General features: G+C 44.8%; 2 protein-coding genes and 1 long non-coding RNA gene across 8 annotated transcripts; 1 reads left to right on the top strand and 2 right to left on the bottom strand.

The window, feature by feature from the left end:
- Positions 1-48,756: 48,756 nt before the first annotated feature.
- On the bottom strand, positions 48,757-55,905 carry SERPINA7 (serpin family A member 7). The gene is made up of 5 exons (XM_002720252.5): positions 55,837-55,905; positions 53,219-53,866; positions 51,973-52,246; positions 50,269-50,416; positions 48,757-49,026 (listed from the first exon to the last, which is right to left on the bottom strand). The coding sequence occupies exons 1-5, from the start codon at positions 55,886-55,888 to the stop codon at positions 48,823-48,825; spliced, it is 1,326 nt and encodes a 441-aa protein (XP_002720298.3). The 5' UTR covers positions 55,889-55,905; the 3' UTR covers positions 48,757-48,822.
- An 11,170-nt stretch (positions 55,906-67,075) lies between these two features.
- LOC127484980 (uncharacterized) lies at positions 67,076-134,652 on the bottom strand. 5 transcript variants are annotated; one of them, XR_011385431.1, is made up of 12 exons: positions 133,757-134,652; positions 131,552-131,638; positions 129,156-129,306; positions 125,859-126,750; positions 125,033-125,186; positions 123,413-123,552; positions 118,553-121,842; positions 117,987-118,138; positions 117,792-117,861; positions 116,319-116,455; positions 110,243-113,235; positions 67,076-109,868 (listed from the first exon to the last, which is right to left on the bottom strand). It is a non-coding gene; the product is annotated as an uncharacterized lncRNA (long non-coding RNA). The 5 variants fall into 5 exon arrangements; XR_011385430.1 differs by having other exon boundaries at positions 67,076-113,235; positions 125,859-126,063; positions 126,152-126,750; XR_011385432.1 differs by having other exon boundaries at positions 67,076-110,386; positions 113,103-113,235; positions 133,757-134,651.
- Positions 130,123-132,823, top strand: LOC103351892 (acidic leucine-rich nuclear phosphoprotein 32 family member B). Of its 2 annotated transcripts, none has more exons than XM_008272836.4 (3): positions 130,123-130,797; positions 131,193-131,308; positions 132,661-132,823. In XM_008272836.4, the coding sequence occupies exons 1-3, from the start codon at positions 130,359-130,361 to the stop codon at positions 132,688-132,690; spliced, it is 585 nt and encodes a 194-aa protein (XP_008271058.1). In that variant the 5' UTR covers positions 130,123-130,358; the 3' UTR covers positions 132,691-132,823. The 2 variants fall into 2 exon arrangements, with proteins under 2 accessions (XP_008271058.1, XP_008271059.1); XM_008272837.4 differs by having other exon boundaries at positions 130,242-130,797; positions 131,189-131,308.
- Positions 134,653-144,179: the final 9,527 nt, after the last annotated feature.

The raw sequence follows: 144,179 nt of genomic DNA, 5'->3' as shown, positions 1-144,179 counted from the left end.
ACTGCTGAGAAGAATGTAAAGTCTTTAGATGTAGGATTTAAAGTTCTGTAGATATCTGTTAGATCCATTTGGACTATAGTGTCGATTAAATCTGCCGTTTCCTTGTTTATCTTCTGTCTGGATGATCTATCTATTTCTGAGAGTGGAGTATTGAAGTCCCCCAGTACTATTGTATTGGAATCTAAGTCTCCCTTTAAGTCCCTTAACATATCTTTTAAATAGACCGGTGCCCTGTAATTAGGTGCATATACATTGATAATTGTTATATCTTCCTGTTGAATTGAACCCTTAATCATTATATAGTGCCCCTCTTTGTCTCTCTTAATAGTTTTTGTATTAAAGTTTATTTTGTCTGATATTAATATGGCTACACCTGCTTTTTTTTGGTTTCTGTTGGCATGGAATATCTTTTTCCAACCTTTCACTTTCAGACTGCATGCATCTTTGTTAGAGAGATGTGTTTCTTGTAGGCAACAAATAGTTGGGTGTTGTTCCTTAAGCCAGTCAGCCAGTCTGTGTCTTTTAACTGGACAGTTCAGGCCATTCACGTTTAATGTGACTATTGATACATAGTGACTTTGCCCTGCCATTTTCCCGGAGATATTTTCTAGTATATGCTTTGAGCTTCCCATGCTCTTTTACTGGTAGGTGTTCTTCCTTTCCCTTCTTTCATATTGATGGCCGTGTTTCTGTGTTTCTGAGTGTAGCACATCTTTAAGTATCTTTTGCAGGGCCGGACGAGTGGCCACAAAGTCTTTCAATTTCTGTTTGCTATGAAAGGTCTTTATTTCACCTTCATTCACAAATGAGAGCTTTGCAGGATATAATATTCTGGGCTGGCAATTTTTCTCTCTTAGCACCTATGCTATGTCTCGCCATTCCCTCCTAGCCTGTAGTGTTTCTGATGAGAAGTCTGCTGTGAGTCTGATTGGAGATCCTCTGAGAGTAATCTGACATTTCTCTCTTGCACATTTTAGGATCTTTTCTGTCTGTTTCACTGTGGAGAGTTTAATTACAACGTGTCGTGGTGAGGATCTCTTTTGGTCATGTTTACTGGGGGTTCTATGAGCTTCCTGTACTAGGATGTCTCTGTCCTTCTCCAGACCCGGAAAGTTCTCTGCTAATATCTCACTAAAAAGGCCTTCTAATCCTTTCTGTCTCTCCATGCCTTCAGGAACTCCTAGAACCCGAATGTTGGTTTTTTTAATAGTATCCTGTAGATTCCCAACAATATTTTTTAGATTTCTAATTTCCTCTTCTTTTCTTTGGTTTGACTGTATCCTTTCCTGTTCTCTCTCTTCTAAGTCTGATATTCTCTCTTCTGCTTCACCCATTCTGTTTTTAAGGCTCTCTAATGTGTTTGTCATTTGATCTATTGAGCTCTTCATTTCATTTTTATTTCTCTTCACTATCACACTTTCCTGCTCTACTAGTTTCTGCGTTTCATTTTGATTCTTCCTTAAAATTTCGTTTTCACGAGAGAGATTCTCAATCCTGTCCAATAAGGATTTCTGTAGTTCAAGGATTTGCTTTTGAAAACTTCTAAATGTTCTTATTATAAATTTTTTGAAATCCGTATCTTGCATTTCTTCTATCTCATCATCTTCATAATCTTGGCTTGGGGTATTTTGTTTATTTGGAGGCATCATAATGTCATCGTTGATCTTGTTCCCTCGATTTCTGTGTTTATAGCTTGGCATGGTTAATTCTGTTTCCCTCACTGTGAGTGTTTTTTTTTATTATTATTATACTATGTCCGTGTTAAGTGTACTGCCTGCTGATGGAGGAGCCTTGGAGGCTTGAGATAGGTGTGGCCTGAGAGCTCTGCTTGGTTCTTCAGGGTTACAGGTGTGCAAAGGTGACACCCTCAGGTTATGTGTGGTAAATCTTTATTTATTTATTTATTCATTTATTTATTTTATTTTATTTTATTTTTTGTTCAGGAGGTAAGTAATACTGCAAGGCTGAGCAGAATGGATGGTATTTAGCTTCGCTGGCTTCTACCCAAAGAGTCCTGTGGACTCCCACTGGGTTGCCTAGACTACTGAATTGTAGTCTTAACTCTCCCCTTTTATTATGTATATCCCAGCTCTTTGTCTCTTGCTAGCCTTTGCAAGGTTGGCGGAGAGTGATACTTGTCTGTACCAGTATGCCCCCACCTATTTATTTATTTATTTATTTATTTTTCCTTCTCTCCTGTAGTCTGTTGGACTTTCCCACTTCAAAACCCGCGTCCCTCTAAAATTCTGTCTGCCGTTTCCCCGCCAATGTCTCTGGTTACTAAGCTCACCTCCGCTTCCAACGCCGATGTGTGGACTCAGAGCCCTGGGCGTCTCTCCTCTCTCCGCTGGTTTCTTTGTCACATAGACTCCCCTTCCCGCACTGGCGCTCAGACTCTGTGGCTCCCCTCCAAAGATATTTCTAATATATGCTTTTGAACTTCCTGTGATCTTTTACTGGGAAATTTTCTTCCTTTACCTTCTTTGGTATTGATGGCCGTGTTTCTGTGTTTCTGTGTGTAACACCTCTACATGTATCTCTTGCAGGGCTTGATGAGTGGTGACAAATTCTTTCAATTTCTGTTTGCTATGAAAGGTCGTTATTTCACCTTCATTCACAAATGAGAGCTTTGCAGGATATAATATTCTGGGCTGGCAGTTTTTTTCTCTTAGTACTTGGGCTATATCTCGCCATTCCCTCCTAGCCTGTAGGGTTTCTGGTGAGCAGTCTGCTGTGAGTCTAACTGGAGATCTGCTGAGAGTAATCTGACATTTCTCTCCTGCACATTTTAGAATCTTTTCTTTATGTTTCACTGTGGTGAGTTTGATTACAGTGTGTCATGGTGAGGCTCTCTTTTGGTCATGTTTACTGGGGGTTCTATGTGATTCCTGTACTTGAATGTCTCTTTCCTTCTCCAAACCTGGGAAGTATTCTGCTAGTATCTCACTAAAAAGGCCTTCTAATCCTTTCTGTCTCTCCATGCCTTCAGGAACTCCTAGAACCTGAATATTGTTTTTTTTTTTTTTTAATAGTATCCTGCAGATTCCCGACAATATTTTTTAGATTTCTAATTTCCTCTTCTGTTCTTTGGTTTGACTGTATACTTTCCTGTGCTCTGTCTTCTAAGTCTGATATTCTCTCTTCTACTTTACTGATTCTGTTTTTTTTTTTAATTTTTTTTTTAATTTTTTTTGACAGGCGAAGTGGACAGTGAGAGAGAGACAGAGAGAAAGGTCTTTCTTTGCCATTGGTTCACCCTCCAATGGCCACCGTGGCTGGCGTGCTGTGGCCGGTGCACCGCGCTGATCTGACGGCAGGAGCCAGGTACTTATTCTGGTCTCCCATGGGGTGCAGGGCCCAAGGACTTGGGCCATCCTCCACTGCACTCCCTGGCCACAGCAGAGAGCTGGCCTGGAAGAGGGGCAACCGGGACAGAATCTGGCGCTCCGACCGGGACTAGAACCCGGTGTGCCGGCGCCGCAAGGTGGATGATTAGCCTAGTGATCCGCGGCGCTGGCTTGATTCTGTTTTTAAGGCTCTCAAATGTGTTTTTCATTTGTTCTATTGAATTCTTCTTTTCATTTTGGTTTTTCTTCAATATCTCAATTTCATGTTCTACTAAATTCCTTACTTCAATTTGATTCTTCCTTAAGATTTCATTCTCACGAGAGATTTTCTGTCCTGCCCTGAATGGATTTCTGTAGTTCATGCATTTGTTTTTGATAACTTCTAAATGTTCTTATCATAAATTTTTTTGAAATCTGTATCTAGCATTTCTTCTATCTCATCATCTTCATAATCTTGTATTGGAGTGTCATGTTCATTCGGGAGCATCATGATGTCTTCCTTCTTGTTTCCTCGGTTTTTGCATTTGTTGTTAGGCATTGTGGAGATATTCTTTGGTTTCTTCTTTTTTTCCCACTATGGTAGCTTTTCTCATTATACTATGACTCTAGTTTAAGTGGACTGTCTGCTTTTGGTGAATCTCTAGAGTCTTGTGGTAGGTGTGGCCAGAGAGCTCTGTTTAGTTCTTCAGGGTTAAGGATGTGCCAATGGTGACACACCCAGGTTTGGCATGGTAAATTCCCCCCCCTTTTATTCAGAAGAATGTAATTTTGCTCAGCTGAGCTCTTCTCCTCAATGGCAATCAGCGTCTGAGCAGTAGCCCAAGTGGGTATAATATTTGTCTGCTCTGTCTTGAGGACCACACAAAGGATCTGTGCAGTCATCAGTGTAAGCTCAGATTCCCCTGCAATGTCTCTCACTGGGTAGCCAAGGCTGCCCGAATTTGTGGTGTCTCCCACTGAGACTATTCACATCTCAGGCACACTGTGAGTTATCCCACACGCACTCAGTTTGTGTGTGTGTGTGTGTGTGTGTGTGTGTTTGTCACAGTCCTGGTTCATAAGCTCCATACATCCACTAGGTTTTAGTCTCCTGTTATTTCTCCCCACCAGAGTCAGGTTTTTCTGCTTGGCTGAGGACAGGTGCAGCCCCGAGCTGGTGTAACTGTTACGTATGTCCAAAATGGAGCCTTCTGTATTGTCTTGCTCACCTTTGTAAGGTGAGTGGAGAGAGAGAATCATGTCCATACTAGTCCCTTTTATTTTTTTTTCTCTCCTCTAGTTAGGCTGGTGTACTTTCCCTCATGGGGCTTCAAGCCTCGTTCCCTCTAAGCTCTTCCTGCTGCTTTTCTGCCTGTGTCCCAGGCTACTGAGGTTTCGCCTCAGCTCTCTTTCCAGCACTGGTGCGTAGACTCAGCAGCTGGGGTCCAGAGCCGTGGGTGCCCACGCCCTCCACATAGGTTCACTGTGTCCCACTAGTTCCAGAAGAATTTCCTCTGCAGTTTTTCCCCTAACTTTTCCCTGAGACTACAGTATCTCCATTTTATTAAACTATCTTTTCCTGGACTATCAGTGAGCTCCCTCCTTAATCCACCATCTTGGAGCCCTCCTCCCAAAGAGTCTTCAGTTCATTTCTTTAGTTGATGTTATTCCTAAATATTTAATTTATTGTAGCTATTGTGAATGGGATATCTTTCTTGATTTCTCCTTCAGCAAGATCATTATTGATTTGTTAAAAAAAAAAAAGCCACTGTCTTTTGTATGTTGATTTTTGTATCCTGAGAATTTACTGAATTTATCAACAGTTCTAACAGCTTTTTATGAAGGGTTTAGTACAACCTCATTTACATCATCATGTCTTCTGCAAACATGGATATTTTGACTTCTTTCTTTTCAATTTTGATGTCTTTTATTTCTTTCTCCTTCCTAATTGCTCTTTCTAATACTATATTCAATAAGAGTTGTGAAAATGGACATTCTTATCTGTTCCAAATCTGAGAGTAAATGCTTCCAGCTTTTCTTCATTCATTATATTGGCTGTTGGTTTGTCATATGCAGCCTTTATAATTTTTGAAATATATTACTTATATAACTAATTTGTTTAATTTTTAACAAAAAGAGCTATTGAATCATATCAAATGATTTCTCTGCATATTTTGAGATGATCAGATGTTTTTTTCTTCATTCTGTTAATGTTATTAATAAAATTTATTGATTTGTAGATGTTGAACCATTCTTGCATCCATGAGATAAATTCCTCTTTATTGAGATGTATCATCTTTTTGATATAGTGTTGTGTTATCTTTGCTAACATGTTGCTGAGAATTTTTGAATTTATATTAATCAAAGATACAGGTCTGCTGGAACCAACCCAAATGCCCATCAACAGTAGACTGGATAAAGAAATTATGGGACATGTACTCTATAGAATACTATACAGCAGTCAAAAACAATGAAACCCGGTCATTTGCAACAAGATGGAGGAATCTGGAAAACATCATGCTGAGTGAATTAAGCCAGTCCCAAAAGGACAAATATCATATGTTCTCCCTGATCGGCGACAACTAACTGAGCACCAAAGGGGAAACCTGTTGAAGTGAAATGGACACTAGGAGAAACAGTGACTTGATCAGCTCTTGTCCTGACTGTTGATGTACAATATAATACTTCATCCATTTTAGTATTTTTTTTGTTCTAGTATTATTGGTTGAACTCTGTAATTAACACACAATTATTCTTAGGTGTTTAAATTTTAACTGAAAAGTGATCCCTGTTAGGAATTTGGAAAACATCATGTTGAGTGAAATAAGCCAATCCCAAAGGGACAAATACCACTTGTTCTCCTCGATAGGTGAAAACTAACTAAGCACCAAAAAGGAAACCTGTTAAAGTGAAATGAACACTAGGAGAAACGGTGACTTGATCAGCCCTTGCCCTGACTGTTGATGATTGACTTAATACGTTATCCCTCTTAGTATTTTTTTGTTTGTTCTACTTAATACTTTTGGTTGAATACTGTAATCAAGACACAGTTATTCTTAAGTGTTGAAACTTAACTGAGAAGTGATCACTGTTAAATATAAGAGTGGGAATAAGAGAGGGAAGAGATGTGCAATTCGGGACATGCTCAAGCTGACTTGCCACAAACGGTAGAGTTAGAAACATACCAGGGGTTTCCAATTCAATCCCATCAAGGTGGCATGTACCGATGCCATCTCACTAGTCCCAGTGATCAATTTCTATTCACAATTGATCATAATGATAGGACTAAGAGCCAAAGGGAGCACATAAAGAAGAATAGTGTCTGCAAATACTAGCTGATAGAATAAAAAAGGGAGAGAACGATCCAACATGGGAAGCGAGATACACAGCAGACCCATAGAATGGCAAATGTCCTAAACAGCACTCTGGCCTCAGAATCAGCCCTTAAGGCATTTGGATCTGGCTGAAAAGCCCATAAGAGTATTACAGGCTTGGAAAGCCAAAAAACTCTGGGAAAAAAAAACCCTACATGAAAGATCTCCGCGAGTGAGATCCCAGTGGAAAGAACAGGTCATCAAAGAAGGAGGTACCTTTCTCTGAAGGGAGGAGAGAACTTCCACTTTGACTACGACCTTGTCTAAATATGATCAGAATCGGTGAACTCAAAAGGCTTCCATAGCCTTGGCAGCTCATGACAAGAGCCTAGGGAAATTACTGAGGCCATAAACAAGAGTGTCAATTTGTTAAGTCAACAACAGGAGTCACTGTGCACTTACTCCTCATGTAGGATCACTGTCCTTAATGTGCTGTACATTGTTATTTAATGCTATAACTAGTACTCAAACAGTATTTTTCACTTTGTGTTTCTATGTGGGTGCAAACTGTTGAAATCTTTACTTAATATATGCTAAACTGATCTTCTGTATATAAAGAGAATTGAAAATGAATCTTGATGTGAAAGGAAGGGGGGAGGGAAGGGAAAGGGGAGGGTTGCTGGTGGGAGGGAAGTTATGGGGGTGGAGCCATTGTAATCCATAAGCTGTACCTTAGAAATTTATATTCATTAAATAAAAGTTAAAAAAAAGATACTGGTCTGTAGTTTTCTTTCTGTGTTATGTTTTTGTTTGGTTTTGGTATCAGAGTTTTGCTGGCCTCATAAAAAGAGTTTGTCAGAGTTCCATCTTTTACAATATTTTAGTGTGAAAAGTTCTAGAGTTAGTTACTCTCTGTCCAATAGAATTTAGTAGTAAAGCCATCAAATCCTGAATTGTTCCTTCATGGGAGGATTATAATTATAGCTTCAATCTCATTGCCTGTTACAGGCGTGTTCAGATTTTATGTAACTTCTGGATTTAATCTTGGTAGGTTATATACATCCAGGAATTTATGCATTTTTTGAGGTTTTCCAATTTGTAAGCATATAGTTGTTTATAGTAGTTTCTTATGATCCTTTGTGTTTCTGTGGCATCAATTGTAATTTCTCCTTTTTCATCTCTAATCTTATTTATTTGAGTTTTCGCTCTCTCTTCTTTCTTTGTTAGTCTTGCAAAAGGTTTGTCTATTACATCTTTTTTAAAAAATATTTATTTATTTATTTGAAAGGCAGAGTTACAGATAGATGGAGAGATGGAGAGAAAAATCTTCCATCTGCTGGTTCACTCCACAAATGGCTGCAAGGGCTGGAGCTGGGCTGGTCCAAAACAAGGAGCCAGGAACCAGGAGCTTCTTCCAAGTCTCCCATGTGGGTACAGGGGCCCAAGCACTGGGATCATCCTCTGCTGCTTTCCCAGGCCAGAGCAGAGAGCTGGGTTGGAAGTGGATCAGCTGGGACTTGAACTGACGTTCATATGGGATGTTGGCATCGCAGGTGGTGACTTTACCCACTATGCCACAGCACTGGCATCCTGTTACATCTTTTTTTAAAAAATGCTTTCATTTTCTTGATCTTTAGTAGTATTTTAATTCCAAATTTCACTTATTTGTGCTTTTATTATTATTTCTCAATTCCTGATTTGGGATTTGGTTTGTTTTTTATTTCTAAGTTCATTTAGCACATCATTAGATTGTTTGCGATTGTTCTATTTTTTTTTTTAAATGTAAGCACTTACTGCTGTAAAATTCCTTCTTAATACTGATTTTTCTCTACCCATAGATTTTGGTGTGTTTTGTTTTCATTCATTGTAATATTTTTTTAAGATTTATTTAGGTATTTGAAAGCCAGAGGTACAAAGAGAGCATCTTCCATCCTCTGGTTCACTCCCCAAATGGCCACAATGGCCAGGGCTGGGCCAGGCCAAAGCCAGGAGCCAGGAGCTTCTTCTGGATCATTTCTTGATTAAGAATTTTCCTGGTTTATGCAAGCTTTTGGTTAGTTTCTGGAGTTCAGAATAATTGATTATGACAAGTTTGGCCAGTTTATTGGTAACTTTGTGTAGGAATTGGCTTTCAGAATTCTCGAATCTGCCTGTTCCACTCTGAGGTGCTTTAGTTTGCCTTTTTCCTTAAGAATTCTTTCAGCTCCACTTCTTCCTGTTTGGGTCCAGCAATAGTTGGCATTTTTAAAATACCACTTGCAATGTCACAGTATGGATTTGTGTCCCCATAAAAGTTATATAAGTTTTAAGCTTCAGTGTGACTTTATTTGGGGTTAAAGATTTTAGAATTTCACTAAGGTAAATGAGGTCATAATTATGGGATCCTAATCTTATAGGATTGGTGTACATAGAGGAAGAAAAAAGGGATCTACATTACTTTTTTTTTTTTTTGGACAGGCAGAGTGGATAGTGAGAGAGAGAGAGACAGAGAGAAAGGTCTTCCTTTTGCCATTGGTTCACCCTCCAATGGCCGCCACGGCTGGCACACTGCGGCTGGCGCACCGCGCTGATCCGAAGGCAGGAGCCAGGTGCTTCTCCTGGTCTCCCATGGGGTGCAGGGCCCAAGCACTTGGGCCATCCTCCACTGCCTTCCCAGGCCACAGCAGAGAGCTGGCCTGGAAGAGGGGCAACCGGGACAGAATCCGGCGCCCCGACCGGGACTAGAACCCGGTGTGCCGGCGCCGCTAGGTGGAGGATTAGCCTGTTGAGCCACTGCGCTGGCCTACATTACTTTCTATAAATGCACACACAAAGATGAAAGGCCATGTGAGGACTTTGAAAGAAGGTAAACCAGTAAGAGTCCTTATCAGAAATCAACCCTGTCAGACATTGTTCTGGGACTTCAATTCTCTGTAACTGTGAGAAAGTAAATTTTTGCTATTAAAAGCAAGCATTTTATTTTATTAGGGTGTCCTGAGCACACTAAGATAACCGCCAGTTAGGAGACTATAACTTTGTCTTAAATCTCAAACTAGACAATTCTTGCCTCTGTGTATCCGTTTCTTTACACATCTTGCTAAATGTAGGAAGTAACAATCCATACCCACTACCAGCATACTATTATCCAACCTGTTCTCCTAGAGATTCATGCTTAGTAAGTCTTTGGTCTGATACCAGCTTATCATGGATGGTAAATTCTCCCAACTGTGCAACTTGTGTAGCTGTATCCCTAGTTCCCAACATCAGCTCACTCACTTCATGTAAATTAACCACTAAGGCAAAGCCACACAGTGTGTGTTTTTAATATAGGTGATTCCCACTTCAAAATGTCAGTTTTGATGTTCTTCAGTGCAGTGTTAGTTGCTGTTGCTAATAATCCACAACATTTTTGTGGCTTAAAACTGCAGAAGTTTGCTTGTGACTCACATAGCAGTACAAAGAAGGTATTCTCACATAGGAAAGTCACTTTCCTCTCCATGGTGACTCAGATAAAACCGAATCTCTTTTTTTGTGCAAATGTAAAACCTGCTTGGATCTGTAAGACTTGTTCCAAGAAGGAGAAAGTGGGGAAACTGCTGATTCCATAGCCTCCATGATCCAGAAGTGACATATAGCACAGACTTATTCATTAGGTACAATAGTTGCAGGGCATTGGACTCATGATACCCTTACTGGCCCATAAAAAGTTTGCTTTCCAATTATGTAAGAACAACAGGGCTGACACTGTGGCATACTGGGCTAAGATTCCGCCTGCAGCACTGGAAGCCCATATGGGCACTGATTCCAGTCCCAGCTGCTCCTCTTCTGATCTAGCTCCTTGCTATGGCCTTGGAAAGCAGTAGAAAATGGCCCAAGTCCTTGGGCCCCTGCACCCACATGGGACACCCAGAAGAAGCTCCTGGTTCCTGGCTTCAGATAGGCCCAACTTCTTCTGTTGCAGCCATCTGCGAAGTGAACCAGCAGATGGAAGACCGTTTTCTCTGTTTCTCCCTCTGTCTGTAACTGTACTTCTTAATATATATATATACACATATATATATATACACACAGAAGAAATATGAATGTAATAATAATGAAAACATAATAGGGAATGAAGCTTAGATTATATTCTCTTTATCCCAGTGCAGTTACAAAATGCTTCTTTATGGTGGGAGACACTCAGGAAGTCAAAATATTCAGAGTTCTTGTAAATCAGTGTTGTAATATTTCCACCCACAAAAGGACTGTTTTGGTGAGAATCGTATTCGTTTCCTATAGCTGGTGTAGCAAATTATACATACTGGCTTAAAACTGAATCAACTTATTTTACTATAGTTCTGGAGGCTAGAAATCAAAAGTAGATTTACTGTTCATTAGCAACGATGTCAGCAGGGCTATGCTGTCTCAGGAAGTGGTAGCAGAGAATCTGTCTCCTTGCCTTTTTGAGTTCCTAGTGTTGCATGCCCCGCATTCTTTGAACTACAGCCCCTTCCTCCACATTCAAATACAGCAATAAAATATCTTCAAATGTCTCTCTGCTTCTGTCATCATGCAACCTTCTCCTATGGTTGAATCTCCCTCTGCCCCCCTCTCAAAGGAACATTTGTGATGGCATTTAGATCTACCTGAATAATCCAGGAAAATCTCTCCACCTCCCCTAACATTTTTCATCTACATGGTTCCTTTTGCAATTTAACTTAAAATGAACACATTCCATAGATCACGTCATGGATCATTTTGAGGAGAATAATTCATTCCATCTCAAGAACCAACTACATCACACCATTAAACTGCGTGGAGGTAGAAAGAGGATATAGCCTCTTATTGGACAGCTGCTTCCCAGAAGCAACCTTTCCCTTGAATATGGGGGCAGGACAATCAACTAACTGACACACTCCTCCATAAGAATGCCATAAAAATGGATTGAATTGACGCAATACATGTAAAATTCTTAGTGTAGTGTCCAACATACAGCTAACCCTTCTGCAATCATTCTGGTCACTCCTGTTGTCCATTTACACTACTCCGCTCTCATGATCTCTTATCCACTCTCTCCTTCAATGCTTCGTTCCTCACTCTTGGGAGCAGAGTTGATATTGGGAAATATTTCTTAGGCAAACTTTTTTCACCCAAATTGGATGATTTGCCATAGAACAATATATTGTTTTCTCAGACTGTTTAATTATCCCTGATTGTTGAGGAATATGGGGAGCAAGAGAGTGAGAGAGCGAGACAGCGAGAGAGCAAGAGAGAATTGAGAGAGACTTCAAAGAATTGGCTCATGCAACTGAGGAAGCTGGCAGGTCCAAAAGCAGCAGGGCTGGCAGAGTGGAGACCATGAAAAACTTGATGTTTTAGTATAAAATCCACAAGCAATCTGGAGGCAGAATTCCTTCTTCTTTCAAGAGACCTCAGTCTTCTCCTGAGGCCTTCAACTGATTAGATGAGTCCCACACACATTTTAAAGGCTCATTTGCTTTATTCAAAGTCTACTGACTTAGATGTTATTCACATCTAAATAATACCTTCACAGAAACATCGACACCAAAAACTTGCTATTATAGCCTACCCACTTTGATACATAAATTAGCCATTACACTCACCATAAGAGGGGACAAAGGGGCCAGTGTTGTGGTGTAGTGGGTTAAACACTTGGTTTTTCTTGGGCCCCTGCACCTACATGGGGGACCCAGAGGAGGCTTCAGGCTCTTGGCTTCAGCCTGGCATAGCCCCAGCCATTATGACCATTTGAGGAATGAACCAGCAGATGGAAAATATCTCCCTCCCTCCCTCCCTCTCTCCCTCCCTCTCTCCCTCTCTCCCTCTCTCCCTCTCTCCCTCTCTTCTCTGTAACTAAGCCTTTCAAATATATAAAAATATATCTTAAGAAAAGATAAAGAATTTAAAAGAGTTGTATGAAGAATATGTAGCCCCAGAAAATGCCCCGACTCCTCTCTCCAAGTCAGATGTTATGTGCAGAGCACTCAATGATCAAGGGCCCTCTCCCTACATGGAATCAGAGCAGCCCTCTCAAGGATGTAACCTCTTGGAATGAGGAGGAAAACTGAGTTACATGACCTTCCAGAGAGTCTGCTGTTGTCACTACATCTGTAGCTGCTAGTCACTTAACTTTTTCTACTTAATGGTCTTATGAAATGTATAAATGCTAATTAATATTAACAGGAGTACCACAGGTGCAGTTCAAGATGACAAATAGCTTTATGTCATTCCTTATAATAGATGTCAGACACAAAATGCGACAAGGGAAACTCAGTCTCTGCTCTTCAGAAATACTTGTTCTTAGGGAGTACAAAATGAAAACAGTGGTTCTTACTACTGACTGCACCCTGGAATCACCTGGGATGCTTAAAAACTATTTCACATATGGACACTACCTCCAGTTGTTCTGGTTTAGCTTTTTCTAATTTTTTACCATCATGTCAGATGCTTCCTTGCATATTTCTGCATTTGGAGGGCACAACATGTGAACAAACAGAGGATTAAAACAGATTGCCATTAGTGTTACAGTGGTAGATGTCAAGGAGAACTTGTGGGCATTCAGAAAACAGAGCTACTAAGTCTGCTTAAAGGAATTGGGGATCATGTTATTGGAGAGGCAGTATTTTAACTGAGTTTTTTAAAGACAATTATTTGAAAGGCAGAGATACAGAGAGAGAAGGAGAGAGAGAGAGAGAAAGAAAGGGGGAGAGAGAGAGAGAGAGAGAGAGAGAGATCTTACAGCCGCTGGCTCGCTCCCCAAATGGCCACAATGGCTGGTGCTAGGTTGGTCTGAAGCCAGGATACTGGAGTTTCTTGCAGATCTCCTACGAGAGTGCAGCAGCCCAAGCACTTGGGCCATCTCTGCTGCTTTCCCAGGTGCATCACTGGGGAGTTTGATCAGAAGTGGAGGCATTATTTATAATAAGGTATACACTAGAAATTAATTAAATGTTTATCAGTCTTAGGGGGCATAGATAAAATGTGATATTTTCATATAACATAATACCATACAACAATGAACCTGAAAAATCTGAATTTACAAGCAATCACATAGTGCCAAGTGGCAAATAGAACCAAAGATAAGGGCAGCCAACAAAGATTATAACTTGCATGATTCCATATAGGTAAATATTTTCAAAAAATAAAAGTGATGATAGTCAAGATAGTTGTTACAAAAAGTAATTTCATTATTATGTCTGTTTTAATAGCTATTTTATTTATATAAGGAGAACAAATTTCATGTATTTCATATATATAGAGAGAGATTTAGGAGTATCATACTCCCCAGCCTACTCTCCCAACCTGCCTCACTTTCAACCTCCCTCCTCCTTCCTTTCATTTTATTTTTTTAATTTTTACAGTGGTATAATTTCATTTACCTTATAATCCCAAGATTAAACCTCCATTAAATAAAAAAATTAAATGAATAATACAAAACCACTGTTCTTCATAATTATAGACAATGGCTATAAGCAATAATCAAATTTCAATTTCACTCACATACATTACGTTTTTTGTACTCTGTATATTAGTTACCACAAATCGGTGAAAATGTATAGTATTTGTCTTTTAGGACTCGCTTATTTCACTAAGCATAATGGTCTCCAATTGCATGTATTTTGTTGTGAAAGACAGAATTTCTTTCTTTTTTATGATTGAGTAGTATTCTATCATGTATATATACCACAATTTATTTTTTAAAGACTTTGAAATCATATGTAGTTTTTTTGTGATATGCCTCTTATCTTTTTTTTAAGATTTAATTATTTATTTGAAAGTCAGAGTTACACAGAAAGAGAAGGAAAATCAGAAAGAGAGACAGGTCTTCCTTCCATTGGTTCACTCCCCAATTGGCCGCAATGGCCGGAGCTTCACAGATCCAAAGCCAGGAGCCAGGAGCTTCTTCTGGGCCTCCCACGTGGGTGCAGAGGCCCAAGGACTTGGGCCATCTTCCACTGCTTTCCCAGGCCATAGCAGAGAACTGGATCGGAAGCGGAGCAACCGGGACTAGCACTGGTGCCCATATGGGATGCCGGCACCGGCCCCATGACAATTTTGTTATCCAGTCACCAGCTGATGGATATCTCAGTTGATTCCCTATCTTAGCTATTGTGAGTTGAGCTCCTATAAACATTGGGTACAAATAACTCTTTCGGATGCTGATTGCATTTCCCTTGGGTAAAATCCCAGGAGTGGAATGGCTGAGTTAGATGGTAGATTTATTTTCAGATTTCTGAGGAATCTCCATACCATCTTCCATAACAGTTGTAGTAGTTTACGTTCCCACCAACAGTGTATTAGGGTACCTTCCCCCCTGACCCAACATCCTCACCAGTATTTTTTTTTTTATTTTTGGATGGTAGCTGGGGTGAGATAAAACCTCATTGTGGTTTTAATTTGCATTTCCTTGATGGCTAGTGATCCTGACCATCTTTTCACATGTCTGTTGGCCATTTGAATTTCATCCTTTGAAAAATACCTGTTCATACCCTTAGCTCATTTCTTAACTGGATTATCTCTTTTATTGTTAAGTTTCTTGAGACCCTTATATATTCCAGACATTAATCATTTATCAGTTGCATAGTTTGCAAATATTTTCTCCCATTCTGTCAGTTGCCTCTACTTTGTTGAGTGCTTCTTTTGCCATGCAGAAACTTCTTAGCTTGATGGAATCCCATTTGTCCATTTTTCCTTTATTGCCTGTACTTCCGGGGTCTTATCCAAGAAGTCTTTGCCTATGTCAGTGTCTTGCAATGGTTCCCCTATGGTTTTCTCTAGTAATTTGATATTTTCAAGTCTTAGATTTAGATCTCTCATCCGTTGTGACTTGATTTCTGCATAGGGTGTAAGGTAGGGGTCTCGCTTCATACTTCTGCATACAGAGATTCAATTTTCACATCATTTGTTGAAGAATGATTTTAGCTTGTTTGTCAAAGATTAGTTGGTTGTAGACACTTGGGTTAATTTTGGGGGTCTCTAAGCTGTTCCATTGGTTGACGTGTTTATTCTCATGCCAGTATCAAGCTGTTTTGATTATAACTGCACTGTAATATGTCTTGAAATCTGGTACTGTTGTGCCTCCAATTTTTTATTCTTTATGATTCCTCTAGATATTCGGTGTCTCGTGTTTCCCAATGAATTTTAGGATCTTTTTTTCTAGATCTGAGAAGAATGTCCTTGGTATTTTGATTGGAACCACTCTGAATCTGTAAACTATTTTGGATGATATGGACATTTTGATGATTTTAATTCTTTCAATCCATTAACATGGAATATTTTCCCATTTTTGTGTTTTTTTATTTTCTTCTTAATGCTTTGTAATTTTCTTTCACATCCTTGGTTAAATTTATCCCAAGGTATTCAAACTTTTTGTAGCTATTGTGAATGGGACTGATTTTACAAGTTCTTTCCCAGTCATGGTATTGTTATGTATGTAGATGCTGTTGATTTTTGTGTGCTGATTTTATATCCTGCAATGTTGCCAAACTCTCCTATGAATTCCAATAATCTCTTAATGGAGTCTTTTGGTTCTCCTATATATAGAATTATGTCATCTGCAAACAGGGATCATTTAAACTTCCTCCTTTCCCATTTGTATGCCTTTGATTTATTTTTCTAGTCTAATGACTCTGGCTAAAACTTCTAGAACTATATTGAATAGTAATCATGAAAATGTGCATCCTTGTTTGGTTCCAGATATATAAAGTAATTTTTGATGATTTGTAATAATTGTTTCTCTTGAGGGGTTAGTAAGCATAAGGTAGAAGGAAGGGAGCTCCTGGAAAGCGGTGAATGTTACCATTGTTGATCTGGATGCTGAATACATGAATATGTGCTCTTTGTCAAAATGTTTTGAATTGAACACTGATAACTTTTATACTTTTTGTATATGTGAGATACTAAAATAAAAAGATAAAAATTAAGATAAAGCAAAGCAAAACAAAACAATAACTTTAATGCATGTACATGGACCTCTCTTCCAATGATTTGGTTTGAATTAGTCTACCATGGGTCTCATTACCATCACTGTTCATGGGCTTATTGGGCAAACTCTTCCTCCTTCAGCACTGATTTTTTTCCTAATTTCTGCCAGTTTTTCCTCTTGAATTATGTGCTATTTCCTTATTGCACTTTATGTCATTAATCACATGCTTGATGTTCCTAATGCAGTTTATTATTATTGATGATTATATTTCTACTTTAAGATGCATTTTGTCATTCATAAGGCCTTATTCTTGAGATCAAATTTTCCAGTGTTTTCTTCTATGTGTTTTATTTTCTCTTATTATGTCAAGAGTTTCTCCCCATTCACCATTTTATAATTTATGCTTTTCATACTTTTAATTTTCTTCTTTTCACATTTGAATCTAGTTCACCTGGAATTTGTTACATTATATGGCAAGATGTAGCGTTCTAGTAATTTTTTCCCACACAGTAAGCCTATTGTTCCACTGCCAGTATAGATCTCATCACCATTTCCCCACAGATTTTTATAAAGATTTGTTTTACTTATTTGAAAGACAGAATTACAGAGAGAGTTAGAGACAGTCTTCCATCTGCTAGTTCACTCCCCAGATGGCAGCAACGGTGGGAGCTGCGCTGATCTGAAGCCAGGAGCCGGGAGCTTCCTCTGGGTCTCCCCTTGTGGGTGCAACGGCCCAAGCACCTGGGCTGTCTTCTACTGCTTTCCCAGGCCACAGCAGAGAGCTGGACTGGAAGTGGAGCAGCCAGGACTAGAACTGGCACCCATATGGGATGCCAGCGCTTCAGGCCAAGGCTTTAACACACTGCGCCACAGCGCCAGCCCCACTCCACAGATTTACTATTTCAACTCTATCATATTTCAAATTCCCATTTATGTTTATGTCTATCTTGAAATTTCCACCTATATATTTGTATATGTATTAACATGTCATTCTTCTAATTTCTATTTTTTATGTTATCAAAAATTTCTCCTGCTCTAATGCAGGAACTCAGCTCCCATAAGATTAGGTCTGGATTTGGACAGGCCAAAGAACAACTTAGGAGACTTTTGTAGATTCATACCTCTTTATTCTCTCAGCAGTGGGCAAAGGTATACAAGAAACACATTCACTTTGTTCATGGTGGCAGGCCAGCTGCAAAGGAGTCTACCCTCAGCTCTGCCCTCAGTTTCTTATATATGCTTACAGATAACAGGGTCAGGCAGGGAAGGAGTAACATTGAAGAATTTTAGCAACTTCTGGCCTGCCAGTTGCTATGACAGCGAGGGAGCCTGACTTCACTTTCCCAACACTCTACTGCTTCAGGGTTCCTCATCTCACAATCAACATGTATGTTATCTTCCAGGAGGGTCCCTTGTATGAGGAATGTGTGAAGAGTATGGAATATGGCATCCAAATTCCACAACAACAATATAGGCTAAAGTAACAAACATACGAGTGAGCAAATAAAGCTATCCCAGATCATCCCACACAAAATACTCCAATCATGGACAGGTTTTTTTTCTTTTTAAACTGCTCCTGGGCTAGCCATCTTCACATGGGTTCAAGTGTTGTACCATGATGGGTCAGAAGAATTCCATCCTTCCTACCTAGTATAGTTTTGGTAGCAGCTGTGGTTACCTTCCAAGGCAGCTCAGATTCAGAGCTGATAGGTAATCAGTGTAATGCAATAAATCAATCTGTTGGTCACCACTGCAAAGGTGTGTGCCCAGTCCACCAACGGTATTTGCAGCCACCAGGCTAAGGGCAATAAGACCAAGAAGTTAGTGGCACCAGCAATGACAAATCCTGACCATTGGTTAAGATAGAAGCAAGGGATTTATCTTGACATAACACTACAGCTAGCAAAAAGGGTTGCCCACTGAGGCATAGCTTTTTCTGGATACTCGTCTACATTGGCAATAAAGCTAAGACAAATGTGCATTTGAGCAAGGTAGTGGCCCTTTCCTTGCATGGGTAATGTACATTAACCACAGGGTGCCAAGTGGCTATAACGCGTAGTGTCACCCACAAGTCATGTTCTATTCCTGCTCCTCATGGTGACAGCAAGGTGAACCACATCTTGCTGGCTTTTGCTACATGATCACTGCCAGGTGACATGTTCCCCCCAGCTCAAGGGCCATGGAAGCAGTTAACAATACATTGTTTTGTGTTGAATAATGCAGCAAAGTCTTCAGTGGCTACTGCTACTGCCTGAGGCCATTCATTTAATCACTGTAACACAGTCTACATTCTCTTGGTCCATCTCACCATGGAGCCTGAGTCAGCTTACTTCCTGATGCCTTGCTTCAATGCTCAATCATTCTGGCTCCTTAGGGATGGTATGGTGATGTAGTTTCCAGTCAATGCCTAGGTGCTTTGTCCAACACTGTACTTTGGAGGCCGTGAAATGGGTCCTGCAGTCACTCTCAATAGCTTGTGGTCTTCCACATGCAGCACATAATCTTGTCAGACATGCAGGACAGAAGTAGCAAAAAGCTAACAAAAGTAGCAAAATGTTGCCTGACAGAAGTAGCAAAAAGCAATCCATAGCAGTGTCTATACAGTAACAGAATACTTGTATCCATCAGATTGGGGAAAAAGCCCAATAAAGTCTATTTGCCATCTTTCAAGAGGCACCCAGCCACGCATCACAGTTCCAGTGGTTAGTGGTATTCAACAGGCATGTTCTTGGAAATAGACAGTACAGATTTTGCAAGTGTCTACAACCTCTTGTTAAGTTACAGGCAAGTTCCAAGCTTTTACTGTAACCCACATCACTTTTTTTCTGTGTGTAGCAGCCACCCAATGTAACCATTTAGTAACATCATTTTCTGGGGCCTTTCCCAACCAAAGTACTTTACTTAAGGTATCAACCTCATCATCCCCAGGATGGGCAAAAGGCATGCACCTCATCACATGGTATATGATGATTTTCTTCTGGTGTCCCACATCCCACAGATATTGCCACATGGCCTACCTCTACAAAGTTCAGTGTATAACCATTCAATTTTCTGCATTCCATGTCGCTATCCAGTTAGGCCTCAATAGATGGCCCAGCTATTGATGCAACTAACAATAGGCAAAAGCTCGTTGACAGTAGCCAGCAAAACTGTTCATAGTTCAACCTCTTGACTACTTTGGTGATTGCCTCATTCTCACCAAATCATCTTGGGAAGGCTGAAAGGCTTCCATGGTTCACTGTGAATGATGTCCTCTGCTGGATCGATGTGTATACCAGGCCTCCATAGGAATTGGTGGAGTCTCATATTGGTATGGACTAGATGGTTCCATGGCTCCTGAGGATTTGGGGAGTTAAATAGGTGACAATGCCCCCAAATCCCTTGTAATTCGGACTTTAATGGGCTTGCATTTAGAGCTCCCTATTGTTGCAGGTAAGCTCCCCACTTGTCAGTGTGGGAATCTCTACTGTCCTTCCACATGGTTTCACTGCCCAGTTTCTTATCCAACCAACAATAGGGTGAAGAGGTGTGTAAAATGATGTGAGGTGCTCATTATGCTTTCAGTAGCCATCAAGGTGGCATACACTGGAGTAAGCTGCTTTTCAATTAAGGAGTACCAAATCTCTGCTCCTTTCCATAAAAGGGACCAAAACCCAATAAACTGAGTCTTTCACGCTACTTCCAAATGCCCCTCCAACCCTTCTGCGGTGATGTGTGTGTGAATAACACACTGTATGGTTGAATCAAGCACATTGAGAGACTTGGGTGGATTTACATTCTACTTAACCACTGTGAAGTGTGCTTGTGTCCAATCACCCCATTTCCACTTAATTAACATATTTACCAAACAGTACAAGGGCCTCAGGATTTGTGACAGATATGGGATAAACACACTCTAATATCCCAAAAATCCTATAAATTCTTGTAACTGCTTTATAGTCACTGGAATCAGAAAGGCCTAGATTTTTATCTATGATTGCTTTGGGGGTGACTTTTGTCTTACCCAACCACTCAACTCCCAAGAATTTCACAGAGTCCTGGTCCATGCATTTTGGACTCTGATTTCCCAGCCAAATGACTTTAAGATGGCTCAGCAAGATGGGTATAGATGTTTACAAATCTACAAGAGAGTTACAGGTTAACATCACATCATTTGTATGATGGAACATGTGTACTGACAAATACACAGACAACTATGCCAAATCCATTGCTACCAAACCATGGCACAAGGTGGGGGCTATGTAGATAGCCTTGTGGAAGAATATTGGAGGTCCATTGCCAGTTACCCCAAGTGGAGGTGAATTGGTCTTGACTCTCAAGACATATCAGTTGAGAAGAAAGTATTCTCTAGATCTAAAACACACTCATAAATTCCAGTCAATGACTATGATGTTCTGTGATATCACTCACTGATGGAATCATTGCATGTAGGGGAAGAAAAACTGTATTAAGCTCTTGGTAATCTAACATCAACCTCCAGATCTCATCTGACTTTTTTTTACAGGCCCTACTGGTGAATTAAATGGGTTATGTGCGGGTCTAATAATGCCCATCTTCTCCAGTTCCCAGAAGGTTAAAGTCATTTCTGTTTGACCCCCTGGCAGTTTGTACTGCTTGGTATTTTTCAGCTACCTAGGCACAGGTAGCTGTAATGCTGGATAGGTGGCATGCCCCTCAGTACAGCTTTAACCAGGCACACTCACTGGCAGAATTCCCCCACTGTCATTTTAGCCATAGGCTCTGTAGTACATCAATGTCCAGTATGTACTCAGGTCTGGGGGATACATACACAGTATATTCCTGAGGTGATAGATACCCTATTTCCAAAAGTAATGCTTTTACCTGAATACAGCATCCTCCATAGTCATCTATGGATACTGGAGACCCAAAAAATCTCTCAGGATTGCTGTGCAGTAATGTACATTCAGTTTCTGTGTCAACGAATGTCAACACTCTCTGAATATTAAAAGTGGACCAATGGATAGCAGACTCTGTAAGAGGCCTCCAATCTCCACCTGTCCCTGCCAAGCAGCTGCCTTGGCATCCTCCCTAAACAAATTTAAATGCCCAATCAGATGACCCTAAAAGTGGTTGTTTCAGGGACCCTAAAGAGTCATATAACCGTATTGCTCAAACCCCTGGTGCCAGCTTGGATTCTTTACTCAAATTGGACTTCTGAAATGTCTGGAACTATTGTTTCTGGTTTTAATTTTTGCCATAATTCTAGAAATATTTTATTAGTCTTCTCATCTAGTTTTGCCGGTCTGCTCCTGCTGCTAAGAGATCAACTCATCTCTGGGTTTCAGTGATGTTAATTGGTCCTTTCCCTTCTCTCTTCTCCTGGGTCACGGCCCATACTACCTTCTGAGTATACACTCTCTCATCATTTTCCAAATCAGCAACACTGCAAGTAATCATATATTTTGTTTTACATATAGGACAAGTATTGCCACCAAAGGACCAAACAGTGCAGAGGGAGCTATCTAAAGCACAAGTTCCTGCATCCCTGTAGTGAAGTGAAAACTTTTTCATCTGACCCATGAATCCCAGCATTATAGATGGCATTGTAAATACCCAACTTCCCACGTCACTACTTATAACTCAGCATGTGTCTGCCACCTGCTGACGGCCCCAGGTAAATCTCTGATGTTGTGCCACATCATAAGAACTCCTGCCATAATCTAATCTAAAGGAATAATTCCCTACCATGTGACATGTGGTCAGAGGCATCGATTTTTCCATTTCCAGCCCTGAGAGCAAAATCCTGTCCACTGCTTCATAACTGAAGCAGCGAAGCAGCAATGGACTCAGAGGCCTTTTACCTAAATGTGCACCCAGATCCAGCAACTCGGAATGTACAGGAAAAACACCAAATGCTCTACTGCTTGGAGGAGGTGCTACAGCTGCCCCTGAGGAGCCTTTGGTTGCTGGGTCTATACCTTCAGGGTGACCACTGGACAGGCTTTGAACAGCACTGGAGGGTCAGTGTCATCTTTGTCACTGGAGGACTCAACCATCACAAGTACTGGGTTGTCTTCTTGCACTGAGTGTAACTCAGACAATGGCAATCCCTTCTTGCAGAGCATGAATGTTATCTTCTTTCACTTCTGATCCTCTTGCCTACTCTAAAGTATGCCACAGGCCCTATTCTTGGATCTCTTCCTGCAATCTAGCATTAGTTTCTGCACACAGGGCAGTTAGAAAGACCCACCCTGTGGGTTCTACTGCTGCCTGGGTGTCCTTCTTACCTAATGTTTCTCCAAAGGCAAACAATGCCTTCTCTACACTAATGTGAAGGTATTTAGCTTGGCCAACTCCAGGGGAGCAACCTGGAAGGCAAGGCCATGGCCACTGATTTCCACAGACTCATGTCTGGCCACCCTTGAGTTCCACCCTCTGGTGGGGCAGAAGGCTCCTCACTGGTCTGGCCAAATCCAGCCAACTACACCAAGTGTAATGCAGTAGCTCAGCTCCAGCAAGATTGGATCCATATTTGGACAAGCCAAAGAACAATGTTGGGGTCTCCTGTAGATTCATACCTCTTTATTCTTGCAGTGGTGTGCAAGGGTACACAGGAAGCATGCCTGCTAAGCTCGTGAGCCTCTTATATATGCTTACCGGCAACTGTGGCAGCAGCAGCAGAAGAATTACATAGCAGAACTCTATCTGCTTCTGGACCTGCCACTTGTCATTGACAGTGAGGAACCCTGACTGATTTCACTTTCCTGACACCCACCTTATTCTTTTCCCAAATTTTATTAACTATTGATGGAATTTTATTCCTTCTATATGGACTTTGAGATGAATTTTATTAGGTCAACAAAAGTTACTATTAAGACTTTGAAATTGTACTTTATTTATAGATTGATTTAGAGAGCAGCTATACTTGTATATATATATCAATATTATACTTAAAAACACAATATAGTAAATAAGTAACACAATTTACCTCTGCATTTAAAATATTTTTACCTCGCCATTTTATATTTAATAAATATAAATTTACAAAGTACAGCTTTTGGATTATAGTGGCTCCCCCCCCCCATAACATCCATCCCACCCGCAACCCTCCCATCTCCCGCTCCCTCTCCCATTCCATTCACATCAAGATTCATTTTCAATTCTCTTTATATATAGAAGATTAATTTAGTATACACTAAGTAAAGATTTCAACAGTTTGCACCCACACAGAAACACAAAGCGTAAAGTACTGTTTGAGTACTACTTATGCCATTAATTCACATTGTACAACACATTAAGGACAGAGATCCTACATGGGGAGTAAGTGCATAGTGACTCCTGTTGTTGACTTAACAATTGACACTCTTGTTTATGATGTCAGTGTTCATCTGAGGCTCTTGTCATGAGCTGCCAAGGCTATGGAAGCCTCTTGAGTTCGCCAACTATGATCTTATTTAGACAAGATCATAGTCAAAGTGGAAGTTCTCTCCTCCTTTCAAAGAGGAGAGAATTTCCTCCATCCCTTCTTTGATGGCCCGTTCTTTCCACTGGGATCTCACTCACAGAGATCTTTCATTTAGGTCTTTTTTTTGCCACAGTGTCTTGGCTTTCCATGCCTGAAATACTCTCATGGGCTTTTCAGCCAGATCTAAATGCCTTAAGGGCTGATTCTGAGGCCAGAGTGCTGTTTAGGACATCTGCCATTCTATGAGTCTGCTGTGTATCCCGCTTCCCATGTTGGATCATTCTCTCCTTTTTAATTCCATCAGTCAGTATTAGCAGACACTAGTCTTGTTTATGTGATCCCTTTGACTCTTAATCCTCTCATTATAATCAACTGTGAACTGAAACTGATCACTTGGACTAGTAAGATGGCATTGGTACATGCCACCTTGATGGGATTGAATTGGAATCCCCTGGCACGTTTCTAACTCTACCATTAGGGGTAAGTCCAATTGAGTATGTGCCAAACTGTACATCTCCTCCCACTCTTATTCCCACTCTTATATTTAACAGGGATAACTTTTCAGTTAAATTTAAATACCTAAGAATAATTGTGTGTTAATTAAAGAGTTCAACCAATGGTATTAAGTAGAACAAAAAAAAAATACTAAAAGGGATAAAATAGTAAGTTGTTCCTCGATAGTCAGGACAAGGGCTGATCAAGTCATTGTTTCTCATACTGTCCATATCACTTCAACAGGTTTCCTTTTAGGTGCTCAGTGAGTTGTCACTGATCAGGGAGAACATATCATATTTGTCCCATTGGAACTGGCTTATTTCACTCAGCATGATGTTTTCCAGATTCCTCCATTTTGTTGCAAATGACTGGATTTCATTTTTTTTTTGCTTCTGTATAGTATTCTATAGAGTACATATCCCATAATTTCTTTATCCAGTCTACTGTTGATTGGCATTTAGGTTGATTCCAGGCCTAGCTATTGTGAACTGAACTGCAATAAACATTAAGATGCAGAGAGCTCTTTTATTTGCCAATTTAATTTCCTTTGAGTAAATTCCAAGGAGTGGGATGGCTGAGTTATGTGGTAGGACTATATTCAGGTTTCCGAGGAATCTCCAAACTGTCTTCCATATTGGCTTTACCAGTTTGCATTCCCACCAACAGTGGGTTAGTGTCTCTTTTTCCCCACATCCTTGCCAGCATCTGTTGTTAGTAGATTTCTGTATGTGAGCCATTCTAACCAGGGTGAGGTGAAACCTCATTGTGGTTTTGATTTGCATTTCCCTAATGGCTAGTGATCCTGAACATTTTTTCATGTGTCTGTTGGCCATTTGAACTTCCTCTTTTGAAAAATGTCTTTTGAGGTCCTTGGCCCATCTCTTAAGTGGGTTGTTTGTTTTGTTGTTGTGGAGTTTCTTGATCTCTTTGCAGATTCTGGTTATTTATCCTTTATCTGTAGCACAGTTTGCAAATATATTTTCCCATTATGTTGGTTGCCTCTTCACTTTTTTGACTGTTTTTTTTTTTTGGTAGTACAGAAACTTCTCAATTTGATATAATCCCAATTGTTAATTTTGGCTTTGACTGCTTGTGCCTCTGGGGTCTTTTCCAAGAAATCTTTGCCTGTGCCTATATCTTGCAGAGTTTCTCCAATGTTCTCCATTTTTAATCTTATTTGAATTATGTAATTTATAAATTTCTTCCAGAAATGCCATCTCATCTATTATAGGCAATTTATAGAATTATTACTTTTGTGATACTTGTAAATTGCATTTTCCATTTGCCATTATGTACACTATAAAACGTGTTTATTTTGTATCAATTTTACTAAATTCATATTTTGGTTCTATTAATGTATCTCTGGATTTGGTGGATGTAGTTCATCACAGACTACAAATGAGAATTGTGTCTCTTCCTTTCCAATATTTTCATTTCTCATGTCCCTTTTCTTATCTTAGTGCATAGAGTATGATCCCTTATATACTATTGAAGAATATAATATTATGTGGAGAGATAAATGACCTGAGGCTACAATATATGCAGACATATGTGTGGTAAATGGCCTGGGTTTTAGTTAGGAATCTGTTAAGAGAAAGATTAGAAAAACAGGCACAAGGAGGATCAGTGTAGAAGTGAGTTGATATACAGATGATTATAGGTACAAACTTTGAAAAATATTTGTATTCCGTGTGCTATGATTTCAATGATAGTGTCCCCTCAAATTCATGTTGAAAGTTAATCCTCAGGCCAGCGCCGCGGCTCGCTAGGCTAATCCTCCGCCTTGCGGCACCGGCACACCAGGTTCTAGTCCTGGTCGGGGCGCCGGATTCTGTCCCAGGTGCCCCTCTTCCAGGCCAGCTCTCTGCTGTGGCCCGGGAGTGCAGTGGAGGATGGCCCAAGTCCTTAGGCCCTGCACCCCATGGGAGACCAGGAGAAGCACCTGGCTCCTGGCTTCGGATCAGCGTGGTGCCCTGGACGCAGCGTGCCGGCCGCGGCGGCCATTGGAGGGTGAACCAACGGCAAAAGGAAGACCTTTCTCTCTGTCTCTCTCACTGTCCACTCTGCCTGTCAAAAAAAAAAAAAAAAGAAAAAAAAGAAAGAAAGAAAGTTAATCCTCAATGCAACTATATTCAGAGGCATGACCTTTGAGCAGTGATTAAGTCATGAAATTTCTGCCATTGTCAATGGTATTAGCATTTATATAAAAAGGATTTTGTTGAAGAGAGTGTTTACTTTCTCTTCATTCCTGTCCACTATGTTAGGACACCTAGATGGCACTATCTATAAGGAATAAGACTTCACCAGACACTGAACATTCTGGCATATTGATGTTGGACTTCCAAGCCTCCCTACTAGTGAGAAATACATTTTTGTTGTTTATAAATTACTCAGTCTGATGTATGCTGTTATAGCAGCACAGAGTAAAACAGAAATTGTTGCTGAGAAGTGAGAAATATTACCCCTTTTTACTTGTGTAATTTTCCCTATTATAATCAGAATATCTCTCCTACACCAGCTAAACATTGCATTTTAGGATCAAATTAACTTTTTTGACTTCACAGACTCACAGCTGGAGGGTAATTTGCCTCAGCATGAATCATGATTTGCGACTCATCCATATCTGGTTTAGATGATGTTTAGATGAGACTTTGGACTTAGACTTCAGAGTTGATGCTGAAATGATTTATGACTTTGGGGAGCTATTGAGATGGAATGAATGTATTTTATACATAAGGGAATGAGTTTTGGGGAGCCAGAGGCAGAATACTGTGGTATGAATGATGATATCCCCTCCAAAATTCATGTTGAAACTTAATCCCTAAAGCAACAATATTAAGAGTTATGGTCATTGAAAGCTGACTAAGTCATGAAGGTTCTGCTCTTAAAAAAAAGCTTAATAATCTTATAAAAGGGCTCTCAAGTTTGATGGGTGCATTGCATTCTCCTGCCCTTCCATCTCTTCTACCATGAGGGAACATAGACAGCAGGAACTATGAGAAATTAGCCTTCATCAGAAACCAAATTTGCTAGGACATTGACCTTGACTTCCCAACCTTCAGAACTATAAGAAATGTTTCTTTTGTCTCTAAATTACTCAGGCTGAGGACTTTTGTTATAACACCACAAGTAGACTAAGTTAATATTCTAGTACCCACCAAAAACATGTACCATATAAAAAGACAGTAAATAACCAAGTAGACAAAATGACTATGCAAGCTGATATTAGTCCGTTTCTGTCATTTTGCATCCTAGTACTGGTATGATGAGTGCACAGGGTGAATTCAGGGGTTCCTGAAGCATTGGATGGAAAAAAGAGTGGTCACAGTCACAGTACTCCCAATGGTCCACTGAGGGACTTTGCTTCCTGTCACCACAATTCTGGGTTCTGTTGAGATGTAGCTGGTACTCACCAGAGGACAAACACTTATGCTGTTAAATTCAGCAAGAATTCTCTTGTGCTGTGAATGAAATGGCTGCTTCCTAGAGAGTTTGTAATCCTTGTGTTCAGGGAAAAGAAGCCAAGAAGAATAGCTGGGACTTGAACTAGCACTCCGATATGGGATATGGGAGTCCCAAGCAGCAGCTTAACCTACTGTGACACAACACCTGCCTCTTGAGCCAGACTCTTTACTACACCATTTAGACAGGACTAATTGACTTCAGTCAACAGGAGGAAGAAGAGATATTGCTACAAAACAGGGACAAACGAAAATATGTTTGACACCCAAATGATCTATATGAATGTTTTTTGGTACTATACAATTTTGATAGGAAGTGGACAAGTGCAGTAATTTTGGCTACAGAAGACTATAGTAGCCAGTCATGTCATCAGGTATGCTATGAAGACCAACTGAATCTAGAATGAAGGGGAATCCAGAATGGATGGTGGAGGGGGAGAGGTGAAGAGTATCTGCAGTGCAATGGAGACCAGCCGCCACAACAGAAGCTGTAGTTCATTCTACAAAATGTTTTGATGCTTCCCTCAGAAAAAAAGATTCACAAGAACCCCAGAGAAGCTGCTACACAGATTTTTATTTAAAAAATAGATTTCAGCAACACAAGGAGGTGACTACATTATACGTGAAGGTGTGCCATACTGAATCCTTTTCAAGAAAAGAATTTTTGTAGATACTAGAGATCCTGGCAACAGAGAGTATTCGACTTTTAATCCCTTCAGGGGCTGCCTCATCTGTAGTGATGTCTTGCCCTAGGTAATGACGTTTTCTGGTAAGCTCATAGTCAATGACTGATCAAAGCAGATTTGTGAAGGCCCAGACTAATGCAGAACAAATATGACTGTCAATTTTCACTCCAGATTTCCTATATAGCTCTCCTAGAGGTGGCTGTTGGTGTTAGGCTTGCATTTCAGCTTGACTTCTACCTCTGCCCATTTTTCCTTCCTTCCCTTCACCTCTGCAGACATCAATTCCAAGGGCACGCCCTAATAAGTATCCTGTATTATAATCTCCCTCTCAGGGTCTGGTTCCTGGAAAATCAAGTCTACAACATCCCCAGTACTGCTAGCAGTTTCTGCATTACTTGATTAAGGCTAGTATTATGAACTGGACATACATGTATCCCTAATAGTAATATGTTAACATTCTATCCCCCAGTGTGGCTGTATTTGGAATAAGGTAGTAACCAAGATTAAATAAGGTCACCAAGAGTGGAGCTCTGATCTGATAGAATTCCTCTATCTCTCTCTCTTTCTCTCCCCCCCTTTCCCTTTCCCTCCTCCTCCTCCTCCCATCCTCCCCTTCTCCTCCCTCTCTTTCACTTGCTATTATTCTCTCTCTCTCTCTCTCTCTCTCTCCCTCCTCTACCTAAAAACACATGTAAAAGTCCTGTGCAAACATAATGCAAAGTTGGTCATCTGCAAGCCAAGAAGAGAGCCCACACCAGAAACAGAATTTGCCAGCACTGCAGCCATATTTTGTGGCCTCCAAAACTGAGAAAATAAACTTCTGTTTCCTAAGCCATCCTATCTACTGTAGTTTGTTAGAGTGGCCTGAGTTGATTAATATAGCTAGGTTGCTTAATAAAAATGTATCTAGTAATAAATCAGGTCATTAAAAGAGGTAGAAATTTATTCTTTATCACCTAATCTTCTGAGATAAGCATTTTAGTTCAATGTGCATCTCTCCTCCCTGTGCTTATTGACACATCAAGGTCCTTTCTATATTGTTTCTCTTCCACATCCAAGTTTTTTAACCAGAATTCCATAGATCATTCAAGGATATCTAAGGATAAAATTTAGAAGATCCATACATTTTTTAAAAATTAAAATTATGGCTTTAAGTAGCACTCTGACCTCAGAATCAGCCCTTAAGGCATTCTGGTCTGCCTGAAAAGCCCACGAGAGCATTTCAGGCATGGCAAGTCAAGACACAGTGGGAAAAAATGCCCTACATGAAGGACCTCAGTGCATGAGACCCCAGTGGAAAGAAGTGGTCATCAAAGAAGGATGTACTTTCCTCTGAAGGGAGGAGAGAATTTCTACATTGTTTATGGTCTTGTCTAAATACTGACGGAGTTTATGGATTCAAATAGCCTAGGCAGCTCATGTCAAGAGCCTTGGGTGATCAATGATGTCATACATAAGAGTGTTAATTGTTAAATTAACAACAGGAGTCACTGTGCACTAACTTCCCATGCAGGACCACTGTCCTCAAAGAGTTGGATTATAGTTATGTGTAAGTGCTCCAAAAAGATGAATCATTCTTGGGTGTTTCTTTAAAGTTAATTAAGTTTCTAAAAAAAAAGAGAGAAGTGAAATTAACTTCAAGGCCGGCGCCGCGTCTCACTAGGCTAATCCTCCGCCTTGCAGCACCGGCACACCAGGTTCTAGTCCCGGTTGGGATGGCGGATTCTGTCCCAGTTGCCCCTCTTCCAGGCCAGCTCTCTGCTGGGCCAGGGAGTGCAGTGGAGGATGGCCCAGGTACTTGGGCCCTGCACCCCATGGGAGACCAGGAGAAGTACCTGGCTCCTGCCATCGGATCAGCACGGTGCGCTGGTCGCAGCGCGCCGGCTGCAGCGGCCATTGGAGGGTGAACCAACGGCAAAGAAGGACCTTTCTCTCTGTCTCTCTCTCTCACTGTTCACTCTGCCTGTAAAAAAATAAAAAAATAAAAATAAATTAAATTCAAGATGCAATGAATTTGAACAGTCCTTGTCTCAACTGTTGAGGAACAGTTTTCTTTTCATGCAAATTGTTGAACTCTTTACTTAGTATAGAGTTGTTCTTCTGTGTATAAAGTTAATCGAAAATGGATCTTAGTGGAAAATGGGAACTGGGAATGGGAGAGGGAGAAGGAGTAGGGGTGGGAGTATGGGAGGGAGGGCGGGTATGGTGGGAAGAATCACTATATTCCTTTTTTAAAAAATATTTATTTTATTTGAAAGTCAGAGTTATACAGAGAGAGAAGAAGAGGCAGAGAAAATGAGAGAGAGGTCTTCCACCCACTTGTTCACTCCCCAGATCAGCCAGAGCTGGGCCGATGTGAAGCCAGGAGCCAGGAGCTTCTTCCAGGTTTCCCACACGGGTGTAGGGGTCCAAGGACTTGGGCCATCTTCTACCGTCCTCCCAGGCCACAGCAGAGAGCTGGATTGGAAGTGGAGCAGCCGAGACTAGAACCAGTGCCCACACGGGATGCCAGCACTGCAGGCGGTGGTTTACCCACTGCACCACAGCGCCAGTCCCACTATATTCCTAAAATTGTACTTATGAAATGCACAAAATCTGTATTCCTTAAATAAAATATTTATTTTGGAAAAAATAAATTAAAATTACATCTTTAATTTTACCAATCTCAAACCAAAATTGTCTTTTCACTTGTAAATGTGGGCCACAAAACACAATAGTAGCAGTTGTATCTGTGATTTTGTCACATATAAAACTCATATGATTTGAAAAAATACTATGCTTGTTGCAGACATCAAAATGTTGCTTATATTTCCCATTGCTTTAGAAGTACTGTATTTTACATACCTACTGTGTTATGACTGAATGATTTTGTTCCTCAACTCTTTTATTTTAAAATACTATCCAATAAGGTGATGAAAATAGGAAGTGGAAGTCTATAGGAGGTAATTAGGTCATGAGATGGAGCCCTCATAAATAAAAATCTAAGAAAGAAAAAAAGCTAGAAAGCTCTCTAGTTCTTTTTCCAACACATGACAGTAGGAGAAGTTAGGAAGTCTACAAGGTGGAATAGGACCTTCACCATGTTGACATCCTGATCTCAGACTTCCAGCCTCCAGAGTTTTGAGAAATAAGTTTTTGTTGTTTATAAGCCGTCTGATCAATGATATTCTATTACAGAAGCCTGCACTAAGCCATGTTGCAAGATCTCATTATTTTACACGTTATTATAGAAACAATATTATGTGAGTATTTTTTCATTGTAATTTTATTATAGTGAAAACATCAAACATAAGATCTACTCTCAACAAATACTTAAATGCAAATGACACTATTATTAATTGCAGGAACAATATTTTACAGAAAATTTATAGAATTTATTCATCTTGCATAACTAAAATTTTACAGGCACTGGACAGCAACTCTTATTTTCCCCTCCCCATAGATCCAGTAATCCCCAATCTACTCTGCTTCTATGAGTTTGACTAATTTAAATACCTTATATAAATGAAATAACACAGGATTTGTATTTCTGTGACTGGATTATTTAGCTTTTTTAAAGGAAATTTATTTATTTGAAAGTCAGAGTTACACAGAGAGAGGAGAGGCAGAGGCAGAGGGAGAGGGAGAGGGAGAGAGAGAGAGAGAGAGAGAGGTCTTCCATCCCCTGGTTCACTCCCCAATTGGCTGCAACAACTGGAGCTGGGCTGATCCAAAGCCAGGAGCCAGGAGCTGATTCTGGGTCTCCCACATGAGTGCAGGGGCCCAAGACTTGGGCCATCTTCTACTGCTTTCCCAGGCCATAGCAGAGAGCTGGATCGAATGCGGAGCAGCCAGGACTTGAACAGGCGCCCATATGGGATGTTAGCACTGTAGGCGGCAGGTTTACCTGCTAAGCCAAAGCACCCACCCCAGACTGGCTTATTGAACTTAATCTCCTTAAGGTTCCTCCATGTTGTTATAACTGCTAGGATTTCCTTGTTTTTTTAAGGCTGAATCATAGTTCACTGTTAGTACATACCACATTTTCTTTATTCTCTCATCCATAAATTAGTATCTAGACTATTTCCACATCTTGCTTACCATAAATAATGCTGCGATGAACAGAGGTGTGTTAATATCTCTTTCATATTCTGATTTTAATACTTTTGGAAATATATCCAGAAACAGGGTTGCTAAGTCATATGATAGTTCCATTTTTTAATTTCATTAATAACCTCCATATTGTTTTCAATAGTGAATGTGCCATATTGCATTACAACCAACAGTGTACATTGGTTCCAATTTCTTCACATCCTCACTACCACATCTTTTGTTTGTTAGTTTTTAATAATAGCTATTGTAACAGGTATGAGGTAATATTTATTGTGGTTTTGAATTGCATTTCCTTGATGATCTGTGGTGCTGACTATTTTTTCATATATCTCTACGTCATTTGTATGGATACTATGGAGAAATATCTATTCAAGTCATTTGCACATTTTTAATTGGGTTATTTATTTCTGGCTATTGACTTGTAGGATTACCTTATATAATTTAGATACCAGATATATGGTTTGCAAATATTTTCTACCATTCTCTATGTTGATGTTTATTTCTATTCTTTCGTGTGCTATGCAGAAGCTATTTAGTTTGATGTAGTTTTTATTTAACTTTTATTTAATAAATATAAATTTCCAAAGTATGACTTTTGAATTATAGCGGCTTTTCCTCCCATAACCTCCCTCCCACCTGCAACCATCCCATCTCCCGCTCCCTCTCCCATCCAATTCACATCAAGATTCATTTTCAATTATCTTTATATACAGAAGATCAACTTAGTATATACTAAGTAAAGATTTCAACAGTTTGCACCCACACAGAAACACAAAGTATAAAGTACTGTTAGAGTACTAGTTGTAGCATTAATTCACATTGTACAACACATTAAGGACAGAGATCCTACATGGGGAGTAAGTGTACAGTGACTCCTGCTGTTGATTTAACAATTGACATTTACGGCGTCAGTAATCACCCTAGGTTCTTGTCATGAGTTGCCAAGACTATGGAAGCCTTTTGAGTTCACCGACTTCGATCTTATTTAGACAAGGTCATAGTCAAAGTGGAAGTTCTCTCCTCCCTTCAGAGAAAGGTACCTCCTTCTTTGATGGCCCATTATTTCCACTGGGATCTCACTCACAGAGATCTTTCATTTAGGTCATTTTTTTTTTTTTTTTGGAATCCCCTGGCACATTTCTAACTCTACCATTAGGGTTAAGTCTGATTGAGCATGTGCCAAACTGTACATCTCCTCCCTCTCTTATTCCCACTCTTATATTTAACAGGGATCACTTTTCAGTTAAATTTAAACACCTAAGAATAATTGTGTGCTAATTAAAGAGTTCAACCAATAGTATTAAGTAGAACAAAAAAAAATACTAAAAGGGATAAAGTATTAAGTTGTTCCTTGACAGTCAGGACAAGGGCTGATCAAGTCACCGTTTCTCATAGTATCCATTTCACTTCAACAGATTTCCTTTTTGGTACTCAGTTAGTTGTCACTAATCAAGGAGAACATATGATATTTGTTGCATTGGGACTGGCTTATTTCACTCAGCATGATGTTTTCCAAATTCCTCCATTTTGTTGCAAATGACTGGATTTCATTTTTTTTTTTTGCTGCTGTATAGTGTTCTATAGAGTACATATCCCTAATTTCTTTATCCAGTCTACTGTTGATTGGCATTTAGGTTGATTCCAGGTCTTAGCTATTGTGAATTGAGCTGCAATAAACATTGAGGTGCAGAGAGCTCTTTTATTTGCCAATTTAATTTCCTTTGAGTAAATTCCAAGGAATGGTATAGCTGGGTTGTATGGTAGTTTTGCTTGCCTATTTTTACTTTCATTGCTTGTGCTTTTAATGTCATATCAAGGAGAGCTTTTCCTATGTTTTCTTCTAGAAATTTACGTTCAATTCATATGCTTAAGATTTAATTCATTTTTAGTTGACTTTTTGCTGTATAGTATAAGAAAATATTCTAATATAATTCTTTTACATATGGATATCCAGTTTTCCCAACACAATTTATAGACAATGAAATCTTTTCCTCATTATGAATTCTTGGCATACTTGTCACAGATCAGTTTACTATGAGAGTGGATGTGTTTCTTATATCTCTATTTTATTCCACTGGTCTATATGTCTGTCTTCATGCTATTTTAATTTCTATAGTTTTACATTAACTTGAAATCAGGAAATGTGTTATTCTAGATTTGTGTCTTTAATTCAATATTGCTTTATATATTTGATAAATTTTGTGATTCCATATGAAGTATAGAATTTTCTTTCTCTATTTTTTTTTTTGACAGGCAGAGTGGACAGTGAGAGAGAGAGAGAGAGACAGAGAGAAAGGTCTTCCTTTGCCGTTGGTTCACCCTCCAATGGCCGCCGCACCCGGCGCGCTGCGGCCGGCGCACTGCGCTGATCCGATGGCAGGAGCCAGGAGCCAGGTGCTTTTCCTGGTCTCCCATGGGGTGCAGGGCCCAAGCACCTGGGCCATCCTCCACTGCACTCCCTGGCCACAGCAGAGAGCTGGCCTGGAAGAGGGGCAACCAGGACAGAATCCGGCGCCCCGACTGGGACTAGAACCCGGTGTGCCAGCGCCGCTAGGCGGAGGATTAGCCTAGTGAGCCGCGGCGCCGGCGCTTTCTCTATTTCTATGGAAATATACCACTGAGATTTTTGATAGAGATTTAATTGACTCTTAGATTGCTTAGATATTTTAGGATTTAATATTTTCATAAAATTTTTAATATTTATTTTGTTTACTTGAAAGGCATAGTTACAGAGAGAGAGAAGGAGAGACAGAGAGACAGATCTTCCATCTGGTGCTTTACTCCCCCAATGGCCACAATGGCCTGGGGCTGGGTCATGAAACCAGGAGCCAGGAGTTTCTTCTGCATCTCCCACATGGGTGCAGGGGTCCATGCACTCGGGCCATCCTCTGCTCTTTTCTCAGGTGCATTAACAGGGGAGCTGGATTGGAAGTGGATCAGCCATGAATTGAACTGGCACCCATATGGGATGCCAGTGTTGCAGATGGGGACTTAGCCTGCTACACCACAATGCAGGCCACTAATGTTTAATATTTTAATATTAGCAAGCCTTCCAATCCATGAACATGGGATTCCTTCACATTTATTTGTATCTTTAAGTTCTTTCAGCAATATTTTATAATTTTCAGAGTATAAGTCTCTCATCTCCTTAGTTTAGTTTATTCCTATATTTTATGCTATTGTAATTGAGGTTGTTTTACTTCTTTTTTGTATTATTCATTGTTAGTGAATACACAGAAAATTGACTTTTCAATGTTGGTCTTGTATCCTACAATTTGTTTTTTAGTTCTGACAGTTTTTTTTTTTGGTAGAGTAGTATTTTCTGCATGTAAATCATGTCATCTACAAACAGTTGATTGTATTTTTTTCCCTGAGTTGGATGCTTTTTGTTTCTTTTTCTTGTCTAATTTCTCCAGCAAAATCTGCAAGTAGTATGTTGAATGTAAGTGATGAGAATGATACTCCTTGACTTGTTTTCTATCAGAAAGCACAGGTTTTCACCTTTTAATATCAAGCATGATGCTATATTGCCATAGGCCATTTGTATATGATGTTTTTTATTAAGTTGATGTAATTAATTTTCCTAATTTGCTGATTATTTTTATCATGTTTTGATCATGAAAAACTGTTGAATTTTGTCAAGTACATTCTCTACATCTATTGAGATGATCATATGATTTTGTTCTTTATTCTATTAATGTGGTATATCATATTATTGGAATGTGACTGATTCTTGCATCCCTGAAATAAATGCCACTTTGTTGTAGTATATGATCTTTTAGTGTGCTGTTGAATGCACATGAAAAGTATTTTTAGAGGCGTTGGGACCTACGTTCACTGTGAATATTGGTCTATAGTTTTTAACTTTGTATTGTCATTTTCTGGCTTTGGTATCAGGGTAATGTTGCCCTCAAAATAATTTGATTGTATTCACTCCTCTTCAATATTTAGGAAGAGTTTGAAAAGGATGGTTCAATTATTCTTTAAATATCTAAAAGAATTCACGAGTGAGGCAATCTGGTTCTGGGCTTTTCTTTGTTGATAGGTTTTTGATACTGATTCAATTGCCTCGTTAATTATAGGTTTGTTTAGGTTTTATACTTATTCATAACTCAGCCTTGGTAACTAGGCTTCTAGGAATTTATTAATTTCTATCAGATTATCAAATATGTTGGCATATATTTATTCATAATACCTCTTATAATCCTTTTAATTTTTTTCATCGTTTGTAATGTCTCCTATTTCACTATAGATTTATTTTCGTATTTTCTCTTTTTCTTTTTAATCTAAAAGGTCAATTTTGTTTACATTTAAAAAAATCAATATTAGTTTCATTGATTCATTGTTACTGTTTTTCTATTCTCTATTTTGTTTGGTTCTCCTCTAATCTTTATTATTTCTTCCCTGCTGTTAACTTTGTACAGAATATGTTCTTTTTTTCTAGCTCCTTAAGATGTAAAGTAAGGGTAATTTTTAGATCTTTCTTCTATTTAATTTAGGCCTCTATCACCATGAACTTCTCTCTTATCACTGCTAATTTTGCATCTTATTAGTTTTGCTATGTTGTATTTCCATTTTCATTTGCCTCAAGATATTCTAAGTTCTTTTTTTTTTTTTTTTTTTGACTTACTGTCTGGTCAATTTGTTCAGGATGTTTCGTTTAGTTTCATTGTACTTGTGAATTTTCCAGTTTTCATTCTGATACTGACTTCGAGTTTCATTTCATTATGATCAAAAGAGATACTTAGGTTGGCGCTGCGACTCACTAGGCTAATCCTCCACCTGTGGCGCTGGCACCCCGGGTTCTAGTCCAGTTGGGGTGCCAGATTCTGTCCCGGTTGCTCCTCTTCCAGTCCAGCTCTCTGCTGTGGTCTGGGAAGGCAGTGGAGGATGGCCCAGGTGCTTGGGCCCTGCACCCCATGGGAGACCAGGAAAAGCACCTGGCTCCTGGCTTCGGATCGTTGGCCGTAGCAGCCATTTTGGGGGTGAACCAACGGAAGGAAGACCTTTCTATCTGTCTCTCTCTCTCACTGTCTAACTCTGACTGTGGAAAAAAAAAGAGAGAGAGAGATACTTAGTATTCTCAGTCATCTTAAATTTGTTAAGACTTGTTTTGAAGTGTACAATGTAACTTATCCTGCAGAAAGTTCTATGTGCACTTGAGAAGAGAGCATATTTTGCTGGCATTATGTGGAATATCCTGTGTATGAGGGTACTTCACAAAGCTTGTGGAATTAAAAGATAAGTACATTGTAGTGCAAAAAAATTAAAAATCCACAGGTAGATTTTTTAAACTTTTATTTAGTAAATATAAATTTCCAAAGTACAGTTTATGGATCACAATGGCTCCCCCCCATAACTTCCCTCCCACCCACACCCCTCCCATCTCCCGCTCCCTCTCCCATTCCTTTCATGTTAAGATTCATTTTCAATTCTCTTTATATACAGAAGATTGGTTTAGTATATATTAAGTAAAGATTTCATCAGTTTGCACCCACACAGAACATAAAGTGTAAAATACTGTTTCAGTACTAGTTATAGCATTAATTCACATTGGACAACACATTAAGGACAAAGATCCTACATGAGGAGTAAGTACACAGTGACTCCTGTTGTTGACTTAACAATTTGATACTCTTTTTATGGCATCAGTAATCTCCCTAGGCTCTAGTCATGAGTTGCCAAAGCTATGGAAGCCTTTTTAGTTCGCCAACTTTGATCTTATTTAGACAAGGTCATAGTTAAAGTGGAAGTTCTCTCCTCCCTTCAGAGAAAGGTACCTCCTTCTTTGATTTAGATTTTTTTTTTCGCAGAGTGTCTTGGCTTTCCATGCCTAAAATACTCTCATGGCCTCTTCAGCCAGATCCCAATGCCTTAAGGGCTAATTCAGAGGCCAGAGTGCTATTTAGGACATCTGCCATTCTATGAGTCTGCTGTGTATCCCACTTTCCAAGTTGGATCGTTCTCTCCCTTTTTTATTCTATCAGTTAGTATTAGCAGACACTAGTTGTGTTTGTGTGATCCCTTTGACTCTTAGACCTATCAGTATGATCAATTGTGAACAGAAATTGATCACTTGGACTAGTGAGATGGCATTGGTACATGCCACCTTGATGGGATTGAATTGGAATCCCCTGGTATGTTTCTAACTCTACCATTTGGGGCAAGTCAGCTTGAGCATGTCCCAAACTATACATCTCCTCCCTCTCTTATTCCCACTCTTATATTTAACAGGGATCACTTTTCAGTTAAATTTAAACAAATGGACACTATGAGAAACAGTGAATTGATCAGCCCTTGTCCTGACTGTTGATGTACAATTTAATACTTTATCCCTTTTAGTATTTTTTTTGTTCTAGTTAATACTATTGGTTGAACTCTGTAATTTACACAGATAGATTTTTAATAATATGCCATGAACATTTTAAGACCATTGTATGAACGGACTTAAAATTTTTTGCATCAAAATAAACTTATTTTTTCATAAACTTATTTTAAACTACAGTTTTTCATGCATTTTTAAGTCCCTTATTTTATGTCTGTTATGACTATTTGATCTAAAGTTGAGCCAAAGTCCACTATTTCCTTGTCAGTTTTCTGTGTTCATGTGCTGTTAAAAGGAAATATTTTGTGAATTTCTCCTTTAGTTTTCTCAGCTTTTGTTTTTATATATTAAGGTGCTCTGTTTGCCTGCTTGTCCCCCTGGTGAATTGATTCTCACATTATATAATATCTTTCTTCGCTTCTTTTGAAATTTTTTTGGACTTAAAGTCCATTTTGTCTGATATAAGTGTAGCAACCCCCGCTACCTTTGGCCAACATGTGTATTTGTTTTTCCATCTCCTCACATTCAGCCCATGTATGTAATAATTATATCTAAAGTGAGTCTTTTTAAAAAGCATATAGTTATATCTTGTTTTTAATCCATATAGTCACTTTTGAAAAATATTTATTTATTTATTTATTTTGGAGGAAGAGTTACAAACAGAGAGAGGGAAAGACAGAGAGAGAGAGAGAGAGAGAGAGAGAGAGAGAGAGGTCATCCATTTGCTGGTTCACTCCCCAGATGGCTGCAACAGCAGAGCTAGGTTGATCCAAAGCCAGGAGCCAGGAGCTTCTTTTGGATCTCCCACGTGAGTTCAGGGGTCCAAGCACTTGGGCCATCCTCCACTGCTTTCCCAGGTCATAGCAGAGAGCAGGATCAGAAGTGGAGCAGCTGGGACTTGAACCAGCACTCTATGGGATGCTGGCACTGCAGTCAGTGGCTTTATCCACTACGCCATAACACCAGCCCCATATAGTCACCTTTTTATCTTTTTTTCTATATTTTTTAACTTTTATTTAATGAATATAAATTTCCAAAGTACGATTTATGGATTACAATGGCTTCCCCCACATACCGTCCCTCCCACCCACAACCCTCCCCTTTCCCACTCCCTCTCCCCTTCCATTCACATCAAGATTCATTTTCGATTATCTTAATATACAGAAGATCAGCTTAGTATACATTAAGTAAGGATTTCAACAGTTTGCTCCCACACAGAAACATAAAGTGAAAAATAATAGATGATTTTTTTTCAATGATGATGAAATCAGATCAGACCTATTGTCATGTTTAATCCCAGTGAGAGTCAAGTTGGGAATTGATAATTTCTTTTTTTTTTTTTACAGAGGATCAGTTTAGTATGCATTAAGTAAAGATTTCAACAGTTTGCTCCCACACAGAAACACAAAGTGAAATATACTGTTTGAGTACTCGTTATAGCATTAAATCTCAATGCACAGCACATTAAGGAAAGAGATCCTACATGAGGAGTAAGTGCACAGTGACTCCTGTTGTTGACTTTACAAATTGACACTCCTGTCTATGGCATCAGTAATCTCCCTATGCTCTAGTCATGAGTTTCCAAGGCTATGGAAGCCCTCTGAGTTCTCCGATTCTTATCTTGTTTAGACACGGTCATAGTCAAAGTGGAGGTTCTCTCCTCCCTTCAGAGAAAGGTACCTCCTTCTTTGAAGACCTGTTCTTTCCACTGGGATCTCACTCACAGAGATCTTTTGCCAGAGTGTCTTGGCTTTCCATGCCTGAAATACTCTCATGGGCTTTTCAGCCAGATCCAAATGCCTTTAGGGCTGATTCTGAGGCCAGAGTGCTATTTAGGACATCTGCCATTCTATGAGTCTGCTGAGTATCTCACTTCCCATGTTGGATCACTCTCCCCTTTATTTATTCTATCGGTTAGTGTTAGCAGGTACTAGACTTGTTTATGTGCTCCCTTTGACTCTTAGTCCTTTCATTATGATCAATTGTGAACTGAAATTGATCACTTGGAATAGTGAGATGGCATTGGTACATGCCACCTTGATGGGATTGAATTGGAATCCCCTGGTATGTTTCTAACTCTACCATTTGGGGCAAGTCAGCTTGAGCATGTCCCAAATTATACATCTCTTCCCTCTCTTATTCCCACTCTTATGTTTAACAGGGATCACATTTCAGTTAATTTTCAACACTTAAGAATAACTGTGTATTAATTACAGAATTAAACCAGTCATATTAAGTAGAACAGACAAAAAAAAACTACTAAGAGGGATAATGTATTAAGTTGTTCATTAACAGTCAGGGCTATGCTGATCAAGTCACCGTTTCCCATAGTGTCCATTTCACTTCAACAGGTTTCCTTTTTGGTGTTCAGTCAGTTGTCACCGATCAGGGAGAACATATGGTATTTGTCCCTTTGGGACTGGCTTATTTCACTCAGCATGATGTGTTCCAGATTCCTCCATTTTGTTGCAAATGACTGGATTTCGTTGTTTCTTACTGCGGTATAGTATTCTAAAGAGTACATATCCCATAATTTCTTTATCCAGTCAACCGTTGATGGGCATTTAGGTTGGTTCCAGGTCTTGGCTATTGTGAATTGAGCTGCAATAAACATTAGGGTGCAGACCGTTTTTTGTTTGCCAATTTAAATTCCTTTGGGTAAATTCCAAGGAGTGGGATGGCTGGGTCGAACGGTAGGGTTATCTTCAGGTTTCTGAGGAATCTCCAGACTGACTTCCATAGTGGCTTTCACCTTTTTATCTTTTAATTAGAGAATTTTACCTATTTACATTTATTGTTATTCATTTTTTAAAATAAAGATGTATTTTTATTTGTTTGAAAGGCAAAGTCTGAGATAGAGAGGTGGGGGGCTGGGTGGAGAGACAGAGAGATAGCACTTCCATCCACTGGTTCATTCCCCAAATGACTGCAACAGCTGTAGCTGAGCTGAAACAAAGCCAGAAGCCAGGATCTTCTTCTGAGTCTTCCTTGTGGGTGGCAGGGGCCCAAACACTGGGGCCATTTTCCTCTGCTTTTCCCAGAGTGTTAGCAGGGAGCTGGGTTGGAAATGGAGTTGCCAGGACATGAACTGGCACCCATATGGGATGTTGGCATTGCAGGCAGCAGTTTTACTTTCTATGCCACAATGCTGACCCCCATTTACATTTAAACTGATTATTGATAGAGAATTAATTGCTATTTCCCTTTTGTTAAGTGTTTCCTCTCTCATTTATTTCCCCTTTCCTCCCTCTTGTTGTCTTCCTTTATGTTTCATTTTTTTATATTGATGCATTTTAATTCTTTTCACTTTTCCTTTGTGTATTTTACATAGCTTGTGTGTGTGCGTGTGTGTGTACTTACCATGGGGCTTAGAAAAAATGTCCTATAGTTATTATAGTCTATTTCAAGTTGGTACTAATTTCCCAAATGCATACATGAATGTTATAGTGTTGTTTGTCCTCCCCACACTTTATTCATGTAACAACTCACATTTTTATATTGTGTATATATTAACATAATTTATTTGTATAGTTACTTTAGCAGTTTTGTCTGTTAAAATTTATACTAGAGGGGCTAGAGTTATGGCATAGTGGGTAAAGCTGCTACCTGCTACACTGGCATCCCATATGCCACCCAGTTCACACTGCAGCTGCTTCCCTTTGATCCAGCTCCCTGCTAATGTTCCTGGACAAGCAGCAAAAGATGGCCCAAAGGCTTGCGCCCCTGCAACCCACATTGGAGATCTGGAAGAAGCTCCTGGATCCTGGTTTCAGTTTGGCCAAGCCCTGGCCATTGCGACCATCTGGGAAATGAACCAGTAGATGGAAGATATTCATTCTCTCTCTCTCTCTCTCTCTCTCTCTCTCTCTCCCCCCCCCCATTATTTTGGTATTACAGTGTTCTGTATCCATCTGTACATTTATCTTTACAAGTGATTTTATATTTAATGTAATTTTGTACTGCTCTTTAGTAAACTTTCATTTAAACTTGAAAGCTCCTTTTAGCATTTATTATTTAAAAAATTACCATTACCAGTGGTAATGTTGTCCCTCAGTTTTTGTTTTTGTTTTTGTTTTCTGGTACAATCTTTGTCTCTCTCAACTTAAAAGAATTTATTTTCACGTTATTTTCCCACCTACTGGTCTACTTCCTGAATGGCCACAACAGTCAGAGCTGGGCCAGGCCAAAAGTAGGAAACTGGAACTCGATTTGGGTTTCCCTTGTGACTATGAGGGACTCAAATACTTGAGTTATCAACTGCTATCTCGGGCCTGGGGGGCAGTGGCATTAGCAGGAAACTGGAATATGATGTGGAGCCAGAATACCAATCAGACATTCTGATATGGGATGTGGGTGTCTCAAGCAATGTCTTAGCCTGTGCTACCAAATGTCTGTGCCAATCTCTTTCATTTCTTTAAAAGATTTATTTTACTTATTTCAAAGACAAGGTTACAGAGGTAGAGATAGAGAGAGAGAGGTCTTCCATCTGCTGGCTCACTCCCCAGATGGCCACAACGGCCAGAGCTGCACGGATTCGAAGGTAGGAGCCAGGAGCTTTTTCTGGGTCTCTCACGTGGGTGCAGGGGCCCAAGGACTTGAACCATCTTCTACTGCTTTCCCAGGCCACAACAGAGAGCTGGATCAGAAGAGGAGCAGCCGGGACTAGAACTGGTGCCCATATGTGATGCCAGCGCTTTTCAGGCCAGGGCTTTAGCCCACTGCACCACAGCGCCGGCCCCAATCTCTTTCTTTTTTTTTTTTTTTTTTTTTTTTTTTTTTTTTTTGACAGGCAGAGTGGACAGTGAGAGAGAGAGACAGAGAGAAAGGTCTTCCTTTGCCGTTGGTTCACCCTCCAATGGCCGCCGCGCCTGGCACGCTGCGGCCGGCACACTGCGCTGATCTGATGGCAGGAGCCAGGAGCCAGGTGCTTTTTCTGGTCTCCCATGGGGTGCAGGGCCCAAGCACCTGGGCCATCCTCCACTGCACTCCCTGGCCACAGCAGAGAGCTGGCCTGGAAGAGGGGCAACCGGGACAGAATCCGGCGCCCCAACCGGGACTAGAACCTGGTGTGCCGGCGCCGCTAGGCGGAGGATTAGCCTAGTGAGCCGCGGCGCCGGCCTAATCTCTTTCATTTTTGAAGGACACTTTTTACCAGGTATAATATTTTTGGTTGGTAGTTTTTTTTTTCTTCAGTAGTTTGAATATATTATATCACTGCCATCTGACATGCAAAATTTCTCCAGCAAAATACACTGATAGACTTTTAGACATTCTCTTGTATGTGCCAAGGTATTTTTCTTTTGCTGCCTTAAAGATTCATTCTTTGTCTTTGACTCTTAATTATGTCCTAATTTTTTTTCATTCATTGTGTTTGAGATCAGTAGGGCCTCTGGAATCCAGATGTAATTTCTTCAAACAGTTTTTAAATGTTTCAGTCATTATTTTCTTTTTTTAACTTTTATTTAATGAATATAAATTTCCAAAGTACAGCTTATGGATTACAATGGCTTCCTCCCCATAACGTCCCTCCCACCCGCAACCCTCCCCTTTCCCACTCCCTCTCCCCTTCCATTCACATCAAGATTCATTTTCAATTCTCTTTATATACAGAAGATCAGTTTAGCATACATTAAGTAAAGATTTCAACAGTTTGCTCCCACACAGAAACATAAAGTGAAAAATACTGTTTGAGTACTAGTTATAGCATTAAATCTCAATGTACAGCACACTAAGGACAAAGATCCTACATGAGGAGTAAGTGCACAGTGACTCCTTTTATTTTCAATTTTCATGCCCCCGTTTGCTTTGTCTTCTGCTTCTATTACTCCCCAAAGGCATACATTCTTTCACTTGATGATGTCCTCTAAGTCCCTTAAGCTTTCTTACTTTTTGCTCATTTTTTTACTCTGTTTCCCTCCTCTGATTGGATAATTTAAAATTATCTATCTTCAAATCCACTCATTCTTTCTTCTCTTAAACCTAATCTGCTGTTGAGCCAACCCCCAGCAAGTTTTTCATTTATTATATGCTTCACTTCTGAGAAGTATGTTTGATACTTTTTATATTTTCTATCTCTGTTGAAATTTTCACTTTGCTTCTGCATTGTTTCCCTGGCTTCATTGAGCACCTTTATGGTAGTTATTCTGAATTGGTTTTGATGCGAATTAGGTTACCTTACAGTCACTGTCTGGAGACTTATTTTATTCATTTTTGGCCATATTTCTCCATTTAGTCATTTTTTTATTCTTTGTGTTGATATCTGTGCATTAGAAAATACAGCCACTTCTTCCAATCTGTACAAACTGCCCATGTACAGAAGACCCTCACCAATCACTTAACCAGAGATTGTGGGAGCTTCTAGAAGCTTCATGCTAGCCCAAAGCACTTTCTTTGTTCTTAGTGATACCCAGTTCCTTAGAGTATGACAGGTCTTGTCAGTACTCCAAGAGAATCAGAACTGGAGGCAGTCCCTTTGGCAGCCTCCAGAAAAGCTGGACCTTTGGAGGCTCTGTCCAGTGCTTTCCCTCCCCAGACAGATGCTGGTATTTGGGGATTTTTGCCTACTTTTTCTTTACTGAGCCAGGTAGAAGGGTTGTGGTCATGTTAAATTAAATCACCATATTTTTTCTCATTGTGTTCCAGCATGCCCTCTCCAGTATTTATACTATGCCAGGTCCCATCAGTGCTGTGACACAGAGCAAAAAGCAATTACTTTGGGTAGTGCATATAAAAGTGAGGCCACTAGACATGTAATCCAACTCTGTCCCTCAACATGGAGAAAGTGGGAGCTGGCCTTTTTCATCTGCTTCCTCTGTTAAATTGGTGAGAAAGATAAAGTGACTGTTAGTTCAAACCACTGTCTGTCCTCACCAGTTCCTACATGGCTATAGTATATGTCCTGTCTCCTCAGCACCCCAAAACAGGAAAAGTAGAAGCAAGTCTTTTGGGAAGCCTCCAGAAAATCTGTGTGTTAGACATGCATCCATCTGTTTCCTTCCCCAGGAATAAGCTGTGAGCTTGAGTTTTTCCTCTGGTTTAGGGAGGGGCTATGGTAACTACTAGCCCAAACTGCCATCTTTGATCTCACAGACTCCCTGGTATATAAAGTATGCTGGACTCTGTCAGCAGTTCAAGATGGGCAAGACACAAGCATGTCATCAATAGAGATGTGAAAAAGTTGATGCACTGGATGTATGATCCAAAGCATTCCCTCTTTAGGGAGGAGTTGGGATCTGAGAGGTTTCCTTCTTTCATATGGCGCAATGCTGGGGATAGGTATCAAGGTAAGACTGCATCATAATTTTTCCCAGCAGCTTTTATGTGGCTGGTTTTGTACTTTCCTAATGTGCAGAAGCTGCTCAACTATATTCTGAATTTCTCACAAAAGGAATTTGTATTTTGTTGAATTGGTGTGTTTTTGGGGGAAGAGGTAGTGGCTATTCAGGGCTTCCTATTCTGCCATGTTACTGATGTCACTCCCTGTAGGATTTTTATAATTATATTTCAATATTATTGGTGGTTTTGTAACCTTAATTTTTTATCACTTAAAAGATTATTCTGAAAACATGCACATAGATCAACAGTCTTCCAGGGAGCTTTTCATCTGCATGTGGCTAGACAGGATCATAATTAAGCATACCTTTCAGCATAAAGGAAAAAGAAAGAGAATGGAAGATGTACCCAACTATTGTAATGCCTTGGTCAGTAAGTGTTGCATGTCATTACATTTATATTCTATTGATGAGAATTTACTCATAATGTCATACTTACCTGCAAGGGAAGCTAAGAAATGTAATACATCAGAGAAGCCATGTGGCTATACAATGTAGAAATAAAACAAAAATGGAATTGGTGAACCCCATGCAATCAATGCTACTACTGTCATGTATCTGATTCCCCAGTATGCCTTCTTCCTTTTGTTCTAAGAGCTTATCCATAAATATTCTTTATGTGTGTGCATGTATGTGTGTAGGCAGATTTGTTTTTTCCTTATCAATTCATCCTGTATAATGTATATTTTTTCTATCTTATTTCTTTGACTAAGATCTCCAACAGAATGTTAATTCAAAGCAAGTATATAGAGAATCTTTGTCTTGTTCTCAATTGAGTAGAAATTTTTGGTAAGAATTTCCCTATTAAGTGAGATATTTGTTCCAGATCTCTTATAGATAAGTGGGCTGCAGTTAAGTAAATAGTGATCTGTTCCTGGTTTTCTAGAATTGCTTGAGCCTTATAAGATGAAAAGTGGTATCCCTTCATGATCTGGCCACAGGAATGAATGACTGAATGATATTTATTCTCAAAGGGATGTATGAACTACTTGAGGGACAGTTTCTTGTTAGTCCTTTTCTTCCCTCTGGAGATAATGATAGTCGTCTGAGAACAAGCTCTGCTCCAACTTATTCGGGGATGTTTATGAATGGATACATAACACATCTATGCTGGCCTCTGAAGGTAGGGCCTGAACTACATAACAAAACTTGCAAAACAGGAGACCCACATTACAACTCTGATTCTAACAGCAACCTGCTGTCTGATGTTGACCAACAATATTGAAACAACTAATATTTACAGTGCTCTTATCAGGTGTCAGGCTTTGTGATAAGCACATTACATGCTTTGCAGCACGGAATGTTTACAAAATCCGGATGACATGGATTTCTTTTGTATAAAATCAAACTATGAAGTAAACTTGGAATAAGCAAACCTCCACATAAATGGGTCTCACCAGAAAAAATTAGAATATTCGCTGTGCACATATTTTTAAAAACATACGTTATTTATTTCAAACTTGAAGCATGACATCTGCAATAGCACTCATGCATTTGTTACTGTTTTCCTATCACTGAAGGGTTTCACCTTTGGGCTAGAACTTCAGACACTACATCATTAACCCTCCCTGTGCTATTTATGTGAGCCAAATTCCAAAACCGTGATTTTGGAGATGTAATATATTTGGTGGGTGGGGATGGTTCATTGAAGCATCTGGATATGTGAAAATATCAAATTTAAGTGAGAACAGAGACATACAAACTAACCAAGAGATTCCTACTTGAACAAACGTGACAAGGTTGCAGCATTTGGAAAGGGGTCTAATTAGGATATTGAAAAAGATGGGCTATATGATATGAGGTGAGTTAATAGCTTTCCTTCTCTGCTCTCATCTTAGAAATTAACAAGATGGATACTTTTGGTTGGAGGTGGTTTTATACAGGGGAATCTAACTCTGTCTTGTTCTATTATCCTATGCTTGTTGGGTCATGAAAACTAAATCCTTACCAGTAAGCCTTCAGTCTGATTCAACCCTGTAGTGGGAGTACATTTATCCCAACTGCCAATGGAAGTTCTGGTAAGAAGAGAAACCCACTCAGACAGGGTGGAGGGAAGGAGCTTGAGAAATTCACATATAAGCTATTGCATCTGAATTGTTTTAGTTTGTTGATCTTATTATTGAAATACAGGGATATGAGGGCCTGACCTGCATTTCAACTCTTTCCCAGAGAAAACACTTAGCAGTCAAATTTTCTGGTATCTAACTGGATGGAATTCTGAGGAATATACCCACAGGGGCTTCTAGTGCTTTGGATAATAATGAGTCACTTATGTATCTAAATGTTTGGTCGCAGGATTGCCCTCTTCCATCACCAATGCAGTTTTATCAGGGTGTAACATTCACCACTATGCAGGAGGAAGGCGTATCCAAGTCCATATCAATCACATCAGATGATACTATTTACTTATTTATTTACAATTGCAATACACACACGCAATTAACCAATGGACTCTTGCTCAACTACATTTCTGTTGGGTTTACAACTTTCCCTAGAAAGAGAATGCTTCTGGTGCTTTTCTCCAAAATCATCATCAGGAAGGATCTATCAAATTGGACAATAGGGTGAAGGAGAGTCATTTCAGGCTGATCCGGGATTCTGACTTCAGGTACAGATACATCTTTGGTTCCCTTTTCACCGATGTGCAGCACAGCCTTGTGGGCAACCTATAGTGGGAGAACGGACACCGCTGGTTCCTTGAAAAACTATAAACATACTTGGGGGGTTTGGAATTAGGAAAGGAAAAGAAAGGATGGGTCTCCTCCTTCTGGCTGGCATTTGGATATGAAGTTTGGGTTACATGCAGTTAATGAATCTCTGGTGATTGTAGGACTAGCTGTTAGGAAATCACTTCATTCTCCATGGGCTTCTGCCTCTAGGAGTCACCTTGTAAGCACTCATTCCATTCCACTTGATCCAGAACTGTTTCTCACCAAAGTCACTACTGATCATTAAGCTTTTCTATGAGAGTCATTTTGGAGCATAAAAGTCAGGTATGGAAGGAATTGCTATTATGACTTATTTGGGGAAATGGGAATAACTCTGGAATGATTATGGCCTAGAAGGTGCCACAAAACATCTCTAAGAATTAGATTCCTCATTGATAAAATGAGAAAGGTACCCTAACATACTGCTGATGGGAATGTAAACTAGTATAACCATTATGGAAGATGGTATGGAGATTCTTCAGAAATATAAAAACAGATATACCCCAGCCATCCTACTCCTGGGAATTTAGGAAATCAAATCACCATTTGAAAGAAACTCCCAAGGTTTATAGATGCTCAACTTGGAATAGCTAAGATATAGGATCACCCTAATGTTCATCACCTGATAACTGGGTAAAGAAAATGTGGATGGAATACTACTCAGCCATAAAAAGAATGGAATCCTGTCTTTTGCAACAAAATTGATGCAACTGGAGATCATTATGCTTAGTGAGATAAGCCAGTCCCCCAAAGAATAATACCATATGTTTGTTTTCCCTGATTTGTGGTAACTAATATACAGAGTACAAAAAGCATAATGTATATGAGCAAAATTGAGATTTTGATATTTGATTATTATTTATAGCCCTTGTCTATACTCTTGAGGAACAGTGGTTTTTCTACTTGTTGAATTTTTTATTTAGTAGAGGGTTAAGCTTGTGATTGTAAAGTAAATTGAAAGTATGTCATTGTAAAAATTAAAAGAAAAATAAGAAAGGAAGGAAGAGAGATGGTGAAAACAAGAGAAAGCAAAAGGGAGGGGGGAGGTTAAGGTGGGAAGTATCATTATGTTCTTAAAACTATATATATGAAATATGTTAAATTTTTCCTTTTATATAAATAAATTTTTATAAAGTTTAATTAATTTACTCTCAATAGTCCTTCCAGCCATACATTCTAGGACTGTATGTATCAACTTACATTAGAAAGTTTCAGACCATTGTCCTCTGTGAGTCCAGAAAAATCAGCAATTTCAGAAAAGGCATCCTGGATGCCCATCTTCAGAAGCAGGGCTCCAAGGTCATATGTGGCAGAAATGGAAAACTTTGGAACAAACAAGTCAACCCACCTGTGGATAAAGGGGAAGTAAAAACATGGTGATACTCACACTAAGCTCAGGATTCTCTCCTATTTCATATCAGGGTATTATGTTGGACTGTAGTCCTCTCCTAAGTATTTAAAACTGTTGTATTGTATGTCAACACCTGGGACCAAAACCACAGAAATTATTCTGGAAGTAATGCTCTGTGATTCAATGAATGTTGGATTGTAACACCAGAAGTCACCAGAAGTGGGGAGATGTAACACCCTTATAATCAAAAGAAGACACCTCTTGGGTGTTGGGCAACTAGTGGCATGAAGGTCAATGGGGGAAAAAAAGGTCAATGGGAAGCACCTATGAACATTACAGTTTTCCATATTGCACTATTAGCCTATGACGGCAGCCTACTCAACTCTTTTTTTGTTTGTTTAGCCTACTCAACCCTTAACATAAAAATACTGGGTTGATGTTTTAGAGCAGTGGGTTAAGCTACAGCAGCAAAGCTAGCATCCTTTATCTGAGTACCAGTATGAGTCCCAGCTGCTCCTCTTCCAATTTAGCTTCCTGCTAATGTGCCAGATAAGGCAACAGAAGATGGCCCAAGTGCTTGGGCTTCTGCATCCACTTGGGAAACCAGGATAGAGTTACTGGCTTCTGGCTTCAGCCTGGCCCAGCCCCAGCTGTTGTAGCCATTTGGTGTTATGTCCAGTTGGGAAATGAACCAGCAGATAGAATCTCAATCTCTCTCTCTCTCTTTCTCTCTCTCTCCCTCCCTCCCTCCCTCCCTCCCCCATTCAAAAAAAGAAAATAAATCTTTTTAAAAAATCAAAAACCAACCTGTCCTCCAAGCTCTAGTTGGTCTCTAGGATAGCATCAACTCACTAGCAGACTGACTTTCTGTATCTCATTTTATCTTTCTAGACCTGCCTTTCTAATTTTTTTAAGATTTATTTATGTATTTGAAAGGCAGAGTTTACTGAGCAGGGGGAGTCAAGGAGGGGGAGACAGAGAGAGAGAGAGAGAGAGAGAGAGAGAGAGAGATAATGAGAATGAATCTTTCAGCCACTGGTTCACTCCCCAAATGGTTGCAACAGCCAGAGCTGAGCTGATCCAAAGCCAGGAGTCAGGAGCTTCTTCTGGGTCTCCCACACAGGTGCAGGGGTCCAAGTATCTGGGCCATTACCCGCTGCTTTCCCAGGCCATTAGCAGGAAGCTAGACTGGAAGTGGAGTAGCCAGGACACCAACCAGCGCCCACATGGAATGCCAGCATCTCAGGTGGTGGCTTAACCCACCACGCCACAACATTGGCTCCCTGCCATTCCAATTTTAAGAATGCCATTGATACTACCTGCTTTGTAGGCTTGTTGATGTTTTTAGCTGAAATAAAAGATATAAAGTATCTGGCCTGGCAAAGGGCATGGCACATGACATGTTCTCAACATACTCTTAACAACTATCTTCACATAGATATTTAGGTGGCTCAGGGTTATTTTCCTGACTCTTGGTTCCTGTCAAATACAGTCTCACCCACACCGTTATGCCCAACCTCCACCCATCTCTTCATATCCTCTAACATGTTTACCCCTTGTGCAGTAAGCGATTCCATTTCTTCAGTGTTTTAGATGACATGGCTGCTTCTAGCCACTGCATGTGCCCCTCCTTGGGCAGGACAAAGAGTGCTAGAGCATTCTTGCTGTAGTCCATTTGCAGTACTGTACAGTTCAGTTCCACATCCACTAGGTGATAGTACTGTTCCATCTGGTGCATCATGGGCACTTGTACGATGGTGGTCTTGTCCACCAAGAAATTAGAACTGCCTTGTGTCTTGGATGGATCAAAAGGATTTGCCCACTGTGCTTAAAATAGGGAAGAGAGTTGTGCTTTTAAAAAAGGAATATTAGTGGCAATGAGATCTTTTCCACTAGTCATCTTGCTAGTAAATAAGACTGTCACAAAGGTAGGTACTTACAAGTGAGTCACTGAAGATCAGGAAGAGAAAGTCACTTGACATGGTTAGCAAATGTCAGAGCTGAGAGCCAAAATCCAGGGTTATTGGACTTCATAGTCTGTGTTCAAAACCACTGCACTTACATTAAAACCATCAGAGCCACAGTTTACTCTTCCATAGGAACACATAAAGTGAGATAAGAAAACAGGTCTGTCCTGCTGTTTTAGTCATCTACATGCTTGTGGTTTATGGCTTAACAATTGTTCACTCTCCACCAAATGTGGCCAACATGTGTTACAGAACTAGGAGAAATGATTTGGCACAGAACTTTCAGAGAAGAGTCACATGGTTCTTGTCATACACATCAGCTTTAGAATAAGACCTAATTAGAAATGCCAGCTCTGTAACTTATTGACTGTGTGAACATGGACACTTGTGAAGGTTGAATGAGACAATGTGTATGAACCACACATGTAACACAGTATTTGCTACATAATGGGTGCGTAATATATGATAAAATATTTATGTAATATGCTCAAGTGTGCACAATAAATGAAGCTTATGGTACAACCTAAATGTAAATCTGTCTACGTGCCAAAAGCAGGCTTGTCTCATTCCACTAAATCTTTTGAAAAACATGATGCGTTAGCCAAATCTGAGCAGGATGTTAACATTATTGTAACCAGCACCCTGCAAGTGTGCTCTCCCTAGACATTAACTGGGCTCCTTTTCAGAGCTGTGTGTCCTTGCTAGTAGAGTTAGTACTGTGCAAAGCAATGTCCAAAGGAGCAGATCCCTATTGGAAACCATGAGCTCCCCACCCCCAGGCCCCACAAAGTATCTCTACTTTAGACTTGAAACTGACATATTAGAGCATTACCTTTAAAGTAAATATAGTTCACCAAGACCATGATGGTGTTTGGTTTGAGGTCTTGGATCAGGCCCACAATCCTCCCTTTGCTTTGCTTCTCCATGTGACTGTTGATCTCCTGCTGGGCTGAAGAAACACTGGAGAAGTCAGTAGAAAAGACTTCAGTCTCATAGAGGGTCTTGACATCATCCAAGAACTTTGCCAATGGTTTCAGCTGCTTCCAAATGAAGAGGGCATTTCCCATCTGCAATTCCAGCTCCGTCTTTGGAAAATTTAGTGAACAGATCAAGTGCTGAAAGCCCTGCTGGAGCTCTGCCATTGGAGTATCTGTGAGGTTGAACCCCAATACCTCCAGAATTTGGGTTTGAGTTCTGGAGCAGGCTCCAAAGGAAAGCATGGCTAAAGCTGCAGAAATGCTCACAGGGGAAAAGAAGATGTTGCGATCTGGGGTCTCCTCAAGGAACCTCCGGTACAGGTTGAAAGCAAAATCAGCATTGATGGATGCCATCTTAGAGAGAGTGGAATTTTGTTGGGGCGAATGGCAGATGGTTACTTTGCCTTCAGGCCTGTTAGGTGGCACACACTGGATTGCACCATGAAGCCCAAGTACCAAGAGAACCAAATAGAGGAATTGTGACATTTTGGAAGGAAGGTAATCTATAACAGATGACATGAGAGAATCATTAGGAGAGCTTGGCTGGATGAAACACTCTCTGAGCCAGAGACATAATAATTGCCCACCTCGATCAATAAAACAATAGCAAATATTTGATGTTGTGCTCATCGGGGGTTTGGTAGGGGCCTCTCTCTCCTGAAAACATGATGGACGTAAAAAGGGCAGGGCATAGGACAAATGACTTGTCAGAGCCACAAAAATAATGTCACAGACTCTGAATCAGATGTAATAGCAATGTTGTAAAAATATTGAATTAAATTGAATCTATGGAATTTGAATCACCATTTATTTGAATGAGAGGCAGCCTTTTGGAGAGGGAGGAATTCTCTTTCTTTACATTTTTTTGTAGATTAGAATTTTGGATTGTGATTTATTTTTGAAAACTTGGCATTTTCTTAACATAAAATTGTGCAATGAGTAACCACCTATATTTAGCTAAAAGACAAACTAAGAATAATTTGTAAAATATATGATTAGGTAAAATGAAAGGATAGTGGTTTATGTACAAGGTCATGAGCTGAAATTCATGCATGTATGTAAAGCATAGAAGCACTGGAGTATTTTCTTTCTTTCTTTCTTTCTTTCTTTTTTCTTTTTTTTTTTTTTTTTTTTTTTTTTGACAGAGTGGATAGTGAGAGAGAGAGAGAGACAGAGAGAAAGGTCTTCCTTTTGCCGTTGGTTCACCCTCCAATGGCCGCCACGGCTGGTGCGCTGCAGCTGGTGCACTGCACTGATCCGAAGCCAGGAGCCAGGTGCTTCTTCTGGTCTCCCATGGGGTGCAGGGCCCAAGCACCTGGGCCATCCTCCACTGCCTTCCCGGGCCACAGCAGAGAGCTGGCCTGGAAGAGGGGCAACCAGGACACAATCCGGCGCCCCGACCAGGACTAGAACCTGGTGCGCCGGCGCCACTAGGTGGAGGATTAGCCTAGTGAGCCACGGTGCCGGCCTGGAGTATTTTCAAATGACAGGAAAATAAAATTGTGACTTTCTGTGTTTTAGATCTCCCTCGCCATCAGGATCATCTACAGAGTCCTTTCTAAAGTGTAAGATATCTTAACACTATTTTTCTTATACCCATAAATTTTCCTTTCTTAATTATTAAAAAGGAAGGAAGAAAGATATGGTGTAAGGTTCATTGAACATGGAAGAGCTAAGACAAAGGAGCAAAGTAAGGGAGTCAGCTGTGGGACTGCAGTGACCATGAATAAGTGAAGTCAGCTATGGAACTCCAGTGATCATAAATAAGTGGTTAGAAGGAAAATATCCATGGAGTCAGGCAAGGCTCCTTACTCAACCCACCACCATTTTCCTGAGTGATCTCATCCTAGACACTCAACTACCACGTGGCCCTACATGTTTATAGCCCAGCTTGCTCTCCTGAGTTCCTGGCCACTTATCTGGTTGTCTGTTGGATATATCCTACAGGATGGTCACAAGTGCTTCCGTCTCAATTCAGACATCTCAAAGGTCCCAAACATAAACATATCATCTCCCTTTCCCTCAGGCCTGCTCCTTCTTAATCATTTGACATCTCAGTCTAGTGTTTCATCTCAACATCACTGTCTATGGAGATGGAAACCCCCATGCCAGAAACCCGGAAGTCATCCTACGGGCCTCCTTCATTCTCATTCCCTGCATGTAATGAGCCATGATGCCCTGGGCATCGCACCTCTGGGGCACCTCTCCATTCCTATGTGTCAGCTCTGAGAAGCTCACACTGCCTCCTAGCGCTTCCATCCCAAACTCCCCTTTTCCACCCTTTCCACCACTCCACCCAACGTCCATTGCCACCAGTGTCCTCATTATGTAAGTCACCAAAACTGCTACAAGTCAGATGACCACACTTAGACCTTGGCCCTTAGAGCTAAGAATTTGAAGCTCACACTTGTTTGAGACTCTCCGTTCCTGATAGAGATGTTCAAAGTCCCCAAAGAGAAAAAAAAGTACTTACAGCACATGCCCAAGAAGCCACCTGCATCTCTCAGAAAGCAACGCCTTTCCATCTTTATAACATGCCCTCTATTGCAAAACCAGAGCACTCTTTGTTACAAATTAACTCCAGCGTTAACCCTGGGATGACATTTTCAAAGCCAATGCATAGAACCAAGGCCAAAGGAAACAAAGTGAAAATGATAAGGATGAAACTTTGAATGATTGTTTTGGCTACAAAAGCCTTCATCCATAACAAAAGAGAAAGAGGAATATCAAAGCTAGTGGGGTCCAGGTTTGTGCTAGGAAAAGTATCTTTTTGGCAGGCAGAATGAAGGCCATGGGGGAAAGTTCCAACAGTAGTAGAAGACAGTTCCTACTATCAAGGATATGCAGTGCTGGGATAAGGACACATTTTAGGGAGAGAGTGAATCTCTCTAGTGGGCTCAGTTGAAATTATTTATGCATCTGTACTGGAAATGACATCAAACATAGCTTCCAACCATAGACCTTTATGATGGTTTTCACATACATGTCTGCTTAGGCAGAAAACCAGTCCTGTCTTTTGGTGACTAAAATCCCCTGGCCATGGGACTCCAAAAGAGGATGCAGAAGCAGCCAAGGAGGAAGGAAGCAAAGATTCCACTATCCAAAATTAACTGTGTACTGACAGTGGTGCAAAAAGAAGTGAGAGCAAACAGTACTGAGCTCAGTCAGGAGACTCGAGTTCAACCTCACCTCTGCCAGTTTCTAGGAGGAGGAGGAGGAGGAGGAGGAGGAAGAGAAGGAGGAGAAGGAGTGGTAGAAGTAAAAACTCCTAGGCTGGTGCCGTGGCTCAATAGGCTAATCCTCCACCTTGCGGCGCCAGCACACTGGGTTCTAGTCCTGGTCGGGGCGCCAGATTCTGTCCCGGTTGCCCCTCTTCCAGGCCAGCTCTCTGCTGTGGCCCAGGTGTGCAGTGGAGGATGGCCCAAGTGCTTGGGCCCTGCACCCCATGGGAGACCAGGAGAAGCACCTGGCTCCTGCCATCGGATCAGCGCGGTGTGCCAGCCACAGCGCGCCGGCCGCGGCAGCCATTGGAGGGTGAACCAATGGCAAAGGAAAACCTTTCTCTCTGTCTCTCTCTCTCACTGTCCACTCTGCCTGTCAAAAAAAACAGTAGAAACTCCTACCTTTGAGTATTTACCATGTGCAGAACATTTGACCACGCATCTGATTCCAGAGACTGTCGGCTCCAGGACTTGCCTGCATTCAGGACACATGTGTTAAATTGGGATGGGGCAGGGAAGGGAGGCCAGCTGTAGGAGCTAAGCCACGATGCAGTCTATGGTGACACTTGGAAGCCAGGAGATAGTGCAGCCTTTATACCATGAGGGCATTGAGAAAGTGGGGTTTTGACAATGCAGTGATTGGAGAGAGGATGATTGTGCTGTTGTTTCATCTAGACCACACACAGACTGAGCTCCTACTCTGCAGGGAGCACCACACTCATCCCTGAAATTTCAGAGGTGAGTGGCAAATTTCAGTCCAGAATCCAAAATATCTCTCTACCTGGGTTCCTCTCCAAAACTGAATAGGAAATGACACACTTCACATATGGGATAGTGAATGGTGCATGTGTTTCACAGAAAGGCAATGAATGGCAAGTTCATGTCTCTACTGCCAGGCCAATACACTCAGTCTTGACAAGGCAATGCATTTTCTGCTCCCTCAGCTACAGCAAGTCCCTGTAGAAGAAACAGGAAAAAACTGTTTAAAGAAAACTTCCAAACCCGGGCCCTCTGGTGGCATAGTCAGACAATAGCACAGGTTGTCTTTAGTTGCGTTTGATTCGGCTGAGTTGTGCTAGCAGGCACTAGTCTCTGACATAGGAGAAAGGCGCCTTTCGGCCTGCAAACACCCCATCCTGTGTTTTGCAGTCACAGGCAATGGATCTGTGCCCCTATCATGTCTCTGCTGTGTAGTAACTGTGCACTCCGGGGCAAGTTAATTAATACCTCTGAACTTCAGCTTCCTTACCTCTAAAGGGGAAATTATTACAATCCACACATAACGTGCTTGAGTGTCAAATGAAATTTAGAAGTGGTGTCCAGGAGCTCCTGTCATACTGCCTGGCACAGTGGGGCTCCTACAACTATTGGTTCTCTTTCCATCTTCTATCCTGATTCTCTTCCTGTGATCGCTGGCTTCCATTTTCATCCCCTACCATTCTGCTCTCTGAAAATTTATTCTCCTTCAGATGAAAAACATTGATGAGATATGAGATTTTTCTTGCAAATTTTTATTCAGCACAGTGATTTCAGTCTTGTGTTAAGCTGCTAGCTCTAGCATATTGAATACAGATTCTCTGGAAAGTGGCCACATTAATAGATTCAATCAGATCTGAAATTATATATCACCATCATAATCCATTCCCGCATAAATGCTCAGAATTTTATTTTAGATATTTCAGATATGTTCAAAGTCCAACAGTTCTTTGGGCAAATGCTTTTCTCCTTGATTTGACATGATATTTGATATTCCATCCCAGTCTGGGGGTAAATGGTGGGATCTTACTCCACTATAAATCTGAAGACAATGATAGACATGGGATAGGAAAATTGGCTTGCTCTTGCAATTTAATATCATAGGCAAGGAATTACTTGGTCTTGAGCAAAAGAGAAACTGCTTCTTTGGGCAAAGAGAAGGATTGTTTCTGCTGAAAAGATGCTCAGTGGCATTTTAGGTAGAGGTTCTTTTACTTTCCTCAATTTTCATATTCATGAGTTGTCACTTTTTGTTTCAGTGACTGCCATTGATAAAAGTGAATCGTCAATGCTGGTCAACAAATTCTGCAATTTGATAAGTCACAGTATTAAGTGTCAAGTATAGGATTTGGCTAACTTAGCCCTTCAGTTGCATTTCAAGAAATCAAGAAATTCTATTTGTACATGTCTCAGCTTTAGAATGTTCCTTGACAGCTTGGATCAAAAATTTAATCATTTTAAAGCTTTCTACAGCCCTCAGAAGCTTCCACTTCACCCCCACAATCTTTTCACTCCTTATATCCTTCAGACTTCTGTATGGCAGCAATGAGATCTTCTAACATTATACCTTCTGAAAGCTATACATTTAAGAGAAGCACTTAGTATTTTGTCTTTTCATTCTGTGGACTTCCATATTAACCTTCTAGAACACCTGTAAGGTCTTCAACTGCTTTTAGCCTAACTAGGACAGGTAATCTACTCTGAAGTTCAATAATTATCCTTAATTTTGTTATATGGTATCTAATTTTGGATATCAATGTCTGCATCAGTTACAGAACTTGGTTCAAAACAATAGTAACTGCTATTAGCAAATAGTAACATAAAAGACATTTATTGAAGGATATGACTCCATATAAAATTGGCAGTAATGCCAGAAAAACTTGCTTATTTTGCAGGGAAAGAGATGGGGACAGAGGTATGAATCATCCCTAGTACATGAACATTAGATAATGGTTTGTCTGGATGTCTCTTATATAGGACATGATTATGAAATAGGTGATAAAAATGTATAAGGGGTAAGTATTATGCAGATCAGTGCAAAAGGGCAGGGTATGGATATATTTGGATCTCCTGTGAATGCTCACTAAAGAGCAATCTCAGAAGATATGGAGCTGAATAATCAGGGGATGATATGATATATTCTATGGATGTTAGCTTCTTTGTGAGACAGTTCATTCTTTTTAAAAATTAGGTTTCATTGTGCGAGAGAGAGAGAGAATGAACCTTCCATCTGCTGGTTTACTTCCAAAGTGCCCACAACCTCCAGGGCTGGACCAGGCAAAGCCAGGAGCCAGCAGCTCAATCTGGGTCTCCTGCATGGATTGTAGGGGGCCCAAGTACTAAATCCATCATCTGCTGCCTCCCCAAGGTGCACATTAGCAGGAAGCTGGTTTGGAAATGGAGCTAGCCAGGCACTTTAATGTATGTAGGCATCCCAGGTGGCATCTTAACCACTCCACCACACATCTGCCTCCAGACACTCTGGCATGGCTTGCTGGGCTCATGGAGAAAACAGTAGTATCAGCCAGCATGAACTTTAGGCATAGACTCAGAAATAGACTATCACTCACCTGGGTCAAACTGGTTACAGCTTCAGCGTGTATGAAAACTAAGATTACAATATGGCACCATTCTTCAGAGACACAAGCAAGACACATGTGTATAGCTGACTTACAATGCAACACATCCATCATAGAAGGTGCTTCATTTTGTTTTCATGAAAATATGTAAAAACCCTAAATACTACTTTGCATTTGTTGCCAGGAAAGCTCATGAGGAAAATACCTTTCACTGAAGGCCTTGTCCATTTTAATGGCATTTTCCATTCAGTCCCTAATGAGCACAGTTACGTTCACACTGGCCTCAGCATGTTCCACTACACCCTGAAGCAGCTGGCTTAATAGAAAGCAGAATGGCTTTTGATGACTCAGTTTCAGAGCCAACTAAGTGACATCTTGCAGGTCTGGGCTTCAACCTTTGGAATGTAAAGTATGTTCACCTAGATTCACCAACAGGGAAGTCCCAGAAGGAAAACAGATATGGGTCATCTCATTATTACCCTAATTATCTACTAGCCAAATTCCTTATTTCTCCTGATCTCATGAGTGAATGCTTCCACTATGGGAAGCAACAACAATCCCTTTAAATATATAGTTGAAATAGCAACAGGGTCACTTTGGGAAACACAAGCCACTGGATAAATAGAAAAAGAAAGGATTATAGTTTTCTGGAAGAATACACCTTAAACATCAAGAGGAATTTTTATCTTTTTTTTTTTTTTTTTTTGACAGGCAGAGTGGATAATGAGAGAGTCAGAGAGAAAGGTCTTCCTTTTCTGTTGGTTCACCCCTCAATGGCTGCTGCGGCCGGCGCTGCTTTCTCCTGGTCTCCCATGCGGATGCAGGGCCCAAGCACTTGGGCCATCCTCCACTGCCTTCCCGGACCACAGCAGGAGCAACTGGGACAGAACCGGTGCCCCAGCCGGGATTAGAACCCGAGGTGCCGGCGCCGCAGGTGGAGGATTAGCCTAGGAAGCCGCGGCGCCGACCATAGGTCTTTTCTTGAGAAACCTGCTGTCCATCTGATGGGAGTTGCTTTAAAAGTGACTTAGCATTTCTGTCTTCCAAATTTTAGGATATTCTTTTTGTTTTACTTCTGAAATGTTAACTATTATGTGCCACGATGAGCATTTTTTTCTGATTTGCCATGCATTTCCTATATTTGAATGTGTATAACTTTCTCCAAATTGGGAAATTTTCTGCTATTACTTAGTTGTATAGGTTTTCTGAACCCTTTTCTAAATTGTTTTTGCATTCCTTCAAGAATCCCAAAGCCTCATATATTTGGTCATTTAATTGTATCCCACAGATTCCAAACTGTTTTCAATCTAATTTTTCTTCTTTTTTAGGTTTTTTTTTTTTTTTGGTCTGACTGATATGTTTCAAAGACCTGTTTCAGTTCTTTTGACTCATGTAGTCTGTTGTTAAGGCTTTCCAGGGCATTTTCTATTTGACTTACTGAATACTTCATTTCTACTATTTATGCTTTGTTCTTTTTCAGTATTTTGACCAAATTTTTCATCAATGTCATGTACTAATTTCCTAATTTCATTTAATTCTTTCTCTGCATTTTTGAATAACCTTAAAATCATTCTTTTGGATTATTTTTCAGACATTTTGTAAGTTTCCCTTTCTTCACAATCCAATATGAATGCATTGTTTTGTTCTTTTGGGGGAAATCATATTTTTTCCTTTTTTCTTGTTTCTCGTGTTTCTATGTTGATTTTTGTGCATCTGGGTGATCTCTTGTTTCTATCACTGCTGCAGGATGGTTTTTGCTGATTGAAGGCTTTGTTCCTTGAGGTATACCTTTGGGTGTTGTTTTAATAGTGTTTTATCTTTAGCTTCAGTTAGATGTTGTAGTATTATCTTCCTTAGCCTTTATTCACTATAGCTGATGGTAGCTGTGGAAAGAATCTGGGCTGTTCCTTTGGCTCAGTGCATTTACTGAGATTCTTGTTACACAGGTCTCTGCTATCTTTCAAGGCCACATAGAACTGGCATGATGAGTTTTTCCCGTGTTGGAAGCAGGCCTTGCTGGTGTTGTGGGTGTGCCTGGCACATAGGTTCCCAGCCAGTCTTTAGTCTAGCCCTGGAGTTGGGAAGTCAGTGCTAGCTCTAGGAGCTGAATGAATTTAAAGGCTCCTAGCCATTGTTCAGATCAAGAGCTCTAAGGGTTGTACCAATGCTGCATCAATGAGGCAATCAAAGATGTTGTCTGAGAGAGTGCTTGGAAATGTGAGAGTGACTTTGGCTCGGTACTAGCAGAACAGGCTGTCTGGGCACTATCTCTGTGCTACTTACTGATTTGGGTTGGGTGCAGCTACCTCAGGCCCAAGCATTGAGTCAGCAGCAGTACCCAAACTAGCAGCTTCTGTGGGAGTGAATGGAGCCCAGAGCCATGAGGCTTATGCTGGTCCTGGGCTACGTGTGGATTCTCCAGCAAGCCATAGTGTTGTATTGTGTTAGGCTCAGCACAAAGAGCCCTATTACAAGCCGTGCTTAGTAAGGCATTGCTGGGCTAGGTGGAATACCTCACACTTAAGTCTGAGTTCCAGGAGTGTACACTGGCTAGGGCCCAGGAGATCTGACCACCATTTTTGGATAGGGCAAGTGTCCAGAGTGAAGCCCAAGATGGTCATGGTGGACTACCTCTGACTACAGTTGGTAGGGGGAAGGTGTTGATGGTACCAACCGCTGTGCTTGAATTACCAGCTTTCCCTTGTGCCAAGGTGAGCCAGCTGATTCACAGCTCAGATGAGCTCATGGTGCCAGCACATTTCACCCACCCAGTTGTGAGGAGCACAGACTAGCTCCTTAATGTGCCCTCCAACCCACTGGGAGAACCATCCCTAGTGTGTAAGGAGTTCTGAGCCTCTGCAGTCAGACTGGGTGTATGCAAGGGAATCCAGTCAGAACCTGTGATTTTTCAAGTGGTTAGGGGAGGGGAGGTGGTGGCAATAATGATGGGGTGGGCCTCCTTATTTCCAGAGTCCTAGGGGCTATCACAGCTGCCTTGCTCCTGCTATCTGCTGTGGTGCGGAGTGCTTTGTGGGCCTGGGCTCTGGGGCTTCTGCTACCCTGCTGAGCCCAGCTGGACCCACAGGGCTCATTCTGCCCTGCTATCCTGCAGGGATGTCTCTAGGGCCCCACAGATACAGCTGTTTTGGAGTATCTTGGTAGAGGGAGAGGCAAATACTGGACTTCTCTAGAAAGCCATCTTGAATCTCCCCCTTCTATCATGCTTTTAATTTTGCTTAGTTTTCTTTTTTCACTCAAGCATTTTGGTTTTATTTTTTAAATTACTTCCATTTCTCTGCTTGAAGTCTGATGAGGTGCCTTAAGACAGAGGCTTTGAATTAAAAAAAAAAAACATTTATTTTGTTTATTTATTTGAAAGGCAGAGTAACAGGGAGAGAGAGAGAGAGAGAGAGAGCACCTCCATGTGCTGGTTCACTCACCAAATGCCCACAACTGCCATGGCTGGGCCAGACTGAAGCCATTGGGCCATCTTCCACTGCTTTACCGCATACTTTCACAGGGAGCTGGACTGAAAGTGCTGCAGCCAGAAATTGAACCAGAGCCCATATGGGCTGCTGATGTTGCAGGCAATGGATAAAACCGCTACATTACAATGTCGGCCACCATTTTGAATTCTTAATCCTAGATTTTGCAGATGTCAATTGCTATCTGGTTGATTTCGTATACCTTTGTTTACAGGTGAATTCACAATTCCCTGAGAAGTCTTGATGGTTGGCATATGAGGTCATCTGAACATGCTTTTTCAGTATCTTCATAGCCTGACTCTGGTTGTAACTGTTGTTCCAGAAATTCTAAGCAGTCTGCTTATTTTCTTCACATCTCTGTTCTGCTATTTCTGCACTAGACAGCCCCTGAAGTCATGGTTTTCTGTTGTCAGCTATTGGTGTGTTATCATTTTTTCAGCACTAGAGGGCACTTCTATCTCAGGTTTGTCCCAAGTGAACCATTGCTGTGTTTAAAATGAAATGAAGTTGTTTCTTAAAACGGATAATCCATAGCCCCATGCCTGTTCCTGTGGTCAATGTAGGCTCAGATGCCTTGTCCTTAGTTACCAGCCTGTGGTCAGGCACCACAGGATTTTACCTGGCTCTGGCCTTCACCATGGAGGTACCAGTCCCAGGTTTCCATGCAATATCTTGGAATCTATACACATGTTCTTCCACCAAATGGATAATTACTTTCTCTGTGTTGTGCTGATTGGCATTGGAAGAGGACTAGAGCGGGAAGTTCTTTGGACACTAACACTGCAATTTGTGATCACATGCAGAGCCCGCAGCCCACTAAGACCAGCATAACACAGGACTAGGACCAAAGCCTGTGGCTGACATGGAATCACAGCCTGAAACAACTGCAACCACCTACAAATGATGCTAGCATGGATATAATTTCAGTTGATTGGGGCTAAGGATCTCTACTTAGCACTGGGACAGGTCCAGAGGCCCTATATGCAGCTGCTCATGGGGGAACAGGGCCAGTTAGCATCTTCCCAGCATTGGGTTTTACCAGCCTGGCACTGAATTCCGAGACACAGTCCAGTGATCATTTTTTTACTGTACTTCCAAGCAGTCCCTTGGCCACTTAGGCTGACACAATCTGGGTTATGAATCTCACACACACAGGGCCCTGTTCAGTCTCATAGGTGTGAGCCAGAACAATGCAGAGCTGTCAGGGATGCAAGCCAAAACATAAGTCCAGACTACCAGGGCACAGGTCTTTGCCTGATACTGGGGCAGGTCAATAGATGCTATCTGTGAACATTGTCTTGAGTATGGGGTCTTTGTGCTCTATTGTGTGTTGAGTCTCACTATAGCAGGCCCAGCACTGAACTCCATGGCAAAGTTCTGTGCTCACATTCCTGTCCTACTGCTCAGTAGTTGATATCTTACTGTCTGTTTGAGGTTGACAGGATTAGTAGAGGCAGTCCCTTGCCATGCTAAGTAGGGTCTGAAGACTCAGTCTGTAAGTTGTGGTCTGGAAGCAGGGGCCATATGAAGTGCATATGATTTTATTGTGTTCATAATAAAACTGAAGATGAAGCATAGAATCCAATCTCATGGCCCCTTTTCTTTTTTATTTTTATTTAATGAATGTGAATTTACAAAGTGCAACTTTTGCATTGTTGTGGCTCCCCCCCAACACCTCCCTCCCTCCCGCGGCCCTCCCCTCTCCCACTCCCTCTCCCTTCCTACCTTTCGTCAAGTTTCATTTTCAATTATCTTTATATACAGAAGATCAAATTAGTATATACTAAGCAAAGATTTCAACAGACTGCACTCACACAACCGCACAAGGTATAGGTATTGTTCGACTAGTAGTGTTATCTTTAACTCTCATAGTAAAACACATTAAGGACAGAGATCCTACGTGGGGAGCATATGCCCAGTGACTCCCGTTGTTGATTTAGCAATTGACACTCTTGTTTATGACGTTAGTAATCACCCAAGGCTCTTGCCATGAGCTGTCAAGGGTATGGAAGCCCCTTGAGTTCACCAACTCTGAATTTGTTTAGTCAAGGCCATATCACAGTGGAGGTTCCTTCCTCCCTTTAGAGAAAAGCGCCTTTCTCCTTGATGGCCTGTTCCTTCCAGTGAGGTCTTGTTCACAAAGATCTTTCATTTAGGTTGTTTTTGCCACAGTGTCTTGGCTTTCCATGCCTGTGAGACTCTCATGGGCCTTTTAGCCAGATCCGAATGCCCCAAGGGTTGATTCTGAGGCTGGAGTGCTGTTTAGGGCATTTGCCATTCTATGAGTCTGCTGTGTGTCCTGCTTCCCCCGCAGGATCATTCTCGCCTTTTAATTCTATCCTTCATTAGTCTGAGTATGTGCCGACCTGTATATCTCCTCCCTCTCTTATTCCTATTCTTATATTTAACAGAGATCACTTTTCTGTTAATTTTAAATGCCTAAGAATAATTGTGTATTAATTACAGAGTTCAACCAGCGGTATTAAGTGGAACAGATAGAACAACAACAACAACAAAAAATACTAAAAGGAATAAAATAGTAAGTTCTTCCACAACAGTCTAGACAAGGGCTGATCATGTCATTGTCTCTCATAGTGTCCATTTCACTTCAATGGGTTTCCTTTTAGATGCTCGTTTAGTTGTCATCGATCAGGGAAAACATATGATATTTGTCCCTTTTGGACTGGCTTATTTCACTCAGCATGATGTTTTCCAGATTCCTACATTTTGTTGCAAATGACCGGATTTCATTGTTTTTTTACTGATGTATAGTGTTCCATAGAGTATATATCCCATAGTTTCTTTATCCAGTCATCTGTTGATGGATATTTAGGTTGATTCTATGTCTTAGCTATTGTGAATTAAGCTGCAACAAATATTGAGGTGCAAATGGCTCTTTTTTTCCCTTTAATTCCATTTGGGTAAATTCCAAGGAGTGGGGTGGCTGGGTCCCTGTGGTAGGGCTATATTCAGGTTTCTGAGGACTCTCCAAACTGTCTTCCATAGTGGCTTTACCAGTTTGCATTCCCACCAACAGTGGATTAGTGTCCCTTTTTCCCCACATCCTCATGGCCCCTTCTCTTATCTCTTCCCAATTCAAAATGTTTACATCTCTTAAGAACTAACATTCTCTTAGATCTGCAGTTGGGCCCCACACACTCAAGTCTCAGCACAACTTATTTGTCCATTGAGCCTTTCTCCTGGGAAAACTGGCTTTGTCTGTCCCCCTCCCCCAACACACACACACTCTGACTCCTATCATAGTGCCACTTTGCCTGGGAATACAGATAGCCATTGTCCTTCTTATACTGTGTCAATTTGTGGGGTGGGTGCTTGCCACATCACTTACAGAAGGTCCAGAGGGTTTTACGAATATTTACTATGTTTTCTTGAGCAATATCGACCCAGAAAGGAAAACTATTTTTAAAAATTTACTTGAGAGGCAGAGAGAGACAGACACAAAGACAAACCAATGCTCAGGAATGGGCTAGACAAAACCAAAACCCAGTGGCTCAGTCTGGATCTGCCACATGGGCAGCAGGGACTCACCACAAAAGGTACCACATTCTACCTCCCAAAGTATGTACTAGCAAGCAGCTGGAATTAAAAGGGGAGCAGAAACACAAATGCAAGGCACTCTACTATAGGATAAGGGGCTCTCTTTAGAAAATATTTATTTATTTATGTGAGACAGTTACAGAAAGGGAGGGAGAGAGGGAGAGAGGGAGAGGGAGAGAAGGCTCTACTAGCAATGATTTTACTCGCCAGACCCAAGAATGGACAGGGTGAGCCAAGTAGGAGCCAGGAAGTTGAAACTACATTTGGGTATCCCACAGGTATGGCAGAGGACAAGGACTGAGGCCATCTACTGTAGCTTTCTCAGCCACATTAGCAGTGAGCAGGATGGGAAGTGGAACAGCCAAGACTACAACAACCCAGGCACACATGGGACATCCACATTCTAAGCAGAGCCTTAACCTACTGTGCCACAATGGCTGGCTGGCCAAAGATTATGTTTCAGAAAATGAAAGCATAGGAATGGGCATTTGGGCCAGCAGTTCAGATCACTCTTGAGGTGCCCATATTCCACTCAGGAGTGCAGGCTTGGAGTCAAGGCTCTGACCCATTTCAGCTTCCTACTAGAATACACTGTGGCATGCAACAGGTCACAGCAAGGGCTACAGTGGCCCTGCCACCTCTGTGCAATGTCTGGAGTAACTCCTGGCACTTGCGCTCAGGATAGAAAAGTGCTAGCTCTTTCAGATTTTTGGGGAGATCTGCAGGAGGGAGATTCGTGTATTGTTCTGTGTCCCCCTCCATCTCTCTGCTTTTGCTGATGGTTTCGGAAGGTATTTTAGTTATAGCCAAGGCAGATGAACAGAGACAGGAGAGACAGAGAGAAAAAAAAAACACCAGACCTTCCATCTGCTGGTTCACACCGGAAACAGCCTCCATGGCTTGATCAGAGCAGGTTAAAGCCATGCTCTGGGGACCCCATCCCACTCTCCCATATGGGTAGAAGGGCCCAAGACATAGGTCATCTTCTGCTGACTTCCCTGACACATCAGTAAGGAGAAGCATCACATCCTGCACAGCCAGCAATGCAACCTTGGCTCCACTATGCCTTGCTGCAGTCCCAAGTCCAGTCTGCCTTCCGGATCCCAGCTTCCTGCCCGTACATACTATGGGAGGCAGCAGATGATGGTTCAAGCTCTTGGGACTCTGCCACACATCTAGGAGACCTGGGATAAGCTCCTGGGGCTTGGCATCAGCCTGGACCAACACTACCATTTTCAGAAAAATTTGGGGATAGAAACAGAAAATTAGATATTTCTATCTGTCTCTCTGTGTCTCCCTATCTCTCTGCTTTATCTTTTTTGCTTTCAAGATTTGTTTATTTGAAGGGAGGAGTGACAGCAATAGAGCTTGAGACAGAGAGACATGGAGATCTTCCATCCCCTAGATCACCCCCCAAATGACCACAAAGGCAGGGGAAGGACCAAGCCAAAACTGGGAACTCAAAACTGCATGCTGGTCCCCACTGTGGGTAGCAGGGGCCCAAGTAATTGGGCCGTCTTGTGCTACCATCCCAGGTGCATGGAAGCAGGACCTGGGCTCACATATGCCCCGGGTTTGTTTGTTTGTCTTTGTTTTATCCTATTTGCTCTCAACCTTTTGAGAGTTCTGCACAATCGCTGTGGCTGAGAGAGGGTGATGATTTCACTTAATAAGTGCAGTGGCTGAGTCCCTTATCCAGATGTGAGAGGCTGCTGTTGGGCTCAGCTGGAGGGAGGGGGTGGCTGAGTGCCTCTGGGAGATCTCTGGGAGGTGACGACTGCCCTGGAGGAAAGAAAAAGAGCACTGGAACCAGGTGTGAGAAAGCAGGACAATATCCCAGGGCTACGGGGCCCATCTGCAGGCAGGCTCAGCCACCGAGCCAGCAGCTCTTTCTGTGCAATTAGTAAGAGAAAGGGGATTGAAAAAAGGAACAAAACACCTACCTCTAGCTTTCTTTTATTATTTGGGAGGCAGAAAGAGACAGAGAGCAAGCCCTTCTGTTCACTGGTTCACTCCCCAAATGCCCAAAACAGCCTTGGCTGAAACAAGCAAACAGGAATTCACTCCAGGTCTCCTACATGGCTGGCAGGAACCCAGACACATGAGGGGCTGCCCTGGTAGGAAGCTGGCATCAGGAGTGAGAGGCAATTCTGGAACCCGGTTGTGGAACCCAGTGAGTGGCCAGCTGAGACCCTACAGCCTGAGCCATGCTCAACCTGTGAAAGTCGTGTATTCATGACTTCACTTGACTTCATCTGTGTTCTCGGTGACGCTTTAACCTGATTGACACCCCAGTGCACATTGCTAGTCTTTGGGGCTACTCTGATTCTCTGGCTTCTGTCTGTCTGTTCGCATTTCAAATCAACAAAGCAGTGGTTTTGGTAGAGATTTTGGTACCATTACATCTGCTTGTTTTCTAGTTTTCTTTGTAAGACTTCCTTCATTGCCAGAAAGTGGAATTGGGCAGTGAGAGACCGCAAGGCAGACATACAGATGTTACGTTTGCTGCGTAACTCCTCAAACAGAATTCGGGGTGGACAAAGCTTTCTACAACAATCAGGAACTTCATGCACATCAGCCACATCAGTGGCAGGGGCCCAAGTACCTGACCCATCACCTGCAGCATTCCCAGGGAGTTGGATGGTAAGTGGAGCAGCCAGGACCAGGACCTCTGCTCACGTGGGATGCCGGCATTGCAAGTTAACCCACTGGGCTACAATGCCGACCCCCCAAGATGAGGTTGGAAGAACCTGCAGTGTGGGGTATGCATTTGGTCCGGCAGCAGATCAGGTGTATTGTGATGGCCACATCCCATATGGGAGTGCCAGGATTCCACTCCAGTCACTGCTCCCATTCCAGAGTCCTACTTTGTATACACTGAGGTTGACAACAAGTCACAGAAAGGGCTGTGTTGGCCCTACCACCCACTTGGGGAACCTGGATTAAGTGCCTGGCACCCGACTTAAACCTGGACCAGTGCCAGCTCTTTCATAGATTTGGGGAAGAAATCAGCACATGGGAGATTTCTGTTAGAAATTTCACTGTCTGTCCTACTCTGGCTCTCTGCTTTCGCTAATGTGTTTGGAAAGTATTTTAGTTATGGGAAAGGCTTAAGAACGCAGGACAGAGAGAAAGAAGAAAAAGATCTTTCCACTGTTGCTTCACATGCAAAGTGGTCTCCATGGCTGGGTCAGGACAAGCTAAAGCCAGGATCTGGGAACCGCACCCCTGTCTCCTGTATGTCTGGGGGGCCCAACAACATAGGCCATCTTCTGCTGCCTTCCCTGGCAACAAGGAGCTAAACCACATTCTGGGCAGCAGGCAATCCACCTTCTGCATTGCTGCGGCTGCAAGTCGAGGCTCTGTTCCCAGTCCCAGCTTCCTGCCCACACACACTGTGGGAGGCAGCAGATATGACCCTGTCGCACACCTGGGAGTTCTGTGTTAAGCTTCTAGGACTGCCTGGCCTAGTGTTAGCAGTTTCAGATATTGGGGAGGGAAACATCAGACCTGACACTTGTGTCTGTTTGACTGTTTCCTGTTCCCCGCCTTGACTTTTTGGCTTTTCAAAATTCATTCTGTTTAGTTGAAAGGCAGAGTGAGAGCAAGAGAGACTAGACAGAGGTATGGAGATCTTCCATCACCTGGATCACCACAATCTGTCGTTATGCCTGAAGCAGGACCAGGCCGAGATGAGGAACCCAGAACTATATGCTGGTCCCCGCTGTGGGTGTTGGGCCTTTTTGGGGCTGCCATCTCATTAGCAGGGAACTGCATGGGAAATAGAATGCCAGCTCCCATTTACTGTGTGCAAGTGGCCAGCTGAGGACTGACACCATGAGCCACAGGCTAGCTTCATGCTCAGCCTTTGAAAGCCGTGTATTCATGATTTCCTTTGTCTCCATCTGTGTTCTCAGTGATGTTTTAACCTCATTGGGACCCCAGTGCACATTACTGGTCTTGGGGGCTGCTTTGTTTTTCTGACTTCTGCCTGTCCACATCTCAAATCAATGAAGTTGTGGCTTTGGTAGAGATTTCAGTTACCATTACATTTGTTTGTTTTCTTTGTAAGACGTCCTTCGTTGCCCGAAAGTGGACTTGGGCAGCCAGAGTCAGCAAGGCAGAGACAGATCTTCTGTCTGCTGGTTCACCCCCCAAAGGGATGTCAGGGCAGGCCATGCATTGCACAGCAACCTGGAACTGAGTCCAAGTCAGCTATGTGGATGGCAGAGGACCGAGTACCAGATCCATCACCTGCTGCTTTCCCAGGTGCCTTAGCAGGGAGCTGGATGGGAAGTGGAGCAGCTGGGACAAGGACTTTTACTCATTTGCAATTCTGGCACTGCATACAGCAGCTTACCCCACTGGGCCACAATGCAGGACCCCAAGATGAAGTTGGAAAAACCCACTACTGTGGGGTATGCATTTGGCCCAGCCAGCAGCTAAGGTGTGACTTGTGATGCCTACATCCCACATGGCAGTGCCTGGGGTCCACTCCAGGCTCTGTTCCCATTCCAGATTCCCACTCGTATACACCATGATGGGCATCAGGCCATGGGAAGTGCTTTGGTGGGACACCCAGAGTAAGTGCCTGGCACCCAGTTCAGTCTGGACCAACACCAGCTCTCTCAGAGATTTGGGGAGGAAATCAGCACATGGCAAACTGTCTGTCTGCCCCCTTCCAACTCTTCCTTCACTGATGGGTTCTGGAAGTATTTTAGGTATGGGAAAGACAGAGGAACACACAGACAAGGACAGACACATAGAGAAAGAGAAATGGGTCTTTAATCTATTGGTTGACACCCCACACCGTCTCCATGACTGGACTGCGTGCTGGTCCCCACTGTGGGTGGCAGGGGCAGAGCTATTGGGCCATCTTGGTGCTTTAACAAGGAGCCACATGGGAAGTAGAACCAAGGCTCCAGTTTGCCCCCACACAAGTGGCCAGCTGAGATCCAACAGCCTATGTCACAAGGCTGACCCCAAGCTCAGCCTTTGAAAGCCATGTATTCATGACTTCACTTGACTTCATCTGTGTTCTCTGTAATGCTTTAACATGATCCAAACCCTGGTGAATACTGCTGGTCTTTGAGACTGCTCTGATTCTCTGGCCTATCTCTGCCTCTGAAATCAGCCAAGTTGTAGATTTGGTAGAGTTTGATTACTATTCCATTTGTTTGTTCTCTTTGTAGTACTTCCTTCATTTCCTGAAAGAGGACTTAGGCAATGAGAGCCGGTGAGGCAGAGAGAGACAGATCTTCCATCTGCTGGTTCATACCCAAATGGCTGTTGGGGCAAAAAGTTCCTTCCAAGACAAACTGAAACAACATCCAGGTATGCCACGTGGGTGTCAGGGGCTCCAGTTACTGATCCACCACCTGCTGCCTTCCCAGGCACATTAGCAGAGAGCTGGATGGGAAGTGGAGCAGCTGGGACCAGGACCTCTGCTCATCAGGGATGCTGGCACTGCAGGTGGTAGCTTAACCAGCTGGCCCATAATGACACCCCCATGATGAAGCTGGAAAAACCTAAAGCTCTAGGGTATGCATTTGGTCTATGATGCCCACATCCCACATGACAGTGCCTGGGTTCCACTCCAGTCACTGTTCCCATCCCAGCTTCCTGCTCTTACTCACTGAAGCAGGTAGCAGGTCATGTCAAGGGCTATGGGGACTTGTCATCCATGTAGGGCAGGCACCTGGAGTAAGTGCCTGGCACCAATGCTACCTCTCTCAGAGATGTGGGGAGGAAGTCAGTACACGGGAGATTTCTATCTGCTATCCCCTTCCAACTTTCAGCTTTTGCTGATGGGTTTGGGAACTATTTTAGTTATGGGAATGGCAGAAGAACACAGACACAGACGCAAAGGCAGACAGAGAGACAAAGGGATCTTCCATCTGCTGCTTCCCATCCCAAATGGCCCCCGTGGCTGGGTCAGGCCTGTCTAAAGCCAGGATCTGGGAATCCCGTCCCAGTCTCCCGAGTGGTGGGAGGGCCAAAAAAAGTGGGCCATCTTCTGCCTTCCTCAGCACATTAGCAAGGAGCTCATCAGAACCTGGCCAATGGTAATACAACCCTCTGAACTGCTGCAGTTGCCAGTCCAGGCTCTGCTCCCAATCTGAGCTTCCTGCCCATACACCCTGTGCAAGGCAGCAGGTGACAGGTCAAGCCCATGGGACCCTGCCACACACCTGGAGGACCCGGGGTAAGCTCCTAGGGCCTGGTATCAACCTGTGCCAGCACTAGTAGCTTCAGAATTTTGGAGGGAAATGGCAGAGTAGACATTTGTCTGTCTGTTTCCCTGTGTCCCTCTGTCTACCTGCCTTGTCTTTCTTGCTTTCAAGATTTATTCAATTTCAGTTGAAAGATGGAGTGACAGTGAGAGAGGGAGAGACAGACATGGACATCTTCCATCCCTTGGAATACCATACAAATGACCTCAGTGACTGAGGCAGGACCAGACCTAAGCCAAGAGCCCAAAACTGCATGCTGGTCCCTGCTGTGGGTGGCCAGGCCCAAGTTATTAGTCTCTCTTGAGCTGTCATCCCAGGCGCATTAGCAGAGAACTGCAAGGGAAGCAGAACCAGGCTCCCCTATGCCCCTCGCAAGTGACCAGCTGAGGCCCAGTGCCCTGTTGCCACAAGGCTAGCCCCACACTCAGCTTTTGAAATCATGCATTCATGACTTCATTTGACTTCATCTGTGCTCTCAGTGATACTTTAACCTGATCAGGACCCCAGTGCTGGCCTTTGGGGCTGCTCTGATTCTCTGGCTTCTGTCTGTCTGTCTGCCTCTCAAATCAACAAAGCTGTGGTATTGGAAGAGATTTTGGTAACCATGACATTTGTTGGTTTTCTTTGTAAGACAGCCTTCACTGCCTGACAGCGGACTTAGGCAGCCAAGCAGATGAGGGAGACAGAGACAGATCTACCGTCTGCTCATTAATACCCCAAATGGCTATCAGGGCAGGTCAGGCCTTACATAGCAACATGCAAGTGTGTGCAGGTCAGCCCATAGGTGGCAGGGGCCCTAGTACCTCATCTATCACCTGCTGCCTTCCAAAGCACATTACTAAGAAGCTGGATGGGTGGGGGGGTTGCTGGCGCTGTGGCACAGCAGGTTAAAGCCCTGACCTGAAGTGCCGGCATCCCATATGGGTGCCAGTTCTAGTCCCAGCTACTCCACTTCTGATCCATCTCTCTGCTAAGGCCTGGGAAAGCAGTAGAAGATGGCCCAAGTTTTTGGGTCCCTGCACCCATGTGGGAGACCCAGAAGAAGCTCCTGACTCCTGGCTTCGGATCTGCGCAGCTCCGGCCATTGTGGCCATCTGGGGAGTGAACCAGCAGATGGAAGACCTCTCTCTCTGTCTCTACCTCTCTCTGTAACTCTGCCTTTCAAATAAATAAAATAAATCTTAAAAAAAGAAGCTGGATGGGAAACATAGCAGCTGGGACTCGAACCTGTGTTCATTTGGGAGGCTGGGGTTGTAGGCATCGTCTTATCTACTGGGCCACAATGGCAGTCCCCAAAATGAGTGTGAAAAAGCTGTGCAGTGTGGGGTATGCATTTGGCCCATCCAGCAGCTCAGGTGTGTCTTGTGAAGCCTGCATCCCACATGGCAGTGCCTGGGATCCACTCTAATCACTGTTCTCATTCCTTCCTGCTCGTACACACCAAGGTTGGCAACAGGTCATGGCAAGGGCTTTGTTGTCCCTACCACCCCCGTGGGGCACCAGCAGTAAGTGCCTGGCACCCAGCTTCAGCCTGGACCAGCAATAGCTCTCTCAGAGGTCTGCAGAGGAAATAGGCACATGGGAAATTTCTGTCTTTCTGTCTGCTGTCCCCCTCTATCTCTTTGCTTTCTCTGATGGATTCCGGAAGTATTTTAGTCATGGGAAAGGCAGAGAAACACAGAGATAAGGAGACACGGACAGAGAGAGGAGAAAGAGATCTTCCATCTGCTTCACATTCCACACAGTCTCCATGACTAGGTCAGGCCTGTCTAAAGCCAGGATCTAGGAACCCCATCCCAGTCTCCCGTGTGGGTGAAAAGTCCCAAGGATGTGGGTCATCTTTTACTGCCTTCCCAGCATATTAGCAAGGAGCTGCATGAAATTCTTGGTAGCTGAGAATGCAACCCTCTACATGGCTCCAGTTACAATTCCCAGCTTCCTGCTCATACACACTTGGAGGTAACAGGAGATACTTCAAGCACTTGGGAATCTGCCACACACCTGGGAAACCTGGGTTATGCTCCTGGGTATCAGACTGGCCCAGCACTACCAGTTTCATAAATTGGGGATAGAAACATCAGACCCTACCTTTATGTCTGTCTGTTTTTCTATGTCTCCCTGCCTTGTATTTTTTGCTTTCAAGTTTTATTCTATTTAGTTGAAAGGTGGAATGGCAGTGAGACAGGGAGAGTCAGAGACAAAGAGATCTTCTGTCCCCTGGATCAAGCCCCTAACAGCCACAAAAGCTGTAGCAGGACCTGGCTGAAGACAGGATCCCAGAGTTGCACGCTGGTTCCCATTGTGGGTGGCAGAAGCCCAAGTGATTGGGCCGTTTTGGGCTGCCATCCCAGGTGCATTAGCAAGGAGCTGCATGGAAAGCAGAGTCCAGGCCCCATACCCTGAGCCACAATGCCCCATGCTCATCCTTTAGAAGTCATAACTTCATTTGACTCCATGCCTTCCCTGGCATAGCACAGAGTTGAATCAGATCCTGGGCAGCCAGAATGCAACCTTCTGCTTATTGCAGTTCCAAGTCCAGGCTCTGCTCCCAATCCCAGCTTCCTGCCCATACACACTGTGGGAGGCAGCAGGTGATGGTTCAAGCACTTGGGACCCTGCCACACACCTGGGAGCCCTGGCATCAGCCTGGCCCAGCACCAGCAGTTTCAGTCATTTGGGGAGGGAATCAGCAGACCAGACAAATCTATGTCCACCAGTCTCCCTGCTTTTTCTATTTGGCTTTCACTATTTATTATTTTTCGTTGAAGGGCAGAGTGGCAATGAGAGAGGGGAGACAGATAGGCATGGAGATCTTCCAGTGCCTGGATCACCCCAAACAGCCTCAATAGCTGGAGTGGGACCAGGCTGAATTCTGGAGCCCAGAACTATATGCTGGTTCTTGCTGTGCAGACCCAAGCGATTGGGCCATCTTGCAGCTGACAACCCATTAACAGGGAGCTACATGGGAAGCAGAACATGGGGCTCCTGTATGCCCTGCATGAGTGACCAGCAGAGACCTAACACCTTGTGCCACAAGGCTAGCCACATGCTAGGCCTTTGAAAGTCACGTATCTATAAACACATTTTTGTCTTCATCTGTGCTCTCATTGATGCTTTAACATGACCGGGACCCAGTGCATGTTGCTGGTCTTTGGGTCTGCTGTGTTTCGCTGGCTTCTGACTCTCTTTCTGCCTTTCATATCAACAAAGCTGTGGTTACAGTAGAGATTTCAGTTACTACTTCATTTGTTCTCTTAGTTTCTTTGCAAGACTTCCTTTATTTCCTGAAAGTGGACTTAGGCAGTGAGAACCAACGAGACAGAGAAAGAGACAGATCTATCTGCTGGTTCACTCCCAACTGCCAGGGCAGGCCAAGCCTCCAAAGCAACCTGGAACTGTATACAAGTCAGCCATATGTATGGGAGAGTCCTCAGAACCTGATTCATTATCCACTGCCTTCCCTGGTGCATTTGCAGGGAGTTGCATCAGATCCTGGGCAGCCAGCAATGCAATCCCTCTGCACTGCTGCAGTTGCAAGTCCAGGCTCTGTTCCCAATCCCAGCCTCATGCCCATACATGCTGTAGAAAGCAGTGGGTGAAAGTTCAATGCATAGGATGCTGCTGCACACCTGGGGGACCTGTATTAAGCTCCAGAGACCTGGCGTCAGCCTGACCCAGAACTAGCAGTTTTAGAAATTGAGGAGGATGGGGCCGGCACTGTGGAGTAGCAGGTAATGAGACAGCCTGTAGTGCCAGCATCCCATATGGGCACCAGCTTGAATACCAACTGCTTTGCTTCCAATCCAGCTCCCCATAGTGCACCTGGGAAAGCAGTGGAAGATGACCAAAGTCCCAGAACCCATGTGGGAGACCGCAATGAAGCTCCTGGCTCCTGGATTCAGCCTACCAGAGCCATGGCCATTTGGGATTGAACCAGCACATGGAAGACAACTCTCTTTTTCTTTCCCTCTCTCTCCCTCTCCCTCCCCCTCTGCCACTACCTCTTTGTAACTCTGACATTCAAATAAAATAAACATTTAAAAAAAAAGAAATTATGAAGGGAAATAGCAGACCAGACATTTATGTCCTTCTGTTTGCTTGTCTGTATCCCTCTGTCTCCCTGCATTGTCCTTTTTACCTTCCAGATTTATTGTTTAGTTGGAAAGGTAGAGTGACAGCGAGAGAGGTGACACAGTGACACATGGAGATCTTCTATCGTGTGGATCACCCTTGAGCAGGCCACAGTGACTGGGACAGGACAATGCCAAAGTCAGGATCCCAGAATTGTATGCTGGCCCCACTGAGGGTGGCTGGGAACAAAGTCTGTGGGCTGTCTAGGCACTCCCATCCTATTTATAGGGAACTGTATGAGGATAAGAACCAAGGATCCCATATACCCTGCCCAAATGGCCAGCTGAGGCCCAGTACCCTGTGCCATAAGACTATCCCACTCTTGATGACTTCATTTGTCTTCAGCTTTGCTCTCAGTGCTGCTTTAACCTGACCATGACCCCAGTGCATATTGCTGGTCTTTGGACTGCTGTGTTTCTCTGGCTTCTGTCTGTCTGCCCACCTCTCAAATCAACAAAGCTGTGATTTTGGTAGAGATTTGGTTACCATGACATTTGTGTGTTTTCTTGTTTTCTTTGTAAGACGTCCTTCATCGAGTGAAAGCAAAGGCCACGAGAAGGAGTGAGACAGATCTTTCATGTGCTTGTTCACTCCCCAAAGGGCTGTCATGGTAGGCCAGGCTGTTCTCAGCAACCTGGAATTGCATTTAAGTCGGCCACATAGGTGGCAGGGACCCAAGTCCCTGATCCATCACTGGCTGCCTTCGCGTCCCTGATCCATCACTGGCTGCCTTCGCAGGTACCTTAGCAGGAATCTCAATAGGAAGTAGAGCAGCCAGAACTGGAACCTGTGCTCATCTGGAATGCTGGCATTGCAGGTGGCAGCTTAACCTGCTGGGCCACAATGCCAGCTCCCAAGATGAAGACCGAAGAACTCTGTTGTGTGAGGTACGCATTTGGTCCAGTCAGCAGCTCAGGTGTGTCTTATGGTGCCCACAACCCACATGGCAGTGCCTGGGACCCACTCCAGTTCTGTTCCCAGCTCAACTCCTTTCTTCTATATACTCTGGCAGGCAGCAGACACGGCCTGGGCTATGGTGCCCTGCCATCTATGTGGGAAAACTGCAGCAAGTGCCTGGTGCCCAGTTTCAGCCTGGAAAGTGCTAGCTCTTTCAGAGATTTGGGGAGGAAATCAGCACATGAGAGATTTCTGTCTTTCTGTCTGTCCCCCAACAGCTCTCTGATTTTGCTGATGATCTCAGAAAATGTTTTAGTTATGGGAAAAGAAAAGGAACACAGTGACAAGGAGATATGGAAAGAAGCAAAAATAGATCTTTTATCTGCTGCTTCTCACCCCAAATGCCCTCCACAGCTGGGTCAGGCCAGTCTACAGCCAGGATCTAGGAACTCCGTCCCAGTCTCCCATTTGAGTGGGAGGGCCCAAGATGTGGGCCATCTTCTGCTGTCTTGCCCTGCACATTAGCAGGGAGCTGCATCACATCCTGGGCAGCCAGCTATGTAATCCTCTGCATTGCTGCAGTTGCAAGTCCAGGCTCTGCTCCCACCCCCAGCTTCCTGCCCACACACACTGTGGGAGGCAGCAGGTCAGGTTCAGCACTTGGGACTCTGCCACACACCTGGATGACCCAAGTTAAGATCCAGGAACCTGACTTCAGCCTGGCCCAGAACTAGCAGTTTCAGAATTTGTGGAGGGAAACAGCAGACCACACATACCTGTCTGTCTGTCTGTCTATGTCCACCCGTCTCCTATGTTGCCTTTTTTTGCTTTCAAAATTTGTTCTGTTTAGTTAAAAAGTGGATTGACAGTAAGAGAGAGGAGACAGAGAGACATGGAGATTTTCCAATGCCTGGATCACCCCCAAACAGCCGCAATGCCTCGGTCAGGACCAGACCGAAGTCAGGAAGCCAGAACTGCATGCTGGGCCGGAGTGGGTGGTGGGGACCCAAGCGATTGTGGCCTCTGGTGGTTACCATCCCAGGTGCATTAGCAGGGAGCTGCATGGCAAGCAGAACCCAGGCTTCCGTATGCCCCACACGAGTGACCAGCTGAGGTCCAACACCCTGGGCAACAAGGCTATCCCCACAGTCAGCCTTTGAAAGTCGTGTATTCATGACTTCATTTGTGTTCTCAGTGACGCTGTAACCTGATCAGGACCTCAGTGTATATTGTTGGTCTTTGGGCTGCCCTGTTTCTCTGCCTTCTGCTTGTCTCTTTGCCTCTCAAATCAACCAAACTGTGGTTTTGGTAGAGATTTTGGTTGCCATTGCCTTTGTTTTCTCGTTTTCCTTGTAAGAAACCTTTCATTCCCCGAAAGCAGACTTAGGCAGCGAGAGCTGGCCAGGCACACAGATCTTTCATCTGCTTGTTCTCTCCCCAAATGGCTATGGGGTGGGCAAGGCCTTCCACAGCATCCTGGAATGACATGCAGGTTGGTCACATAGGTGTCAAGGCCTGCTGCCTTCCCAGGTGGATGAGAAGTAAAGCAGCTGGGATTGGGCTCTGTGCTCATCTGGGAGGCTGGCATTGCAGACAGCAGCTTAACCCACTGGGTTACAATGGCAACCCCCAAGATGAGGATCAAAAAAACCAATAGTGTGGGGTATGCATTTGATCCAGCCAGAAGCTCAGGTTTATTTTGTAATGTCCACATCCCACCTGGTAGTGCCCTGGTTCCACTCCAGGCTCTGTTCCCATTACAGCTTCCTACTCACACACAGCAAGGTTGCCAAGAGGTGACAGCAAGGACTGTGTTGGTCCAGCCAGCCAGGTGGGACACCTGGAGTAACTGCCTGGTGCCCAGCATCAGCTTGCATCATCACTATCTCTATAAGAGATCTGCGGAGGAAATCAGCACATGGGAGACTTCTGTCTTTCTGTCTGCCGTCCCCCTCTAGCTCTCTGCTTTCACTAATGGGTTCAGGAGGTATTTTAGTTATGGAAAAGGCAGAGGAACACACAGATGAGGACAGACAGAGAGAGAAAGAGAAAGAGATCTCCTATCTGCTGCTTCTCACCCCAAATGCCCTCCACAGCTGGGTCAGGCCAGTCTACAGCCAGGATCTAGAAACCCCACCCAGGACTCCCATGTATATGGGAGAGCCAGGAACATGGACCATCTCCTGCTGCCTTTCCCGGCCCGTTCGCAGGGAGCTGCATCACATCCTGGGCAGCCAGCTATGTAGTCTTCTGCATTGCTGCAGTTGCAAGTCTAGGCTCTGCTCCCAATCCCAGCTTTCTGCCCACACACACTGTGGGAGGCAGCAGGTGATGGTTCAAGCACTTGGGACTCTACCACACACCTGGATGACCCAGGGTAATCTCTGGGGCCCTGGCAGCAACCTGGCCCAGCGCTGACATTTTCAGAATTTTGGGAGAGAAACCACTGACTAGATATTTAAGTCTGTCTGTTTTTTCTGTGTCCCTGTCTCCCTGCCTTGTCTATTTTGTTCTGTTTAGTTGAAAGGTGGAGTGACAGTGAGAAAAGGAAAGTACACTTTAAGTCAATGATGGATGTCTTATAAACAAAACCTGAAAAAATGTGACAGTAACAAAAATCTCTACCAAAACCACAGCTTTGTTGATTTGAGAGGCAGACAGACAGAAGGCAGAGAAACAGAGATGCCCCAAAGACCAGCAGTATGCTCTGGGTTCCCAATCAGGTTAAAGCATCACTGAGAACACATATGAAGACAAACGAGGCCATGAATACATGACTTTCAGTGGCTGAGTGTAGGCTAGCCTTGTGCTCAGGGTATTGGGCCTCAGCTTGCCACTTGCAAGGTGCACAGGCAAGCCGGGGTTATGTTTATGATGCAACTCCGAGCTAATACATCTGGGATGGCAGCCCAAGATGGCTCAGTCACTTGGGGGGCTGCCAATCACAGCAGGGAGCAGCATGAAGTCTGGGCTCCCGGCCTTGGCCATGTACTGCCTGAGCAATTTGGCCATTTGAGGGGTATTCCTGGGTATGGAAGAATGGAAGATCTCCATCTCTCTCTGACACTGCACATTTCAACTAAACACAACAAACCTTGAAAGCCAAAAGATAAGGCAGACAGACAGGGAAACAGAGACAGACAGACAGACAGACATAAATGTCTGCTTTGCTGTTTCCCTCCCCAAATTCTGAAACTGCTAGTGATGGACCAGGTTGAAGCCAGGCCCCCTGAGCTTATCTTGGGACCCTCAGGTATGTGGCAGGATCCCACATGGGAGCAGAGCCTGGACGTGCAACCACAGCAATGCAGAGGTTTGCATTACTCTTGGCCAAGATGTGATGTAGCTCTCCTGGCTAATGTGCCGGGGAGGGCAGCAGAAGATGGCCCATACTCTTCGGCCCTCCCATCCACATGGGAGACTGGGACAGTATTTCTAGATCCTGGCTTAAGACTGGCCTGACCCAGCCATAGGGCCCACGTTGGGTGTGAAACAGCAGATGGAAAATCTCTTTTTCTGTCTGTCCTTGTCTCTGTGTTCCTGTACCTTTCTCATAACTAAAATACTTCACAAACCCATCAGAGAAAGCAGAGAGCTGAAGTGGGAAAGACAGATGGAAATTTCTGATAGAAATCTCCCATGTGCTTATTTCCTCCCCATATGTCTGAAAGAGCTAGCACTGGTTCGGCCTGAAGCCAGGTGCCAGCCGCTCACTCCAGGTGTCCCACCACAGCTCCTGCCATGACCTGTTGTAAACCCTGATGTGTGCAGGCAACAAGATAGGATGGGAACAGAACCTGGTGTGGAACTCAGGTACTGCCATGTGGGATGTGGGCTGCTGGCCAGACTAAATGCATACCCCACAGCTTTAGGTTTGAGCCAGCTCCCTGCTAATGTGCCTGGGAAGGCAGCAGGTGATGGATCAGGTACTTGGTCCCCTGCTACCTAAGTGGCAGACCTGGATGCAGTTCCAGGTTCCTGTGGAAGGCCTGGCTTGCCCTGAAAGCCATTTGGCCAATGAACAAGCAGACTGAAAATCTGTCTGTGTCTGCCTCATTGGCTCTCCCTGCCTAAATCCACTCTGAGGCAATGAAGGACATCTTACAAAGAAAACAGGAAAATGAACACATGAGATGGTCACCAAAATCTTTACAAAAACCACAGCTTTGTTGATTTGAGAGGCAGACAGAAAGACAGACAGAAGCCAGACAATCAGAGTAGCCCCAAAGACCAGCAATACGCACTGGTGTCCCGATCAGATGAAAGTGTCACTGAGAACACAGATGAAGACAAAAGAAGTCTTGACTACACGACTGTCATAGCCCAGGGAGTTTGGCCTAAGCTGGTCACTCGCGCAGGGAATACAGGAGCCCATGTTGTGCTTTCCATGCAGCTCCCTGCTAATGGGAAGGCAGCCAAAGGTGGCCCAATCACTTGGGTCCCCACCGTCTATGAAGGGACCATCAAGCAGTTCTGGGCTTCTGGAGTCCACCTGGTCCTACCCAATCATTTGTGTCCATTTGGGGGTGATCCAGATGTCAGATCTCCAGCTCTCTCTGTCTCCTCATTCTCAGTGACACTCTGCCTTTCAACTAAACTAAGTAAAACTTGAAATCAAAAAGACAAGGCAGAGAAACCAGAGACACATAAAAACAGACAGACAGATAGACCGGAATGTCTGGTCTGCTCTCTCCCTCCCCAATATCTGAAACTTCCAGTCCTGGGCCAGACAGGGGCCAGGCCCAGCAGCTTAACCTGGATCTCCCATGTGTTCGGCAGGGTCCCACATGCTAAACCATCACCTCCTGCCTCATACACTGTGTGTGGGCAGGAAGCTGGGATTGGGAGCAGAGCCTGGACCGTGGCAACTGCAGCAATGCAGAGGGTTTTCAGCTCCATGCTAATGAGCCAGGGAGGGCAACAGAAGATGGCCCGTGTTCCCGGGCCATTCCACCCACAAGGGAGACTGGGTTGGGGTTTCCAGATCCTGGATTTAGAAAGGCCTGACCCAGCCAAGGAGGACTTTTGGTTGGTAAAGCAGCAGATAGAATATCTCTTTCTCTTTCTTTCTCTGTCTGTTCTTGTCTCTGTGTTCCTCTGCCTTTCCTATAACTAAAATACTCCCCAAGCCCATCAGTGAAAGCAGGAAGATGGAGGGAGACACACAGACAGACAGAAATTTCCCATGTGTTGATTTACTCCCCAGAGCTCTGAAAGAGCTAGCGCTGGTCCAGGCTGATGCTGTGCACCACGTGTTTATTCCGGGTGTCTCACGTGAGTGTCAGGGCCAATACAGCCTTTCCCATCATCTGTTGTCAACCTCTCTGTGTACAAGCAAGAAACTGGAAAGGGAATAATGAATGTAGTGGAACCCAGGGACTGCCATGTGGGATGTGGGCAGCCAACACAAGACAAACCTGAGCTGTAGGCTGGACCAAATGCGTACCCCACACTGCAAGGTTTTTCCAACCTTACCTCGGGGGCTGGCATTGTGGCCCAGTGAGTTAATCTGCTGCCTGCCATGACAGCTTCCCAGGTGAGCCCAGGTTCCAGTCCTGGCTGCTCCACTTCCCATCCAGCTCCCTGCTGCTGCACCAGGGAAGGCAGCAGGTGATGGATCATGTTCACGGGACCTTTCCACCCACGTGTCCAACCTGCATACAGTTCCAGGTTGTTGAGAAAGGCCTGACCTGCCCCAACAGCCATTTGGGGAGTGAACTAGCAGACAAAAGATCTGTCACTCTCTTCCACACCACCTCTGGATGCCTAAGTCCAGTTTAAGCCAATGAAGAAGTCCTATGAAGAAAACTGACAAAAAAAATTTAATGAGAATCAAAATCTCTACCAAAACTATGGCTTTGTTGATTTCAGATGCAGACAGACAGACAGGCAGAAGCCAGAGAATCAGAGCAGCCCCAAAGACCAGCACTATGCACAGGAGTCTTGGTCAGGTTAAAGCATCACTGATAGAACAGATGAAGACAAATGAAGTCATGGATACACAACTTTCAAAGGCTAAGCATGGGGCTAACCTCATGGCTCAGGGTGTGGGGCCTCAGCTGGCCACGTGAGGTATAGGGGAGCCCAAGTTCTGCTTCCCATGTAGCTTTCTGCTAATGTGCCTGGGATGGCAGCCCAAGACAGCTCAATCACTTGGTTCCCTGACACCCACAACGGAGACTAGTGTACAGGTCTGGGTTCCTGTTTTCTACCTGGTCCTGTCCAAGCCTGTGCCACCATTTCAGGGGTGATCCAGGGAATGGAATATTTCCAAATCTTTCTGTCTCTTTATCACTTGCTGTCACTTTGCCTTCAACTAAACAAAACAAAAACAAAGACAAGGCAGGGAGACTGGGGGACACAGACAGACAGACAAAAATTTCTGCTCTGCTGTTTCCCTCCCCAATTTCTGAAAATGGTTGTGCTGGGCCAGGCTGATGTTAAGTCCAGGAGTTTAACTGGAGTCTCCCAGGTGTGTGGCAGTTTCAAGTGCCTAAACCATCACCTGCTGCTTCCCACAGTGTGTATGGGCAGGAAGCTAGGATTGGGACCAGAGCCTGGACTTACAACTGCAGCAATGCAGAGGGTTGCATTTCTTGCTGCCCCAGATCAGAGTCAGCTCCTTGCTAATATGCTGGCGAAGGCAGCAGAAGATAGCCCACAATCTTGGGGCTCCAACCCCCTCAGGAAACTGAGTTGGGGTTCCCAGATCCTGGCTTTAGACTGGCCTGGCCCAGCCATATAGGCCATCTGGGGTATGGACCATCAGATGGAATTCTCTTTCTCTGTCTTTGTATTCCTCTGCATTTTCCATAACTAAAATACTTCTTGAACCTATCATTGAAAGCAGAGAGACAGCAGGGGTGGGGAGGAAGAAGACAGACAGACAGAAATCTCCCATATGCTGATTTCCTCCCTCAATATCTCAAACAGTTTGAGCTGCTCCAGAAGACACACCTGAGCTGCTGGCCAGACAAAATGCATACTCCTCTGCTTTAGGTTTTTCCAACCTCATCTTGGGGTGGAGGTGGGGGAGGTTGTGGCATAGTGAGTTAAGCTACCCTGCAATGCCAGCATATCACAGGAGCACAGGTTCTAGTCCTGGCTATTCCACTTCCCATCCAGCTACCTGCTAAGGCTCCTGGTATGGCAATAGGTAATGGATCAGGTTTCTCGGGAAAATCTCACCCACATGGCCAACTTGCATACAGTTCCAGGTGCTATGGAAAACCTGAACTGCCCCCAAGTCATTTAGGAGTGAAACAGCAGATGGAAGATCTGTCTCTCTCGGCCTCGCCAGGTCTGGCTGCCCAAGTTCACTTTCAGGCAATGAAAGAAGTCTTACAAAGCAAACAAGAAAACAAACACATGCAATGGTAATCAAAATCTCTACCAAAACCACAGCTTTGTTGATCTGAGATGCAGACAGACAGATAGAAACCACAGAAACAGAGCAGCGCCAAGGACCAGCGATTTGCACTGGGGTCCCAATCAGGTTAAAACATAACTGAGAACACAGATGAAAATAAACAAAGTCATGAATACATGACTTTCAAAGGCTGAGTGTGGGCTAGCCTTATGGTCCAGGGCACAGGGCCTCAGTTGCCCACTTGCAAGGGGGCAAACGGGAGCCTGGGTTCTGCTTCCCATGTAGCTCCCTGCTAATGCACCTGGGATGACAGCCCAAGAAGGCCCAATGGTTTGGGGCCCTGCCAAAAAAATCAGGAACCAGCATGCAGTTCTAGACTCCCAGCTTTGGCCTGGTCCTGCCACAGCCTTTTTGGCCATTTGAGGGGTGATCCAGGGGATGGAAGATCACCATGTCTCTCTGACTACCCTCTCTAGCTGTCACTCTGCCTTTTAACTAAACAATACATCTTGAAAGCCAAAAATACAAGGCAGGGAGATCAGAGGACACAGAACAAAACACAGACAGAAATGTCTGATCTGCTAATTCTCTCCCCAGATTTCTGAAACTGCTAGTGCTGGGCCAGGCTGACACCAGGTGCCCGGAACTTACCATAGGACTCCCAGGTGATGGCCAGCTCCATTCACCTGTTGCCCCCGCATTACGTATGGGCTGGAAGCTGATATTGGGAACAGAGCCTGGACTTGGGCCCCTGCCACCCATGTCCCCTACCTGGCTGCAGTTCCAGGTTCCTATGGAAGGCCTGGCCTGCCGCAGCAGCCCTTGGTGGAGTAAAACAGAAGGAATGCCTGTCTTTCTCTGCATCACTATCTCTGCTTAAGTCCACTTTTAGGCAATGAAGGAAGTTGTACCAAAAAAAAAAAAAAAAAAAAAAAAAAAAAACAAGAAAACAAACAAATGTAATGCTAACCACAATGTCTATGAAAAGCACAGCTTTGTCGATATGAGAGGCAGACAGACAGAAGACAGAATCAGAGCAGCCCCAAAGACCAAATTATGCACTGGGGTCCCGATCAAAGTGTCACTGAGAACAGACATTATGACAAATGAATTCGTGAATGCATGGTTTTCAAAGGCAGATGTGGGGCTAGCTTTTCGGTACCGGGTGTTGGGCCTCAGCTGGTCATATACACTGGGTATACAGAAGCCCTGTTTCTGCTTTCCATTCAGCACCCTGCTAATGGATTGGCAACCCCAAGATGGCTCATTCACTTGAGTCTCCATCACCCTCAGCAGGTACCATCATGCCGTTCTGGCCTCCTGACTTTGGCCTGTTCCTGTCCCCAGCATTTTGGCCACTTGGGGATGACACTGGAATTGGAAGATCTCCATATCGCTCTGTCTCCCCACTCTCCCTGTCAGTCTGCTTTAGACAGAATAAAATCTTGAAAGCAAAAAAGGTAAGGCAAGGAGACAGACAGACACAGAAAAACAGATAAACAGTTATGTCTGATCTGCTGTTTCCCTCAAAAAGTTTCTGAAGCTGCTAGTGTCAGGCCAGGTTGATGCCAGGCCCTGGGAGCTCAACCCAGGTCTCCCAGGTGTGTGGTAGGGTCCCACGTGCTTGAACCATCACCTGCTGCCTCACAGGGCACAGACTGGAAACAGGCTGTACTTATAACTGCAGCAATGTACATTGTTGCATTCCCAGCTGCCCAGTAAATAATTCAGCTTCTTGCTAATGTGCAGGGAAAGGCAGCAGAAGATGGCCAACTTCCTGACCCCCCACCTCCCACTCACATGGGAGACTGGGATGAGGTTCCAGATCCTGACTCTAGACTGACCTGACCCAGCCATTGAAGCTGTTTGGGGGTGAGAACCAGCAAATGGAACATGTCTTTCTCCTTCTCTCTGTGTTCCTCTGCCTTTCCCATAACTAAAATACTTTCTGAAACCATCAGCAAAAGTAGAAAGCTGGAAGGGGATGGACAGACAGAAAGAGAAATCTCTCATGTGCTGATTTCCTCCCCAAACCTTGAAAGAACTGGTGCTGGTCCAGATTGAAGCCAGGCACCAGGTGCTTACTCCAGGTATCCCACATGGATTGCAGGGTCCCATAGTCCTTGCCATGACATGCTACAGTATGTATGAGCAGGACGTTGTTATGGGAACAGTGACTAGAGTGGATCCCAGATACTGCCATGTGGGATATAGGCATCACAAGACACACCTGAGCTGCTCACTGGGACAAATGCATAGCTACACTGTAGGATTCTTCCAACATCATCATGTGTGCTAGAATTGTCCCCTGAGCTGCTCACTGGGACAAATGCATAGCCACACTGTAGGATTCTTCCAACACCATCATGTGTGCTAGAATTGTCCCCAGTAGGTTAATCCACCACCTGCAATGTCAGCATCCCGGATGAGCACAGGTTCTAGTCCTGGCTGCTCCACCTCCCATCCAGGTCCTTACTCATGTGCCTGCAAGAGAAGTAGGTGAAAGATCAGGTACCAGGGCCCCTGCTAACTGTGTGGCCTACCTGGATAGTTTCAGGTTGCTGTGGAAGGCCTGGCCTGTACCAACAGTTTGGGGAGCAAAAAGCAGACAGAAGATCTGTCTGTTCTTTGCCAGTTGTTGCTGCCTAAGTCTATTCCAGACAATGAAGGAAGTCCTAAAAGAAAACAAGAATACCAACAAATGTAATGGTAACCCAAATCTCTACCAAAACTACAGCTTTGTTGATTTGAGAGGTGGACAGACAGACAGAAGACAGAGAATCAGAGCAGCCCCCCAAAGACCAGCAATATGCACTGTGGTCCCAATCAGGTTAGAGTATTACTGCGAACACAGATGAAGCCAAATGAAATCATGAACACATGACTTTCAAAGGCTGAGCATGGGGCTAGCCTTGTGGATCAGGGCATTGGGCCTCAGCTGGCCACTCCTGCAGGGCATACTGGAGCCCAGCTTCTGCTTCCCATCCAGCTCCCTGGTAATATGCCAGGGATGTCAGCCCAGAACGACCCAATCCTTGTTCCCCAGCCACCCACATCAGGAACTTGCATGAAGTTCTGCACTCATGGCTTTGGACCGGTCCTGCCATAGTCATTTCAGTTGTTTGGGAAGTATTCCAGGGAATGGAAGATCTCTGTATCTCTCTGTTTCTGCCCCTTTAAACTAAACAGAACAAATCTGGAAAGTAAAAAAGACAAGAAAGGAAAACAGGGGACACAAACAGACAAACATAAATATCTGGTCTGCTGTTTCCCTCCCCAATTTCTGAAATTGCTGGTGCTGGGCCAGGCTGATACCAGGCCCCAAGACCTTAACCCTGTTCTCCCAGGTGTGTGGCAGGGTCCCACATGCTTGAACCATCACCTGAAGCCCCCTACACTGTGTAAGGGCAGGAAGCTGGGATTGGGACCAGAGCCTGGACTGGCAACTGCAGCAATGCAGAGGCTTGCAGTGCCCACTGCCCAGGATGTGTTGTAGCTCTGTGCTAATGTGCCAGGGAAGGCAGCAGATGTCTCAGATTCTTAGGTTCTCCCACTCACGCGGGAGACTGGCACATGGTTTCCAAATCTTGGCTCTAGACTGGCCTGACCCAGCCATGGAGGCCATTTGGGGTGTGAAGATGGAAGATCTTGTTTTCCATCTCTCTCTGTCCTTTTCTCAATATCCCTCTGCCTTTCCCATAATTAACATATTTCCAAAACCATCTGCAAAAGCAGTTGGAGGGGGAAAGACAGACAGACAGAAATCTCCCATGTACTTATTTCCTCCCCAGATCTCTGAGAGAGCTAGGGCTGGTCCAAGCTGAAGCAGGATACCCATGCGCTTAATTCAGGTGTCCCGCCTTAGCCCTTGCCATGGCCTGCTCCCTCCCAGAGTGTGTAAGAGCAGGAAGCTGGAATGGGAACTGAGGCTAGAGTGGACCCCAGACACTGTCATGTGGGATGCAGGCATCACAAGACACACCTAAGCTGCTGGCTGAACCAAATGCATACCCCACACTGCAAGTTTTCCAAACTGCTTGGGGGCCAGCTTTGTGGCCCAGCTGGTTAAATTGCCACCCTCAATGCCAACTTCTCATATGGGTCTAGGTCCACTTTCTATCCAACTCCCTGCTCTTGTGCCTGGGAATGCAGAAGTGATGGATCAGGTACTCAGGCCCCTACTATCCACATGGTGGACAAAGATGCAATTCCAGGTTGCTGTAGATGGCCTGGGCCACCATGAAAGCAATTGGGGGGGGGGGCGGTGAACCAGCAGACAGAAGATCTTTTGCCTATTGCCCAAGTTAACTTTAAGGCAATCTAGGAAGTCTTACAATGAAAACAAACAAATGTAATGGTAACCATAATCTCTACCAAAACCACAGCTTTCTTGATTTGAGAAGTGGACAGATAGACAGAAGCTAGAGATTCAAAGGAGCCACAAAAAAAGACCAGCCATACCCATTGGGGTCCCAGTCAGGTTAAAGCATCACTGAGAACACAGATAAAGTCAAATGAACTCGTGCATACACGACTTTCAAAGGCTGAGTGTGGAGCTAGCCTTGTGGCTCAGGGTGCTAGGCCTCCACTGGCCACTCGCATGGGGCATATGGGAGGCTGGGTTCTGCTTCCCTTGCAGCTCACTGCTAATGGGATGAAAGTCCTATGTAGACCCAATCACTTTGGCCCCTGCAACCACAGCAGGGACCAGCATGAAGTTCTGGCCTCCAGACTTTGTCCTGGTCTTGCCCCAAGCATTGTAGCCATGATACAAGCAATGGAATATCTCCATGTTTCTCTGTCTCCCCTCTCACGTGATCACTCCATCTTTCAACTTAACAGAACAAATTCTGAAAGCAAAAAAAGACAAGGCAGGAAGACAAAGGATCACAGACAGACAGACAGACAAGTGTTGGTGCTCTTTCCCTCCCCAATTTTTTTCAGATTTATTTATTTGGGGCCAGCCTTGTGAATCAGCAGGTTAAAGCCAAAGCCTGCAGTGCCAGCATCCCATAGAGGCACTGGTTGGAGTCCCTGCGGCTCAACTTCTGATCCAGCTCCCTGCTAATGCTACTGGGAAGCAGTGGATGATGGCCTAAGTCCTCAGGACCCAGGTGGGAAACCCGGAAGAGGCTCCTGGCTCCCGGCTTCAGATTGGCTCAGCTCCGGCCATTGCAACCATGTGGGGAGTGAACCAGAAGATGGAAAATCTCTCTCCTTCCCTCCCTTTCTTTCCCCCTCGCTGTAACTCTGTCTTTCAATGTCAGAATATCAGATTTACAGTGACTGAGAGGCAAAGGCAGAGAGAGAGGGAGAGAGATACATCTTCTATCTGCTGGTTCACTCTCCAGATGGCCACAATGACCAGGACTAGGCCAGACTGAAGCCAGTAACCAGGAGTTTCATGCATGTTTTCCACATGAGTGCAGGGGCCAAGGGACTTGCACGTCTTCCACTGGTTTTCCAGACACATTAGAAGGGAGCTAGATCAGAAGCAGAGCAGCTGGGATTTGAACCCACGTCTGTATGGGATGCCCACTGTAAATGGTGGCTTTACCCACTATGCCACAGCTCTGGCCCCACTCTCCCCATTTGTGATAGAGCTCAGTCAGGCTGACATCACTTTCCCAGAGCTTAACCCAGATCCCACAGGTATATGGCAGCCTCTCACATCATCACCTGCTGCCTGGCACAGTGTGTATAGGCAGGAGCTGAGATTGGGAACAGAGCCAGGACTTACAACTGCAGCAATGCTGAGTCGTGCAAACGTTAGCCAGGATGTGATACAGCTCCTTGTTAATGTGCTAAGGAAGGCAAAAGATAGTCCACTTTCTCGGGCCTTCCCACCCACAAGGAGACTGGGATGGGGTTTCCAGATCCTGGCTTTAGACTGGCCTGACCCAGCCATGGAGGCTGTTTTGGTGTGATCCAGCAGCTGGAAGATCTCTTCCCTTCTCTGTCCTTGTCTCTGTGTTCCTTTGCCTACCCCATAACTAAATAATTCCTGAACCCATCAGGGAAAGCAGAAAGCCAGAAGGGGACAGCAGACAGAAATTTATGACAGAAATCTCCCGGGGGCTGGTGCTGTGGCGCAGCAGGTTAAAGCCCTGGCCTGCAGTCTGGGCATCTCATATGGGCGACAGTTCTAGTCCTGGCTGCTCCTCTTCTGATCCAGCTCTCTGCTGTGGCATGGGATAGCAGTGATGATGGCCCAAGTCCTTGGGCCCCTGCACCCATGTGGGAGACCCGGAAGAAGCTCCTGCCTCCTGGCTTCAGATCGGCACAGCTCCAGCTGTTGCAGCCATGTGGGGAGTGAACCAGCAGATGGAAGACCTCTCTCTCTATCTGTACCTCTCTAACTCTGTCTTTCAAATAAATAAAATAAATCTTTAAAAAAAGAAATCTCCTATGAGCTGATTTATTCCTCAGATCTCTAAGAGAGCTGAAGCTGAGCCAGGCTGAAACTGGGTACCAGGCTCTTACTCAAGTGTCCCACCATACTCCTTGCCATAGCCTGCTGCCTGCCCCAGTGTACACAAGCAGGAAGCTGGAATGGGAACGGAGTCTGGAGTGGATCCCAAGCTACTGCCATGTGGGATGTGGGCATCATAAGACACACCTGAGCTGCTGGCTGGTCCAAATGCATACCCACACTGCAGATTCTTCCAACCTCAGCTTGGGAGCTGGCTTTGTGACCCAGTGGGATAAGCTTCTACCTCCAATGCTAGCATCTCAGATGAGCACAGTTCTGGTCCCAGCTGCTCCACCTCCCATCCAGCTCCCTGCTATTGTGCCTGGCATGGCAACCCAAGATGGCCCAATCACTTGGGCCCTTGTCACCCACATCAGGGACCAACGTGCAGTTCTGGTTCAGCTTTGGCCTGGTCCTACCCCAGTCATTTCGGATATTTTGGAATTATTTCAGAGGATGTAAGTTCTCCATGTCTCTCTGCCTCTTCCTCTCTCAAGGTCACTCCAAATTTCAACTAAACAGAATAAATCTTGGAAGCAAAAAAGATAAGGCAGGGGGACAGGAGGACATAGACAAATAGAAATGTCTAGTCTGCTGTTTCCTTCCCAATTTCTGAACTTGTTAGTGCTAGACTAGGTGGACACTACGCCCCCAGAGATTAACCCAGGTCCCTCAGGTGTGTGGCAAGGTCCCATGTGATTGAACCATCACCTGCTGCCTTCACAGTGTATGTGGGCAGGAAGCTGAGATTTGGAAGAGAGCCTGGACTGACAACTGCAGCAATGCAGACGGTTGCACTGCCCTTGGTGAGGAGGCAATGCAGCTCCTTGCTAATATGTTGGGGAAGACAGCAGAGGATGGCCCACTTTCTTGGGTCCTCCCACACATAGAGGAGACTGGGATGGGGTTCTCAGATCCTGGCTTTAGACTGGCCTGACCCAGCCATGGAGGATGTTTGGGGCGTGACGCAGCAGATGGAAGATCTCGGTCTTTGTTTCTCTGCCTTTCCAGTAACTAAAATAATTCCCGAACCCATTGGTGAAAGCAGAGAGCCAGAAGGGACAGACAAAAATTTCTGGCAGAAATATCCCCTGTGCTGATGTCCTCCCCAAAATTGCTTGAGAGCCAGCACTGCTCTAAGCTGAAGCCAGGTGTCAGGTAATTAATTCAGGTGTCCCACCATAGCCATTGCCATGTCCTCCAGTTTGTCATGGTGTGTACAGGTGGGAGGTTGGAACAGGAACAGAGCCTGGAGTGGATCCCGGGCACTGCCATGTGGGATGTGGGCATCACAAGACACACCTGAGCTGCTGGCTGGGCCAAATGCATACCCACACTGCAGGTTCTTCCAACCTCATCTTGGGAGCTGGCCTTGTAGCCTAGCAGCTTAAGCAGATACCTTCAATGCCAGCATCCATATGTGTATAGGTTCCAGTCCCAGCTGTTCCACTTCCCATCCAGCTATCTTGTAATGCTCAGGATAGGCAGCAGGTGTTAGATAAGGTACTTGGGCCCCTGCCACCCACATAGCCATCCTGGATACAGTTCCAGGTTGCTGGGGAAGACCTGGCTTGCTCAGACATCACTAGAGAGTAAACCAGCAGATGGAAGATCTGTCTCTGCCTCACCAGCTCTCACTGTCTGCCTCACCAGCTCTCACTGTCTAAATCTACTTTTAGGCAATGAAGAACATCTTACAAAGAAAACCAGAAAATAAACAAATGTAATGGTAACCAAAATCTACCAAAACCACAGATTTGCTGATTTGAGAGGGAGACAGACAGAAGCCAGAGAATCAGAGCAGCCCCAAAGACCAGCACTATGCACTAGGATCCTGATCAGGTTAAAACATCACTGATAGAACAGATGAAGACAAATAAAGTCATGAATACACGACTTTCAAAGGCTAAGCGTGGGACCAGCCTTGTGGCTCAGGGTGTGGGGCCTCAGCTGGCTACTCACATGAGGTATAAGGGAGCCTAGATTCTGCTTCCCATGTAGCTCTCTGCTAATGTGCCCGGGATAGCAGCCCAAGACAGCCCAATCACTTGGTTCCCTGACACCCACAACGGAGACTAGTGTATAGGTCTGGGTTCCTATTTTCCACGCAGTGCTTTCCAAGCTTTTGTGGCCATTTGAGGGGGTATCCCAAGTAATGGAAGACCACCAACTTTCTCTGGGTCTCTGTCTCTTCATCAGTCGATGTCACTCTTTCAACTAAAGAAAAATAAAACCAGAAAGCAAAAAGACATGACAGAAAGACAAGTGGACACAGACAGATATGCCTGCTCTGCTGTTTCCATCCTCAAATTTCTGAAATTGCTAGTGCTGGATCAGGTGGACTCCAGGCCCCAGGAGCTCAACTTGGGTTTCCCAACTGTGCGGCAAGTTCCCATGTGCTTGAACCATGACCTGCTGCCTCCAAGTGTGTGTGAGCAGGAAGCCGGCACTGGAAACAGAGCCTGGACTTGCAACTGCAGCAATACAGAGGTTTGCAATGCTCTCTGCCCAGGATGGGATTCATCTCCTTGCTATTGTGCCGGGGAAGGCAACAGAAGATGGCCCTCATTCTAGGGCCAGCTCACTCACATGAGATACGGGGATGAGGATCCCAGATCTTGGCTTTATACTGCCCTGGCCTAACCTTTGAAGCTGTTTTGAGTGTGAACCAGCAGATGGAAGACCTTTTTCTCTTTCTCTCTGTCCTTGTCTCTGAGTTCCTCTGCCTTTCCAGTAAGTGAAATAGTTCCCAAACCCATCAGTGAAAGCAGAGAACCAGAGACCGAGAGACAGAAATTTCTAACAGAAATATCCCATGTGCTGATTTCCTCCAAAAATCTTTGAAAGAGCTAGAGTTGCTACAGGATGAAAGGGTGGGGGGTGCCATGCGCATGCCCCATGTGTCCCATGTGGATGGCAGGTCCCCATATCCTTTGTCATGACATGCCAGAGTGTGTACGAGCAGGAAGTTGGAATGGGAACTGAGTGTGGAGAAGATCCCAGGCACTTCCATGTGGGATGTGGGCATCACAAGACACACTTGAGCTGCTGGCCGGACCAAATGCATACCCCAGAGCTTCATGTTTCTCCAGTCTTATGTTGGGGGCCATTATTGTGGTCCACCCACTTATGATAACAGCCATAACACCAGCATCAACATGAGAACATGTTCCAGTCTCCTCTGCTGTCGCTCCCCCTCTTCATGGAGGAGCAACACTGAACCCTGCGCTGTTCTTTCGTCTGCTCGGCCCTCCCCGGGTTTGCTGCTGGTTCTTCCCGGGTTGGCTACTATCCCTTCCACCTCCGTGGAAGGGCAGTTCCCCCTGGCCGCATTCCCCACTTCCGCAGGGGAGCGGCACACCGCCGGCCGGCTCTCTCGGGGGCTGCACGGGTGTTCCTTCAGCTAGATGTTCCCCATAGATGTTCCTGGTGCATGCCGTCTCTCTCCTCCTTTATAGTCCTCCTCCGCCAATCCCAACTCGGCTGAGTACGCTGCTCTCCAATCAGGAGCAAGTCCTACAGTTAATTGGTTGAACTGGAGGCAGCTGTGCGGAAGCTGTTTACTTCTCTCCCAGCGCCATATTGTGGGAGAGCAGATGCATAGAATAAGTCTTAATTCGAGTAACCTAGTCTAGTCCGGATTGCTCCCCACAGATCCCCCTTTCTTTTTATTTTTGGCGTTGATACGCGCCTGTCTTCGGTGTCCCGCGGCACACACTCTGCTCTACTTGCTAGAGTTGCCACAGGCTCTTACAAGTCCTATCAATCAGGAAAACCGAATCCGGGTCCTCTCTTCGCCATTGTGAGGAGGTTTTTAGGCGCTGATGCGTGCCTGTGTTCGGTGCCCTGCAGCGCATGCTCTGCTCTGCCTGCAGGGGACTTACAAGACCTATCAGGCAAACCGAATCCAAGCCTTCTCATTGCCTTATTGTGGGGGAGACTTATTAGTGTTGGTTCGTGCCTATCTTCGGTGACCTGCAGCTCATACTCTGGTCGAGCTTTGCTGACGCTTACCGCCTTAAATCAGGCAGACCGAATCCAAGCCTCCTAATTGTTGCATTGTGGGGAAGCTTTACTGATGTTAATTCGTGCCTGTCTTCGGTGACCTGCGGCTAGCCGCCCAGGTGCTCATCGCCTCACTAATCGGGCAGACCGAATCCAAGCCTTCTAATTGGCATGTTGAGGGGAGGCCTTATTTTTCTCTATTTCTCTATCTCCGGGCATTCCTACCTCTCCCATTTCACTTCTATCTTCCAGCATTCCCATTTCTCTTTTACTTCACTTCCAAACTTCTGTTTCTCTTATCCCCGCGGCTTTCCGGCACCTCGCCCCGCCGGCGGGTTCCCGGCTCTGCGCCGCTTCAGCCCGCGCGCCTCTCTCATCTGCGCAGCTTCCCGGCTTTGCGCGGCTCGGCTTCGCGCGCTCCGCGGTCTCCACGCTTAACCCTTTCGCGTCTGAACCACGGCCTACGCCAGCGTTCCCTATCTATTCACGCCCCGTGCTCTCTCTGCACGCGGCGGCCTCCGCGAGTAACACAGTGTAGCTTGCGTCTCCACCACTAGCATTCAATCCAAGTTCCCCGGGCTAGCCTGGCGAATTCAACCCAGCGTACGTCTCCGCCCCACGGTTTGGCTTCCCGTCCTTTGCTCCCCGGGCTAATCAGACGGATCCCAACCTGGCTTGCGTCTCAGCTTCTGGTTTTAACTTTTCGCCCCCTATTCCCGGGCTAACTTGAGAATCCCAAAGTGGCTTTCGTTTCCGCCTTGGCCTGCCCCCCGCGGCTTCAATTTCCCTAACATTTTTCTCTACCCGGTATGTTTTCCCAAGCTTTCCTCCAACGATATTCCTCCCTCATTTCTCCTGGCCTCTCCCCACAGTCCGCGTCCGAGTCTGTTTGTTCTAGCTTTCACTTTCACTTTCGACCTTAGAGATTTCTCCCAGCTTCCCCCCGTAGTCCGTATCCGAATCTATGCCTAGGCTTTCAATAGCTTCTTCCGGCACCCTTTTCGTCCGGCTTTTCCCTAGGCTGTTTGCTAGTCTCTCTCTCCGGTATTTTCCTGCTTCTTCCCGTTTCTTCCCTCCTAAGTTTTCTATCCGTCCTAGGTTTCCTATCCGAGTCACGGCACCATTATGTCGCTCCCCCTCTTCATGGAGGAGCAACACTGAACCCTGCGCTGTTCTTTCGTCTGCTCGGCCCTCCCCGGGTTTGCTGCTGGTTCTTCCCGGGTTGGCTACTATCCCTTCCACCTCCGTGGAAGGGCAGTTCCCCCTGGCCGCATTCCCCACTTCCGCAGGGGAGCGGCACACCGCCGGCCGGCTCTCTCGGGGGCTGCACGGGTGTTCCTTCAGCTAGATGTTCCCCATAGATGTTCCTGGTGCATGCCGTCTCTCTCCTCCTTTATAGTCCTCCTCCGCCAATCCCAACTTGGCTGAGTACGCTGCTCTCCAATCAGGAGCAAGTCCTACAGTTAATTGGTTGAACTGGAGGCAGCTGTGCGGAAGCTGTTTACTTCTCTCCCAGCGCCATATTGTGGGAGAGCAGATGCATAGAATAAGTCTTAATTCGAGTAACCTAGTCTAGTCCGGATTGCTCCCCACACTCTGCTCCAATTTGCATCAAGTTCCATAGTAATACACCTGGGAAAGCAGCAGGTGATGGATCAGGTACTAGGGCCCCTGCTGCACAGGTGGCCTGCCTGGATCCAGTTCCAGGTTGCTGGAGAAGGCATGGCCCACCCTGACAGCGATTTGGGGAGTGAACCAACAGACGGAAGATCTCTCTCTCTGCCTCGCCAGCTCTTGCTAACTAAGTGAGCAGTCAAGCAATGAAGGACATCTTACAAAGAAAACAAATGTCACGGTAATGAAAATCTCTACCAAAACCATGGCTTTGTTGATCTGAGAGATGGCCAGGCAGACAGAAGCCAGAGAGACAGAGTAGCCTCAAAGACCAACAATATGCACTGGGGTCCTGATTGGGTTAAAGCATCACTGAGAGGCTGGCAGTGTGGTAAAGTGGATAAAGCTGCAGCCTGTGGTGCTGACATCCCATATGGGCACTGGTTTGTGTCCTGGCTGCTCCACTTCTGATCCAGCTCTCTGCTATGGCCTGGGAAAGCAGTAGAAGATGGCCCAAGTCCTTGGGCCCCTGCACCTGCCTGGGAGACCTGGAAGAAGCTACTGGCTCCTGGCTTCGGATCAGCCCAGTTCCGGCCACTGCGGCCAATTAAGGAGTGAATCAGGGGATGGAAGATCTCTCTCTCTCTCTCCCTCTCCTTCTTTGTGTAACTCTGACTTTCAAATAAAATAAACAGTTCTTCAAAAAAGAGAGAAGAAAGAATCACTGAGAACACAGAGGAAGTCAAATGTAGTCATACATACTGGACGTTCAAAGGCTGAGCATGAGACGAGCCTTGTGGCTCAGGTGTTGGGCCTCAGCTGGCCACTCACACAAGGCATAGAGGAGTCCGGGTTGTGCTTCCCATGCAGCTCCCTGTTCATGCACCAGGGATGACAGCCTGAGACGGCCCAATCAACGTAGCCCCGACACCTACAGCGAGGAATAGACTCAGTTCTGGGCTCCTGGCTTCAGCCTGTTCCTGCCCCAGTCATTACAGACGTTTAGCGGGTGATACAGGGGAAGAAAGATCTCCATGCCTGTCTGTCTCTCCCTCTCTCACTGTCACTCTGCCTTCAACTAAACAAAATACAATTTGAAAGTAAAAAAAGACAAGGCAGGAAGACAGATAGACACAGACAGACAGACAAATAGAAATGTCCAGTCTGCTGTTTCCCTCCCCAATTTCTGAAGCTGCTAGTTCTGGACTAGGTGGACACCATGCCCAGGAGCTTAACCCAGGTCTCCCAGTGTGGCAGGGTCCCATAGGGATGCTTGAACCATCTCCTGCTGCCCCCCACACTGTGGGCATGGAGTTAGGATTGGGGAGAGGGCCTGGACTTGCAACTGCAGCACTGCAGAGGGTTGCATTCCCTGCTGCCCAGGATTCAATGCAGCTCTTTGAAAATGTGCTGGAGAAGGCAGCAGAAGCTGCCCCATGATCTTGGAACCTCCAAAACACTTGAGAAACCATGCTGGGGTTCTCAGATCCTGGTTTAAGACTGGCCTGACCGAGCCATGGAGGCCCTTTGTGTGTGGGCCATCAGATGGAAGGTCTCTTTCCCTTTTTCTCTTTGTCTCTGTGTTATTCTACCTTTCCCATATCTAAAATACTTCTCAAACTCACCAGCGAAAGTAGACTCCTGGAGGGAGACAGACAGACAGACAGACATTTCTGATAGATATCTTCCACGTGTTGCTTTCCTCCCCAAATCTGTTAGAGCTAGCTGTGGTTCAGGCTGAAGCTGGGGTACTCCAGGGGTCCTACCGTAGCCATTGGCATGTCCTCCGACCTGCCACAATGTGTAAGAGCAGGAATCTGGGATGGAATAGAGCCTGAATTGGATCCCAAGCACTGCCATATGGGATGTGAGCATCACAAGACACACTTGAGCTGCTGGCTGGGCCAAATGCATACCCCACATAACCTACAGCTTTAGGTTTCCCAAACTGATCTTGGGTGAAGCCATTGTGGCCCAGCGCGTTCATCTGCCACCTGCAATGGCAGCATCCCAGATAAGCACAGGCTCCAGTCCCAGCTGCTCTACTTCCAATACAGCTACCTCGTAATAATCTGGGAAAGTGGCCGTGGCCGGCGCCGCAGCTCACTAGGCTAATCCTCCGCCTGCGGCGCTGGCACCCCAGGTTCTAGTCCTGGTTGGGGTGCTGGATTCCGTCCCAGTTGCTCCTCTTCCAGTCCAGCTCTCTGCTGTGGCCCAGGAAGGCAGTGGAGGATGGCCCAAGTGCTTGGGCCCTGCACCCGCATAGGAGACCAGGAGGAAGCACCTGGCTCCTGGCTTCGGATCAGCGCAGCACGCCGGCCATAGCGGCCATTTGGGGGGTGAACCAACAGAAAGGAAAACCTTTCTCTCTCTCTCTCTCTCTCACTGTCTAACTCTGCCTGTCAAAAAAAAAAAAAAATCTGGGAAAGTAGCAACTGCTGGATCAGCTACTGGGGTCCCTGCTGCCCACGTGACAGACACGTAGCAGTTCAAGGTAGCTGAGGAAGGCGTGGCCTGCACTGACAGCCATTTGGGGAATGAACCAGGGCATGGAAGATCTGTCTCTCTGCCTTGCCAGCTTTGGCTGCCTAAGTCTACTTTCAGGCAATGAAAGATGTCTTACAAAGAAAAGAAGAAAACAAACAAATGTAATGATAACCAAAATCTCTGAAAATCACAGCTTTGTTGATTTCAGAGGTAGACAGACAGAAGCCAGAGAATCAGAGTAGCCTCAGTGACCAGCAATATGCACTGGGTTCCTCATCACTGAGAGCACATATGCAGTCAAATGAAGTCATAAATACACAACTCTCAAAGCCTGGCTGTGGGAAAGCCTTGAAGCTCGGGGTGTTGGGCCTGAGTTATCCATTCCTGCGGAGCATACAGGAAAATGAGTTCTGCTTCCCATTCAGGTCCCTGCTAATGCTCCCAGGATGGAAGCCCAGTATGGTCCAGTCACTTGGGCCCCTGCCATCCAACACAAGGACCAGCATGCAGTTCTGGGCTTTCAGCTTTGGCCAGGTCCTGCCCCAGCCGTTTTGGCTGTTGGGGGAGGGGGTGCAGGAGATGGAAGATCTTCATGTCTCTCTGTCTGCTCCTCTCTCGCTGTCACTCTACCTTTCATCAAAACAGAGCAAATATTAAAAGGAATAAAGACAGGGGGACACAAACAGACAGACATAAACATCTGGTCTGCAGTTTCCCTCCACAAATTCTGAAATTGCTGGTGCTGGGCCAAGCTGACGTCCAGCCTCCAGAGCTTACTCCAGGTCTCTCAGGTGTGTTGCGGGGTCCCATGTGCTTGAACCATCTCCTGCTGTCTTGCACAGGATGTATGGGCAGGAAGCTGCAATTGAGAATCAAGTCTGGACTTGCAAGGCAGCAATGCGCAAGGTTGCTTTCTGTCTGCCCAGGATCTCAGTCAGCTCCTTGTTAACGTGTAGGGGAAGGCAGCAGAAGATGGCCTGCATCTTGGGCCCTCGCCCTCACATGGAAGACCAGGATGTGCTTCCCAGTTCCTAGTTTAGCTTCGCCAGACCCAGTCGTGGAGGCTGTTTGCTGTGTGAACCAGCAGATGGAAGATCTCTTTCTCTTTCTGATTGTCTATCCTTGTCTCTGTGTTTCTCTGCCTTTCCCATAACTAAAATATTTCCTGAACCTATCAGCGACAGCAGAGAGCCAGAGGGGTCAGGCAGACAAACAGAAATCTCCTATGTGCTGATGTTCTCCCCAAATCACCGAAAGCACTAGAGCTGGTCCAGGCTGAAACTGGGCTCCAGGTGCTAACTTCACATGTCCAGCATGGATGACAGGGCACCGTAGGCCTTGCCCTGGCCTGCTACAGAATGTATGAGCAGGAAGTTGGAATGGGAACTGTACTGGAGTGGATCCCAGGCACTGCCATGTGGGATTTGGGCATCACAAGACACACCTAGGGTGCTGGCTGAGACAAATTCATACCCAACATTACAGGGCTTTTCAAGCTTCCTCTGGGAAGGCTGGCATTGTCCCCAGCACGTTGAGCTGCCACCTTCAATGCCAGCATCCAAGATGAGCACAGGTTCCTGTAATGACTGCTCCAATTATCATCCAGATCCCTATTATGGCACCTGGGAAAGCAGCAGGTGATAGATTAGGTGCTTTGGACCCTGCCACCCATGGGGCATACCTGGATGTAGTTCCAAGTTTCTGTGGAAGGCCTTGCCCACCCCAAGAGACCATTAAGGAGTGAACCAGGAGACAGAAGATCTGTCTCTTTCTGCCTCTCTGGCTATCCCTGAATAGATTTTTCAGGCAATGAAGGACATCTTACAAAGAAAACAAACAAATGTAATGAAAACCAAACTCTCAGAGCCAAGATGGCGGAACAGTGAGGGCACGCACTGATAGTCCGGGAAAAGAGTTTAATAAAAGTGGAGTTACTGTAGCCTCAGGAAAAGGCTCAGGAAAAAATTGCAGAGGAAACTCTTCCGGATCTAGTGGATGTGACACGGAGGACCTACGGGGAGAGCAAGGTCGCCCACCACGTGGAAGCTGAGCCACAGGAGCCGAGCTGCCACAGAAGCCGAGCCTCAGAGTCTGCACACCAGCACTGGAAGGGGAGGTGAGACAAAAACCCCGGTAACCCGAGACCTTGGCGGGGAAAGGCAGAAAGAGCCTACAGGGAACGAGGCCTGAAGCTCCACTGGGGAAAGTTCACCAGGCTGACTGGAGGAGAGAAAAAAACGAATAAATTCCTCAATACAATCAAAGCAATCTATGAAAAACCCACGGCCAACATCCTATTGAATGGGGAAAAGTTGGAAGCATTTCCACTGAGATCTGGTAGCAGACAGGAATGCCCACTCTCACCACTGCTATTCAATATAGTTCTCGAAGTTTTAGCCAGAGCTATTAGGCAATAAATAGAAATTAAAGGGATACAAATTGGGAAGGAAGAACTCAAACTATCCCTCTTTGCAGATGATGTGATTCTGTATTTAGGGGACCCAAAGAACTCTACTAAGAGACTACTGGAACTCATAGAAGAGTTTGGCAAAGTAGCAGGGTATAAAATCAATGCACAAAAATCAACAGCCTTTGTATACACAGGCAATGCCACAGCTGAGGAAGAACTTCTAAGATCAATCCCATTCACAATAGCTACAAAAATAAATACCTTGGAATAAACTTAACCAAGGACGTTAAAGATCTCTACGATGAAAATTACAAAACCTTAAAGAAAGAAATAGAAGAGGATACCAAAAAATGGAAAAATCGTCCATGCTCAGGGATTAGAAGAATCAATCCCATCAAAATGTCCATTCTCCCAAAACCAATTTATACATTCAATGCAATACCAATCAAGATACCAAAGACATTCTCAGATCTAGAAAAATGATGCTGAAATTCATACAGAGACAAAGGAGACCTTGAATAGCTAAAGCAATCTTGTACAACAAAAACAAAGACGGAGGCATCACAATACCAGATTTCAGGACATACTAGAGGGCAGTTGTTATCAAAACAGCATGGTACTGGTACAGAAACAGATGGATAGACCAATGGAACAGAATTGAAACACCAGAAATCAACCCAAACATCTACAGCCAACTTATATTTGATCAAGGATCCAAAACCAATCCCTGGAGTAAGGACAATCTATTCAATAAATGGTGCTGGGAAAATTGGATTTCCATGTGCAGAATCATGAAGCAAGACCCCTACCTTTCACCTTACACAAAAATTCACTCAACATGGATTAAAGACTTAAATCTACGACCCGACACCATCAAATTATTAGAGAGCGTTGGAAAAACCCTGCAAGATATAGGTACTGGCAAAGACTTCTTGGAAAATACCCCAGAAGCACAGGCAGTCAAAGCCAAAATTAACAATTGGGATTGCATCAAATTGAGAAGTTTCTGTACTTCAAAAGAAACAGTCAGGAAAGTGAAGAGGCAACCGACAGAATGGGAAAAAATATTTGCAAACTATGCAACAGATAAAGGGTTGATAACCAGAATCTACAAAGAAATCAAGAAACTCCGCAACATCAAAACAACCAACCCACTTAAGAGATGGGCCAAGGACCTCAATAGACATTTTTCAAAAGAGGAAGTCCAAATGGCCAACAGACACATGAAAAAATGTTCAGGATCACTAGCAATCAGGGAAATGCAAATCAAAACCACAATGAGGTTTCACCTCACCCCGGTTAAAATGGCTCACATTCAGAAATCTACCAACAACGGATGCTGGCGAGGATGTGGGGAAAAAGGGACACTAACCCACTGTTGGTGGGAATGCAAACTGGTTAAGCCACTATGGAAGTCAGTTTGGAGATTCCTCAGAAACCTGAATATAAGCCTACCATAAAATCCAGCCATACCACTCCTTGGAATTAACCCAAAGGAAATTAAATTGGCAAACAAACAAGCTGTCTGCACATTAATGTTTTTTGCAGCTCAATTCACAATAGCTAAGACCTGGAACCAACCCAAATGCCCATCAACAGTAGACTGGGTAAATAAATTATGGGACATGTACTCTATAGAATACTATACAGCAGTCAAAAACAATGAAACCCGGTCATTTGCAACAAGATGGAGAAATCTGGAAAACATCATGCTGAGTGAAACAAGCCAGTCCCAAAGGGACAAATATCATATGTTCTCCCTGATCGGCGACAACTAACTGAGCACCAAAGGGGAAACCTGTTGAAGTGAAATGGACACAATGAGAAACAGTGACTTGATCAGCTCTTGTCCTGATTGTTGATGTACAATGTAATACTTTATCCATTTTAGTATTTTTTTTGTTCTAGTACTATTGGTTGAACTCTGTAATTAACACAATTATTCTTAGGTGTTTAAATTTTAACTGAAAAGTGATCCCTGTTAGGAATTTGGAAAACATCATGCTGAGTGAAACAAGCCAGTCCCAAAGGGACAAATATCATATATTCTCCCTGATTGGTGACAACTAACCGAGCACCAAAAAGGAAACCTGTTAAAGTGAAATGAGAAGGCACCATGGCTCACTAGGCTAATCCTCCGCCTTGCGGCGCCGGCACACTGGGTTCTAGTCCTGGTCGGCGCACCAGATTCTGTCCTGGTTGCACCTCTTCCAGGCCAGCTCTCTGCTGTGGCCCGGGAGTGCAGTGGAGGATGGCCCAAGTGCTTGGGCCCTGCACCCCATGGGAGACCAGGAGAAGCACCTGGCTCCTGCCATCTGATCAGCACGGTGCGCTGGCTGCAGCGCGCCAGCTGTGGCGGCCATTGGAGGGTGAACCAATGGCAAAGGAAGACCTTTCTCTCTGTCTCTCTCTCACTGTCCACTCTGCCTGTCAAAAAATAAAAAATAAAAATAAAATAAAGTGAAATGAACACTATGGGAAATGGTGACTTGATCAGCCCTTGCCCTGACTGTTGATGAACAACTTAATACATTATCCCTCTTAGTATTTTTTTTTGTTTGTTCTACTTAATACTTTTGGTTGAATACTGTAATCAATACACAGTTATTCTTGCCGGCGCCGTGGCTCAATAGGCTAATCCTCCACCTTGCGGCGCCGGCACACCGGGTTCTAGTCCCGGTTGGGGCGCCGGATTCTGTCCCGGTTGCCCCTCTTCCAGGCCAGCTCTCTGCTATGGCCAGGGAGTGCAGTGGAGGATGGCCCAGGTGCTTGGGCCCTGCACCCCATGGGAGACCAGGAAAAGCACCTGGCTCCTGGCTCCTGCCAGGATCAGCGCGGTGCGCCGGCTGCAGCGGCGGCCATTGGAGGGTGAACCAACGGCAAAGGAAGACCTTTCTCTCTCTGTCTCTCTCTCTCACTGTCCACTCTGCCTGTCAAAAAAAAAAAAATACACAGTTATTCTTAAGTGCTGAAACTTAACTGAGAAGTGATCACTGTTAAATATAAAAGTGGGAATAAGAGAGGGAAGAGATGTGCAATTCGGGACATGCTCAAGCTGACTTGCCCCAAACGGTAGAGTTAGAAACATACCAGGGGTTTCCAATTCAATCCCATTGAGGTGGCATGTACCAATGCCATCTCACTAGTCCAAGTGATCAATTTCAGTTCACAATTGATCATAATGATAGGACTAAGAGCCAAAGGGATCACATAAACAAGACTAGTGTCTGCAAATACTAACTGATAGAATAAAAAAGGGAGAGAACCATCCAACATGGGAAGTGAGATACACAGCAGACTCATAGAATGGCAGATGTCCTAAACAGCACTCTGGCCTCAGAATCAGCCCTTAAGGCATGTGGATCTGGCTGAAAAGCCCATGAGAGTATTTCAGGCATGGAAAGCCAAGACACTCTGGCAAAAAAAAAAAAAATGACCTAAATGAAAGATCTCCGCAAGTGAGAGCCTAGTGGAAAGAACAGGTCATCAAAGAAGGAGGTACCTTTCTCTGAAGGGAGGACAGAACTTCCACTCTGACTACGACCTTGTGTAAATATGATCAGAGTCGGTGAACTCAAAAGGCTTCCATAGCCTTGGCAACTCATGACAAGAGCCTAGGGTGATTACTGATGCCATAAAAAAGAGTGTCAATTTGTTAAGTCAACAACAGGAGTCACTGTGCACTTACTCCTCATGTAGGATCTCTGTCCTTAATGTGCTGTACATTGTGATTTAATGCTATAACTAGTACTCAAACAGTATTTTTCACTTTATGTTTCTGTGTGGGAGCAAACTGTTGAAATCTTTACTTAATGTATGCTAAACTGATCTTCTTTATATAAAGAGAATTGAAAATGAATCTTCATGCGAATGGAAGGGGGAGGGAGAGGGAAAGGGGAGGGTTGCCGGTGGGGGGAAGTTATGGGGGGGGGGAAGCCATTGTAATCCATAAGCTGTACTTTGGAAATTTATATTCATTAAATAAAAGTTTAAAAAAAAAGAAAACCAAACTCTAGCAAAACCACAGCTTTTGATTTGAGAGGAAGACACAGACAGAAGGCAGAGAATCACCGTTGGCCCTAAAGATGAGCAATATGCACTGGAGTCCTGATCAGGTTAAAATGTCACTGAGAGCACAGATGAAGTCAAATGAAGTCAGCAATACATGACTTCCAAAGGCTGAGAGTGGGGATAGTCTTATGGCACAAGGAGTTGGGCCTCAGCTGGCCATTTGAAGGGTAAATTATTGGAGCTCAAGTTCTGCTTCCTATGCAACTCCTTGCTAATGTGCCAGGCATGGCAATCCAAGACAGCCCTTATCAGTTAAGCCCCCTGAAACCCACAGCAGGGACTAGCATGTAGTCCTGGCCTACCAGGTATGGCCAGGTCCCACCACAGCCATTTTGGCCATTTGGGGGTACTCCAGGGGATGGAAAACCTCCATGTCACTCTGCTCTCCCTTTCTTGCTATCACTCCACTTTTCAACTAAACACAAATCTTAAAAGCAAGAAAAATAAGGCAGGTAGAAAGGTGGACAGAGACAGATAGACATAAATGTCTGCTCTGCTGTTTCGCTCCCCAAATTCTGAAACTGCTAGTGCTGGGTCAGGCTGACGCCAGGCCCCAGGAGCTTAACACAGGTGGCTCAACTGTGTGGCAGGGTCCCATGAGCTGGAATCTACATCTGCTGCTTCATACAATGTGTGTGGGCAGGAAGCTGGGATTGGGAGCAGAGCCTGGGCTTGCAACCGCAGCAATGCAGAGGGTTGCGATGCAACTCCTTGCTAATGTGTCAGGGAAGGCAGAGATGGCCCTCATTCTAAGGCCCTCCCAATCACACAAGAGACTGGGATGGGGTTTCCAGATCCTGACTTTAGACTGACCTGACCCAGCCATGGGGCCCGTGTGGAGTGTGAACAAGTATATAGAAGAACTCTCTTTCTCTTTCTTATCTCTTGTGTTCTTATCTCTGTGTTCCTCTGCCTTTCCTATAACTAAAATACTTCAAGAACCCATCGGTAAAAACAGAGAGTTTCAGGGGGCAGAAAGACTGAAAAAGAAACCTGCCATGTGTTGATTTCCTTCCCAAATTTCTGAAGGAGTTAGCACTGGACCAGGCTGAAGCAAGCTGCATGGCACTTACTCCAAGTATCCCACCCTAGCCCTTCCCATGACCTGTTGTCAACCTTGTTATGTACAAGCAGGAAGCTGGATTGGGAACAGAGCCTGGAGTTGAACCCAGCTGCTACCTTGTGTGATATGGGCATCATAAGACACAACTGAGCTGCTGACTGGACCAAATATGTACTCCACTGCTTTAGGTTTTTCCAACCTCATCTTGGGGCTGCCATTGTGGTCTAGCAGGTTGAGCCACTACCTGCAATACTGGCATCCCAGATGAGCAAAGGTCCCAGTCCTGGCTGCTCAACTTCCCATCCAGCTCCCTGCTAATGGGACTGGGAAGGCATCCAATGATGGATCAGGTACTCGGGCCCCTGTACCCAAGTGGAAGACCTGGATGCAGTGCTAGGTTGTTGTGGAGGGCTTGGCCTGCCATGACAACCATTTGGGGAGTGAACCAGCAGATGAATGATCTATCTCTCTTCTATGCTGGCTCTAGCAGCCTAAGTCCAGTTTAAGGCAATGAAGGAAGTCCTACAAAGAAAACAGAAAAACAAACAAATGTAATGGTAACCAAAATTTCAACAAAAAATCATAGTTTTGTGGACTTGAGAGGCAGACAGACAGATAGAAACCAGAAAAACAGAGCAACCCCAAAGACCAGCAATATGTACTGTGGTTCTAATCAGGTTAAAGCATCACTGAGAACACTTATGAAGAAAAACAAAGTCATGAATACATGACTTTGAGGCTGAGTATGGGGCTAGCCTTGTGGCACAGGGGGTTGGGCCTAAGCTGGCCATTGAGGCATGGCAAATGAGACCCCAGGTTGTGCTTCCCATGCAGCTCCCGGCTAATGGGATTCCAGCCAAAGGTGGCTTGTTCGCTTGGGTCCCCATCACCTACAGCGGGTATAGGCAAGCAAGTTTGGGCTCTTGGCCTCCACCTGGTGCTGCCCAGGCCTTTACAGCCATTGGAGGAGTGATCCAGATAATGGAAGATTTCCAGCTCTGTCTGTCTCTCCATCTGTCACTGATACTCTGTCTTTCAACTAAACAAAATATAACTTAGAAGCAAAAGGACAAGGCAGAGAGGTGAACAGAGAAGACAGGCAGATAGAAATGTCTAGTTTGCTTTTTCCCTTCCCAATTTCTTATACTTCTGGTGTTGGTCCAGGCTGAGCCCTGGCACAGAAGCTTACCTGGGTCTCTCAGCTGTGTGGCAGGGCCCCACATTTGGGAACCATCACCTGCTTCCTCCAAGTGTGTATGGGCAGAAAGCCTGGACTTGCCAACTGCAGCAATGCATAGGATTGCATTGCTGGCCGCCTAGGCTCTGATGCAGCTTCTTGCTAACCTACCATGGAAGCCAATAGCACACGGGAGACTAGGATATGGTTTCCAGATCCTGGGTTTAGACGGGCCTGACCCAGCCATGGAGGCTGTTTAGGGTGTGAACCAGCAGATAGAAGATCTCTTTCTCTTTCTCTCTCTGTCCTTGTGTCTGTGTTCCTCTTCCTTTCCCATAACTAAAGTACTTCTGAACTCATTAGTGAAAAACAGAGAGCCAGAGGAGAACAACAGATGGAAAGATAGAAACCTCTCACATACTGATTTCCTCCCCAAATCTCTGAAAGAGCTATCACTGGTCTGGGCTGACTCTGGGCACCAGGCTCTTACTTTAAGTGCCCCACGTGGGTGTAAGGGCCAACAGTCCTTGCTGTGACCTGTTGCCAACCTTGGTTTGTATGAGCAGGACACTGGAATGGAACAGTGAGTGGAGTATAACCTAGGCAGTGCCATGTGGGATGTGGGCATCACAAGACACAACCGAGCTGGCTGGACCAAATGCGTATTCCACACTTCAGAATTTCCCACACAACCTCATACTGGAGGCTGGCTTTGTGACCCAGATAGTAAGCCACTGCCTTCAATGCCAGCTTCCCACATGAGCAAAGGTTCTAGTCCTAGTTGGTCCACTTTCCATCCAGCTCCCTGCTGTTGCACTAGCAAGGCGTCAGGTGATGGAACAGGTTCTTGGGACCCTCCTACCCATGTGTCTGACCTGCGTACAGTTCCATGTCGCTGTGTAAGGCTTGGCCTGGCTCAACAGCCATTTGGGGAGTGAACCACTGCCTAAGTCCACTTTCAGGCAATGCAGGATGTCCTACAAAGAAAGCAAACAAATGTAATGGTAACCAAAATCTCTTCCAAAATCATAGCTTTGCATATATGAAAGGCAAAAAGACAGATAGAAGCCAGAGAAACAGAGCAGCCCCACAGACCAACAGTATGCACTGGAGTCCCCATGAGGTTAAAGCATCAGTGAGAACTAGATGAGGTCAGATGAAGTCATGAATGCACAACTTTCAAAGACTGAGCCTATGGCTACCCTACGGCTACCCTATGGCACAGGGTGTTGGGCCTCAGGTGGCCACTCCCATTGGGGCATACAGGAGACCAGATTGTGCTTATCCATGAGTACTCTGCTAATGCGCCTCGGATGGCAGCTCAAGATGGCCAAATAACTTGGGATCCTACCACCCAATGGAGACGAGCATGAAGTTTTAGGCTCCTGGATTCCACCTGGTTGTGCCCAAGTCTTTGTCACCATTTTAGGGGATGATCCAGAAAATGGAAGTTCTCCAACTCTCTCTGTCTCTCCATCTCTGGCTGTCACTCCACCTGTAACAAATAAATCTTGAAAGCAAAAAAGACAAGGCAGGGATACATGGGACACAAACAGAGCGAAATGTCTGATCTGTTTCCCTCCCCAGTTTCTGGTAGTGCTAGTTCAGGTTGACACCATGCCAAGGAGCATAACCCAGGTCTCCAGGTGTGTGGCAGGATCCCACATGCTTGAACCATCTCTTCCTGTCTTGCACTACATGTATAGACAGGAAGCTGGGATTGGGAACAGAGCCTAGACTTGTAACTGCAGCAGTGCAGAGGGTCGCATTCCCAGCTTCCCAGGATGTCATGCAGCTCCTTGCTAATGTGCCTTGCAACTCAACAGAAGGCCATGATCTTGGGCCTCCACCCACTTGGGAAATCGTTTTCAGGCTCTAAGATCCTGGCTTTATACTGGCCTGACCCAGCCATGGAGGCCATCTGGGGAGCGAACCATCAGATGGAGGGTCTCTTTCTCTTTCTCTTTATCTATCTCTATCACTGTGTTCTTCTGCCGTTCCCAATCTGAAATACTTCTGGAACCCTTCAGCAAAAAGGGAGAGACAGAGGTGGGGGATAGATAAAAATGACAGAAATTTCCCATATGCTGATTTCCTCCCTCAATATGTGAAACAGGTTACACTGATCTAGGCTGAAACTGGGTGCCAAGCGCTTTTTCCTGGTGTCCCATGTGGGTCATTGCCACAGTCCTTGCCATGTCCTCCAGCCTGCCAAGGTATGTTAGAGAAGGAAGCTGGAATGGGAGGAGGGCCTGGAAATGAACCCAGTCACTGCCAATGTGGGATTTGGGTATCATAGGACATATCTGACCAAATGCATACCCCAGAGCTTTAGTTTTTTTCAGCTTCACCCTGGGGGCAGGCATTGTGGCTCAGTGGGTTAAGCTACTGCCCACAATGCAGGCATCTGAGATGAGCACAGGTTCTAGTCCCAGTTGCTCTACTTCCTATCCCGCTCCCTGCTATTGCTCCTGGGAAGGCAGCAGGTAATGGAGCAGGCACTTGGCCCCTCTCATCCAAGTGGCTCACATGGATGCAGTGCAAAGTTGTTCTGGAAGGCTTGGTCTGCCCTGAGAGCCCTCTGGGCAGTGTATCAGCAGATGGAAGATTGTCTCTCTGGCTCACCAGCTCTCTCTGGCTAAGTCTATTTTGGGTGATGAAAGACACCTTACGAAGAAAACAAGAAAGCAAATGTAACAGTAACCATAATCTACCAAAGCCAAGCTTTGTTGATTTGAGAGGCAGGCAGAAACCAGAGAAACAGACCAGCAACATGCACTGTGTTCCCGATTAGGTTACAACGTCACTGATAACACGGATTAAGACAAAGTCATGAGTACACAACTTTCAAAGGCTGAGCACAGACTCGTCTTGTGGCTCAGAATGCTGGCCTCAGCTGGCAACTCCCATGGGGCACATGGGAGCCTGTTTTCAGGTTCTAAAGCAGCTCCCTGCTAATGTATCTGGGATGGAAGCCCAAGATGGCCAAATCACTTGGGTCCCTGACACCCACAGCAGGGACCAGCATGCAGTTCTGGCCTCCCAGCTCTGAAGTGGTCTTGACCGTACTTTTGCAGCCATTTTGGGGGGTGATCCAGGCAAAGGAAGAGCTCCATGTCTGTTTGTCTCATCCTCTCATGGCTATTCCTCCTTCAACTAAACAGAACAGATTGTGAAAGCATAACAGGCAAGGCAGAGAGATCAAGTGACACACAAAAACAGATAGGAATGTCTGGTCTGCTATTTCTCTCCCCAAATTTTTGAAACTGCTACTGCTGATGCCAGCAGTGAAGAGCTTAACACAGGATTAGAGGGTGTGTGGCAGAGTCCTACATGCTAGAATCATCTCCTGCTGCCTTCCACAGTATGTATGGACAGGGAGGTGGGATACAGAACACGGCCTGGTCTCACAACTGCAGCAATGCAGAGGGTTGCACTGCCAGCTGCCCAGGATGTGATTCAGCTCCTTGCCAATATGCCAGAGAAGACAGCAGAAAATGACCCAGATTCTTGGGTCCTCTCAAACAACAGGAGACGGGCATGGGGTTTCCAGTTCCTGACTTAGATGGGCCTGATCCAACCATGGAGACTGGTTGGGATGTGAAGTAGCAGATGGATCTATTTATCTTTCTGTCTGTTCTTGTCTCTGTGTTACTCTGTCTTTCTCATAACTAAAATATTTCTTGAATCCATCTACAAAGGCAGAGAGATACAAGAGGACAAACAGAAAGACACAAATCTCCCATGTGCTGATTTCCTTTCTAAATCTCTGAAAGAGCTAGTGCTGGTCCAGGCTGATGCTGGGCACCAAGTGCTTATTCAGGTGTCCTATGAGGGTGTTGGGGCCAACACAGTCCTTGCCATGACATGTTGCCAGCCTCAGTGTGTATGAGCAGGACTCAAATGGGAGCAATGACTGGAGTGGAATCCCAGCACTGCCATGTGGGATGTGGGCATCACAAGACACCTGATCTGCTGCTGGACCAAATGCATACCCCACACTGCAAGTTCTTCCAACCTCATCTTAGGGGGTCGGCATTGTGTCAAGGCAGGCTAATCTGCCACCTGCAATGCTGGCATCCCGGATGAGCACAGGTTCTAGGCCAGGCTGCTCTTCCTGCTGCACTGCCCATCCAACTCCTGCTGTCAGGCCAGGGAGGGCAGCAGGTGATGGATCAGGTTCTCGGGACCTTCCCATCCATGTGGCTGACCTGCATACAGTTCCAGGTTGCTGTAGGAGGCCTGGCCCTCCCAGACAGCCATTTGGGGAAGTGAACCAGTGGACAGAAGATCTGCTATCTCTTCCATGCTGTCTAAGTCCACTTTGAGGCAATGAAGGAAGTCCTACAAAGAAAACAGAAAACAAATAAATGTCATGGTAACCAAAATCAACCAAAACCACAGCTTTGTTGACTTGAGAAGCAAATAGAAGCCAGTGAATCAGAGTAGCCCCAAAGACCAATAATGTGCACTGGGGTCCTGATCACATTGAACAGTTTGTGAGAATACAGATGAAGTCAAATGAAGTCATGAATACACAACTTTCAAAGGCTGAGTGTGGGGTTAACCTTGTGGCTCGGGGTGTGTGGCTTCAGCTGGCCAATCGCGTAGGCCATACAGGAGCTGGGGTTATGCTTCCCATGCAGCTCCCTGCTAAGGTACCTGGGATGGCAACCCAAGGCAGCCAAATCACTTGTGTCCCTGGCACCCACAGTGGGTCCAGCATGCATATCTAGGCTCCTGGCTTTTACCTTCCCTTGCCCAAGCCTTTGTGGCCATTTGGGGGGCTGTGATCCAGGCAATGGGATATCACCAAATCTTTCTGTCTCTCCATCTCTTGTTGTCACTCTGCCTTCAAATAAACAAAACAAAAAATGAAACCAAAAACGCAAGCAGGGATTCAGGTGGACACAGAGGACAGACAAAGAAAATGTCAAGTCTGCTGTTTCCCTCTCCAGTTTCCTAAAATTCTGGTGCTGAGCCAAGCTAAGCCCAGGACCAGAAGCTTAACCCTAGTTTCCCAGGTGAGTGGCAGATCACACATGCTTGAACCATCACCTGCTGCCTCCCACACTGTGTATGGGTAGGAAGCTGGGGTTGGGAGCAGAGTCTGGACTTGCAACTGCAGCAATGCAGAGGGTTGCATTTCTGGCTGCCCCAGATCTGATGCAGCTCCTTGCTAATATGGCAGGGAAGGCAGCAGAAGATGGTCCACAATTTTCAGCCTCCAACCCACTCAGACAACTGTTTTCAGGTTCCAAGATCCTGGCTTTAAACTGGCCTGACCCAGCCACAGATGCCATTTGAGGAGTGAACTATCAGATGGAAGGTACATTTCTCTTTCTCTATCTGTCTCTGTGTTTCAATGCCTTTCCCATTACTAAAATACCCATCAGCCAAAGCAGAGAGATGGAGGGGGAAGACAGGCAGAAAGAAATCTCCCATGTGCTGACTTCCACCCTCAATATCTGAAACAGCTTGAGCCAGTCCATGAGGAAGCTGGGTGCCAGGCACTTTCTCCACGTGTCCTACGAGTGGGCAAGGCCACCGCAGACCTTGCCATGTCCTCCTTCCTGCCATGGTGTGTCACAGCAGAACGCTCAAATAGAAGCAGAGCCTGAAGTGAAACCCAGGCACTGCCGTGTGGGCTGTGGACATCACAAGACACATTTGAGGTTCTGGCTAGACCAAATGCATACCCCACAGCTTCAGGTTTGTCTGATCTCATCTTGGGGACAAGCATTTTGGTCCAGGAGGTTAAGTCACAGCCTGCAATGCCTGCATCTCAGATGAGCACAGGTTCCAGTCCCAGCTGCTCCACTTCCCATTCAGCTCCCTGCTAAGGCACCTGGGAGGCAGCAGGTGATAGATCAAGTAATCAGACCCCTGCAACCCACCTGGCAGACCTAACTACAGTTCCAGGTTGATGTGTAAGGCCTGACCTGCCCCTACAGTCATTCCGGGAGTGAACCAGCAGATGGAAGACCTGTCTCTCTCGGCCTCAGTGGCTCTTGCTACCTAAGCCCACTTTCAAGCAATGAAGGAAGTCTTAAAAAGAAAACAAGAAAACCAACAAACATAATGGTAACCAAAATCTCTATGAAAACCACAGCTTTGTTGATTTGAGAGGTGGACAGACAGAAGGCAGAAAAGTCAGAGCAGCTCTAAAGACCAGCAACATGCACTGGGGTCTGGATCAGGTTAAAGCACCACTGAGAACACAGATGAAGTCAAGCAGAGTCACGAATACATGACTTTCAAAGGCTGAACGTGGGGTTACCTTGTGGCACAGGGTGCTGGGCCTCAGCTGGCCACTCATACAGGGCACATGGGAGCCCAGGTTCTGCTTCCCATGCAGCTCCCTGTTCATGAGACTGGGATGGCAGCCCAAGATGGCCCAATCACCTATGGCCCTGCAATCCAGAGCAGGGAACACCATGCAGTCCTGGCCTCCCAGGATCGCCCAGGTCCTGCCACAGCCATTTTGCTGTATGGGGGTATTCCAGTGGTGGAATATCTCCATTTCCCTGTCTCTCCCTCTCTCACCTTCACTCCACCATCTTTCAACTAAACACAACAAATCTGGAAAGCAATAAAGACAAGGCACGGAAACAGATGGACAGAGACAGACAGACATAAATGTCTGCTCCACTGTTTTCCTCCCCAAAAAACTGCTAGTGCTGGGCCAGGCTGATGCCATGCCCTAGGAGCTTAATATGGGTCCCTCGGGTGTGTGGCAGGGTCCCACATGCTTAAACCATCACCTGTTGCCTCGAACAGTATGTATGGGCAGGAAGTTGCAATAGGAACAGAGCCTGTAGTGGAACCCAGGCACCATCATGTGGGATGTGGGTATCACAAGACACACCAGACCAAATGCATACCCCACTGCTTTAGGTTTTTCCCTCCTCATCTTGGGGCTGCCATTGTGGCCCAGAGGGTTGAGCCATCACCTGCAATGCTGACATTCCAGATGAGCAAAGGTCCCAGTCCTGGCTGCTCTACCTCCCATCCAGCTCCCTGCTAATGAGCTTGGGAAGGTATCCATCATTGGCTAAAATACTTCTGGAACCCATCAGCCAAAGCAGAGAGATGGAGGGGGAAGACAGAAAGAAATCTCCCATGTGCTGACTTCCACCCTTATCTTTATTGCTTTCTGCTGTGACACACCATGGCAGGCAGGAGGACATGGCAAGGTCTGTGGTGGCCTTGCCCACTCGTAGGACACGTGGAGAAAGTGCCTGGCACCCAGCTTCCTCATGGACTGGCTCAAGCTGTTTCAGATATTGAGGGTGGAAGTCAGCACATGGGAGATTTCTTTCTGCCTGTCTTCCCCCTCCATCTCTCTGCTTTGGCTAATGGGTTCCAGAAATATTTTAGCCAATGATGGATCAGGTACTTGGGCTCCTACCGCCCAGGTGGCTTACCTGGATGCAGTTCCAGGTTGCTGTGGAAGGCCTGACTTGCCCCATCAGCCATTTGGCGGGAGAACCATCAGATAGGTCTGTCTCTCTGCCTCACCAGCTCTTGTTGCCTAGGTCCACTTTCAAGTAATGAAGGACATCTTACAAAGAAAACAAAAAAATGTAATATTAACCAAGCTCTCTATGAAAAATCACAGCTTTGTTGACTTGAGATGCAGACAGACAGAATCCAGGGAATCAGAGGAGCCCCCAAACCAGCAATACACACTGGGGTCATGATCAGGTTAAAGCATCACTGAGAACACAGATGAAGACAAATGAAGTCATGAACACACAACATTCAAATGCTGAGAGTGGGGCTAGCCTTGTGGTACATGTGTTGGGCTTCAGCTGGGCACTCGGGGGGCGGCATATGATAGCCCGGGTTCTGCTTCCCATTCAGCTCCCTGCTTGATGGGATGGCAGGGAAAGGTAGCTCAATCAGTTGGGTCCCCACCACCTTCAGCAGTGACAAGCAAGGAGGTCTGGACTTCTGGTATCCACCTAGTCCAGCCCAAATCATTGTGGGCATTAGTGGGATGATCCAATGGATGGAAGATCTCTAACTCTGGCTATCCTCCATCTCTCACTGTCACTCTTTCAACTAAACAAAATAAAACTTGAAAGAAAAAAAAAGACAAGCAGCAAGACAGGTGGACACAGAAGACCGACAGGCATAGAGAATGTCTAGTCTGCTGTTTCCTTCCCCAGTTTCCTAAATTTCTGGTGCTGGGGCAGGCTGAGTCCAGGCCCAGAAGCTTAACCTTGGACTCTCACGTGGGTGGCAGGATCACACATACTGGAACCATCACCCCTTTCCTCCAACTGTGTGTATTGGCAGGAAGCTGGGATTGGGAACAGAACCTGGACTTGCAACTGCAGCAGTTCATAGGATTGCATTCCCAGCTGCCTGGGATCAGATGCAGCTCCTTAATAATGTGCCAGGGGAGGCAGTAGAAGGTGACCCATGTTTTTGGGCCATCCTTCTCACAGAAAGACCAGGAGCATTCCCAGATCCTGGCTTTAGACTGGCCTGACCCAGCCATGGAGGCTGTTTTGGTGTGATCCAGCAGATGTAAGATCTCTCTTTCTTTCTCTGTTTGTCCTTGTCTCTGTGTTCCTCTGCCTTTCCCATAACTAACATACTCCCCAAACCCATCAGTGAAAGCTGAAGGGGACAAACAGACAGAAATCTCCCATGTGCTAATCTCCAAAACTTTGAGGCAGCTATCACTGATCCAGGCTGATGCTGGGCACAAGTCTCTTACTCCAGGAATCCCACATGGGTGACAGGGTCAACACAGCCCTTGCCAACCTCAGTGTGTCTGAGCAGGAAGCTGAAATGGGAGCAATGACTGGAGTGGATCCCAGACACTGCCATGTGGGATGTGGGCATCACAAGACACACCTGAGCTGCTGGCTGGGAAAAATACATACCCCACACTGCAGGGTTTTTCCAACCTCATCTTGGTAGCTGACATTGTAGCCCAGTGGGTTAATCAGCCACCTGCAAGGATGGAATCCCAGATGAGTACAGGTTCTAGGACTGGCTGCTCCACTTCCCATCCAGTTCCCTGCTAATGGGCCATGGAAGACAGCAGGTAATGAATCAGGTTCTGGGGACTCTCCTACCCACGTGGCGGATCTGCGTACAGCCCCAGGGTGCTGTGGAAGGCTTGGCCTGCACAGACAGCCATGTCAAGAGTGAACCAGCAGATGAAATATCTGTCTCTTCCACACCAGTTCTTGCTGCTTAAGTCCACTTTCAGGCAATGCAGGAAGCCCTACAAAGAAAACAAGAAAATAAGCAATGGTAACCAAAATCTCTACCAAAACTACAGCTTTGTTGATTTGAGAGGCAGACAAATAGACAGTAGCCAGAGAATCAGAACTGCCCCAAAGACCAGCAGTATGCACTGGGGTGCCCATCACCTTAAAACACCACTGAGAACAAGTGCAATGTCAAGTGAAGTCATCAGTACACGACTTTCAATGGCTGAGCGTGAGGCTAGCCTTGTGGCTCAGGGGGTTGGGCCTCAGCTGACCATTCCTGCAGAGCACATGGGAACTCAGGTCCTGCTTCCCATGCAGCACTCTGCTCATGAGACTGGGATGGCAGCCCAAGATGGCCCAATCACTTGGACCCCTGCCACCTACAATGGTGACCCAGCATGCAGTTTTAGGCTCCTGGCTTCTACCTGGTAGTGACCAAGCCTTTGCAACCTTTGTGGGTGGTGATCCAGGCAATGGAAGTCCTCCAGCTCTGTCTCTCTATCTCTCACTGACACTCCACCTTCAATTAAACAAAATCAATCTTGAAATCAACAAAGACAAGACAGTGAGGCAGGGGAAACAAACAGATAGAGAGAAATGTCTGATTTGCTGTTTCCCTCCTGAATTTCTGAAACTGGTAGTGCTGATTCAGGGTGACACCATGCCCAGATGGTTAAGCCAAGTCTTTCAGGTGGGTGGCAGAGTCCCAAGTGCTGGAACCACCACCTGATGCCTCCTACATGGTGTGTGGCCAGGAATATAGGATTGGGACCAGAGCCTGGCCTTGCCAACTGTAGCAATGCTGAGGGTTGCACTCCTGGCTGCCTGGGATGTGATTCAGCTCCTTCCTAATGTGCCAGGGAAGGCACACAGGAGACCAGGATGGGGTCCCCGGATCCTGGCTTTATAGTGGCCTGACACAGCCATGGAGGCCGTGTGGTATGTGAAGCACCAGATTGAAAATCTCTTCCTCCTTCTTTCTAGAAATCTCTTTGCCTCTGTGTTCCTCTGCCTTTCCTGTAACTAAAACAATTTCTGAACCATTAGCAAAAGCAGAGACCCCATGGCAGACAGACAGACAAAAGACAGAAATCTCCCATGTGCTGATTTCCCACCCAAACCCTGAAAGAGCCAGTGCTGGCCCAGGCTGAAGCCAGGTGCCAGGCACTTACTCCAGGTGTCCCATGTGGATGGTAGGCCCCCACAGCCCTGGCCATGAACTGCCAGAGTGTGTACAACAGGACACTAGAATGGGAACCGTGACTGTGGTGGAACCCATTGCACTGGCATTTGCAATGCGAGCATCACAAGACACACCTGAACTGTTGGTGGAACCAAGTGCATACCCTATACTGCAGGGTGTTTCAAATCTCACCTTGGGGCTGCTGGCATTGTCCCCAGTGGGTTAAGCCTCTTCCTGCCATGCTGGAATCCCAAATGAGCACAGGTTTCACTCCTGGCTACTCCACTTCCCATCCAGGTCCTTACTAGTGCACCTGGGAAGGCAGCAGGTGATCGATCAGGTACTGGGGGCCCTGCCACCAACTTGGTCCACCTGCATGCAGTTCCAGATTGCTGTGGAAGGCCTGGCCTGCCCCAATAGTCGTTTGCAGAGTGAACCAACAAACAGAAGGTCTGTCTCTTTCTGCCTAATTCCCCTTTCAGGCAACGAAGGGCGTCTGGGCGTCTCGGCGTCTCGGCCAGTAGGGCCACTGCCTGCAGTACCGGCACCCCATATGGGCACCAGTTTGAGTCCCGGCTGCTCCACTTCCAATCCAGCTCTGTGCTGTGGCCTGGGAAAGCAATAAAAGATGGCCCAAGTCCTTGAGCCCCTGCACCTGCGTGGGAGACCCAGAAGAAGCTCCTGGCTCCTGGCTTTGGATCAGCGCAGTTCCAGCCATTGCAGTCAACTTGGGCGTGAACCAGCAAATGAAAGACCTTTCTCTCTCTCTCTCTCTCTCTCTCTCTCTCTCTCTCTGCCTCTCCTTCTCTCTCTGTAACTCTTTCATATAAATAAATAAATCTTTTTTAAAAATGAAGGGCATCTTATAAAGAAAACAAACAAATGTCATGATAACCAAAATCTCTAGCAAAACCACAACTTCTTTGACTTGAGATGCGGACAGACAGAAGCCAGAGAAACGGAGCAGCCCGAAACCAGCAACATGCACTGGGGTCCCAATCAGGTTAAAGCATCACTGAGAACACAGATGAAGACAAATGAATACACAACTTTTAAAGGCTGAGTGAGGGGCTAGCCTTGTGCTGGGCCTTGGCTACCCACTCGGGCACAGTAAACGTGAGCCAGGGTTCTACTTCTTATGAAGCTCCCTGCTAACAGGATGGCAGCCCCAAAATGGCCTAATCACTTGGGTCCCTGCCAAGCACAGTGGGGACCAGCATGTACTTCTGGGCTCTCAGCTTCAGCTAGGTCAACCCCCCATCATTTTGGCAATTTGGTCAGTATTCTAGGGGATGGAAGATCTCCCTGTCTCTCTGTCTCTCCCTCTCTTGAGGTCACTCCACTTTTCAACTAAACACAACAAATCTTGAAAGTAAGAAAGGCAAGGCAGGGAGACAGGAGGACAGAGACAAAGAGACAGAAATAAGTGTCTGGTCTCCGGTATTCTTCCATGATTCTGAAACTGCCAGTGCTGGGCCAAGCTGACATCAGGCTCCCAGAGCTTAACGTGAGTCTGTTAGGTGTGTGGCAAGTCCCACATGCTTGAACCATCACCTGCTGCCTCCCACAGTATGTATGAGCAGAGAGCTAGGATTGAGAACAGAGCCTGGACTGGCAACTGCAGCAGTGCAGAGCATTGCAATGCTCTTTTCCAGGATGTGATGTGGCTCCTTTGCTAATGTGCCAGGGAAGGAGGCAGAAGATGGCCCACTTTCTTGGGCTCTGCCACCCACACAGGAGACTGGGATGGGGCTCCCAGATCCTGGGCATTAGGCTATGCTGACCTCGTCAAGAAGCCATTTTTGGTGTGAACCAGTAGATGGAAGATCTCTTTCTCCTTCTCTGTCTGTCCTTGTTTCTGTGTTCCTCTGCTTTTCCCATAACTAAAAGCACTTCTTGAACCCATTAATGAAAGCAGAGAGATGGAGGGGGACAGCAAACAGAAAGAACGAAATCTCCCATGTGCTGCTGATTTCCTCCCTAAATCTCTGAATAAGCTAGCACTGGTTGAAGCTGAAGCTGGCTGCCAAGCGCTCACTTCAGGTGTCACACCAAAGCCCTTGCCATGGACTGTTGTCAACCTCTCTGTACAGGCAGAAAGTTGGATGGGAACAGAGCCTGGAGTGGAACTCAGGCACTACATTGTGGATGTGGGCATCACAAGACACACCTGAACTACTGGCAAGACCAAGTGCATTCTACACATTACAGAGGTGTTTATACCTCACTTTGGGGGCCAGCATTGTTCCCAATGTGTTAAGCTGCTGCCTGCAATGCCAGAATCCCAGATGAGCAACAGGTTCCGGTCCTGAACGCTCCACTTCCAATCCAGGGCCCTACTAATGCACCTGGGAAAACAAAACAGCCAGTGATGGATCAGGTATTGGGGCCCCTGCCACCCACGTGGCCTACCTGGATGCAGTTCCAGGTTTCTGTGGAAGGCTTGAAATGTCATGACATCTCTTTGGGGAATGAATCAGCAGACAGAAGATTGCTCTCTATCTTTGTCCACTTTCAGGCAGTGAAGGATGTCTTACAAAGAAAACAAATGTAATGGTGATCAAAATCTCTACCAAAACTACAAGTTTGTTGATTTAAGAGGCAGACAGACAGACAGAAGCCACAGAAACACAGCAACCCCCAAAGACCAGCAATATGCACTGGGGTTCTGTTCAGGTTAAAGTGTCACTGAGAACACAATGAAGACAAATGCATGCATAGATACATGACTTCCAAAGACTGAGTGTGACCTTGTGGCTCAGGGCATTGGGCCTCAGCTGGCCAATCACACGAGGCATATGGGAGCCCAGGATCTACTTCCTGTACTGTTCCCTGCAGTGACCAGATAGCAGCCCAAGACATCCCAATCACTTGGGCCCCTGCCACCCAAAGCAGGAACCAGCATACAGGTCTGGGCCACTAGCTTCAGGCAGGTCTCGGCACAACCTTTCTGAGTGTTTAGGGGGCAATGCAGGGAATGGAGGATCTCCATGTCTCTCCGTCTCTCCCTCTCTTGGTGTCACTCTACCTTTCAACTTAACAGAATAAAACTTGAAAGCAAAAAAGACAAGGCAAGAAGACAGGCAGACATAGAAGACTGACAGATAGAAAGAATGCCTAGTCTGCTGTTTCTTTCTCCAGTTTCCTAAACTTCTGGTGCTGGACCAGGCTGAGCCTAGGCCCTAGGAGCTTAAGCCAGGACTCCCATTGTGTGGCAGGATCCTAAGTGCTTGAACCATCACCTGCTGCCTCCAAGTGTGTATGGTCAGGAAGCTGGGATTGGGACCAGAACCTGGAATTGCAACTGCAGCAATGCAGAGGGTTGCATTGCCCACTGCCCAGGATCTGACACAACTCCTTGCCAATGTGCCAGGAAAGGCAGCAGAAGATATCCCACATTCTTGGGACATCAGCCTACACAGGACAGTGGGATGGGGTTTCCAGATCCTGGCTTTTTAATGGCCTGACATAGCCATAGAGGTTGTGTGGGGTGTGAACCAGCAGATGGAAGATCGCTTTCTCTTTCTTTCTGTGTCTGTCCTTGTCTCTGTGTTTCTCTGCCTTTCCAGTAACTAAAATACTTCTCAAATACCTTAGCAAAAGCAGAGAGATGAAGAGGGACAGACAGATAGAAAGAAATCTCCCATGTGCTGATTTCCTCCCCAAATCTCTGGGAGAGCTGGCGCTGGTACAGGCTGAAGCGGGGGGCAGATGCTTATTCCAGGTGCCCCACACGGCTGGCAGGGCCAACACAGCCCTTGCCACTTTCTGTTACCAACTTTGGTGTGTTCAAGCAGGACACAGGACTGGAAACAGTGACCAGAGTTGAACAGAGGCACTGCCATGTGGGTTGCAGGCATCACTCCTGAACTGCTGGCCTGACCAAATGCATACCCCACACTTCAGGGTTTTTCCAACCTCATCATGGGGGCTGAAATTGTGGTCCAGTGGGTTAATCTGCTGCTTGCCATGTGGGCATCACAGTTGAGCACAGGTTCCATTCCTGGCTGCTCCACTTCCCATCCAGGGCACTAATAATGGGCCTGGGAAAGCAGCAGGTGATAGATCAGGTACTGAGGCCCCTGCCAACCCTGTGGCATACCTGGTTGCAGTTTCAGGCTCCTATGGAAGGCCTGACCTATCAGAGTCATTTGAGAAGTGAACCAACAGATGGAAGATCTGTCTCTTTCTGCCTCCAAAGCTCTCACTGCCTGATTCCACTTTCAAGCAATAAAGGAAGCCCTACAAAGAAAACAAACAAATGTAATAGTTACAAAACTCTCTACCAAAACCACAGCTATGTCAATTTGAGGTGCAGACTGACTGACAGAAGCCAAACAGTTCAGCCACAAAGACCAGCAATACTCACTGGGAAACCAATTAAGTTAAAGTGTTACTCAGAGCACAGATGAAGACAAATGACTTTCAAAGGCTGAGCGTGGGCTAGCCTTGTGGGTCAGGGTGTTGGTCCTCAGCTGGCCACTCACACAGGGCATATGGGAGCCCAAGTTCAGGTTCCCATACAGCTCCCTGCTAATGGGGCCCTTGCCAAGCACCATGGTGACTTGCATGCAGTTCTGTACTCCTAGCTTTGGCCAGGTCCTATTCCAGTCATTTCAGCTGTTTGGGAGGTAGTTGTGGGGATGAAAGATCTCCATGTGTAGTCTCTCCCTCTCTTGCTGTCACTCCACCTTTCATCTAAACAGAACAAATCTTGAAAGCAAAAAAGGCAAGGCAGGGAGACAGAGGGATACAGACCCTACCTCCAGCTGTTCTCTGGGGCCCTGGCCACCTCTGGCTGCAATGGTGACACAGCCCTGGCAACTGAAACAGCACCATCTGCCCACCAAGAACAGCCCATGGGGCTCAGGCTTTCAGTGAAAGCAGAGAGCCAGAAGGGACAGCAGACAAAAATGTATGACAGGGCCGGCGCCAGTGGCTCACTAGGCTAATCCTCCGCCTTGCGGCGCCGGCACACCAGGTTCTAGTCCCGGTCAGGGCGCCGGATTCTGTCCCGGTTGCCCCTCTTCCAAGCCAGCTCTCTGCTGTGGCCAGGGAGTGCAGTGGAGGATGGCCCAAGTGCTTGGGCCCTGCACCCCATGGGAGACCAGGATAAGTACCTGGCTCCTGCCATCGGATCAGCGCGGTGCGCCGGCTGTAGCGCGCCGGCCGCGGCAGCCATTGGAGGGTGAACCAACGGCAAAAGGAAGACCTTTCTCTCTGTCTCTCTCTCTCTCTCACTGTCCACTCTGCCTGTAAAAAAAAATGTATGACAGAAATCTCCCATGTGCTGATTTCCTCCCCAGATCTCTGAGAGAGCTGAAGCTGAGCCAGGCTGAAGCTGGGTGCCAGGCTCTTACTCAAGTGTCCCACCATACTCCTTGCCACAGCCTGCTGCCTGCCCCAGTGTACACGAGCAGGAAGCTGGAATGGGAACGGAGTGTGGAGTGGATCCCAGGCACTGCCATGTGCGATGTGGGCATCACAAGACACACCTGAGCTGCCAGCTGGGACAAATGCATACCCCACACTGCAGGTTCTTCCAACCTCATCTTGGGGGCTAGATTGGTGGCCCACTGAGTTAAGCCTCTTCCAGCAATACCGGCATCTCAAATGAGCAAAGGTCCCATTCCCAGGTGCTCCACCTCCCATCCAGCTCCCTGTTAAGGCAACTGGGAAAGAAGCAAGTGTTGAATAAGGTACTCGGGCCCCTGCTACTCACGTGGCTGACTTGGCTGAAGTTCCAGGTTCCTGAGGAAGGCCTGGCCTTCCCCAACAGTCATTTAGGGAGTGAACCAACAGGCAGATGTGTCTGTGTCTCTCTCTGCTTTGCTGGCCCTCGCTGCCTCAGTCAGCTGTTAGGCAACGAAGAACATCTTACAAAGAAAACAAGAAAACAAACAAATGTAATGGTAACCAAAATAAGCAACAGAACCACAACTTTGTTATTTGAGAGGTGGACAGACAGAAAGAAGCCAAGAGAAACACAGCAGCCCAAAGACCAGCAATACGCACTGGGTCCCGATCGGGTTAAAGCATCATTGAGAGCACAGATGAAGACAAATGAGGCCATGAATACACAAGCTTCAAAGGCTGAACTTAGGGCTAGCCTTGTGGCTCAGGGCGTTGGGCCTGAGCTGCCACTTGTGTAGGGCATACAGGAGCCCAGGTTCTGGTTTCCATACAGGTCCTTGCTAATGTACCTGGGATGGCAGCTCAGGACAGCCTAATCACTGTGACCCCTGCCACCCACAGCAGTGACCAGCATGCAGGTCTGGGCTCCGGGATTCAGTCAGGTGCCACAGCCTTTGTGGCCATTAGTGGGGTGATCCAGCAGATGGAAGATCTCCATGTCTCTCTGTCTCTCCCTCTCTCACTGTCACTCTGTTTTCAACTAAACAAAATAAAACTTGAAAGCAAAAAGACAAGGCCAAGAGATAGGTAAACACAGAGAAACAGAAAGACAGATAAATCTGGTCTGCTGTTTTCCTCTCCAGTTTCTGAAACTGGTAGTGCTGGGTCAGGCTGATACCATGCCCAGAACTTACCCCAGTCTCCAAGGTGTGTGGCAAGGTCCCAGGTACTTGAACCATCACCTGCTGCCTCCCACAGTGTAGTCTCTCTCTGGCTCGCTGGCTCTTCTAACCTTGTGGGATGGGGTGTTGGGCCTCAGCAGGCCTCTTTTGTGGTGCATACAGGATCCCAGGTTCTGCTTTCCATGCAGCTGCCTACTAATGTACCTGGGATGGCAGCCTATGACAGCACAATCACTTATGACCCTGCCACCCACAGCAGGGACCAGCATGCAGTTCTGGGCTCCCAGCTTAAGCCATGTACTTACCCAGTCATCTCAGCAGTTTTGGGGTTATTCCAGGGGATGGAAGATCTCTGTGTCTCTGTATCTGCCTCTCTCATTGTCATTCCACCTTTCACCTAAACACAACAAATCTTGAAAGCAAGAAAGATAAGGCAGGGAGACAGGTGGCCACAAACAGACATAATGTCTGCTTTGCTATTTTCCGTCCCAAATGATGAAACTGCTATTGCTTGGCCAGGCTGACACCAGACCAAATACATACCTCTATGTACACAACTTTAGGTTTTTCCAACCTCATCTTGGGGGCTGCAACTATGGCCCAGCTGGTTAAGCCACCACCTGCGATGCCAGCATCCCAGATGAGCACAGGTTCTAGTCATGGCTGTTCCACCTCCCATCCAAGTCCCTAGTAATGAGCCTGGGAAGGCAGCAGGTGATGGATCAGGTACTTGAGACCCTGCCACCCACATGGCCTACCTAGATGCAGTTCCAGGTTGCTGGGGAAGGCCTGGACAGCCCCAACAGCCATTTGGGTAGCGAACCAACAGATGGAAGATCTGTCTCTCTCCACATCACTGGCTCTCACTGCCTCAGTCTGCTTTCAGGCAATGAAGGAAGTCTTTCTAAGAAAACAAACAAACAAACAAACAAAAACAAATATAATGGTACCAAAATCTATACCAAAACCACAGCTGTGTTGATTTGAGAGGCAGACAGACAGAGAAGCCAGAGAATCAGGGCAGCCCCAAAGACCAGTAATGTGCACTGGGATCCTGATCACATTACAGCACCACCGAGAACACAGATGAAGACAAGCCAAGTCATGAATACACCACTTTCAGAGGCTGGGCATGGGATTAGCCTTGTGGCACAGGGTGTTGGGCCTCAGCTGGACCTGAGATGCCAGCCCATGATGACTCAATCACATGGACCCCTGCCACTCACCGCAAGGAACAGCATGCAGTTCTGGGCTCCTGGCTTTGGCCAGGCCCTGCCACAGCCTTTGTGACTATTAAGGGGGTGGTCCACAAGATGGAAGACCTCTATGTCTCTCTGTCTTTCCATCTCTTGCTGTCACTCCACCTCCAACTAAACAAACAAGTCTTGAAAAAAGACAAGGCAAGGAGACCAGCAGTCACAGACAGATGTAAATGTCTGCTCTGCTGTTTCCCTCCCCAAATTCAGTAACTGCTAGTGCTGAGCAACACTGAAGCCAGTTCCCCAGAGATTAATCCTGTTTCCCCAGGTGTGTGGCAGGGTCCCACCTACTTGAACGATCACCTGCTGCCTCCCACAGCATGTATGGGCAGCAAGCTAGGATTGAGAACAGAGCCTGGACTGGCAACTGCAAGTGCAACTGCAGCAATGCAGAGGGTTGCATTGCTGGCTGCCTAGGAACTAATGCAGCACCTTGCTAATGTGTCTGGGAAGATAGTAGAAGATGGCCCATGTCTTGGGCCATCTGGCCCACAAGACAGGAAATCATAACATGGGAGCACCTGGTGCTTGGCTTCAGCCTGGAGCAGCACTGGCCATTTCAGAGATTTGGTGTGGAAATCACCATATGGAAGATATCTTTCTGTCTATCTGTCCCCCTCTGGCTCTCTGCTTTTGCTAATTGGGTTTGGGACATATTTTAATTGTGGGGAAAGCAGAGGAGCATGGAGACAAGGGAAGACAGAGAGCGAAGGAGAAAGAGATCTTCCATTTGCTGGTTCACACCACAAACGGCTTCCTTGGCTGGTCAGGCCAGTCTAAAGCCAGGATCTGAGAACTCTACCCCAGTGTCCCATGTGAGTGGGAGGGCCCAAGGCATGCCCCATCTTTGGTTGCCTTCGCTGGAGCATTAGCAAAGAGCTGCATCAGATCCTGGGCAGCCGGCACTGTAATCTTGCAGTTACAAGTCCAGGCTCTGCTCCCAATCCCAGCTTCCTGTCCATACACACTTGGAGGCAGCAGGTGATGGTGTAAGCATATGGAACCCTGCCACACAGCTGGGAGATCTGGGTGAAGCTCCAGGGGCCTGGCATCAGCCTGGCCCAGCATGAGCAGTTTCAGAAACTGGGAGGGAAACAACAGACCAGACATTTTTATCTTCCTGTATCCACTTGTCTCTCTGCCTTTTCTTTTTCATTGAGGATTTATTTTGTTTAGTTAAACAGTACACTGACATGTTGAGAGGGAGAGACAGAAAGGAGGAGATCTTCCATCCCCGGATCACTCCCCAGTGTGCCACAAATGCTGAGGCAGGACCAGGCCGACATCAGGAGGCCAGGACTGCATGCTGGTCCTCAGTGCGGGTGGCAGGGGCCCAAGTGATTGGGCCATCTTGGGTTGCAATCCCGGGCACATTAGCAGGGAGCCTTATGGGAAGCAGAGCCGGGGCTCCTGTATGCCCCATGTGAGTAACCGGATTAGGCCCTCCACCCCATACCACAAGGCTAGCCCCACTCTTAGCCTTTAAAATAATTAATTAATTACTTAATTTTAGTTAATATATGTTCACAAGTTAAGCTTTAATTTGCCGGGACCCAATGTATATTTCTGGTCTTTGGAAAAAATCAGCAGACAGAAGAGCTCCTGTGTTTTTATCTGTTCTTTCTGCTCCTCAAATAAACATCCCTATCATTTTTGCAAGGACTGTATTATTCTTGCATTTGACTCTGTATTTAAGAGTTAATTATGTGAAAGCAAAGTTATGAATCAAATGATGGAGCAACAGACAGAGATCTTTTATCTCCTGATTCTGTCCTCAACTGTCCAGAGTTCTTAGGACTGGGTCAGGTGTTCACAAGGACCCAGAAACTGCATCCTGGTCTCCCTGTGGATGTCAGGGGCCAAAGGACTTGGATTGTCTTATGCTACCTTCCCAGGTATATTAGCAGAGACCTGGATAGTTTTAGAAAAGCCAGGAGAACCAGTGCTTGTATTGGAGATCAGCATTTTAGGTGGAGGTGTTTATTGTTTCTGCTACAAATGGCCCTGTGCAGTGGGGCAGTAGGGGAGTCTTAGCTACTATTTCAAATACCTGCCTTGGTGTCCCTCCTTCTGTATTCATTCTTTGTTGTCTTGATACAAATTTAGAAGCATTCATCAGATGCCTTCCAGCTCCAGTTTTTCAGAACACTTCTTTAATCTTCCATCATGACTGCATCCATTTCAGGTTTCTGTATTCTTTTCTAAATAGATTTAACAACATATGGGGCCGGCTCACTTGGTTAATCCTCTGCCTGAGGCACCAGCATCCCATATGGGCACCGAGTTCTAGTCTCGGTTGCCCCTCTTCCAGTCCAGCTCTCTGCTGTGACCTGGGAGGGCAGTGGAGGATGGCCCAAGTGTTTGGGTCCCTGCACCCACATGGGAGACTGGGAGGAAGCACCCGGCTCCTGGCTTTGGATCGGCATGCAGCGCCGGCCGTGGTGGCCCTTAGGGGAGTGAACCAACGGAAGGAAGACCTTTCTCTCTGTCTCTCTCTTTCTCACTGTCTATAACTCTACCTGTCAAATAAAAACAATAGATTTAATAACATTAAAATATCTTAATTATTTTCTCTCTTTCTTTTGGACCTTTATAAATCTACTGAAATTTGACTTTGGTGCTTTTTTATGACTCCATACCTTCTAGCATGTACTGTTTGTCTCTGGAAATCGGGTGATTCTGTGCTCCAGAATACCAACATATTGAAACACTTTGTTTTTTTCACAGCGGTGGAATTAAAGGGACAGGATGTTTGTGAACCTAATAAGTACCCTAGAACCCTAAGGCCTCAAGAGAAATGAAGGTTAGAGTCAAATTCTAGGAGCTGAGATCCCTTGATCACTCATTGGACCAAAGACATGCAAATCTTTACTCTCAGCAAATGAGCTTAAAGTTCACTAGCAAGGCACTTGGTCCTTTGTTGACCCTTCTAGGCTCCACCCCCCATAATCTGCATATCAGAATCTTTCCCACTCTGTGGGCTGCCATTTCAAGTTCCCCTTGGGCTGCTGTGCTGTCCTCCCTGTCTCTCCTGACCCTCCTGCTTCAGGGCCCATTCAGGCAGCATCACAGAGCCTGTGCTCTGTGTGATCACCCTCTGTGTCATCACCGGCCCTGCCACTCCTACTGCCTGCAGCCGGCTCAGCTCTCAGATGCCTCCTCACCTTCTCCACAGTTAGGTAGGCAGCTACCAGTCTGGCTGCTTTTGTTGCCACACTGCTTTATTGCAACTTTACTTGATATCTGATTGATAATGGCGCCTACAGGGTCCTCTGTGGAGGAGCCTGTACAGCCTCCAGAAAACCAGAACCAAGCTGGTGGAGAAGGTGGTCCAGATTCTTTGTCTTTTGAAGTTGGGGTGGCCCCTGATGATTGGGCAATCACACTCACTGGGTCTACAGTCCCTATGGTTTTTCATGGTGTTGTGCAAGCATTCTGGGAGGAAGAGGAAGAGGGGGAGGAAGCCTGGCCTGAGGTTGAGGAGTACAGAAATGTACACCTAGATGATGAGGAGGTAGAGGAGGAGATAGAGGATTTGGAAGGGGAATACAAGGGAGAAAATGGTGAGGAGGAAGAAAATGTTGAGACAGTGAATGAAGAGGACAGCCAGGAGGAGCAGGTAAACGAAAGCAATGTGGGAGAGGAGGAGACCTTCAGGAAGGAAGAGGATGATCAAGAAGTTTTCAGCATCCGTGAGTTACCTATGGTGGTGTTTCAGTCTCTCTTCTGGAATCTGGTCTATACCCTTACACACTGATCTCTTCTAATGCTTGTATCTTCACCCCTTGTGGCCATATGGTGTTCTGGCTGTTCTCTCCCATACCCGAGGACCCAGGAGAGGGACCTAAGCTCTGGAAATGGGAGGACCCAGGATCCATTTGTGTTAGGTGATTAAGTAATGAGGCATTGCTCTCAAAAAACTTATGGCACAATGTGTCCAAGTTCAAGTCTATAAAGACCTTTACTATCTTGAGAAAGTATAGGCTTCTTGCTACCAAGCTCTGTTGGTACTGACTATAAACTGGGATTCTTTTCTGAGAAATATTGTCCTAAATTCTTTATTATCTCTCACTATTTTTGAAGCAAGGGATGAAGAAGCCCAAGAAGTTGGCCCCAACAAGAAGAAGGAGGGCGAAAGCAGTTCCTCAGAAGAAGGACCTGAAAATGATCAAGATAAGGCATAAAGAAGTCCCTAGAATCCAGGTATTTCCATATAGCTTTGTATGTCACCCAACCATTCCTTAAAATGCATTTTTTAATTTTCCTGGCAAACACAAAAATTGTTAAAAAATTAGCTCTAAAATCCAGTTAAATGTTAGTAATGTACTTGTGTACTAGATAGTGTAGAGTGCAGTATGTTGTTCATTTATATATTAGTTCATTTTCTGTTACTATTAGAAAATGTTTTTTTTATAACTCTAAAGAAAAGCAGTTTATTTAGCTCACTTTTCTGGATATTCAAAGCATGGTGCCAGCATCAACTCAGCTCTGGTGAGGACATCATAGTGAATGACATCACAATCGCAGGTGTGCCTGCAAGAGGGAGATATCACATCATCAGGCAAGCAGCCAACAAGCAAGGAGAGCCTGTTTTTATAACATCTAGCACTTGCAAGAACTAACTCAGGATCCCACAAGAACTAACTTCCCTTTTCTAAAGGCAGGACTTCTAATTGACTTTCTACTAGGCTCCACCTCTTAAAGATCCCACTACCTCCACCCCAGACGGCCACACTGAGGCCCAAGCCCACAACACATGAACTTTTGGGGGATACACTTAAACCATGTGAAAGCCTTATCAATTTATATTCTTTGGGCTGTAGCTAAAGACTTCTATACAGGTGGGAAATCTACCAGACCTAGTAGCTAAGACATATTTGTTTAGATAGAGTACAGTTAAATGAAGCAAGTGGTAAAGCAACTGGAACATACATTAGCTGGGGTTTCATCATTTAGATATAGAAATACAGTCTCTTTTAGTAACATACAATGCCTTTGAGAATATAACTACTCACAGAGATGTATTAACAATTTCAGATTGGACCACAATTAATGATTGATAGCTAAGTATTCACTCAGTTTTAAATTTTTGTATTTCATGTTTCAGTAAAAAGAAAAGTAGTTATAGAAAGATTATTGTTTCTCACTATTTTATAATTATGTTAACTTACATATCTTATGTATCTTATGTATCCTTGTCTTTCTTTTTTTCATTCTCCTTTTACAGATAAGGACCAGTGGATCAGGGATGTTAAGAGATTATGGTTTATACATAGAGTATAAGCTTCTTAAAGTTAGATACACTTAAATCCCAGTATGTTCTTTCAAAACAAAAAGAAAAATGTGTTGTTTGGAAAGTGGGGAGTGAAGTATCTATGATCAGAGAATTGAAGACAGATGTTACACAAGCATGATGGTTTGGGTTCTAAGTGGAAAATGTTGATTTCTCCTGTTGAGACAACAAATAGCAAAGACACTGTTTTCATAGATTTAGAAATACATTGGTGTATGCTAATAGTGTACAATTATCAATTATCTCTTCTTTTATCTTACAGCTTGAAGAGATGAAGAAAGAAAAAAACTGATTGCAAAACATTGACAAAACTGTTCTTTAAACCTGAACTAAGTAACATCCATTAATAGCTTATCTTCTATACTTTTCAGATGTATCTCACATCATTTCTTCAGTCTCAAAATAAAAGCTGTTTGAAATGATAAGCTGCAGATATGTTTGTACAAATAACATTGACTCAGTCAATCATTGTATCTTTTGGTTTTGGCCATTGAAAGGGATCACTTTCAACCACAATTTAAGCTCCTCAAATTAATTACAATGTCAACATATAAACAATTTATACAAACAAGAGGTGGAGTTCTATCCCTTGCATTTTATTGAAAGAAATTGATGAATGACCCAACTTCCCTTAAGGCCAGGTGATACTACAGGGCTGCCTTGGGCGAGGAGTGTCAGCATCACCTGGGAACTTCTTATACATGTAATACCCAGGCCCATTCCAGACATACTAAATTAGAAATTATGTCTGTGGCTTGTCAACATGTGTTTTGCAAGTCTTTCTGATGACTCTTAAGTACACCAAAATTTGGGAACCATGGGTTTAGAGCAGGGAGAGGAAAGTTTTGAACTTTACCAATGTTAATTCACTGACTTGAGATTATTTTAGGTAAACTGAACAAAACAATAAAGGCTGGACAGAGGACAAGACTAGAACATCAGGGGTTGGGAACAGAGAAAGACCTTCTGGAGGGGCCAAGATTTAATGATAGTGGTAGAAAAAAGCAGATAAGAGGGAAAAAGCTAGTTCCAGAAGAATGTATGTTTAGCAATACCATGTATATGAAGTTTAATAATACATAAAGCAAGTACTGACTATAGACTTATCTAGCATAGTAAAATGCATGCATAGAAGGGCAGTAGCATGCATATATAGCATGCAGAAAGGCATATACAAGAATTATAAGCACCTCATTTAGGTCAGTAGTTACGTTTTGTGGATAGACAGGGAAGAAGATTCAGTTGGGGAGAACACTCGCAGTTTTGTACGTCTGTCATAACAAATTACCACATGTGTACTCTCACCATTCAGAAGGCTCCAAAGTCTGAAATGGAGGCACCAGCACAGTAACACTCACCACACGGCTCTAGAGGAGACCCTTCCATTCTTGTTCCAGATTTGGTGGCTCCCAGCATTGTTTGACTTGTGGTAGCAGAACTTGAGTCTTCATCTCATTTTACATACGACCTTCTTCCTTGTGCTTTTCCCTCTCCTTTCTCTCATAAGAACACCAGTCGTTGGATTTCAAGGTCATCCAAAATCCAAGATGATTTCATCTTGAGTTCCTTAACTGAATTATACCTGCAAAGACCCTATTTTGAAATCAGGCAGTATTCACCATTACCAGGGATTACAATTTTGGCATTTCCTTTTTGCACCATGATGTTCCACATATTACAAGGAAATGGGGCTCAGCGTTACTCATGATATTTTACCTATTAAGCAATATGGTTGGGACATGATACAGGACAGATAGTGCTCCTTATCTATGGGCTAAACATCTATGGATTCAATCAAATGCTAGTTGAAAATATTTGAAAAAGCTGCATCCATACTGAACGGATATTGATTTTTTTCTTATTCTCTATAGCAGTATAGAAATATAAAACTATTTCCATAGTATTTACATTGTACTAGCTGTTACACGTAATCTAGAGATGCTTTAAAGTACATGTGAGGTGAGAGTATTTCAGGTACGGAAAGCCAAGACACTGTGGCAAAAAAAAAAAAATGACCTAAATGAAAGATCTCTGTGAGTGAGATCCCAGTGGAAAGAACGGATCATCAAAGAAGGAGGTACCTTTCTTTGAAGGGAGGAGAGAACTTCTGCTTTGATTATGGCCTTATTTAAATAAGGTCAGAGTTTGTGAACTCAAGAGGCTTCCATAGCCTTGGCAGCTCATGACAAGAGCCTCGGGTGATTACTGATGTCATAAATAAGAGTGTCCATTGTTAAATAAACAACAGAAGTCACTGGGCACTTACTCCCCATGTAGGATCTCTGTCCTTAATGTGTTGTACTATGCAAATTAACAGTAAAACTAGTATTCAAACAGTACTTCATACTTTGTGTGTCTGTGTGGGTGCAATCTGTTGAAATCTTTACTTAGTATATATTAAGTTGATCTTCTGTATATAAAGATAATTAAAAATGAATCTTAATGAAGAATGGGATGGGAGAGGGAGTAGGAGATGGGATGGTTTGTGGGTGGGAGGGAGGTTATAGGAGCAAAAAATGCTGTAATCCAAAAGTTGTACTTTTGAAATTTATATTTATTGAATAAAAGAAAAAATAAAGTACATGGGACTACTGTGTAAGTTATATGCAAATATTGCATTTTGTAAATAGGACATGAGCATGCATGTATGGGGGAGCTGTCCTAAAACCAATGTTCCATAGATAATGAAAGACAACTGTATTCTCTACATCTTTTTAATGTGGGCATGGAATATTTCCAATAAAAATGACAGAAAAAAAGAGGAAACAGAGAACAGGGGCCTAATATCTAGTAGTCATTTGAATAAAATTAAAATTGACCAGAATAGAGACCAAGGAAACTTGAAACGCTGGGATTTTATTTTGTATTTGTTGAAGTTTTTATTTAGCAGTCATTAAACCTCTGACTACAATGTAAATTCAAAATGTTATTTCAAAAATATTAAACATAACATTTTAGAAATACAAAGAAAAAAGAAAAGCATTTTTAAAATAATAAAGGCCAGGGATTTAGTAGTAGAAGACTATTTTGGGGGCCAGCGTTGTGGCACAGCAGGTTAAGCCGCTGCCTGCTACACCTACTTGCCATATTGGGGGGTCTTTTCCAGTCCCGCTGTTCCACATCCAATCTAGCTCCCTGCTAACACTCCTAGGAAAGCAGCAGAAGATGGCCTGAGTACTTGGGCTTCTGCCTTCACATGGGAAACCCATATAGCATTCCAGGGTCCTGGCTTTGGCCTGGATCACCCCTGGCCATTGTGGCCATTGGGGGAGTGAACAAGCAGATGGAAGATCGATCTCTCTTTCAAATAAATAAATAAATCTTTTTTTTAAAAGATTTTCATAAGACTGAATAGTTGCTCTCTAGTTAGCATTAATACATTTCTCCAAAGTTCAAAGCACTATTGTTCTTTATAATGCTCAATTAGTATTAAAAATGAAATAAAAGTGATGCATGTGGGGCAGCGATTGTGGCACATGGAGCTAAGCCATCATTTGCCATGCTGGCATCCCATATCGGAGTGTCAGTTCAAGTACCAGCTGCTCCACTTCTGATCATGCTCCCTGCTAATGTGCCCCTGGACCAGCTCTGGCTGCTGCAGCCATTTAGGAGAGCAAACCAGTGAACAGAAGACTTTTCTTTCTCTGTCTCTCCCTCTATCTATCATTCTTCCTTTCAAATAAATAAATCTTTCTCTCCTGAGAAAAGTGCACTCACTGTGACCTCTACTGATTCTCCCAGATACAGTTTTTGTAAAAAAGTCAACACATTTCATGTAAAGATGCTTAAGTCAGTGATCTATTTCACATTCAGCCTTTTCCCCTGTCTTGACTGGAGATCCTTATTTCTCAAGACTGTGGTGTTTCTTTCTCTGTCCCTGATAATATTATCAACAACATCAGGGGTGGCATGGAGACAGGCTAATTTGGTCTACTCAGGCCCACTGACTTTCTCCATGTCTGTTCATTATCCTTTCGAAATTATATTCTCCTCAACATTTAAATCAATCTTTTCTGAAACAGCATGCTTTCTTTTTGAGGTGGGACAGTAGGCAAGTTAATAATTTTGGTTGTGTAATAAAAGGAATTTATTAGTATCACTTTTGTGAAACATGACATTTCTTAATTCATTTGCTATATATTTTTTCTAAAATAGTTTTAAAATTTACAAAGTATGGTTTTTGTAGTATAACCTGCTTTATTTCTCCATAAATTAGAACAACTCTACATTTGAGGTTCTTGGCTTAGTGTGACTCAATACAACAGAGTCTTAGTTCACTCAGGCCATCCTAGGGAGGCTGTTCTTTTCAATTCTGTCATGGTTGCCTCTCAGATATATCCCTCTGTTGCATTAATTCTTTGAAGGCTCAATGTGAACTTGGCAGTGTTCATTAAACATGTTCCTGCTCCTGTTTATAACACTTCAGCTTCAGTTGTCTGGTCTGACTGTATCTATCTGAACTTTATATCTTTTTTACTAACTAGCTTTATGAATATTAAAATGTCTAAGTTATTTTCTGTCTCTCATCATTTTTAAGATCTGAGTTAAACAACTGCATTATGACTCTGTCCCTGCTGGCATGAACCATCTCAGGGAGTTATCAGGGAATAGGTTACTATGCTGCACTGTGAGGCTCCAGTACATTTGAATATTATGGTTTTACTGACAATGCCGGGATTAATAATTCTGTATTTTTATAAGTCTAAAGTAATAATTACTCTATTTTGTATAGTCCTAAAAGATTGCCCAGGACCCTAAGAACTTGAACATTAGAGAGATTTTTTTTAAAAGAAGACATTTATAGGAAGGCAATGTGACAGAGGGGGAGAGAGGAAAAAGAGAGAGAGACACAGACATAGAGATATTTCTTCTGCTGGTTCACTCACCAAATGGCCACAACAGCCAGGGCTGGAGCAGTTCAAAGCCAGGAAGGGCTCTGGAATTTCATCCAGGTCTCCCACATGGGTACCGGAGCTCAGGTCGTTAAGCCATCTCCTATGGCTTTCTCAAGGACATTAACAGAGAGCAGCCAGGACTCAAACTGGAGCCGACATCGTGGGAAATGGAATAAGTCGTTGGGCCACAACAGACTGGAGAGATGGTTCTGAACCGTCAGAGATCTTACTGATCACTCATTGGGCATAAAGAATGTCAATCACTACTCTCAGCCAATGAGGTTAAAGCTCTCCAAGAAGACAAACGACCTTTTGTTGACTGTTCCAGGTTCCGCCCCACACTCAAATCATTCCTTCTTGTGCGTGGTTGTTTGAGGCACAGCCTTGGTAGGTTGCCCTTCAGGCCACGGGGCCTCCTCAGGCACCATCGCAGCCTGTTGTCCCCCATGCAATGATTTTTTTCTGCCCTGCCCACTGCCTCGAAGGCCCTGCTGCCAACGGACTCCCCTCCCCTTAGTAACAGTTATCCGGGCAACCACTATCTTCGGCCAAAGTTGTTGCTGCGGCTCTATCTCAGGACACAACTGAGGTCCTCACTGGTGCTTCTTACTTGCATGACTGCCACTGAGGAGCAAGACTCAACCTTAGGTGGAGGACAGAGCTGGTGGCTGGATGGGACAGAAACCACAGACAAAACTGGTCCTTAATGGGGCCTACAGAATAGTCAGATGACTTTCCCAGGGCTGCAGCCTTTCTGGACAGTCGTGGGAGCCTTTAAGGAAGAAGAGAGTGGACAGGAGGAAGAATGAAGAGCAGGGGAGGGATCAGCGATATGTAATCAGGAGAGCAGGAGGAGGACAATGAGGAGGGACAGGAATATGAAGATGAGGAACGGGAAGAAGAAAAGGAGGCCTGTAGTGTCAGTGAAGAAATTGACTAAGGGAAGATGAGCACAAGGGATAGAGGAGGATCCAGAAGGCCACGGTGCACGTGAATCCCTATGGCAGAATTTCAGTTATATGCACATTTCAGTTATAGGAAAAGGCTTAATGGGAGCTATTCCATTCACTTCTATGCCATTGCCACCTGTGGTGAGACACCATCCCCAGAACCAAGGGCCAGGGAGAGGGATGACTTTGCAAAGGGAATAAAGAAGTGGGTGTGTGAATATCCTGGCAAGCAGGGTTGCATTGTTAGTCTGAGGAACCCAAGGAAGCCATGATCCAGGAAGGAGGGCAAGTGTGACTGATGTGGCTGTGTTCTATGAGGTGGGAGCTTGTGCACCTAAGGGAGACAAGTAGCCACCCATGTCCTCAGGCCCTTTGCAGCATCTGTTGGGTGCAGCTCAGTTACTTGCAAGCCATGCTTAGTGCTTGCCTGTCTGGCCTGGTTAAGTGTCAGTTAGTGCTCTAGAGAAAATTTTGACCCCACTAATATGCCCAAGTAAAAGCCTGATTCTATAAAGACCTTCTAAAATGTTAATCCTGGTGTATATATATATATATATATGGAATATATATATGGAATTTTCCTTACAATAGAATACTATAGTCAAAATACAATAAATAGTTTTCAGATAGGGCTGTAGCAGTGGTTTTTATTTTTTTAGATGTCTCATGAGAATTTTATATATGTTAATGCATAATAAAGCTGAAACAAGATTATTTTCCATTTGGAACTTTTGTATAGTTTAAAAATGCTTCTGTATTCTTTGTTGGCATATGCTGCTGCAAAACTTTAGTGAAGAGTTTTATATATAGCTAAACTGTTGTGCTAAGAAATGAATAAATCTTTCATTCTTAACATTCGTAATTCTAATAAATTGATCTATTAATTTTTTTAAAAGACCTTTACAGAACTGAGACAGTGTAGATTGCTTCCTGCCAACTTGTATTCAATAAGAGATATGAGACAGTCAATGCAATGTATGAGCCCAAAGATCAGTGCCCATGGCAAGCAGGTGTCCAGGAAGGGCTTAGAAGGAAATTGGGAAGAGACCCTGAAGGCAAAGGGTAAATAAATGGCCTACACTGCTTTTGGTTCACAGTTTAAAAAATGTAGATTCTTGGTAGGATAACCTTGAACAATATAAAAATTGAATTTTCAGGGATTGAAGAACCAATGAGCTTCACCACACGATTTGTTAGTCAAATGAGTTATTTTTCCAAGGAAATTTCTGACAAAAGCAGACTTAATGCGACCAAACCCAGATGATTCAGATCCCTTCTTCTTCCAAGAGGCAGAAATAATCAGCAGCAGAGTGTGTCTGATCTATTGAAGGGGGTGGGGGGTGTCTCTGGGAAAACCATCAGGCAGCAGAAATGTGAGGGCTGTGGAGGTGATTTTACCACCTAGTAGGAATATGAGCAGCTATTTATTTATTTATTTATTTTATCTGTTTCTATGTTCCTAAGGGTAGAGAACTCGGTATTTCTAGATATAAATTGAAATTTTTTTCCTCAAAAGTCCTATTCCCAAGGTCTGTATCATTCTTCACTAATGATGCAATTGAACAGGTTTGAAAACTTTGCTTATGAAGCCCAGCTAGTTAGATGTGAAGAGGAGAAAGAAAAGGAAAATGAAGAAAACCAAATAAACACTTGAAATAGGAGGCTACTTCAAAAAGTTCATGGAAAATGGAATTAAAAAATAAGTTTTGCTATGATGCAAACATTTTGAAATTCATCCATAGGTTTTTTTCACAATACACATTTTTACATATCCTTGATATGCATGGATTTCAAAATGTTTTGAAATTTTTCATGTTTTAAGTTCATTTTTCCACCTTTTGAAGCACCCTTGAAGATACAAACTTAGAAGAAGAAAGCCTGGGAGGAACTGTTTTGGGTATTATCACTCAACCACTCCGGACATGTACATTTTATGTCTTTATAATTTCTTCAGTAAACTATTTTTTAAAAGAGTTATTTAGGCCAGTGCCGAGGCTCAATAGGCAAATCCTCCACTGTGGCGCTGGCACCCCGTGTTCTAGTCCCGGTCGGGCACCGGATTCTGTCCTGGTTGCTCCTCTTCCAGTCCAGCTCTCTGCTGTGGCCCAGGTCCTTGGGCCCTGCACCTGTCTGGGAGACCAGGAGGAAGCACCTGGCTCCTGCCTTCAGATCAGCGCGGTATACTGGCCACAGCACGCCGGCCTCAGCGGCCACTGGGAGGTGAACCAATGGTAAAGGAAGACCTTTCTCTCTGTCTCTCTCTCTCACTGTCCACTCTGCCTGTCAAAAAAAAAGATTTATTTATTTATTTGAAAGTCAGAGTTACACACAGAGAAAAGAGGCAGAGAGAGAGAGAGGTCTTCCATCTGCTGGTTCACTCTCCAATGCCACAACAGCCGGAGCTGCACTGATCCAAAGCCAGGAGTCAAGAGCTTCTTCTGGGTCTCCCACGTGGGTGCAGGGCCCCAAGGACTTGAGCTATCTTCTACTGCTTTCTCAGGCCATAGCAGAGAGCTGGATCAGAAGTGGAGCAGCCAGGACTAGAACCGGTGCCCATATGGGATGCCATCATTGCAGGTGGTGGCCTTACCAGCTACACCACAACGCTGGCCCCTCAGTAAACTATTTTTTAAAATTTAGTTTCATTACCGTGTGTGTGTGTGTGTGTGTGTGCTACATAATATAGAATGCATCTCACAGCCACAATTCCTTTATGCTGTAAAGACTTCTACATGAAAGAAATTTAAAGGATCTTATAACCAAGACAAATATTTGCTTATAATATAGCTACCAGAACAAGTGGTTAAAGTGACTTGGAACATAAACTAGATAGGCCTGCATCATTTGGTGTCTATGGGAATATGATCTCTGTATTAACTAGGAGTAAATGATTTTTTTAAATTTATTCTTTTTTTTTACAGGCAGAGTGGACAGTGAGAGAGAGAGACAGAGAGAAAGGTCTTCCTTTGCCATTGGTTCACCCTCCAATGGCCGCCGCGGCCAGCGCGCTGCAGCCGGCGCACTGCGCCTATCTGAAGGCAGGAGCCAGGTGCTTCTCCTGGTCTCCCATGGGGTGCAGGGCCCAAGCACTTGGGCCATCCTCCACTGCACTCCTGGGCCATAGCAGAGAGCAGGCCTGGAAGAGGGGCAACCGGGACAGAATCCAGCGCCCCGACCGGGACTAGAACCTGGTGTGCCAGCGCCGATAGGCAGGGGATTATCCTATTGAGCCGTGGTGCCGGCTAGGAGTAAATGATTTTTAAATGAAACTACTCAGGGCCAGCACTGTGGCATAGCAGGTAAAGCTACAGCCCGCAGTGCCAGCATCCCATATGGGCACTGGTTCAAGTCCTGGCTGCTCCACTTCCGATCCAGCTCTCTGCTAATGCCTGGGAAAGCAGTGGAAGATGGCCCAAGTCCTTGGGCCCCTGCACCCACATGGGAGACTCAGAAGAAGCTGCTGGCTTCTGGCTTCGAATTGGCCCAGCTCTGGCCATTCTCTGGCCATTGTGGCCATCTGGAGAGTGAACCAGCAGACGGAAGACTGACTCTCTCTCTCTCTGCCTCTGCCTCTGCCTCTGCCTCTCTGCCTCTCTGTAACTCTGCCTTTCATATAAATAAATAAATCTTTAAAAAAATGAAACTACTCAGAAAATTGTAAAACGTTAAGAATTTCAAGTGGGATTACAATGACAGATATCTAATTATTCATTAAGTTGTAAATTTTTGTATTTTGTATGACCTTCAAAATAAATGAAAATTCATTATAGTAAGATTTTGATTATCTCTGAATTGATAATTGTCGCTCCCCCTCTTCGTGGAGGAACGACACAGGACCCTGCGCTGTTCTTTCGTCTGCTCGGCCCTCCCCGGGTTTGCTGCTGGTTCTTCCCGGGTTGGCTACTATCCCTTCCACCTCCGTGGAAGGGCAGTTCCCCCTGGCCACATTCCCCACTTCCGCAGGGGAGTGGCACACCGCCGGCCGGCTCTCTCGGGGGCTGCACAGGTGTTCCCCTTAGATGTTCCCCTTAGATGTTCCTCTTAGATGTTCCTGGTGCATGCCGTCTCTCTCCTCCTTTATAGTCCTCCTCCGCCAATCCTAACTCGGCTGCCCACACGCCGAGTACGCTGCTCTCCAATCAGGAGCAAGTCCTTCAGTTTATTGGTTGAACTGGAGGCAGCTGTGTAAAAGCTGTTTTCTTCTCTCCCAGCGCCATATTGTGGGAGAGCAGGTGCATAGAATAAGTCTTAATTCCAGTAACTCAGTCCAGTCCAGGTTGCTCCCCACAATAATTAATTCAATTACATATCAGCTATATTGTTTTGTTCATTCTTTTTTTCTCTTTCTCCTTTTACAGATATGGAACCTGAGTCTGGGAGGTTAATGACAACACTGCTTATGTTCTTTTTTTTTAACTTTTATTTAATGAATATAAATTTCCAAAGTGCAGAATATGGATTACAATGGCTTCCCCCCCATAACGTCCCTCCCACCCGCAACCCTCCCCTTATCCACTCCCTCTCCCCTTCCATTCACATCAAGATTCATTTTCTATTCTCTTTATATACAGAAGATCAGTTTAGCATACATTAAGTAAAGATTTCAACAGTTTGCTCCCACACAGAAACATAAAATGAAAAATACTGTTTGAGTACTAGTTATAGCATTAAATCTCAATGTACAGCACACTAAGGACAGAGATCCTACATGAGGAGTAAGTGCACAGTGACTCCTGTTGTTGACTTAACAAATTGACACTCTTGTTTATGGCATCAGTAATCACCCTAGGCTCTTGTCATGAGCTGCCAAGGCTATGGAAGCCCCCTGAGTTCACTGACTCTGATCATTTTTAGACAAGGCCATGGTCAAAGTGGAAGTTCTCTCCTCCCTTCAGAGAAAGGTACCTCCTTCTTTGATGACCCATTCTTTCCACTGGGATCTCACTCACGGAGATCTTTCATTTAGGTTTTTTCCCCCCACAGTGTCTTGGCTTTACATGCCTGAAATACTCTCATGAGCATTTCAGCCGGATCCACATGCCTTAAGGGCTGATTCTGAGGCCAGAGTGCTGTTAGGACATTTGCCATTCTATGGGTCTGGTGTGTATCTCACTTCCCATGTTGGATCATTCTCTCCCTTTTTGATTCTATCAGCTAGTGTTTGCAGACACTAGTCTTGTTTATGTGATCCCTTTGGTTCTTAGTCCTATCATTACAATCAATTGTGAACAGAAATTGATCACTGGGACTAGTGAGATGGCATTGGTACATGCCACCTTGATGGGATTGAATTGGAGTCCCCTGGTATGTTTCTAACTCCACCGTTTGAGGCAAGTCAGCTTGAGCATGTCCCGAATTGCACATCTCTTCCCTCTCTTATTCCCACTCTTATATTTAACAGCGATCACTTTTCAGTTAAGTTTCAGCACTTAAGAAGAATTGTGTATTGATTACAGTATTCAACCAAAAGTATTAAGTAGAACAAACAAAAAAAGTACTGCTTATGTTCTAAAGTACATCATCCAAATAATCACATCTGTCGATACCTGATTATTCTCCTGTGTTTCAGCTTAAGATATACATGACGGCATTTGTTCAGGTTAAAAATAAAGGCTCATTTGAAATGAATAAGCTGTGGACTTTTTAGATGAACAACACTTATTCTAATATATAATTGTATCTTCCTTTTTATTTTGGCCCACATTACCATCATTCAAAATGTGGCATCCCATATGGGTGCTAGTTTAAGTTCCAGCTGCTCCACTTACAGTCCAGCTCCCTGACAATGTGCCTGGGAAAGCAGTGGAAGATGGCCCAAACCCTTGGGCCCCTACACCCACGTGGAAGACCCAGAAGAAGCTCCTGCTCCCTTGCTTCAGCCTCGCCCAGCCCTGGTCATTGTGGTCATTTGGGTAGTGAACCAGCAGATGGAAGAT

This window comes from Oryctolagus cuniculus, chromosome X (genome assembly GCF_964237555.1).
Source record: "Oryctolagus cuniculus chromosome X, mOryCun1.1, whole genome shotgun sequence".
Lineage (NCBI taxonomy): Eukaryota > Metazoa > Chordata > Mammalia > Lagomorpha > Leporidae > Oryctolagus > Oryctolagus cuniculus.
Note: the sequence above shows the minus strand (reverse complement) of the source record. Positions and strands in the feature narration are given on the sequence as shown.

Bases quoted from the DNA above. Each gene is read 5' to 3' on its own strand.
- SERPINA7 (XM_002720252.5), bottom strand. From the start codon at position 55,888: ATGGAAAGGCGTTGCTTTCTGAGAGATGCAGGTGGCTTCTTGGGCATG. The intron at 50,417-51,972 runs GTAAACATGTTA...CTTTATCCACAG, and splicing joins AATCGCTTACTGCACAAGGG to GTGGGTTGACTTGTTTGTTC. The intron at 49,027-50,268 runs GTAAGTTGATAC...CTCCCACTATAG, and splicing joins ATGGTCTGAAACTTTCTAAT to GTTGCCCACAAGGCTGTGCT.
- LOC103351892 (XM_008272836.4), top strand. From the start codon at position 130,359: ATGGCGCCTACAGGGTCCTCTGTGGAGGAGCCTGTACAGCCTCCAGAA. The intron at 130,798-131,192 runs GTGAGTTACCTA...TTTTGAAGCAAG, and splicing joins TCAAGAAGTTTTCAGCATCC to GGATGAAGAAGCCCAAGAAG. The intron at 131,309-132,660 runs GTATTTCCATAT...TTTATCTTACAG, and splicing joins AAGAAGTCCCTAGAATCCAG to CTTGAAGAGATGAAGAAAGA.